This window comes from Hippopotamus amphibius, chromosome 2 (genome assembly GCF_030028045.1).
Source record: "Hippopotamus amphibius kiboko isolate mHipAmp2 chromosome 2, mHipAmp2.hap2, whole genome shotgun sequence".
Classification (NCBI taxonomy): Eukaryota; Metazoa; Chordata; class Mammalia; order Artiodactyla; family Hippopotamidae; genus Hippopotamus; species Hippopotamus amphibius.
The window spans coordinates 48,936,196-49,080,374 of record NC_080187.1 but is presented as its reverse complement, the minus strand read 5'-3'; the positions used below and the strand labels follow the sequence as shown (position 1 = coordinate 49,080,374).

The 144,179-nt window shown below is 39.5% G+C and overlaps 1 protein-coding gene and 1 pseudogene across 5 annotated transcripts; one reads left to right on the top strand and one right to left on the bottom strand.

Annotated features, from left to right (window-relative positions):
• Positions 1-31,761: 31,761 nt before the first annotated feature.
• Positions 31,762-105,975, bottom strand: CEMIP2 (cell migration inducing hyaluronidase 2). Of its 5 annotated transcripts, none has more exons than XM_057723713.1 (25): positions 104,828-105,328; positions 93,593-93,646; positions 89,216-89,558; positions 84,929-85,069; positions 83,774-84,335; positions 79,848-80,017; positions 75,879-76,067; positions 74,062-74,231; positions 72,758-72,967; positions 71,539-71,744; positions 71,318-71,387; positions 67,708-67,836; positions 65,420-65,508; positions 60,766-60,897; positions 59,268-59,303; positions 58,367-58,522; positions 55,803-55,980; positions 52,985-53,200; positions 49,359-49,567; positions 46,083-46,265; positions 43,614-43,833; positions 40,688-40,786; positions 37,760-37,914; positions 34,130-34,233; positions 31,762-33,764 (listed from the first exon to the last, which is right to left on the bottom strand). In XM_057723713.1, exons 3-25 carry the CDS (start codon positions 89,544-89,546, stop codon positions 33,568-33,570), a joined length of 4,152 nt encoding a protein of 1,383 aa, XP_057579696.1. In that variant the 5' UTR covers positions 89,547-89,558; positions 93,593-93,646; positions 104,828-105,328; the 3' UTR covers positions 31,762-33,567. The 5 variants fall into 5 exon arrangements, with proteins under 5 accessions (XP_057579696.1, XP_057579697.1, XP_057579698.1 ...); XM_057723714.1 differs by lacking the exon at positions 104,828-105,328 and adding an exon at positions 95,139-95,286; XM_057723715.1 differs by lacking the exons at positions 93,593-93,646; positions 104,828-105,328 and adding an exon at positions 105,895-105,975.
• Positions 105,976-106,109: 134 nt separating this feature from the next.
• On the top strand, positions 106,110-138,224 carry LOC130844334 (glucosamine-6-phosphate isomerase-like; annotated as a pseudogene).
• The last annotated feature ends 5,955 nt before the right edge of the window (positions 138,225-144,179 follow it).

The following is a 144,179-nucleotide window of genomic DNA, read 5'->3' as shown; positions in this document are numbered from 1 at the left end:
CCCTAAAAACATCTGTTGTAATCTGGCATCTGTGGCAGATGAGAAGTCTGTTGTTCATCTATGGGTATTCATTAACAGGAATTCTCTTTTTCTCTCTTGTGGCTTTTAAGACTTTTCTCTCTATGCTTGGAGTTCTGCAATACTACCATCTTGGATCTACATGTGAACTCACTTCTATTTTTATTTTTCATTATTCTTTGTGCTCTTTAAAATGTGAGGATTTGTGAATTTCTTTGACTCTGAAATGCCTTCAGTCACTCTCTCTTTGAATATTTTTTTCACCGTCCCCTTTTTCTTTTGAACTTCCTGTTGGATATCTGCTGAAGCCTCTCAGTCTATATCTTCCAGGTCTCTTCCCTGCTCTTCCATATTTTTTCTCTTATTCTCTCTGTGCTGCATTCTTGTGGAATTTCTAATACAGCTGTCCAGCGCTATTTTTTTCTTCAACCCTGTCAGCCTAGAATATATTGTCTTATTCCACTGCCTACATTTGTCTTGTGCAAGATTTTTATTTCATGTGTATCTTTTTGTTTCATATCTTCCTGTTTTTGTTTGGTTATTTCTTATTCTTTTTATGAAAGTTTTTCTTTCATTCACCACTCTGAGGACCCTAAACACATGTATCTAAAGACTTTTTCACATTAAACTATTATTTTAATTGTACCTAAAATGAATTTGTCCCAACTTGTCGGCTGTCCTTCTAAGACTAGATTTCTTCATATGTTTGTAGTTCAAGCTCATTTTGGTAAAATGTCTTTTTTTTCCTTCCTTTCCAGCCACTCTCCCAGGTCTTTTGGCGACCTCCAACTGCCTCTCTTCCCCTACATCCTTGATGGTATTGCAGATATTAAAGATTTGCCACTGTGTGGGGCTTGCCTCATATTCAGGTCATGAATGTGTACAGTATCTTTCTTTCCTGGACACGAAGTTCATAGAAGTGACAGCCCTAAGGAGCGCTCCAGCCTCCTTTCTAAACCAGGAGAGCCCCACTCAAGGCCCTAGTTTCAAGAAGCTTCTGCCTGCTTTCAGACATACTGCTCAGCATGGTCCAGCACTAACCCCCAATGACAGATTTGTTGTTCTGTTGTGCTTCCAGTACAGGGAAATGCTATTCTTTTTCAAAAGTATATCTACTACTTTCATTTTCTCTTTTTAAACTGCTATATGTTTTAATCAAAGGTGGAACTTCAAAAAGCAATTTATAATGCCTCCTTGACACACAAGGTCTGACGAGGAATCTGCTTTGTTATCTTGTTAAGACCCAGGAAATTATACAGAATGATGTGGTCTTCCAGTCTCTGGTCCAGCACATAAAGAGTCTGAAAGTGGCCATACCACCCTAACAACAAATAAAATGCTTTAAAAAAAAGAAAAAAAAGAAAATCAACAATTCTTATATTTATCAGAGAAGTGAGGTCACAGGGTGAACTGCTGCCCCCAAATTGGAGAGACAGACAGGTGGGTACAAAGAATCACAACTATCAGAGCAAAAACATCCACAGGAACTAATACTAGGGTAGGAAAACCTAAGCTGTAATTGAAAAATTGCTAAAGGCTCAGTGTGGACAAGTCTGAGAGTTAAACCAACCTCCAAGGGGACCCAGACATCAGGAGGGACTGACACTTTTGTGAGTTCTACCTAGCAGGTTCTCACAGTGAATATTGGAGAAAAAAATCTCTCATGCTTCCAGGGAGGGGAAAGGGAACCATTCTGAAATACTCTGTTCTTTTCTTAACAAGGCCTGCCCTCAAGAGAAACTATTTGACCACAGCCTAACTTGATGAAATTTAATCGGAGCCTAACAAATTGGCAGAAGGGAAATATCCAACTCCAGCCTACTCTTGCCATCCTGTCCCACCTATGGGGTAGAGTTTGGGAACTGAGGAGCACATGTGAAGTTCACAGTCCAGAGGCACAGGCCCACTAAAAGACTGAGACTTAATCATGGGATTATAAAACACTTCCCCTTCCCCCAACACTTTACCACTACATCACTAAAGTCCTATTTCCTGGAGTTCCTTTTACTTAATACATCATGACTAACTTTCAACAACAGCAACAACAAAAAAAGCACAAGGCATACTAAAAGGCAAAAATAAGTTTGAAGAGACAGAGCAAGCATCAGAACCAGGCTCAGATATGGCAGGAATGAGAACTATTATTAGATCCATTATTATGAGACCAGGAATTTTTTTAAAATTATGATTAATATGCTAAGGACTCTAATAGAAGAAACTGACAACATGCAAGAATAGATGAGTAATGAAGCAGAGAGATAGAAATTCTAAGAAAGAATCAAAAATAAAACTAGCCATCAGAAACACTGTAACAGAAATGGAGAATGCCTTCAATAAGCTCATTAGTTGACTGGACATGACTGAGAAAAAAAAAAATCTCTAAGCTTAAGCATATGTCAATAGGAATTTCAAAATCTGGAAGCAAAGAGAATAAAGACCAGGGGGAAAAAAAAAAAAAGAACATAATATCCAAGGACTGCAGAACAACTACAAAAGGTAACATAAATGGAATGGGAATATCAGAAGCAGAATAACGTATAATAATCAAGTTTGCATCTACATGACCAACAAAATTTCATCTTCTAAGCAGTTCTCTTGGAAGATAAGACAAGTACTCTCACTGTAATTCTTTGTGAAATTTCTTCATAACTAAGTTTTAAGCCACGCAAGAAAAGCATCCTTGAAGTCACATCTCATGTAACAGGGACCAATATAGAAACTATAAAGACCATAAGTGTAAAGCAGTTTGTGTAAGGCGTAAACGAGTGTCAGCAAATGCTTAGCATGCACACCATGGTTGACCTAGGTAATTAATTGCTGTATTTTTCCCCACCGTGCCTTGGCAGAACCTCAAGACCCTTCTCAATGCAATGCACTGAGCAGTCACTTCCAATCTACTGGAGTTAGCATGCAAAATGAATTTTGCTCACCAACTTTTCCTAAGGTGTTTATGTGGCAACTTCCTTCTATAAAACATTAATTGGTGAGGGGAAAAAAAAAGGAATAATAAGGTCAAATGAATTTTAAAATACTGAATCAAAATTATATATATTTTTTAATTGTCAGACTTCACATTATACATTATAAATTTCTATTTTCTAAACTACCTAAACCAGGAACAGCTCATAGAATTAGTGTTCCTTGGAACATACTTTCAGAAATAGGGCTCCAGGAATATTCATGGATACACTGAGGAAGACAGAAAAGTTTAGCGGTCAAGGAGGGATCAGCAAATTTTCTCCATAAAAGGCCAGATAGTAAGTATTTGGCACTTTGCAGTCCAGGTTTTCTGTTGCAACCACTCACCTCTGCTGTAATAGCAAAAAAGCAGCTGTGGTCAACAATGAGTGTAGCTGTATTCCAATAAAACTTCATTTCGGAAAAGAGGCCTTTGGCTATAGTTTGCCATTTCCCGCTATAGAGAAAAATGATGATGCTTTGCCACAAAACATTCTTTCATTCAGCAAATACTAATTGAGTGCCTACCATGTGTGTTCTGGGTCCATAAATATTGTTGGATGCCTGAATAGATGAATCTATGTGTGTGGAAGACCTTAGTGTTTAGGGCACAGAGACTACAGAGTCCTGGAACCTTCACAGTTTACATTTACATATGGTTTTCCACTTGACTTTTTTTTTAATCAGTATTTTTAGTATCACCATTGCACAGAGGTGGACACTAAGAGCTTCTTTTGGTGGCTGAGCCAGAGATGGCATCTAGGAATGGTAAGTGCACAGGCATACCCTCAGTATGGCATTTCTAAGTCACTTATGCTTCCTTTGTCAACTTGACATTGCCCCAACTTATAGTGTAAGTCCTGCAACTACTGAACCACAATAAAAACATGAAATATTAATTAATTAGGTTTTTCCTTAGGCAACAGAAATAAATCCAACTCTGCAGAGTTATATGTTCCAGGATGGCATAGATTCCACATCCAACTCACTAGTCCTCTAACTGAACTCAAAACCTGGCCAGTAGCAAGGAAAGAAAGAGGCACCTTCTGTTTTTTTCAATGTTTTGTTTTGAAATTCTGATAGAAAAGCTTTATTTAGATCTGGCTAGCCTACAAAACTTTCCAAACAAAGGCTTAACAGCTTGTTTCTTTTCCAGGTTCTGTTGATTCCTGTAAATCAAGTTAACCTCAGGCATGTTTGGGCTTTGTTCAAATCACCAGCAGCCTCCACGTCCATGCCTATTTCCCATGCCAGCTATTTAGACTACAACATTCAAAAAGCTGCTTCTCCTGGTTACATTCTGTCCTTCCTAGGAAAAGAGAACCCAAGAAGATTCAAGCATTTAGCATCTGACAACTGCAGAAGAAAGGAAGAGGAAGCAATTTATGATGAAAGGAGAGATTGGTGCCCAAGATTACTTTCTCAAGCTCTGTTCCACAATCTTTTCTAATTGTAACCTTTTTGAATAAATGCTAGGAGTTAGCCTGTATCTGACAAAATAAAACATTGATGTCTGCAACTTAGCACTATATACCAAGTTGCTGATGTGAAACAATTAGCATTGTGTCCAGACATAGGACACCAATTTTAAAAAGAGCTATGCTTCTTGAAATTCCTTAGGTTTGGCTGCCCTGCTGGCCACAGACCCACCAACTGGAATGTTTAATACAGCAAATGTTGCTCTCTGCCTAAGCCATTTGTTTCTCTTCCTAGATTCCCTATGGAAATTTTCCTATGAAACAGATTTGAGAGTCAAGATGAACAGAGATCCTCCTTTTGAACAAATGACTTCCACTCCCCCACCCCCAATCACACCAGATGAAAGCAAAAAATGTTCTCAGATTGCACAAGTGAAATTTGGGCCTTACAGGATTTACAGGAGCAAGGAAAAGTGGGGGCCATTCTTCATTGGGTTCAAATGTCTGATCTACATGAAAGCAAATTTCTGGGATTCCCTTTCAGTTGGCATCATTCAGTATAGCCTGTTCCCAAATAAATGTACTGCTACTACATCCGCTTAGAGGGACTGTCACCGCTCATAAACATCTGTAGATTTAACTCACCCCAGAGTTCTAAAGAGTGGGAAATCAGGCATAAGTTATTTCCATAGAACTAACCTACCTCGACCCAACAAGGGACAAAAACGAAGCAAAGCAAAATGAAATGACAAGAGATAGGTGTGACTAACGGAAGGCAGAATTTAGACACAAGGGAGAGGGTTTCTTCTTGGAAATATGTAGTAGACAGTAAAGAATGCCTGACCAGCATTTAGAACCATGCCTTCTGTTAAAGTCATTGAACAAGGAGACCATTAGGCCAAGGTGGCTCTAACGCTGTGGCGGCCTACATAAGCAAACCAAAATCTAAGCCTATATTTGCCTCAAGGTTACAAAAACAAAATGCTAAGGACAACCAATCACAAATGGCCAACGAGGCTTTAAGCTATAGCCAATCAATAATTTCCTTACTTTGCTTTCACCTTTTCTCTATGAAAGCCTCTCCCAGCTCCTGTCAGCGTTTCTAACCACTTCTGGTTTGGCACTGCTTGATTTAAATAAATATTTGCTCAAATAAGCTCAATATTTTTAATATGCCTCAGTTTATCTTATAACAGTTCTGACGTCAGAGGAGGGGACTGAAGAAGCTCCCCCACCCCGTAGTGTCTAGAGATACCTGTTGAGCCCCTTCAGCTCGCTGCTTTCTCGCCACCTCTGGAGGTGGTGGGCAAGTCCCTCTCGGATCCTAATGCCACACTTTTTGCATTATGAGCTTTCGAACTTTATCTGACCATTACCTCTTCTGAACTGGGTCTGACTGAGAAATCAGGCTGGGTCTGGAGTCACACTGAAACCGAGCAGGGCTCTGCAGGGCCCTCCCAAGGACAAGCTCCTCCATGTCCCCAGCTTTTTATTTGGCCTTCCCTGATTTCCAAAGAGCAGACTCAAACAGCTAATGATTTGAAAAGTGAGGGAATGCAGAAACAAAGGAAAAGCGTCAAGCAAGAAAAGCAATGATAGCTTAAACAACAGTTTAGCAATAAAACAGAGTCACAGGACACCTAGTTCCTCCTCAAGAGATATACATAACAGGCTGATCCATACCTTTGAGTAGTTCTGCAGAAACTAAGATCCCCATCCATGTGGAAGATGGTGACTACATGCTGACCACAAGCACATAGACCTCAGACTGGTTGGAACTAGAAGGCTGATGATTAAGATTCCTGAAACATCATGTGTTACCTCACCAACAACAAACCAGAAGAATGTCCATGAGCAGATCACACACCCTGCAGCCCTTACTCCTAACGTTATCTTTAAAAAAACCCTTTTCTGAAAGCCATCAGGGAGTTGGGGTCTTTTGAGCACAAGCTACCATTCTCCTTGCTTGACACCCTGCAAAAATGCTGTACTTTCCTTCACTATAATCCAGTGTCAGTAGATTGGCTTTGCTGTACATCCAGTGAGCAGACCCAAGTTCAGTGCAAGAACAGGAGTAGCTCTTGGTCTTGGGAGGATGGTATCTTCAGTACTTCTTTGGGGAACGCCTCTTTCATTCATGAGGTTGTTCAATACTACCAGGTATATTTATTGTTTGTCCTGGCTGAAGTTTGACAAGATATTCAGCAGGATTTTTTTTTAAGGAGCTCTATAGCAAAAGTTAGCCAATTGGAAGCTGATATTCAGAGTCTGATAGGAAGTTCTTTTTAGGCCTTCTCCCCTAAACTAAATGAAACTATGTACCCAGAGAGAAAGAAAAACACTCCAAAGACAAACAGCTCTAAATCTAGAACATAGGAATCTTCTGATTTCCATCTTAATTGAAGATCTCCCTTATATAAAAAAGCAATTTAAAAATGATGTAGATGAATGAGTCAGTCAGCCTTGCTATCATTCAGGTTGCGATTCAATTCTTTAAGGAATTAAAAACAGCTGTACTTGCCTTACAAATCAAGTCTTTACAAGAACATAAATGCAGCTCTAGAAACAACTCAAAATGCACCTAACCTTTTTACTAATCCCAAAACCTCCCCTATTCACTTCAAAATGCTCACAGGTATTACAAAATTCTGGATTTAGGGAACAAAAGTCCTTCTTGGAGGAACCTGCATTCTTTCCCTGTGCCTTCGAGAAGTAAATGTTCTATCCAGTCTTCTCTAGGAGCTGTGGACCATCTTTTTGATATGCAAACTTCAGGTGGTAATTCTTATCAAAAGGAAAGAAAAAGAAAAAATGGGGAAAGACTTTAAAACTAGACAAATGAAAAATCTTAACAAAAGCTAAAAGACCTCTGTTTTCCTCTGTCTGCATATTTATGTATGTCTGTGTACACATTATGAATGTGTGATATTCTTCTACCTCTGGATGGTATTGCCAAAACTAATTTATTGTTTTTGTTTTTTTTAATTTTTATTTTATATTGGAGTATAATTAATTAACAATGTTGTATTAGTTTCAGGTTACAGCAAAGTGATTCAGCTATACATGTATCTATTCTTTTTCAAGTTCTTTTCTCATTTAGGTTATTATAGAATATTAAGCAGAGTTCCCTGTGCTATACAGTAGGTCCTTGTTGGTTATCTACTTTAAATATAGCAGTATGTACATGTCAATCCCAAACTCCCAATCTATCCCTGCCCCACCACCCTTGCCCCCAATAACCATAAGTTCATTCTCTAAGTCTGTGAGTCTGTTTCTATTAATTTTTAAAGAACACTACTTGTTAGGGAACTGTAGACTGAAACCACCTGTCTCAGTCACATATGATAATAACCACTTGCATGAGTGGTTATTATCACAACAGGAGGTCCCAATAAGGAACACAGTGCTGCCAACAAAAACTAACCAAGAGAGGGACCTCCTAGGTGGCACAGTGGTTAAGAATCTGCCTGCCAATGCAGAGGACGTGGGTTCGAGCCCTGGTCCAGGAAGATCCCACATGCCGTGAAGCAACTAAGCCCGTGTGCCTAAAACAATTAAAAAAACTAACCAGGAGAATTCAGGAGGGACCAAAAGGAGGGAGGAGACACCAGACCTTAATATGTCCTGCCAACCTCCCAGAAACCCTCACACTAGAATACATCTTGGCTGAGAGATGCACATGCCACCAGGAAGGACACTTGAGTCAAACCAAACACAAGATGATTGGCCAGAGACAACCCAGAAACGAACCTCATTACCATAAAACCTAAGGCTTCAAGCTATGTGGCAGAGCAGTTCTCCCGGGGTTCCCTTAACCTTCTGCTCTCCACCCAGCACCCCTTCCTAATAAAGTCTTCTGCTCTGTCAGTACATGTGCCTCCTCGGACAATTCATTTTCAAGTGTTAGACAAGTGCTCATTCTCAGGCTGTGGAAGGGGTCCCCCTTCTTGCAACATATTTAATTGGCTTAAAGTCAGACAAATGCTACATAAATTAAGTATACTCTCAGAATTATAAACACTAACCCAAACGCTTTCAAGTGCATGTGATAATTTTCAGTAAATAAAAGCTACTTTAAGTCTGCTGATTTAATTAAAACAGGCATGTCAGACTTCCCTGGTGGCACAGTGGTTAAGAATCCACCTGCCAATGCAGGGGACACAGGTCCAAGCCCTGGTCCAGGAAGATCTCACACGCCCCGGAACAACTAAGCCTGTGTGCCACAACTACTGAGCCTGCGCTCTAGAGCCCATGAGCCACAACTACTGAGCCCATGTGTCACAACTACTGAAGCCCACGTGCCCAGAGCCCGTGCTATGCAGCAAGAGAAGCCACCGCAATGAGAGGCCCGCACACCGCAACAAAGAGTAGCCCCCGCTCACTGCAACTAGAGAAAGCCTGCATGCAGCAACGAAGACCCAATGTAGCCAATAAATAAGTACACTAAAAAAAAAAAACCAAAAAACAGGCACATCTTTGGAATTACCAGCATTAAATTTAATGCAGACATGCAACTTTTATTCTACCTGGATTTACTAGTCAAATAAATTATCTCTGTTACAAAATTTGCCAGCAAGAAAATAACTTTTAAAAGATGATGGGGGGGGCGGAGTCAAGATGGCAGCGTGGGAAGACGCAGAGATCGTGTCTCCCCACAAATAGATAGGTTGCCTGAGGCCAGTGGGGGAACTGAAGCCCAAGCAGACCGCAGGAACCCTGGAGTAAGCGGGTAGGACTTGGGGGAAGTCAGGGAGGTGAGGAAGGGGAAGCTGGACGAGACTGGTGCTCCTGCGGGGTGGCTGGGTACTGGGGAAGGTTCCCGCCTGGAGGGACCATTGGGGGCTGGGGAGATCCAAAACCGCAACTGGGTTTCTCCTGCCCAGGAGCCCAGGAGGGCTGCTGAGCTCCCCGGCTTGGGAGCTTGCTGAGCTCCCCAGCGGGGTCCTCCACCCTGCAAGGCCCCCTCTGGGCTGCGTGGGTCCTAGGGCTGTGGGAAGGAGGGAGGAGGGGTGAGGAGGTGGAGAGGCGGATAGGTTTTGGGTGGGGGCTTTGAGATTGGGGGACAAGGAGGTGAGAGGGCATTTCGCCTGCCCTCTTGGCCAGGGAGGCCAACTGGGCTCCTGGGCCTGGTCTTTCACTCTCCAGGCCCCCCTCCAGCATGAGGATCCTGGGGGTGTGGGGGGGAGGGGGATGGGGGGAGGGAGAGAGGCAGACAGTGGGGGTGGGAAGGGACCTCTCCAGGTCAGAAGAATAGGGGAGGCACCGCCAGGTATTTCTTCTGGGCAGGTCCTCCACCTTCCAAGGCTCCCCCCAGCTGCTGGTCCTAGAAGTACAGGAGGGAAGCGGTGGGGGGAGAAGATGAGAGGCGGAAGGGGGGAGGGACCCTCTGGGATCAGAGGATCAGGGGAGGAGTGGAAGGCGGTTCTGCTGCTCACTGGCCCGGGAAGCCTGCTGTGCTCCCAGGCCTGGTCTCCAACTCTCCAGGGTCCCCTCCCAGACATGTTGGTCCTAGGGACACTGAAGCGTGGCAGGGGAAGAGGAAAAGAGGCAGACTGGTCGTGGGATGTTCCAGGAGCAGAGGACCAGGGGAGGTGCGGAGGACCTTTCCCCTGCCCACTTGGGCCTGGCGGGCCTGCTGGGCTCCCGAGTCTGGTCCCTCGGTCTCTTCGGCTGAGTGGGTCGTACAGGCATGGGAGGGAGGGAGGAGAGGAGAAGAGGAAGAGAGGCAGACAGCGGTCAGGGGACCTTGCAGGACTGGAGGATCGGGGGGACACTGTGGGAAATCTCCCTACCCACTTGGCACCGGGAGGCCTGTTGCGATCCCAGGCCTGGTCTTCGGTCCTCCAGGGGCCCCTCTAGGTCTCACTGGTCCTAGGGGTGTAGAAGGTAAGCAGGGGAGAAGAGGAGAGACAGGCAGGAGAGGGGGACTTCTGGGATTGGAGGATCAAGGGAGGCGGGGAAGGTATTTCCCCTGCCCACTAGCTCTGGGAAGCCTGCTAGGCTCACGGACCTGGTCTTTCACACTCCGGGACCCCCTCCAGCTGCTTGGGTCCTAGGAGAGTGGGGGGCAGGAGAGGAAGAGAGGCAGACAGGGACCCTATGAGACTGGGAGATCTGGGGAAGTGCCATAGGCATTACCCCAGCCCAGTTGGCCCTGGGAAGCCTGCTGGGCATCAGAGTTTGGACTCCCGCCTTCCAGTGACCCCTGGAGTTGTGAAGGTCCTAGGGGAATAGGAAAGAAGGGGTGAGGAAGAAGAGAACCCAAGGGGGACCTCTGAGATTGGAGGACTAGGGGAGGTGCCTAGCATTTCTCCCACCAACTCAGGCCCAGGGAGCCTGCTAGGTACCTCGACCTGGTCCTTTGCCCCCAGGACCAGAGGCATTCCTGGGCCCCTCTGCCTCACTGAGAGCTAAGCACCATTCCCCACCACCCCCAGGGCCTTTTCTAAGCATAGGCCCCTTGTCTAACCTCCCCCCACCCCACCCCACCCCACCCCCCCCTTGTATAAGCCCCACTCCCATAGCTAAGGCCTTTTCTGGCTTTTTTCTTTTTCTTTTTTTTCCTTCCCACTTCCTCACTTAGGCTATTGCAGTTGTTTTACCTTCCAGTTGTTGCTCCATCTTTTTTGTTTTTTTTAATTTTTTCTAACACATCTGTTAGTTTCCTATTATTGTATTTTTTATCTTGCTATTGTTCTGCTATTCTCCTACTTTTTTTTTTTTAATTTTTTTCATTTTCCTGCTCCACACAGCTTGTAGGATCTTGATTCACAAGCCCAGGATCAGGCCTGAGCTCCTGAGGTGGGAGCTCTGAGTCCAAAACGTTGGACTAACAGGGAAACCCAGTTCCCAGGGAATATTCATCAGAGTGAAGTCTCCCAGAGGTTCTCACCTCAACACCAAGACCCAGTTATACTCAACAGCCTACAAACTCCAGTGCTTGAAACCTCAGACCAAACACCCAGTGGGACAGGAACACAATCCTTTCCATCCAAAGTGGGGGGAAAATGAGACAATAAAAAAATATGCCATAGATGAAGGAACAAGGTAAAAATACACAAGACCAAATAAATGAAGAGGAAATAGGAAAAATGCCTGAAAAAGAATTCAGAGTAATGATAGTAAAGATGATCCAAAATCTCAATAACAAAATAGAGAAAATACAAGAAGCAGTCAATAAGGACTCAGAAGAACTAAAGAGCAAACAAACAGTAATAGATAACAAAATAACTGAAATTAAAAACACTCTAGATGCTATAAACAGCAGAATGACTGAGGCAGAAGAACGAATAAGTGAGTTGGAAGATAGAATGGGAGAAATAAACGCCACAGAGCAGGAAAAAGAAAAAAAAATAAAAAGACTAGAAGACAGCCACAGAGACCTCAGTGATAACCTTAAACGTACCAACATTCGAATTATAGGCATCCCAGAAGAAGAAGAAAACAAGAAAGGGTCTGAGAAAATATTTGAAGAGGTTCTAGTGGAAAACTTCCCCAACATGGGAAAGGAAATAATTCACCAAGTCCAAGAAGCACAGAGAGTCCCATACAGAATAAACCCAAGGAGAAATACACCAAGACACATATTAATCAAACTAACGACAATTAAACACAAAGAAAAAATATTAAAAGCAGCAAGAGAAAAGCAACAAACAACATATAAGGGAAAACCCATAAGGACAACAGCTGACCTTTCTACAGAAACTCTGCAGGCCAGAAGGGAATGGCAGGATATACTGAAAGTCCTGAAAGAGAAAAACCTACAGCCAAGAATACTCTACCCAGCAAGAATCTCATTCAGATTTGATGGAGAAATCAAAAGCTTTCCAGACAAGCAAAAATTAAGAGAATTCAGCACCACCAAACCAGCCTTACAACAATTGCTAAAGGAACTTTTTTATGCAGGAAATACAAGAGAAGTAAAAGACCTACAAAAACAAACCCAAAACAATTAAGAAAATGGTAATAGGAACAAACATGTCAATAATCACCTTAAATGTAAATGGATTAAATGCTCCAACCAAAAGACACAGACTGGTTGAATGCATACAAAAACAAGACCCTTCTATATGCTGCCTACAAGAAACCCACTTCAGACTAAGGGACACATATAGACTGAAAGTAAAGGGATGGAAAAAGATATTCCATGCAAATGGAAGTCAAAAGAAAGCTGGAGTAGCAATACTCATATCAGACAAATTAGACTTTAAAGACTATTACAAGAGACAAGGAAGGACACTACATAATGATCAAGAGATCAATCCAAGAAGAACATATAACAATTGTAAATATCTATGCCCCCAAAATAGGAGTACCTCAATACATAAGGAAAATGCTAACAGCCATAAAAGGGGATATCGACAGTAACACAATAATAGTAGGAGACTAACACCCCACTTACATCAATGGACAGATCATCCAAACAGAAAATAAATAAGACACACAAGCTTTAAATGACACATTGGATCATCTCAACTTAACTGATATTTATAGGACATTCCATCCAAAAACGACAGAATACACTTTCTTCTCAAGTGCACACAGAACATTTTCCAGGATAGATCACATCTTGGGTCACAAATCAAGCCTCTGTAAATTCAAAAAATTTGAAATCATATCAAGCATCTTCTCTGACCACAACACCATGAGACTAGATATCAATTACAGGAAAAAAAAACTGTAAAAAATACAAACACATGGAGGCTAAATAATACACTATTAAACAACCAAGAAATCACTGAAGAAATCAAAGAGGAAATCAAAAAATACCTAGAAACAAATGACAATGAAAACACAACAACCCAAAACCTATGGAATGCAGCAAAAGCAATTCTAAGAGGGAAGTTTATAGCAATACAGTCCTACCTTAAGAAACAAGAAAAATATCGAATAAACAACCTAACCTAAAACAATTAGAGAAAGAAGAACAAAAAAACCCCAAAGTGAGCAGAAGGAAAGAAATCATAAAGATCACATCGGAAATAAATGAAAAAGAAATGAAGGAAACAATAGCAAAGATCAATAAAACTAAAAGCTGGTTCTTTGAGAAGATAAACAAAATTGATGAACCATTAGCCAAACTTATTCGGAAGAAAAGGGAGCAGATGCAAATCAACAAAATTAGAAATGAAAAAGGAGAAGTAACAACGGACACGGCAGAAATACAAAAGATCATGAGAGACTACTACAAACAACTCTATGCCAATAAACTGGATAACCTGGAAGAAATGGATAAATTCTTAGAAAAGTACAATCTTCTAGACTGAATCCAGAAGAAATAGAACATATGAACAGATCAATCACAAGTACGGAAGTTGAGACTGTGATTAAAAATCTCCCAACAAACAAAAGCCCAAGGCCAGATGGATTCACGGGCAAATTCTATCAAACATTTAGAGAAGAGCTAACACCTATCCTTCTCAAACTCTTCCAAAATATAGCAGAAGGAGGAACACTCCCAAACTCATTCTATGAGGCCACGATCACCCTGACACCAAAAACAGGCAAAGATGTCACAAAAAAAGAATATTACAGGCCAATATCACTGATGAACATAGACACAAAAATCCTCAACAAAATACTAGCTAAAAGAATCCAACAGCACATTAAAAAGATCATACACCATGAGCAAGTGGGGTTTATCCTGGGATGCAAGGATTTTTCAATATACGCAAATCAATCACTGTGATGCATCATATCAACAAATTGAAGGATAAAAACCATATGATGATCTCAATAGATGCAGAAAAAGCTTTTGACAAAGTTCAACATCCATTTATGATAAAAACTCTCCAGAAAGTGGGCATAGAAGGAAATTACCTCAACATAATAAAAGCCATATATGAGAAACCAAAAGCCAACATCATTCTCCATGGTGAAAAACTGAAAGAATTCCCTCTAAGAACAGGAACAAGACAAGGGTGCCCACTCTCACCATTATTATTCAACATAGTTTTGGAAGTTTTAGCCACAGCAATCAAAGAAGAAAAAGAAATCAAAGGAATCCAAATTGGAAAAGAAGTAAAATTGTCACTCTTTGCAGATGACATGATATTATACATAGAAAACCCCAAAGACTCTACCAGAAAACTGCTAGCACTAATTGATGAATTTAGTAAAGTAGCAGGATACAAAATTAATGCACAGAAATCTCTTGCATTCCTATACACTAACAACAGAAGAGCAGAAAGAGAAGTTAAGGAAACTCTCCCATTTACCATTGCAACAAAAAGAATAAAATACCTAGGAATAAATCTGCCTGAGGAGGCAAAAGACCTGTATGCAGAAAAGTATAAGACACTGATGAAAGAAATCAAAGATGATACAAACAGATGGAGGGACATACCATGTTCTTGGATTGGAAGAATCAACATTATGAAAATGACTGTTCTACCCAAAGCAATTTACAGATTCAACGCAATCCCTATCAAATTATCAATGGCATTTTTCACAGAACTAGAACAAGGAATCTTACAATTTGTATGGAAACGCAAAAGACCCCAAATAGCCAAAGCAATCTTGAGAAGGAAAGACGGAGTTGGTGGAATTAGGCTTCCTGACTTCAAATTATACTACAAGGCCTTGGTGATCAAGACAGTATGGTACTGGCACAAAAATAGAAAGGTAGATCAATGGAACAAAATAGAGAACCCAGAGGTAAACCCACACACATATGGGCACTTTATCTTTGACAAAGGAGGCAAGAATATACAATGGAAAAAAGACAGCCTCTTCAATAAGTAGTGCTGGGTAAATTGGACAGCAACATGTAAGAGAATGAAATTAGAACACTTCCTTACACCATACACAAAAATAAACTCAAAATGGATTAAAGACCTAAATGTAAGGCCAGACACTATAAAACTCCTAGAGGAAAACATAGGCAGAACACTCTATGACATATATCAAAGCAAGATCCTTTTTGATCCACCTCCTAGAATAACAGAAATAAAATCAAGAATAAACAAATGGGACCTAATGACACTTAAAAGTTTTGCACAGCGAAAGAATCCATAAACAAGACTAGAAGACAACCCTCAGAATAGGGGAAAATACTACGAAGCAATGGACAAAGGATTAATCTCCAAAATATATAACCAGCTCATGCAGCTTAATACCAAAAAAGCACATAACCCAATCCACAAATGGGCAGAAGACCTAAACAGACATTTCTCCAAAGAAGACATGCAGATGGCTAACAAACACATGAAAAGATTCTCAACATCACGAATCATTAGAGAAATGCAAGTCAAAGCCATAATGAGGGATCACCTCACTCTGGTCAGAATAGCCATCAGCAAAAAATCTAGAAACAATAAATGTTGGAGAGGGTGTGGTGGGAATGTAAGCTGGCACAGCCACTATGGAAAACAGTTTGGAGGTTCCTTAAAAAACTAAAAATAGAACTACCATATGACCCAGTAATCCCACTACTGGACATATACCCAGAGAAAACCATAATCCAAAAAGAAACACGTACCATAATGTTTATTGCAGCACTATTTACAATAGCCAGGCCATGGAAGCAACCTAAATGCCCATCAACAGAGGAATGGATAAAGAAGATGTGGCACGTATATACAATGGAATATTCCTCAGCCATAAAGGGAAGGAAGTTGAACTATATGTAATGAGGTGGATAGACCTAGAGACTGTCACACAGAGCGAAGTAAGCCAGAAAGAGAAAAACAAATACCGTATGCTAGCTCATATATATGGAATCTGAAGAAATGGTACTGATGAACCCAGTGACAGGGCAAGAGTGGAGATGCAGATGTAGAGAATGGACTTGAGGACATGGGCCTGGGGTGGGGGATGGGGGACGAAGGGGAAGCTGGGATGAAGTGAGAGAGTAGCATAGACATAGATACACTACCAAATGTAAAATAGATAGCTAGTGGGAAGTTGCTGTATAACAAAGGGAGATCAACTTGATGATGAGTGATGCTTTAGAGGGCCAGGACAGAGAGGATGGGAGGGAGTCACAGGAGGGAGGGGATATGGGGATATATGTATAAATACAGCTGATTCACTTTGGTGTACCTCAAAAACTGGTACAAGAGTGTAAAGCAATTATATTCCAATAAAGAGCTTGAAAAAATAATAAACCGAATTTAAAATGTAAAAAAAAAAAAAAAAAGATGATGGTTACCTCTTTAACATTTGGTAGAATTTTCATGACTAATGTAAACATGATTGTTACAAACATGTGAATCAAATAGATGTAAGTGGAGTAAAAGTTTATAAATGAACTTTTCAACAGTGATGAGATTTTATAAAATATATCTACTTAAAAATAGTTCCTGAAGTCTTTTGGTAATTTCAAACCTTAGAGTTTCTCCAAGTTAAGTGATGGAAATTCACTGACTATCTAAGTCATTTTCAAATAAGATAAAATACTGAAACATTGCTTAATCAATATAGGTTTATCTACTTCTGGCTCCCTATTATAGAAAAAACAGTGGTCATAATTAAGTTTGAGGTTTATTTGTAAATTTCGATTACCTATTTCTGTAAAATTTTTAATTTACATATTTCAGTAATTCTAAGGCACACTTTTTTTTTCAAATTTATTACATTGAACTTGGATTTTCTTACAATCCAAAGAGTTGCATTCACAATCCCTACCAACCAGTCAGCATCACAACTGAGCTGTCATTGCTGGCATATGCCCCATTGGTCATAGCTGTTCACATGAATGTCATCACCTCTATTGAGTTATACGCAATGTGGCACTACAGTGCTGAATTTAACTACATTAAGCATTTTCAAAAACCTTTGACCACAGTTCAGCTCTTAAACAAAATGTTTGGAGAATGCAGAAGGAAACACAGCAGAGGGATATAAACTTGATATGAGTGAAACAAACTGTCTATTGTGTATGTAGAAAGACATGGAAACTAAGCAGAAAATATTCCTTGTAGGAAGAATGACCACACTTCTATATTTTCTTATAAAGGAATAACCGAGTGCTTTATAGGAACTAAGAAAAAAGATGTTTGCAAGCAGATAATGTTATATTTCATAACTGAGATGTGTGCAGAGGACTACCTGTCACAAGTCAGTGAATGCCACTAGAAGCAGGAGAAACTGCCAGACCCTGAGAAAAGCTGAGAGACATTTCAAAGCAATAACTGGCTTCTGAACCAATTCATGTGGAGTTTTTCTTTCTTTTTTAGTAGTACATAAAATAATGGTGAGTCTTGCAATCGATGGGCTCTAGAGTTGATGAAATATATCTTTTTCATCATGGCTGAGTATCAAGTAAACCTTGATAAGAGTTTGAGGTAATGTGTCGTACCGACTTATGACTCACGCACAGAATCTTAATCTTTTTCAAGACCTCCAGGACTACAAACCCTCAGAGCCATAACACACACATCCAATCTTGAAAACCGTCTGAAGGGACAGTCTGCAAAGCATATCTATGCCTAGCCAATGACATGGGGAATCGTGTGTTGCCTTTCATGCCTCAGGCCTAGAGAGCTTCTAGAAAACAGGTTCAGGTCATCAATCAGGTTTGCTTACTTAATGGAAGAGATTAGTAGAACACATCCACCCCACAGCATAGCCTAAAAGACAGTCTGGAAGAGCATTAGGTGCTGCAAGAGAACTCCCCAACCTCACCCTTACGCCTGTGCAGACGGTGGCAGATGGGATGCAACTGGAAATATTATTCTAACGCTGTTACCTCTTGAGAAGTGGAGCACAAGCCTGCTATTAACTTTCTAGGACTACTATTAAAAATTAGCACGAATTTAGTGGCTTAAAACAACAGTACTCTGGCAGCGTGGGTTGGACGCAGGCGAGTAAGTGGAGCGCTTGCGCCTGGAGGGCAGCGAGGAGGAAGAAGCCCAGGCCCACTTCTGGCTCCGGGGCGCTCCCAAGCCCCAGCCCCAGCCCCGCCAGCCCCTGTGCCCAGACGCGGGGCCCTTGCATCACACCAAGGCCCGGCCGCCCGTCCCCAGCTCAAGGGGCTCAGGAGGAGGCAGGAGAGGGCTGCCGAGTGACCCCGGTGGTCAGGGCGACCTGTACAACCGTGAGGTGGCCATTTTCGGGCCCGACACCTACCAGGAGGGCAGCTACTTCAAGGCGCGCCTTAAGTTCCCTGTCTACTACCTTACGCGCGCCCCCCCCCCCCACCCCCACCCCAACACACACACTGGCCTTTGGCTCCTGACCAAGATGTGGCACCTCCACATCTGCACGACAGGGACATGCGCGTCTCCGGGCTCTGCACATCGAGCCCCGGACGGGCAGCTGCCCTCGAAACCACGGAACCCCACCTGGGCCTCACAACCACCTCCTGCGCGTCGCCTCCCTCCTCAACAACCCGACACCTCCTCACCAGCCGTCATGATGTGCAGGAAGTGGAAAGAGAGCACAGGCAAGGAGCCGGGGCACACAGGCATCGGCACTGGTCCCGAAGGAGGTCCCGGGACCCAGCTGGACGCGGAGGGCGGCGGCACGAAGATGCCTGTCACACAGGCAGGTGAGCGCGGCAGGCAGACCAAGGCGCAGGCGCACAGGGAGGCTTTTCGCCCTTTCACCAGCTCCGCTGCTACGAGGACCGCGAGGCCTAGGCCAAGCTCAAGGCTGCTCCCGGGAGGACGAGGATGACTCTGAAAACAGGAGTGCTGACTCTGAGTCCCCCACCAAATAAACTTAACAATTTTACCTAAAACAGCAACAAACAGAAATGTACCTTCATAGTTCTAGAGGCCAGAAGTCCAAAATCAAGGTGTCAGCAGCTTTGGTACCATCTGGAGGCTCTGAGAGAGAATCCATTCCCTACCTCTTTTCTATTTTTTGATGGTTGATGGCAATCCTTGACATTCAACTTGTAATTGCATATCTCTAGCCTTTGCCTCCACCTTCATGTGGCTTCCGCCGTAACCCTGTGCCAAACCTCCCTCCCCTTTCTCTTACAAGGATACCAGTCATTGGATTCATAGCCTGTCCTAAATCTTGGATCATCTCATCCCAAGATGCTTAATTTAATTACATCTGCAAAAATCCTATTTCAAAATAAGATCATATTCACAGGTACACATTCACAAAGTCACAAAGACTTGGACAGCTCTTGTGGGGGAATACTAAACACTGCTTATGATAGCATGAGAACAAGGATTCTCCCCCTACCTCTCTTTTATTCCATAACTGTGCCAGATGCCAGAAATCCATAAATGAGTAAAATAAATTCAATCCCTGTCCTCACGCTCACAGTCCATTCGTCACATTCCCTACTGCCAATGCCCTATTAGAATGGTCTCCTAATTTTTCTCCCAGCCTCAAGTCTAACTGATCTGTCCAATCTGAAACGAAACCAAGCAAAACAAACAAAAACCCTATGATAGCAGAAACAAGCAAGGTTATGTTGCAATAACCACTGTATCTCAGTGTCTTATAACAACAAATGTTTGTGTCTCATTTATGTCTGACAAATAGCTGAGGGTCTTCTTTATGTTGTTCTCATTCAAGGACCAAGGTTCATGCTTCCCTAAGAGCTAAGGCAGGAAAAGACTCAATGGCAAATCAGATAGTGTCTCTTAAGGTTTCTGTGCAGATGTGGCATATGTTAGCATTGGTCAAAGTAGGTTATGCGGCAATGCCTAACTTCAAAGGCAGACAGGGAAGTACAATCCTAATACAGGCTTAGAAGTGGGAAGAACTGAATAGCTCGAATAACTACCACAATCATTCTACTGTTTAAATACTTTTAATGGATCTATCTCACCTACGGACTCAAGTTTACACTCCTTAGCATGGCATTCCAGACTTTATAAAGTGATCCAATCTCAATTTTCAGCCTCTTCTCCCCCCTTCACTGCCATATATACTCCAGCTACACTAAATGTGACTACCCAAAGTTCCCTGCCATGCCATGCCCTCTCTAGCCTCTAGGCCTTTGTTCATGCTGTTCCCCTTACTGGGAACAACCTTGGCCTTAATTCATTCTCCAAGTTTTTTCTAAAGGTCTCTTCCTCTTTGAAGCTGTCTCCTTAGGTAGAATTAATCCTTCCATCTAGGATCACATTTCATTTTTACCGATCTCATTCCGTCACTGATTTACGTATTCAAGAAGCAAATCATGTGCCAGGCACTGTGGCGAAATAAGAGAAAAGAGCATAGCTCCAGTCCCGGAACACTTATTGTGTAGTGGGGGAGAAGGAAAAGTAACAGGCAATTACAATTCAGATTTGCACATGCCACTGTAGGAGAAGCATGGGTGCTATGCGAGCCCCTGGCACAGTGACAGTTTCCCAGAGGACAGGATGGTTAAAATGAGATCAGAGGTAGTTAGCCAAGAAAACTAGTGGGGAGGATAAAGATCTGTTTAGAGAGAAAAGCCTGTATGAAGCTCAAGAAGAGAGAACGTGGTGAGTTTGGAGAACTGAAAATATGTACTTAAGAAATACAGGGGAAATATGTGTCATATACTGTAAAGCAAATTGAAGACTGAATCCCAGTTCCTGAATTGGAGAACAAGTGAATGCCTAGTTCCTACTTTCGTGATTCAGCATGGGGACTGGTTCCTTAATTTGGCTTCCTTGATCTATCAATTTTTTTAAGAGAGGTATTTCTCTTTGTCCCTTAATGCTGCCTCCTGTCATTACGTTTTCTTCTCTTTTCGCTATGCATATTCTTGCTTAATATTTTAGTATATTCTATTAATATTATCCAATATTAATATTGTTACATCAACTTATATATATAATTTAGTATATAATTTTCTCTTTTCATTTTTAATCATTCCATATGATTTTGTGTAAGGCATGCCTATGAACAGCTTATATTTTACTTTTTTAACCAAATAGATTTTTTAATCCAATATTAGAAAAGTGAGTTTAATCTGAAGCTACTTACTGTAATTATTGATATATTTGGATTTCTATCATCTTACTCTATATTTTATTTTTTGCTGTTTATTTTTACTGTTTTTTCGTCCCCTACTTTCATTAGATTTCTCAAACTTCTTTCTTTCTGCTTTCCAGTTTGAAAGTTATGCATTTTATGCTTGTTTTTTTAGCTAGCATTTACAATATGTTGGCAAAGCCAATCAGTATCTCTTTTCTCTACTGAAAAAGACAAGGACCTTAGCATATAGTAACTTCCTCTGCCTCATAACTTCCAAGTTATTATGTGGTATTTTATTTCTAGTCTGTTTTCAAACACAAACACAAATACTGTTATACTTGCTACTTTATGGAAAGTATTTTTTAGAATTATATATGTTACTGCTGCCTCTGTTCACCATCACCTCTTGTACCCCATAGCTTCACTCTGCAATCATTTTTCTTTTTCCTGAAGCATGGTCCCCATAGCTATTTAGAGTACCAACCTCAGACCTGGCCTTGATGTGTAATCTAGCACTTTAAAGGGTCCCTCTGGCTCTCCATCCACTGTGCCCATCTTTAAAAACTAAGGAATCCAGGAGCTGAAGAAAACACATCCACCTGGGCATGCACCTCTTTTCTTCTGGACCATTTTCCAAAGATCTATATTGATACACTAAGACATAATTCATTCATTTTGACTGGAGTATGGTAGTCCCATGTGTGAGTATACTATAAAGTATTTATGCAGTCCCTCAATGATGAATGTTCATGTTCTTCCCAATTTTTCACCCATATAAACACAGCAATAAATATCTATGCACGCCTCCTTGCACCTATGAACAAGAAATTCATAGGCATATATATAATTAGGATAGCATACACACAAAGCTATTAGATACTGCCAATTTGATCTCCCAAATGTTTGTACCTGTCTACTTTCCAGCCAACAATGTGTCTAAAAGCTTCATTTTTTCTGCATATTCATGAAACTTTGAATAGTATTTCATTTTTTATTTGAATGTGCCCAAAATAATAATACAGTTAGACATCTTTTCATATATATGTATTTGCCTCAGATTTCCTGTTCTATGAGTTGGATATGATTAAAAACTGCCCATTTTTCCCTTGGCTTGCCTTTATTTTTTTAATAATTTAGAGATGTTCTTAGTTTTTTTATACTAATTCTTTGTTGGTTATGTTTGTTGGAAATATCCTATCCAAGTTTGTGGTATGTCTCTCTTTTTTTTTCCCCACTCTTATTTATTTATTTATTTTGTTTTGTTTTGTTTGTTTGTTTTTTCATTTTACTTATTTTTTTTTGAAGTACACCAAGTTCAATCATCTGTATTTATACATATATCCCCATATTCCCTCCCTCCCTTGACTCCCCCCCACTCTCCCCATCCCAGTCCTCTAAGGCATCATCCATCCTCAAGTTGAACTCCCTTTGTTATACAACAGTTTCCCACTGGCTATCTATTTTACAGTTGGTAGTATATATATGTCTATGCTACTCTCTCACTTCATCTCAGCTTCCCCTTCACCCCCCACCCCCCCCAAACCTCAAGCTCTCCAGTCCATTCTCTGCATCTGCGTCCTTGTTCTTGTCTTGTCACTGAGTTCATCAGTACCATTTTTAGATTCCGTATGTATGAGGTAGCATACAATATTTGTCTTTTTCTGACTTACTTCACTCTGTATGACAGACTGTAGGTCTATCCACCTCATTACATATAGCTCCATGTGTGGTATGTCTCTTGACTGCTTATGGTATTTTTTTTCACACAAAATTATTAAATTGTAATCTAGTAGAATTCTTTTGTTATTTTTTAAAGATTTGTGTTTTTCATGTATTTAAGGTCGTTCCAATGTTAAAATTATATTCTTCTATATTTTCTCTAAAAGTTTTATTTATTTTTTGGCAGTGCCATGCGTCTTGCCAGATAGAACCTGGGCCCATGGCAGTGAAAGCACCAAGTCATAACCACTGGACCACCAGGGAATTCCCACTCTCTAAAAGTTTTAATACTACTACTTTCTACATTTGAATTTTCAATCTACATGGGCTTTATTTTTTTTCATGGTATGAGGTAGGACTTTAACTGCATTTTTTTCTATGTGGAAAATCAACTTTTCTCACATTATCTATTGAACAGTTTATCCTTTATGCATTGATTGTAATGCCACCTTTGTTACAAATCTATTTCTGGGTTCTGTAATTCATTCCACTGGTTAGGTTAGTTAAATGCAGACTTCTAGGTTTCAGCCAAAGATTCTAATTCAGCTCATCTAGAATGGAACCCATGATCCCCCAGTTTTAGCAGTACCTTCCATGATTCTGATGGAAACAGCCCACAAACTGCATTTTAAGAAGGATAATCCTGTACTTTGGGAAACAATAGAGAATGGTAGAATCCAGAACAGGGATTCCTCCCTCTTTAAAACCTATTCTTTTTCCATGTGGTATCTGAAACCTTATCATTCATAATTCAACATCCCATTTCAAGGCAATTTGACTCACAAAAGTCTAATCAGAGAGAAAGGCTAAACCCTCTTTCCCGAGCTCTAAACTTAATACCAAGCAGGTGAGTACATCTAACAATAATTAATAGCAAACTTACCTTCACCCTTGAACCACTGACAAAGGCTCTCTCCTGGACCAAACCTGAGTCAGCCTCCTCTGGGTCCTTTTTCTGGCAAGGCCCCTGACCTTGGCCTCTGTCCTTGGCCTTTATAATCCAGTTTTCGCAAACTCCTGTTTAGTGAAAACTCCCCATCCTTGGTATCTAATCAAATTTCTCATTCCCCCTCCCACTCTCAGGTATTTTATTACCCTGGCCCACCTTCAACAAAACTGCTGTCAAGCCAGAATCCCCCTACCCCTGCTGTTTTTTTTAGTCATTTTATATCCACCAATCCCCACCCTGCTCCTTGGGTATAAATTTTCGCTTGTCCTTGTTGTATTTGGAGTTACACTCCAACTCTCTGCTACTACAACACTCTATTGTAATAGCCCCCTTGAATAAAGTCTGCCTTACCATCTTTAACAAGTATCCTGAATATTTTCTTCTTTAACACCAATGTGATATTCTTTTTGTAGCCCTCACCAAAATAATGATATTGGTACAATGCATAAACTCTCAGACATATGAGAGCAAAACATACTCATACACACACACACACACACACACACACACACACACACACACACACACACGCTAACAAGGAGAGCACGATTTGCTTAAAATAGCATTATCTCACTAAGCACACTCAAAAATTCAATGACTAGATAGATTCTACTGATTCTGACCTGCTAACTTAACTGTAGAAATAGTTACTGTAAAAATTAAGGAAAACCAGGGTGGAGTCATTCTTCTCCCACCTCATCCTTTACTTCCAAAGTTACTAATTTTTAAGTCTTTCATTGGTTACTTTATGCTTAATAGTCATCATTTACCTTCTGTAAACAGATAAAATAAAGGCCCAAATAAAATTTAAAGAAACTCTCATGTTATTTCAATCAAATAGATAGCAGCAATACAGGTATTAAGTTGAAAAATTAGAAGTTGACTGTCCAAAATACCCAATAATTATACTTGTCAATAGATTTTAAATATAATATTTTAGATATCACATTAAAAATTTATAACTGAAATCAACAAATTAACTCATTTCAAGGAATTGGAAACGAGACGGTAGATCATCGGTATAATAAAATCATATTCCCTCCAGCAAAAAAAAATAATAATTTGGGGTTTATAATTGACCTTTTTCCTCTGGATAAAACTGCACAGGAAGCCCCTAATCCTCATGATTCCTAATCTTGTTTATATATCATCTATCCACTTGGATTCTTACTTAACCTTGTTGGCATATGTTTTCAATATAAAGCTGCAACAAAGGAAAGCTATAATTACCAAATCTCTTCCTTTCAGCTATTGAAATAAGGTGATTTACAGAAATACAGGACATCATAAACAAAGGGGATTTTCCAGTGCTCAAAGAGCACAGCTTCCAGGAAGATGTCGGAACAAATACACTTTTTTGTGGCCAAGACCCTGGGCCTGGAATCCAAATAGATTATATGTTTCAGAGCCAGGTAGAGACACTCATCTAGTCTCCATGTTCTGAGAACATTGCTTAAGTAGGAGGAAAATCACAGTATTACCCATAACCTTCCTGAAGATTGTCAAAAGGGACTCCGTTCAAATACAAGTATTCATATCCTGTAGATGGTAGTGACTTCATTACCCAGTGAATGATTATCCAGTTTGTGAATTTTCCAGATTTGTAACTTCCTCTAGGCTTCAGTGGAATCAGCCTCATATGTAGGTGAAGTATGCAGAGGAGAAAAATTGCCTTAAAAACAACCAAATCAGATAAATAAAACTTCCAGCAACACATTACTTTCAGCATTATAGGCACTGTGGGCAGATGTTAAAATGGCCTTGCTGCCTGAGAGGGAATTTGTTTCCGACATGAGGACCAGCCTGACTTTGAATTAGTTGTAGAGCTAAGGATGCTGAGGGTTGGACATGGAGCATGTGAGTAGTGATGGGGGATGAAAGGTGCAAAGAGGGTTGGGAACATGGGTTTGCCCAGTGTGACGAGGCTGCAGCAGTGGAGCCTGGGCACAGGAGGAGGTGGAGGTGTGACTAGAAAGAAACGGGATGCAGGAACATAGGAAGATTTGTTGCCAAAGGCACTGATTTTCCAAGTCCTCTAACTCAGCTTTAGCTCATCACATAAACCTTCTCTCTGAACCATTTCACTGCAGTTTTCCTACTTGATAAGGAGGAAGAATGAAATGTGGGTAAAGTACTGAGAGAGAATCAGGAACGAGTTGTTTGCATTCCATGTTAATTTATGCTAAAAGGGATTGGAAGAGGTAAACCATTAACTGCAGTTTTCCCTCATGATAATGGACAGCAGGAAACTGCACACACCAGCTGCTGAACAGGGTGCAGCCACATGTTTTCGCTTCATAGTTGTCTTCCCACATGTCGTAGCTGAAGTCCATCCACAGCTGGTTTACTGAGTTACGGTGCTAGTGCAAGGAAGAGCCTAAATGCAAACCTCATGCTGGATGCTCAAACCAATTCCTGAAACAAGCATTGCCTGGCCTGAGGGCCCTCTTTTCTAGATACAAGCAACTGAGTACTGCCCTAGTGTGTTAAAACTAGGGCAGGGGCTTTCATAGCGCATTCTCCGTGGTTCCCAAATTTCACATTAGCTCCAAGTTTGTTTTAAAAAATACAGACTCCCTATAGCAGAAATTAACACAACGTTGTAAATCAACTATACTCCAATAAAAATTAATTTAAGAAATACAGATTCTCTAATTCTTAGCCCTCAAAAAAAAAAAAAAAAAGACTAATTAAAATACACAGTGTAAGCAGATAAGGTATGGGGTCCTGGGGGACAGAGAACCAGGCAAGGCTTTCTTGACATAAGAGAAGCTATTTTTGGCCCTAGCCATTTTGTGATCTAAGCCTGTCCACAATGCATGCCCTTGAACAGGTCTCAATAATAACGAACTTAAGGGAACAAAAGAACAAACTGTTATCAGACAAGAGAAGTAAAAACAGCAAATATAACCAATCAGTTGTAAAGACTCCCAGTTGTGTTTCAATAGTAAAGACCAGCCTGAAGCACTTTCTTGAGTTGTTTTGTAGAAACTAAACCCCCCTAGGCTCTCAACCACCAGGTCAACTGGAACCTACAGGATGATGATGTTAACCTTTTCTGACCTTTGTGACTTCAATCAACTAAAACTTGGACTTCAGTAGGCCACCCAAGCCTCTTCATGAATATACATGTACCCTTAGCTCAAAACTTCCCAAATTTTGCTGTTCAAGGGGACACTGCTTTGGGAAAGGTCCCCGGTGTTCTCCTTACTTGCTGCAAGTAAATAAATCTTCCTTCTCCTGATCTTTGGCTTGGCTCTCTTTTAGCCCAACATCCACCAAAAGGCAAACCCGATTTTGGGGTAACAAATTGCCTGGAAATCTGATTTTCTTTGTAAACAAAGCACCCGGGCTTATTGGCTATTCTCATTTGATCCCTTTTGTAATTTTACAAAAGTATTAGTAGTCCCATTTTATAGATGAGAAACCTGAGGATCACGAGTAGGAAACTGCTCGAAGTAACACTGCTAGTAAAGAGCCTTAGATGGCATCAGACAAAACACACGGCATACCTTCAGCAATGAACTGTATCAGACATTTCACTCTGTCTGGAATTCACTAACTACTCACTGAGCCATTTTCCTTAGAAGAAGACTGTTCACATGCACATTCTTGAAGGAGGCAACAAGTTCCGGTGTGGTCTTTCACCTGTGAGAACTCCCTCCTCCTCCCACCCATATTGGAGCTGATGATGCTCCTTGCCTCCCACAGAGCCTACAAACCACATCAGAAACCTAGCTGACCAAAGCCTTCCTCCCTCAGGAACTGGGTGCTATGATCAAGGTAAGCTGGTGGGAGAAAGTGGAAAAAGATGAACCTCCCACCCCCTCCCAGAGAATGTACCACCCTCTTTCCTGGCAAGGACCAATTTCATTATCCCCTCAAGTCTATCCAAACCCCTCCCACCCCCTCCAGGAAACTCATGTATTAAAGGCTTTTGCGTACAAAGCAAATTGCTTATGTGAAATAACTCATTTTACCTTTAAAAAAAGACAGACCTGCAATTGCCAATCAGTGCTTCTACAAATGTGAAGTAACTAGGGTGAATGCAGTTCCATCCAAAAGCAAATAAACTTATGTTTTTGTTAGTCTGTGCAGCCTCATTGCGGCTTATTGTACATTTTCCTTTAAACTCCTTAAAATAACAAAAAGAACTTGCAAGGATGGCTGGGGTTTCATTGTAGGAATAATTTTAGCCAAAGGAATAATTCTAACAGTGAGAATTTCAGACAGTGGAAAGACTTCATCACAGGCTCCAAACCTTTGCCCCAGAAACAGCCACGTGCTGTGCTGTGCACCGGATCTGCTCTACATCAGTCACCAAAAGTTGTGGGGAAGACCGTGTAGATGGAGCTGTCGAGTTAAAAAAAAAAGTAACATTCACATTTGTTTGTGTGTATTCCCTGTTAAAGGAAAAGAGGGAGAGAGATAACAGGGGCTTACTATATGTCATGGGGGGTCTCAAATGTTACTGCTCATGAGAAACAGCTGGGGAGCTTGTTATACAATTATATTCCCAGCTGCAATTCCCAGGGATGCCAATTCTCTGGTCTGAGTTGGGGGTTGGGATTCTGCATGTTCATCAAGTATCTCAGGTGATTATGATGGAGGTTTTTCCCTTAACTTTTTTTTTTAAGCTCTTTATTGGAATATAATTGCTTTACACTCTTGTACCAGCGTTTGAGGTACATCAAAGTGAATCAGCTGTATTTATACTATATCCCCATATCCCCTCCCTCCCGCGACTCCCTCCCACCCTCCCTGTCCTGGCCCTCTAAGGCATCACCCATCATCCAGCCCTTAACTTTTTATCTTTAAAATTCTCAAGCCTTAGGAAGGTTCAAAAAACAGTACAATGAACACCTGTGTACCCTTCACCAAGATCAAGGGTCAGCAAACTCTTTCAGTAAAGGTACACAGTTCAGGCATACCTTAGAGATATTTTGAATCTGGTTCTAGACCACTGTCATAAAGCAAGTATCACAATAAAGCAAGTCACACAATTTTTTGGTTTCCCAGTGCACATTATGTTTACACTATACTATAGTCTATTAAGTGAGCAATAGCATTGTCTAAAAAAAATGTACATTCCTTAATTTAAAAACTTTATTGCTTAAAAAAAATGCTAATCAATATCTGAGCGTTCAGTGAGTAATCCTTTGGCAGTGGCAACATCAAAGATCCCTGATCTGGGACTTCTCTGGCAGTCCAGTGGTTAAGACTTCGCCTTCCAACACAGGGGGTGCGGGTTCGATCTCTGCGGGAGCTAAGATCCCACATGCCTTGAGGCCAACAAATCAAAACAGAATACAAGCAATATTGTAACAAATTCAATAAAGATTTTAAAAAAAAATCCCTGATCACAGATCATAACAAATATAATAACGAAAAAGTTAGAAACATTGCGAGAACTACCAAAATGTGAGACAAAAAGTGAGTAAATGCTAGTAGAAAAATGGCACCGATAGACTTGTTCCACACAGCACTGCCACAAACCTTCAATGTGTAAAAAAAACACCATATCTGGAAAACACAGTAAAGTGAAACACAATAAAACAAGGTATGCCTGTAAACATTCTCAGCTTTGCAGGCCATGTAGTCTCTGTGGCTACTACTTACACCTGCCATTGCCATGTGCAAGCCATAGTATGTGGTTTCAATAATGTAAGCAAATGAGCATGACTGTCCTCCAATACACTTTATTAATGGACACTGAAATTTAAATTTTACATAATTTTCACATCATAACATATTACTCTTCTTTTGACTTTTTCCAAAGTGTTATATTTGAAGATGTGAAACCATTCTTACCCCAAAATTAGTCCAAAACCAGCTAAGGGGGGCAGGTTTGTCCTACAGGTCAGTTTGCCAATTCCTGACTTATCAATTTTGATTATGAAGTCTAAGCTTTCCTGAGGATGCATTTTAAATCTGTTATTGCTTTTTATATCCAGACCAATCACAACATCCATCTTAGGAAAATTTTAAAAGCACATCTATGAAGTTGTTTTCTGACCCACTATTTGTTGGATTTTCAGATATAACATTTTCGCATCTTGCTATGGCTAATATTTTTGGATGCCCTGTGGGGCACATTTCTTCATTTAGAAATCTTCATAGTTCAATCAGTCATTCTCTAATTTTACCACATAAAAATAAAGTGATGCGTGCCTTTCCCGACAACACCAGTGCCTAATTAGCATCCTTTTTTCAGCTTCTCTTTCGCATTGAAGGTAAATATGAGTAAAAGACCCTCAGTCCTCCAAATGATGCCAAGAGTCCAGCAAGACGTGAACAGCATTTTGCTATTTGTGAGCAAGGGACTGGAGATGCCTTTTCTTGACTTTTTTTCCTCCCTGAATTTTTGTTGAAAATGAGCTCCAGTCCAGAGTGTGTGCTCATATTGCTAAAAGACTGGGTTATTACCAAGTTAGGACTAACTGTAATGATACAAATCTGTTACCCAATTACTCCCATTCATGGTCTTCACTTCTAGGAGAATTTCTCAAGTTATTAAACACGATTTTATAAGTATCTGAAAGCCAAACAAGAATTCTGGAGGGTAAACTCCAACAGTGCATCATGAAATCAACAAACATTGTCACAATGGACTCTAAGTACTTACCTATTAGGACCAAATGGAAAAAACAAAAAACAAAACAAAACAAAACACACAAATTAAGCGCATTCCTGCTTTTCGAAAGGTCTTTCAACTGGACTTATCCAAACATTACCTCATCCCTTAAGGAATGAAAACTTAGTTATCTGCAGCATTCAAGCCTCTATTCATCACCTCATGGCCCACTCCTCCTCCCAAACCAAATACTCCATTGAATAGCATGAGGATATGTTCTCTTCTGATGGAGCTAGAGAACTGAGGAGTCATAAATACCTCCTCCCCACCCCCAAGTCTAAACATCAGGTTAGCGGCTGCTTTGGAGTCATATTCTACAAGACCATGAGCCTGCCTTTCATCTTCTCACAAGCACTCTCTTCCAGCCTCTGAAGATAATATACGGCACGCTGATTCAGGTGGAGAGGCAGAAATCTCACAGGAAAGACTTAAAATCCAGGTCTGTCGACATGTGAGAAGGCCCTGTGTTTCTCATCAGCTGGCTGCTTTGCAGACGGCCACATTCCTGGAGCTCAACCAATGGCCTCACCTGATGGAAAATGCTTACGAACTTATAAATCAACTTTGAACACATTCTCTCAGTAGAAATAAAACAGATTGTTGGCTCCCAATTGCCTGAAATGTGCATATCAGCTTAGATAAACAATTTAACAATTTGAGACAATTAAGGACTAAAAACTCTGAAAGTTCGATTAAAAGGAGACAATAGCGAAATGCTTTGTTTAGGGCTAGGAGTTCTGTAAGTCATACAGGAATCACAAATAAAAATAACAGATAACTGTAATTTTGTTTTCATCCCAAAAAAGTTATAGACTGAAGTTAAACAGTGGGCCTATTATATTAGTGCAGTGGTTCCTAAACCTGGCTACATGTTATTAGCATCACCCAGAGAGCTTTAAAAAAATTTCCAATGCCCAGCCTGCACCCCACTCCAATTAAATCTGAATGTAGGCGCTGGGAGGTGGGGCCCAGGCCATCATACTTTTTAAAGCTCCCCAGGTGACTCCAGTGCACAGCAAAACTTGAGAACTTCTGCACTGGCCTTCTGAAGCTTACTTAGCTTTACAAAATCTCCTTAGTGGACGACAGCTTCCCTTCCCTACGTCTGCTGTAGCTTCTTTACGGCTGGGAGAGGGAATAAAAAATGATGAATTGACAGATTGACCGCTTGCTAGATAAAAAGAGTCGCACACATATATAAAAAAATACATGCACATATATTTTTATTTCTTTAACTTAGGCCCTGATCATTAGCATATAAATCAGAAAAACTGAGTGCCTTTGAACTTACATATCCTCTCCAAATCTTTAAAGAGCCAAATTCTAAAACTCACACGTTAAAAAACCACACACACACAAACAAACTTTAATCACCTTGAGGAACCATGATCCGATAATATATTTAATAGGCAATAGTTCATTCATCAATACACAAAAAAAACCCCAAAAAACCCAAAACCTAAACTTTGATTAAGACATGTGCCCTTAGCAAGAGCACTTACAGTTAGAAAGGTTTATTGGTAGCACTTTGAGGTAGCATATTTTGTAAAGTAATAGAAGTCACAGAGCTGCTCTGCAGTTTCTCTTGGACATAAAAGGACAGGCCATCAGCCGTTGCTCTTGGTAGAGAAAAGTGAATTTGTCTGTACTCGTTGCCAAAGTCAGGCTGAGCATAGTCCCTCCCGTCTTGCCATAGCCATCCCTCCACTACACTTCACGCATTGTGGGTTTAGGAATAGGTAAAGGCATTTCAATGCTTCTTTCCTCTTGGTGTGGTGACATCCCAGGCTGTGGCACCAATCTTTTGCCACATACAGCGCTCACTGGCAGGAGATGCATGCACCCAGTAGGAAGAAAAACAGGCCATCACAGTGCCTTTTTTTAATTGGCTCTAACAATTTAATTAAGAGTGACGGACTCCTCTGAGGCTAAAAGAAGTTTGTTTCTGAATATTCCCTCCATGATTCTGGTCCTTAAAAGGCTCTTCTTTTTTCTCCGAGTACAATATTTTGGGGTATCATTAAGCTTTCTGCAATTGTCCTGCCAGGTTGGTGAGCAGAAAATCTTAAAATAAAATATCCACACACAAATACAAAAAAAAAACTGGGTGCAGGAGCAACTCCAAAAACAGACTTCCATTGTGGAAGCTGAAACGACACAAGTTTATAGTTCAGGAAAACGGCCTGCTTCTTTTTGAAAAACAAATGTAAATATTTAGCTCAGCTCTGCATTTTAAATACAAATATACAGTCAAAACAGGCTAAGGATTAAAGCTGCAAAAATGGTCCCACCAACATCAGACAATGGTGCAGGTCAAATTGTTGCCCAACGGTCACAGATTAAAGGGATGTCTAACCCCTAAAAGCCCTTTCGTCCCAATATATTCAATACTTCTTGTTTGAAAGTTGAACCCTTAGGAGGAATTGATATACAAATGAATACAAATAGCACATGTCCAGACAAAAAAGGGCATGAGCTGGGCCTGAGTTGCCACTTAAAACTATCGTGATCATACAAAATCCTCAAAGGCTGCCTAGAACAAGGGCCTAAGGCATTCCTGAACATGCCAGCCACCCAGGTCAACTGCTGACCCAAAGTCAATGACACAACTGAGTATTAGACTTCAAGTATCCAAGGTGCTACAAGAGCTGGTCCTCTCCAGGACTCAGGCTGACTCTCAGAAGCCTCCTCCCTCCCCCACGACATCCCACTGTACAAAAGCTGAAGCACTGCTTATGGTCACTACAAAACACAGGAGTGGGAGGTGAGGAATAAGAGAACTGATCTCTGAACTATACCAGCCTAACAAATACAAATAAATTCTTTAACATTTTGTACAACTAGAAGGTGCGTGAACTGGTATTCAAGCCATCACTTTAAACTCTTTCTTTTCTCCCCTTTCTGTATCAAACAGGAAAATGGTTCCATTGGGTTAACAGTGTCATTTTAAAATGCTATAAATTAAATAAGTTAGTTCACATTTTTTCCCTCAGCACTTAAGTTACAGTTAGTCTCTAATATGCTTTTGAAGTTAGCTTCAACAGCTCCAGGTCTCTTCGGCGGACAGTGCCAGCTCTGTGACAACCGTATTCATCCAGCTGCAAAGGTATGAATTGTTCAAGCAGCCCGAGGCCCTCTCCAGCAGGGCTAATAAACAGCTTAGTCCACGATGGTTTAAAGTTTCCACTGAATCCCAAAAATATGGTACTCCCTTTAAAAAACAAACAAACAAAAGTTCGATTTGTACCTCTACTAGTTCCAGGCAAGATAACGTGGGAGGTGAGGCGGAGGTGAGCAAAACAAAGACGGCTATGAGACAAAAACCAAAAACACTCTACTTCCTTACGTCAGAGAATGAACTCTTACCCCAAATAACAAGTAACCTCTTGCCCCAAATAACAAACCACATCCCAACACACTTCCTCTAACACTGTCTCCTGATTTAGAAATTATCTTCATGATACACCCCCCCCAGCCAAACAAGTTCGTGAAAACAGTCTGGTAGATACACTCCACCATAAAAATGCGTATGTTGCTGGCCCCCTAAGAACGTCACAGAAGAATACAAATACAAACCTTTTTTATAAAGGCTGGCTGGTTTGGCTAATCCCAGAGGAATTAACGAATCTGAAATATTCAACTGCTTTATCTCTCCTCTTGTGCTCAACAGGATAACTGACCTGTAAAAGTTAGAAAATCCGAGCAAATTTCAATAATTCAGCATGTATTTATTGCATACTTCTGAACTGAATGCAATATAGAAATACTAGATAAAAGCAGAACTCAAAAAATAAACAAAAAAACACCCCACATGCCTTTTCATCCTTGCTGTTACAAGTGTCCACTTCAGTGTCCCACCTACAATTTATGTTGCTATTACAAGCAGTCTCTAAATGTAGGGAAAACAAAACTCATTTAGGTCCACTGACTTAGCGGTTAGCTTGGGACACAGCTCTTTCACAGAACAAACTATTTTAATAGAGGATGTTGGTTTTGTTACTTTCAGATGCTCTATATATCTACTTACGTTCTATTATCTATTTACTAAGTAAATGAACAAACTCCAATCCAAAAAATAAAATAAAAAAAGAAAGAAAATCTGTTCCCTATGGTTTGGTTTCAATTATTACTTTTATTATGAGTATATCAGCACATACATTCAGATCTGTTTGTGGATTCTCTCTCTCTTCCGATCTCTCTCTCCTCTGCCACTCCTACACTGGCTTATTTTAATACCTGATAAAATAAGCCCCTTGTATTATTGTAATTTGTTTAAAAATATTTTATTACTCTCCCACATTTATTCTTCCAGATGAACTTCATTATCAACTGACAAATTCAACAGAAAAGTAAGTTATTAGGACACTAACAGAAATGTGTTAAATTTGTATTTTAATTTGGGGGGGGAGGGTCACTCCATGCAGCATGCGGCATCTTCGTTTCCTCACCAGGGATCAAACCTGCGTCCCCTGCAGGGGAAGCGTGGAGTCTTAACCACCAGACGGCCAGGGAAGTCCCTATATTTTAATTTAGATAGAGTAACATCTTTATAGTATTAATTTTTCCATCCAGAAACAGGGAGTCTCTCCTTTTATTCAACTTTTGTCGTATATCCTTTAGTAAAGTATTTTCTTCATGTGGGTCTTGACATCTCTTAGTAAGAGTCTTAAGTTTTAGGTTGACATGGGTTCTTTGTTGAAGTCTTTCTAAAGCAGTGGTGACTCAATTCAGAGTCAGACAGAGATCTGACCGCAACAATCCCACAGGCCTGACCTTCTTCACTGGGTCAGAATCACTTGGCTGGTTTCATGAGAGCACTTACAGGTCCCCTGTCGCCCACTCCCACCCCAACATACCCAGTCTCCCTGGAAGTCATTGCCAGTTGCCCCATAACGTCTTAACATTTTGTTAAGATGCAACATACAAACAGAATAGTATTCCTAAGTGTACAGCACATTAATTTTTTGCAAACTAAACACCTTTGTGTAACCAGCACCCAGATCAAAAAACAGAGCACTACCAGTATCTCAAAATACTGTCTCCACCCTCCTGCACTGTTGGTGGGAATGTAAGTTGGTACAGCCACTATGGAAAACAGTTTGGAGATCCCTTAAAGAGCTAAAAATGGAAATACCATATGACCCAGCAATCCCACTACTGGGTATATACCCAGAGAAAACCATAATCCAAAAAGAAACATGTACCATAATGTTCACTGCAGCACTATTTACAATAGCCAGGCCATGGAAGCAACCTAAATGCCCATCAACAGATGAATGGATAAAGAAGATGTGGTGCAAATATACAATGGAATATTACTCAGCCATAAAAAGGAATGAAATTGAGTTGTTTGTAGTGAGGTAGATAGACCTAGAGACTGTCATACAGAGCAAAGTAAGCCAGAAACAGAAAAACAAACACTGTATGCTAACTCATATATGTGGAATCTAAAAAAAAAATGATACTGATGAACCCAGTGATGGGGCAAGAATACAGATACAAATGTAGAGAATGGACTTGAGGACATGGGGTTGGGAGGGGGCAAAGGGGAAGCTGGGACGAAGTGAGAGAGTAGCATTGACACACATACACTACTAAATGTAAAATAGCTAGCTAGCGGGAAGTTGCCGCATAACATAGGGAGATAAACTCGATGATGGGTGATGACTTAGAGGGACAGGATAAGGAGGGTGGGAGGGAGTCGTGGGAGGGAGGGGATATGGAGATGTATGTATAAATACAGCTGATTCACTTTGGTGTACATCAAAAACTGGCACAACAGTGTAAAGCAATTATACCCCAACAAAGAGCTTAAAAAAAAAATACTATGTCCCCTTTCTAGAAACAACCTTATGACTTTTTAATAAGTTGGTTTTAATTCTTAAATCTATCAGGTGCCTTGCAGGACTATTGTGTTGCCCTAAACATCTGTGGTGAGCTTTATGTTCTGGATTGTCTTAAGTGGAGTGACTGAGTGTGTATTTTCAACATTAGGAAAAAATCTGTAAAGAAAATTGAGATCTTGGAAAAGAATTCCCTGCAAGTGTCTTAAACCAGAAGACAGAGCTATATGAATACATAGAATGTTACACTCAAATAATCCAATAACTTTATGGGGCTTGTTGAGATCTGGTTCTGTTACGTGTAAGGAGCATAAGTGATCAGATCATCTGATGGTAATTCAAAAGCTAGACAGGCCTTTGCTGCCTGGGAAGCTATGTACCTCTCTTCATGGCTTCACTAAATGAAAGCCTGTGTGTAAATCAATGTCTGTAGCAAAGCCAAGGGGACAGTAAGGTGACTGAATTTATCTTCTTGCCTCCAGGCAGGGTCTGCCCAACCCCCAAAAAGATAGATTTCTCTCCTATGCACCTTTGTTCAGAGACTAACAAAGAAAAATGAATCAGACTAGGGCTCTTAAAAGAGAGACCACATGCATTCACTTAAAAATCCAATTTACTCCCAGGGAATTCCCTGGCAATCCAGCGGTTAAGACTCTGCACTTTCACTGCTGAGGGTGAGGGTTTGATCCCTGGTCAGAGAAATAAGATCCCACAAGCTGCATGGCATGGCCAAATTAAAAAAAAAAATTCAATTTACTCCTTTCCAGTCACTTCCACGTGACCCAGGTGATGACTTCCTATACCACAGTTGCAGCACAATGCTATCCGAGGGTTCATCAGTAGGGCAGATGGCTGCAAAGGTAAAATTGTGTATAAAATTGTTTTAAAATGATAATGAGCCTTCTGAGCAAGTTGGGTACAATGTAGATGAACTTAACACTAAAATGTGGGATACGAATGATCCAAAATTTTGAGCTTTTCTCCTTTCAAGAGCCTTCCCATCACTTGCAAACTCTTTTTTTTTTTTTTTTTTTTTTGGCACACGTGCTTAGTTGCTCCGCAGCATGTGGGATCTTTCTGGAGCAGGGATCAAACCCATGTCCTCTGCATTGGCCGGAGGATTCTTAACCACTGTGTCACCTAGGAAGCCCTGCAAAAACTCTTTTAACAACCAAGTCCTCACTCATCAATGATAAGCAACTTAGATCACACAGGCGTCAACCTAAGACTGGGAAGGAATGACTATCTTTCAAGAGTCCTAAATACCCAGAGTAAAAGGGCAGGTAGACAAACCAAAGCTCAGAGTTAACCAGGTGTCATCTTTAAGGTACCTTAGTCCTCACACAGAGCAAGCTTCACTTACCTTGGAGGGATGCTTGTTTTTAAATACTCTTCCATACGACTGACATCAGCAAAAGAGAAAAACTTTTTCTCTGTCAACCGGAAGGGAACACTGCATGCATCCACAATCAGGAGGAGCACACCCTCACTTCGGAAGGTAAAGTCGGTGCCGTTGATCTGAGAATACAAAAACGTCTTCTGCTGTCATCACCATTTCAGTACCTCCAGGATGGCTCATCTTTCCAGCCCCTTTCCCTCTGTCTTCTAAACCCATGAGTCAAATAATAATTTCAAAATTCAAACTGCATATTCCATTACTCTTCCTCTGCCAACGTATGAAATTGAGCCCATGTTCTCATAGACTTTTGCCTTGACTGGTCTTTAATGGCTGAATAAGATGCTACAAGCAAGGCATGACAGCCCACACTCAGCTGAGTGAGGTGATTCTCTCTGCAGGTTCAGGGCCTTCATTCTTACACACATACTCTCTTCATTAGGGTCAGAGCTTTCCAACTCAGTGATCAGGTGGCAGCCTCTATACTGCAGCTCAGATACTGTCACATTGGTTCAGGAAAAAAATATGTACCTACATGAAATAGATACCTAGTCAGGCAGGTAGATAGATAACCTCCCCCCATTAGAGTTTAGGTTTAGAACATCAGAGAAGCTAGATTGCTTCCTCTCCTTTGTTCCACATATAGTTCTCCTTCAAAATCAAAATGGAAAAATCATAATTTTACCAGGATTTAAGCTACAGGGTATTACTAGATCTTGTTCACAATTACTGTGAACTGAACTTTTCAGTTGTCCTCTTTAAATTAATGGTTTGAGACCTTTTCAAGAAAAAGCAATACCAGATATATCCAAGTCTCATTAATTCCTCAAGCAAAAAGGAGGGAAAAAAAACTTACAAGACTGAAAAATAATTTAAGTCACAGGCATTGTTTCTCTTTAAAGTGTGTAAAATTATAAACTACGTTGAAAGCTAACAAAGGAGAGATGCTCTCTTCACTACACCTGTCCTTGCTTGGAGAAGTTATACTTAAATTTTATTTCTAATCACAAATGATCTCACAGGAATTCAAAATGGCTTTTTTGCCTGTATTTAAATTGGTCTAGTCCAGAGAATAATTCTAGAAGTGCTTAACAAAGACTGAAAGTGATTAGCTTATTTTTAAAAGTCTGAATACTTAGAACTGAGATATATTTGATAAAAAAATATACACAATGATCCTTAACACACCCAAACTGTCCCCTTGAAAAGCACCCCCCCCACCCCCAAACCTGTTGCTTAAAGGAAACACAAAATTTTCCATAAAAACTAAAGCAAGGCCATGCCCAGCGAAGGCTCTTCAGGTAACGCATGTGAAAAGTACTGGAGGTAAATATGACAAAACACAGTCCTCTGTGACCTCTTTTAGGGTCCCAGGCACCCAGTGTGCAGCAATGGAGTCAAACAATGTCTACAGACCCAGAGGAATACCCTACCTGAGACTGTCTGGGCAAAACAATACCTTCTTTAATTACCTAGTGTGTTAGTAGAGCAGAGAGACTCAGCACCCACTTGCTTCCCTTTGCAACTGACACCCACCAGATTCCACGTAAGTAGGCTGGGATGGGTTCTTCATGCAGCTGACTAGATTGAGATGTTGAGTAACAAACTTCATATCAATAAAATTACATAATGGACATACTACAAAATGAAGAAATGCTAATGTAGGGCAGTAGGTATATATACTTGAGAAATCTTTGAGTTACATTTGAGTAGGGATCTTTCTCTCTCTATTTCTTTCTAATTGTGGTAAGAACACTAACATGAGATCCATCTTTTTAAACATTTTAAGTGAACAATATATTATTACTGACTACAGGGACAATGCTGTACAGCAGATTTTGAAAGTTTATGGATTTTACTCAACTGAAATTTTATGCCTGTTGATTAAGAACTCCCCATTTCACTCTCCCCCCTTAAGTAGGGGTATTTTTAACTCAGAGTTGTTAAAAAGTTCTTAATTCAGATTTAAGTTCTGGAGATGGTGATGGTTGCATAATAATATGAATGTATTTCATACGACTGATTTATACACTTAAAAATAGTTAGGATGGTGAATTTTATGTTATGTGTATTTTAACACAATAAAAGAGATTGGGAAAGGAAAAAAAGAGTACGATTTAATTTTGTTCACACGTGTGGATTTGTGAATGTGTTGTCCACCACTTAAAAAAAAAAATGAGCTCCTAAAGAGACCACATGAGACTGAGCCCAGACCCCAGCTGGGTATCAGCTGGATGGCTAGATAGCTCCTACCCAAAGAGCCTTTTATATAGACACACTCAGGTCAACTCGATTTTGGACAGGCCACTTGCCTAGAGCTGGTTACCTTGCTGTCCAGCTTGGCTCTTAGCCCAAATTCCAGTATTGACACTGAGGCCAAGGGTTATGTGTTCATTAAGCTACTTAAAAAAGACAACTAACACTTTGCATCTTCACTTTCCTCATCTGAAAAAAATGGGAGCCAGGCAACCTCAAAATAAAATGCTAAGGAGACTTTAAAACCTTCACTGCCCATATTTTAAACAAACAACTGGGGAGCGTCTTTTAAAAACCAAGGTTAAAACTTCTACGTGTTGATTATCTACAGCAATTTTTTTAAACTAGAAATGCCTTTTCTCCTATAGAAAAGAAATCTGGGTTACCTGAATAATTTTAGCATTTCCCTAAAAGTAATCAATAAACATAACTGAGAAAAAATTTTTAATAAATTTATTTCATTTCATTTATTTAAAAATGCAAATGTTTAGGAGGTATTTACACCTCTACTGTATTGCTCACCACCAATAATCAAAGTGTGATTATAAACAAGTGAACTTTGCCAGAGATAATTCATGTTACCAGGATCAAGTGTAAAAGGGAGAAGCGGAGGCAGTGTACACACCAGATAGTACTTACAGAAATAACAGACAGGTCTCCACGCCGAGTCTCTGCTTGACTGGGTGACCGGAATTGCACAGGGAGGTAGCTTTTATGAGGATCACTTGTAAACACCACCTAGACAGGGAAGAAGTTCCATATCTATGTCAACTGCATCTTCCTCCAAAAAGATCCTTCAAAATAAACTCAACCATATCAAGGCCAATGAGTGGTTTTTGTTTTTGTTTTTCTCTGAACTTTCTGTACATACTTCATAACCTGGAATTCTATCTTTTGATACAGGCTTTAATACAAGAAGTGTATACTACTCATTTTCTGGAGCAATGCCAGTTTCAAATCATTGTAATCTTGTTAATAAAATCAGTTCTACAAATGACTATATAAATACACTTTATATCTAAATCTTTGTAAACATTTCATGCAAAAACAGTCACAATTCCTCCCAAAGGTCCTTTTCAGACCAGTTATCCTGAACTGGGACTCAATCATTCCAGGACAGAGGAAAGAAGTGTAGACGACAAGGACTACCCTGTTTAAAAACTTTTAACGGCCTTGTATGTCATCAGGTCTACATTCCTCCACCTGACCTGCAATATGTGCCACAAACAGAGCCACGCCTTATACACACAGGCCCCCATTTCCCACACACTTTCCCACAAGTGCTTTACCTCCTCTTCTGCCACCCTGCCTTTTCAGATGCTGTTCCCTCCCCAAGAATGCCCTTCCCTTTTTCCTTCTACTCCAAATCAATCCCAATCTCCAAATCCCACCACCCACCTCTGCCCTAAAGGCTGTCTTCTCATTCAAAAGCATTCTTAACTCTTCACACAATTTAGCACTTAAAAATATATGTCCTGGGGAATCCCCTGGCAGTCCAGTGGTTAGGACTTGGCACTTTCACTATCATGGCCCCGGTTCAATCCCTGGTCAGGGAACTAAGATTCCACAAGCCATGTGGCACAACCAAAAAAAAAAAAAATCATGGCAAGAGCAGACAATCATGATATTAAGCATCCAGAAGCTGGACATTCCTCTGAAGTCTCAGATCTGAAGTCAAAAATTCATGTGACTTTTCCTACTTATTCCTAATATACATGTGTTTTTGACATTCAAAAAAAAATTCCCCTCAAATTTCCAAGTAAAAGTGATATCCCTAGATGCTTCAAATACTTCTCAACTGCCAGCTCAGTAGTCAATATATTTTTTAAAAATATTTATTTATTTATTTGGCTGCATCAGGTCTTAGATGCGGCACACAGGATCTTCGTTGCAACATGCGGGACCTTTTAGTTGCAGCATGCGGGCTCTTTAGTTGTGGCACGTGGAATCTAGTTCCCTGACCAGGGATTGAACCTGGGCGCTTCCACATGGGGGGCATGGAGTCTTAGTCACTGGACCACCAGGGAAGTCCCAAGTCAATACATTTTTAAGAAAAGAATTCTGATCAATGTTTCAAGATCAAAGAATAAAGAAGGCTAAACATCAATACATGGAACCATTTAACAAGATAAGCCCAGAATAGTTCTGAAGATGATTAATTATTTTATAAATTATAGTATTTCTTATAATAATTATAAATTATTTGAAGTCTTTTCGGTAATGAAAGACTTTCTTAACAAATTCAACTTGAGAATTAGGCTGGAAAATTTACTTCCCCACAAAGACTATTTGAAAACTTCACTTTAACCGTCAAAACATTACATAGGACAGGCAAGGATTCATAAAGACTTCTTCATGGACCTGGTTTATTATTTTGTCTGTTGGTTGGTTGGTTGGTTTAGTTGAACTGGAGAATAGAACTGGCTCAAGGGTATGAGAGACCAAGGCTGTGATAGTGAGTTGCCATCAGAAAAATACTTCTCATGTATCACAAGAGGAAGCATAAATCCCCCTTTCTTTCCCTGTTCTTACTGCCACCAATGGGCAGAAACAAGAAAAATTAGAAAGAAAGAACCTGTGCAATAGAAGAATGTTTGTTTCCTCAATCGCTTAGAACGATAAGAAATAAAAGGAAAGATTTAGAGGTTTTCTCCATATTACTAGGCAGTATGCATTTCTGTGGCAATAAGGACTTTTTAAAAACTCCTCTAGGCCAGTGAAACTAAAATGTGAACATGTATCAGAATCACCTGCAGGGCTTGCTAAAGCAGACTGCTAAGCCCCACCCCTGAAGTTTCTGATTCAGTAGAACCGGGTGGGGCCGGAGAGTCAGAATTTGTCACAAGTTCCCAGGTGATGCTGATGCAGCTGGTCTGGGGATCACAAGTTAAGAACCATTTCTCTTGACCCATATTTATTTATATAAAGGTTAAATATCAATTAGAGCAATATTAATTCTGTACTTCTTTTTCACCTGGACTTTGTCTGACTTCGTTCAGAAACCCCATGTCTGATTTTAGCTCATACTTGGCATTTACTGTCCTTGCCATGTTTTCTCAAGATCTAGGAGACCATCTCATTAAGAATGTCACCAGTACTTCACTTCTAGCCAGTCTGTACTTCTAATTACAGGTAAATATAATAACACATGCTTCAAATTAATGGCTTCTCATCTTAAAAGAAACAATTTTCATATGAGTGCCTTTTCTGAAGACAGATTTCACACCACCAAGAAAACAAATTATTTTTCAACATCACTGACATGTAAACCTGATAGCGATACTGTAATGGAATCACATCTGAGGGGAAAAAAAGATGACAACCCATAAATCCACAATTATCCACAACAAACTGATGTATCACAGGGGGAAGGTATTTTTATTATAAATTTGGACTGATGTGCTTCTTATGAGCATCACATTCTAGAATAAGCCAAAATTCAGGAGAAATCATGCAATATTTATATATTGGAAGCACAGATGTTTAAAAAAAAAAAAAGAGCTAACTGCACAGAACCTTTTGACTTTTTCTCCTGGACCACAGCCCATTTTTATTCCTTGTTTACCTGACGGGTTCCACAGCCTTGGCAGAGTCCCTTGAGCATGGACGGCATCGGCTTGAGTGCTGATGGCTTTCTGTAATACTGGGGATATGCTTTGGCCATGCAGTTACTGGTGTCTTTTGAGTCTGTTGCTGCCTGGATCTTGACTCTTTCGCATCCCTGAGATGAACAGTAACTATGACCATCCCTGTGGCTTTTGGCTTTAAGATACAAAAACAGCAACCTGCACAAAACAGAAACCAGTCCAACGGGTGTTAGACTGACTTTCAAAACCTTACAAAAATTCCTCAAATTAACTCCTGGCCAGAAGGGATATTCCTCCAATAAAATAACTTTTTTTTTAAAGAAAAACAAATTACAAAACTAATAAAACTGTTTCTCTTTCCTTTCCATCCTCCTAGGGTTCTAAGTCAAATGCAATACCACTTTAGAAAATATTTTGATAACCTGATTCAGTCGTTATGGACAGTATCAAAGTTGATTTCTGGTTTGAATTAGTTCAATAGGTAATTTGGGAGGATGGAATTTGGCTTGGCTCAAGAATTCCTTGGAAAATTTTATACTTGTGTTGAGTTTAGGATTTGGTAAATTAGTGTGGTTTATTTTTTTTTCTGTTGGTTTATAAATCATTTTGGTTTAAGGCACAAACCTGGAATAACAGAAACAGCAATTGTGAGACTTGTTTGGTTAAGGCCAAGATATGGTCTCAAATCAATTCCTGTGATGTCTACTAAGAGCAGATAGGCCTGGGGTCCTTCTGTCTGTACTTTGGCCAAAATCAAGTGAAATGAACAGTCCCACCCATTCTGAACTCTCCTCCTACTGCCAAGATGAACGGAAAAGCAACCTCCAGGCAGCAGTCCAATGTCTGTCAGCAAACCTAGGCCTTCAAAACCAAAGGAAGTCAAGAGTCTAAAAAGGACTTGATCACATATGATTGATTACTGGAGTTCAGGAGTTCACATTTTAACATGAGGTCAATGAGCAATGCAAAGTTGTGATTATGAGGTGAAAATCAGCCACTCTTCCGACATCCAGTAATTTCAACATATACATAAGGAATGACAGGGACCTGATTAGGCTTGGGCCTTTGACACATAATTAAAATCATCAAAATGAATAGAATTAAAAAGAATTTGAATCTCAAAGTCTGAAGGATTCTAGATATATCCAGATGAAGAAATACTTCCCATCTTTTTACACATCAATCACTAATTTGTGATCGCCAGACTGTCCCTACAAATTTGGGTGTTCCATTTATTTTTGTGGAAAATCAACTGGGAATGTGGCAGTTCTGTCATCTACAGAATAAAAGCCCAACTAGGTTGTTTAAGTTGGAAATCAGAGATGATGATAAGAAAAGATTTAAGCTGATCACACTGGCTGCTGCACCGGCCCTGGAGGGGAGGGCAAATGAGTTGCATCTTATTCAAAGGCTAACAGGGCACTTGACTGAACCTCAACCTCATTCCCCCACAGTCAGTCTTGCCACCTTTCTCTCCAGTCTGAAACTGGGTCTTTCCCCAAACATGCCATGCCATGTTCTTCATGCCTCCATGCACTTATCCACACTGTTCTTGGAACACCTTCCTCGTTTCCTCCTACTCATTCCTCAAGAGGTAGCCCCAGTGTCACCCTCTTGGGTTGTCGCTGGCCCCCCAAGTCTGAACTTCTGGGTTACCTCAAAAGGCACACTATAGGACTTACAACATGTAAACCTCTCAGCCTCTGATTACTTGCTTTACATGCCCACATCCTTCAATGGACAGTGAATTTGCAGAAGAAATGTGTCTTATTTACATTAGTATCTTTAGAGTACCTAGACAATGGCATAGAGTGGAAATGTCAGCTTAAGGAATGGATATTGAAGAAGCATGCTACTTTCTAGAAGAGTACAGGAGATCAAGCCTACCATAACCCAAAGGCTGAGAGACTGTAACTGGATAAAAGCAGACAAAGCCAACAGGACCCCAGGTGAACAGGATTAGAATTAAAAAGTGGAAAGATGCAGCCTAGAGAAAGTTGAAAGCAAATATGCCACGGTTACACAGTGATTTATTTTTTAAACCCAAGGTCAATTTGAGAGATAGCCTTAAAGGAAGAGAAAAATGAGCTTTCACTAAAATATGAACTATCTCACATGGAAATAATCATCTTTAGAGTTGCTATGGAAAACATTAATTTTCAATTGGGCCTACTGGTTCTTTATCGACAAGGATAATTTCTCTCTCTAAATTGCCTTAATAGGTATACGGCAAACATCTCACTCGATTCCTACTGCCAACTGTAATTACGAGTCATTCTGGTTCTCCTCTAAACCTCTAACGCTGATGAGCAGAGAATTACCCACACCAGCCGCTTTTCTAAACAGCTGTCACATCACAGCCTATTCTTAGTTACGCTGAAGAACTAGTAATTTCACCATTAAAGAAAAACAGCAATAATTCTCATCTACTGGTTGCCCCGAATTACCCCGTGCTGGAGTCAAAATAGAATTTCCTCTCAGATTGTTTCCTCTGCAGTTCCTGCAGCGAATGCACGGGCTCATACTCTTCCATTCTGGATAACGAGCCGTTATGCCGCTGTAAAAAGCCAAAGGTAACCTGAAAACTTGTGGTTGACGGATAGCAGAGGCCAACTCGAATCCAGTCATCCCTATAAAGGAGACACAATAAAAACATGAGTTCACATTTGAGCCAGTACCTTTTGAGTATTACAGCATATGTAAATTGCAGCCATGAACTTTGCCTCCTTAAATTTCTGCTGTGTATGGAGCCGCTAACAATGAAAGTCCTAAATCCTAACACACTAACGAGTCATCCACCTTTACATATTACCAAATTTCTCCCATCAACATATTTACAACAATGATATGGCTTACAAAAAATTATTGGTTTCAACAGGACTTCAGGGACTGTGAATAGAAGCTGGATAAAATGTACTTAGATATTGCAAGCAGATAATAAAATTAAGCGAGACGGTTGGGTATGGGTGTACTAAAATGAAAGAAACACTAATAGCCTGATAATGGGAGTGCACACTGGTAAAAATCTTTCCAATTTTTTATTCATAAATATATTTTTATCTTTTATAATTACATTAGGTTAAATTCCTAGTGGTAAATTTGCTAGAGATAAAATTATATGCATTTTTAAAGTCTTTGATGAATAGTACCAAATTGCCATAGTGTTCTTTCTTACCTAATGTCCTTAGATATAAAATTAACACTTTTCGAAAACCATTAAGAATATTTCCTGCTTTTTTATCATTTGCTTTTTTTTGGCATTCTTTAAATTGTGGTAAAACAAACATGTGGTAACATACAAAATTTACCATTTTAGACATATTTAACTTTATAGTTTAGTGTCATTAAGTACATTCACAAGGTTGTACAGCCATCACCACTATCCATTTCGAGAACTTTTTAATCATTCCAAAGAATTTTAAAACAATATGTAACAAGGCCTTAAAATTGTTCTCACAGATTTCATCCAGTAATCTCACTAAAGAATTAGAAATACAGGCCAAAAATGTATAAGAAAAGATGTTTTATCCAGTATCATTTGTAATACCAAAAGCGGGAGGGGAGCAGGAGAAAAATAATCTAAATGTTTATAGGGGAACGGAGTAGTTAAATAAATTTTGACGTATCTATATGCTCAGAGAACATCTGAGGGTGGACAGAGATGAGAACCCTATAAATGTTTATAATGCCTCACTCTGATTAGAAGATTTACAGTTTATTGCCATTTTTAAAATGTTTTTCTGTATTTCCTTATTTTTTTAATGACTAAGTACAGCTTTTACAACTTTTAAACTGTTATTTTCAAAAGTGCCACTATGACAAAATCCATGACCTCTCTATAATTATATTACATTTGGAAGAAAAAAAAAATCCATCTCCTCCTCTTGCCTCTGCCCATGATATAATTTTTACAAATTTTTAGATAATTAAACGAAAGTCTGACTGAATTTCAAAGCCAAATGGAGTTTTGAGACTTCTGGGCTCATCCTTTTTTTCACTTTAACTTATTTTTACTTGCTCAGTATTTATTCAAAAGTTATGGCTAGTATGTACAGAACGCTGCATACCATATGATTGTAATATCTCACCTCAGATTCATAACCTGCCAGATGTAACTTTTTGGATTGCAAGTCACTCTTTGACATATCTCCTCCACCCTCTCTGACAATTGTTTGTTCCTTCATTGACTTCCAGGTGGCTCACTGATGGGGGTGACAATATCAGATTGGCTTTCAGAACCCACACCCTGGACACAATGTGGACCAAGGACTGGAGGTGGGGAGGTGGGGAGACCGAGCAGGGCACTGCTGCAAGGATCCAGGCAAGAGAGGATAAGGACCTAATTTGAGTCACCAGCAGTGATGGTGGAAAGACATGGAGAGATTTGAACAACATTAAGGAGATAGGACCAACAGGCCACTGACAGACTGGAGAAACGAGAGAAAAGAAAGAGTCAAGGATGAGTTCTGAGATTTTTTTGGCCTGGTTGACTCAGTAAGTGAAGGTGCAATTCTCCAGCAAGGACATAGAGAAGCAGCAGCCAGTATTACAGGAAAACAGTAATGGTTTGGTTTAGAGCATGTGCCAAAGGCCTTACATCTCAGAATAAGAGCATCTACCATGATGTTCAGCCATTCTTGAAAGTGACCTCCTTAGAGGGGAATTCCTACATGTTCTATGTCCATCTCTATTCATTTCAATTGGGTATTTTAAGAGAGTTCTGACAAATCACCCTTTATGACCAGTCAGGTAAACAAACCATTTCAATTTTTCAGGTACATATCTGAGCAGTTTCATGGACTCCCGTGGGTTAACCATCACACACATCTAGATACTCCCAGCTCTCACTGCGAGTGTCATCTTCTGTCACTTCCCCGACCTAGGCTCCCATCACACTCAATCCATCAGTCCCTGAGAAGAACTAGCCCTTTCTCAACTCTGTTGCTTTTGTGACAAAACTGATCACTTACTATCACTTCTCAGTGCAGCCTGGCCCAACTCCCTCAGGCAGAATAATTGCTCTTATCCTTTGTCTATTAAAAAATAGTACTGGTTTATTTACTTAAATTTTGTTCCACCTGTATACTATGAGCTCCCGAAGGGCAAGTACTTCTCTCAGTCACCTTTATATCAACTGGCACACAGTAAATACTTAAATAAATTAATGTAAAAATAGAGCCCTTGATTGAAAGTAATATTATTAGAAGAGACAACTGAGAAATCAAGAAGGGATAGAAAGATGCTTTCACATTCAGGCAGGGATGGCAAATACCTGGCATTCATGCCACAATTCTTCCACTTCTTGCCCACTGCTGACATGACTAATCAATCACACCACTTCTCTTCTGTCAAGTCTAAACCTGGCCTCAAAAATCTTCTTACTTTCTAGGTAACCAAGTGCTCAGTTGGAACACCAGATAAAATTTCTTCCTATCCCAGTTATGGAGAATTAAAGTACTCAGCAGACAGTATTAAAACCTACTGGTACACAGCTTTCTGCACACATTAGCCTGACCATAGAGAAAAAGACATGCTTTTAATAGGATAGGATTCAATTTATACAATCTCTTAATTGTATCAATATAACACATATAGCCTCCCCACAGGAGGAACAAAGTACATAGAGTTCGCATTCTTTACTTGCTACGAAGGAGATATGTTATTATTTTTCTCCACTAAATTACTACTAGCTCAACTATTTGAAATAACTAATAGGAGCATACTTGTTGAAGTTTATGAGGTACAGAAAAGCAGTCTTCGGTGCTGGCCCATTCCAGTGGATGGTGTAGCCCTTCTCCAGCATGATCACAGGCTGGTACTGTGGAAAGGTTGCCTTCTGGTTAATTCCCCGGAGCACCATAGGGTAGGCTGGATACTCATCTCGTGTGATGGTCATAGTCAGATTCTGAGTGCTCCACGTCTGCACATAGACCTTCAAAAAATAATTAAGAATTAAAGGAAAGAGAATGAAAATTTAAATAGCTAAACAAAGCATTTCTAGCACAAAGTCAATTGTCTCTACTTTCAAAAGAGATTCTATGATCCCTGCCAGACGAAATGAGTAGTAGCCAACTTCATCCTAAGCTCCACTTACAATGAAGCCTGCTTAAACTGAAATGGTAAAAACAGACCATGTGTTCTGCTAGCCAAGATCTTCATCATCTCTTCCACAACAGGCCAGCTTATTCATCAGAATATAAAACCTTCGTGGTTTACATAGCTTGTCAGAGAAATCCCTCAATCTGAAGTACACACGTACAAAAAATTAGTAAATTAATGTGAAAACTGATACCCTCTAGTCAAATTTGAAAGACTTTCCTCTGAAACAAGAGATGGAAATTTTAAATATCTCAGAGCTTTGGCTCTCAATTTTCCATGACCTACATCAGCCCAAGAAGTCATTTTTCACCCATTAAAAAGGAAAAAAAAAGTTATAAAGTGTTCTGTAAAAACTGGAAAAACATATTAAACTGAGGCAAATTTGAAAGCCCTGAATTTATTCCAGTGGCATTTGAGCCCCATGCTGTGCCAAAACAAAATCTTCCCCAAATGCATCCTCCAAAGAACAAACCTCAAAACAATTTCCTAAAACAAATCAGTATCCTCTATTAGAATTCCCCAGAAGTATTAAAGCATTTGCAGAATGTTGCGTTTAATCCACACTACTTTTCTGTTTTCTCTTTCTCATTTCTGTAGTTTTGTCCATATTGATTCCTCAATTATAAATTCTTTGAGCCAGAAATTCTTCTTAACTCTCATTCATGGTTGACTTTATATTTCAATATAATACTCTTCTCTACTGACATCACTTAAAGATTAAAATAGGGATAGGAAATACATATTTTGAGACTACTGTCTTCATTTAAATATATATGTTTAATATATTTGTTTATTCTTTATTTAAATGTTTATATTTGACCTATAGTTCAGTATATAATAGGTTAAAGTATAATAAAATACACCCCCCACCCCGCCCCCTGCCACACACACACACACACACACATATATATATATATATATATATATATATATATATATATATAGCCTGCCTTCTTTCAAATCCAAGAAGGATTTGAGGTGGCACCTCTCCTCATGTTATCAGCTTTCTTTTTTAAAATATATTTACAAATAGCTAAATGATTATTCTATCTTGAGATCGAGTTGCTTCTACCTTTTGCTAAAAACATACAGTATTCTACATCATCCAAGGGACAACAAATGGCTGCAGATCTGGGCTCCCAGCCCAAATTCCAAACTCTCAGGAGAAAATTTCTGTCCTTCCATTCCAAGAGCCTCCTGGGCAGTATTAGACAACATATTTCTTTCCTCATCTTCAAATAAAAATAGAATTACTACTTTGCTTTGTAAGATAGAAGTATCAGGTACACATTCTCAAATCCATTAGAAAATCCAAAGACTACATAGAGACATTTACCATAAAATATAAAGTTTTCATTAGTGAGCACATACCACTTTAAGACAGATACATGTACCTCTGAATACACAAGCTAGCAATTTAACTAAAACTGTAGCTACTAAAGAATTAAAAGCTTTTCATCTTTATTTTAATTCTAGAATTTCTATATCTTCTTAGGCATTAATGAGTAAGCTTAATTTTATAGGGCAATTCTGGTTAAGAATAAAATGAATGGGAAAAAACCTCACATTTTCAACCACACTCTTTTCTTCTTTATTTTACTATAATTAATTCTCCACCCTTTCCTTGTCCTTCCCAGAACTTAGACAAGTATGACTCCTATCACTCCCATGGGGATGAGAAATCCCACAACAAAGAAGCTAATAAACCAGAAAAATCTCTCTAATCTTTATCCCTCTTAAGCCCTTTGTCTTGTCTATAGATGAGAATCTTTTTGAAGTTTTTCTTTTTTAATTTAAGAATCACAGCATACTTTAACAGTCATGATTCAAAGTCTGAAGAGTAATAAAGAATTCTGCTCCAAGAAGCTCCCACTATAGTCGGCTTAGATGGTAGAAACCACATACAACCCAGGGGGCTCAAGAAGTTGAAAAGCAGGAGCCACGAACACACCTTTGATGGGCAAAGTAGCCAGAGCTCAACAGAGGGGCTCCATCAGACCTGGTCCTGCCCTAGGAAGAACCCACCCTACAAATAAGAGCACTCAGCAGCACATCAACGAGGGAGGCTTCTTTTTTGCCTTTGAGACTGTCAGAGCCTAATCTGCCTTGGAAGATACCTTGCTCTTCCTCTAATTCCCCTCTCCATGCTCCAATTATCCTTTTCCTTTATTCTTTTACCTCTTTTAACATCTATCATTAAATATGACCACATAATTGTCCAAAATATGGAAATAAAATGCTGCTCTCTTCAAAATTCTGGGCAACTGCTACCTCCATTCTGCAATCTTCCATCCATCCAAATATCACTATTAAAATCATCTTTGCAACTTAGAGCCCTGCCCTTCAAATAATACTAACTGCAGCAAGCACTTCACTATGTGCTAGGCCACGGTGAAATGCTTTACCAATACTCATGCATTCCATCTTCACAACAGCCATATATGAGAGGATCCAATATTACCCTCACTATGCAGAGGCACAGAGCAGTTAATTAACTTACTCATCTCATATTTAAGGAAATATTTAACAAAGCCAGGATTCAAACCCATGTGGTCTGGTCCCAGTATCTGTGCTCTTAACATACTACCTCCCAAATTATTCCATCCTCTTATACTGGGCATCCAGTTAATAAATGCACACTAACTTAATGTTTTCAAAGAAGCATTTTGCAATCTATATCATCCCCTTCATATTTTCATAGATATTGTATCATAATATAATTTGCAGAATTTCCTTGGATTCCTTTTTTGTCCACTCATTCCAATTCCCAGCTCTGTTTCCGAGAATATGTCACTTTTCATGTGACCCACAGATAGTCTGCCTCACAAGTCAGAGTTCCTAATTTAGAGATAAAGATAATAACCCTGAAGTAAAGCGAAGAGTAAAACACCCTCTCAGGGGGCACAGCTGTAGCACAGCAAGAAATCCTGGCCTAAGACTCAGGAAATATGGGTTCTCACCCCAACTATATCCCAACCATATTTAACCAAGGGCAAATTATCTTACTTCTTTTGGGCTCACTTTTTCACTTTTAAATTGGTTTGGAGTGGGGGAACGTTAAATACAACTCTGAATCTATGATTCCTAATGAATTTGTTTTCCTTTTTTTTCCCCTAAAAAAACAAACAAAAAAAACCACATGTTTAGAAAGTACCAATCATCCCAAAGAGCTGAAGAGCACTCCTCACAGAAGCAGTGCTGTCAGGAGGTGGTAAGGAATGAGGCATCAGCATCACATGTGCTGGCCTACCTGGGCGTAGTTCCCACTGCATACCACTGCATTCCACTTGGTGACATTTACACAGCTTGGATGGCGGATCAGGTAGTTGTCAATTCTTCCCACATAAGCATCCTTGTATCCTGTCACAGAGCCATCAATGTCGTGGAAGATGGAATTCTTATCACCATCAAGCTCACAATCTTCAAACCAGGGGCCAGGTTTTCCAAAGAAGACATTGAGAGACACCTGACAGCAGTGAAAAACAAGGACATCATAAAATGAGGGCTCCTGGGCTTCCTAGGTGGCGCAGTGGTGGAGAATTCGCCTACCAATGCAGGGGGCACGGGTTCGATTCCTGCTCCAGGAAGATCCTACATGCCGCGGAGCAACTAAGCCCGTGTGCCACAGCTGTTGAGCCTGCGCTTTAGAGCCCGTGAGCCACAACTATTGAGCCCATGTGCTGCAACTACTGAAGCCCACGCACCTAGAGCCCGTCCTCCGCAACAAGAGAAGCCACGGCAATGAGGAGCCCGCGCACCACAACGAAGAGTAGCCCCCACTCACCGCAACTAAAAAGAAAGTCCGTGTACAGCAAAAAAGACCCAACACCGCCAATAAAATAAATAAATAAATAAATAAATAAATACATTTATTTATTTAAAAAACAAAATGAGGGCTCCTGCCATGTTAGCCAGCATTCCCTGCGTGGACCCAACTTCATATCCATTACAATTACTTTAAGGTTAAAGCAGTTCTGAGTCACAGCATAGCTGGCAACCAACATTTTTGATTAATTATGACATGCATGGTGAAAAAATGTCCCAAAGCCTTGTAGAGTTCAAGCAGCAAGTGTTCAACTTCATCTTTGGGCTTCCCTTTTTTCAACTTAAAAACTATTACCTATTCCACAGATAAAACTAATCCATGGTAAGAGAAATCAGAATAGTTGTGGAAAGGGGAACCCTGCAGTCATATGTATTTGTTAAAACTTATAAACTTTATACTTAAGATCTCTGCATTTCCCTGCATGTAAATTATACCTCAATTAGATAAAAATCTATTATAAGTTCTATCTCCTGAGCTAATCATTTTATTTCACACCACATGCTTTGGTTAACTTGTTAATGACTCCTCCCACCAAAAAATATGTACAGTTCCAAACTGAAACACAATCTAAGTGTTGCCTTGGTATGGTTGCATCACCACTGGACTCACTAAAACCTGTTGAAAAGTGTGTGTTATTTTCTTCCTCTTCAACACAGACCAAGCCCAGCTCAATAATTTTCATGTCGGGTAGTGTTAATTCAATGCCTTTTATCAAACCCACAGTACACAGCTGCAAAGCAGGCTGCAGGTTATGCACTTTTTAATCTTTAGCTGCTTCTTATTAGTGGTAAATTACTAATATTATTCAGGCCATGCAGATACACCTCTACAATTCTTTTATGCACTTATTGCCCTGGGAAGTTTTAAAATCAACTGAACATCTAAATGATAAGCAGCTCAGTGGAAAATCAATGATGTGTGGGAAAAGTGGCTCTATCTAAGTCCTTAGTTCCAGCCTCTTTTCTCTTTTTCTTTATACCTCCTATGATTAAATCTAAAAGAAGTCTACAGCCTACCGCCCAGCATTTTAGGAAGAACAAATTTGGCAGACCATTCCCTTTATGAATGGTTCTAGAGCATCGCTACCTTCGAGAATTTCAGGCTGATCAAACACTAAACTTAAACAGCATGGATTCTAGTAGGCTGTTACAACTCTAGAACTCTGCAACAAATGCAATATCTAAAAGCTGTTCTTTCAGTATGACCATGTCAGTAATCACTAAACTCTGTGCATGGGGAGAGCCATGTGGGCAGTAAGAGAACACCTAGCCTCTACCCTGGAGAGGTAATCCAAGACCCACCCTATTTATTTACGTGGGACCCTATCCACAGTGTAGCTCTTCCTCTTCCCCTGGAGTTATGTGGCCTAGAGGAGAACCAGTCAATCAGGCTGACATCCCAATCTGCACCTGTGCCTCTGTTCCATGCCTCAGCTATTCACGAAAACCAGATATAGACTTTGGTAAACTATCCTAAGTTCTCTTTTAAACTGCGCAACCACAGAGTTTGCCTGTGGACGTGAATGAGAGAACTATGATCCACTTTCCAATTGTGGCTGCCTGTGGGAGCAGAAAGCAAGACGGTCTGAGACTCAATCTGTACGCCACTGTCATCTTAGAAGTGGCAAGATGGGGAGAGGCTGGGAGTACACAATCAGATTGTCCTGTGTGTTAATGGTAAAGAGGGTACGGATGAAACTATTAAATGAACTATTTCTGTGGCCTACTGCATTGTAAACAATTATTTCTAAGTCTTCTTTGCAATCTTCATAAAAACTTTCCAATAGTTTATATCAGAAATAACTTAATTTGTTTCATATCACCCCAGTATTCTTCTTCTTCCCCAATCTTTTATCCTCTAGTTCCTCAGAAGAACAGACCCCAGAAAAGTAAAATATCAGGTAAAACCCAAATCTCTTCATGGATTATTGTACTGAATTTCCAAAAATCATATGCCATGAAATTCTACAAATTCCCATCCCCATGTCATCACTTTAAATCATCTTCCCTTTGAAGGTATCACTGGAACATCCAAAATATCCCAGGTCACATGGGACTTCTGTTCTCACCTTGAACTCAGCAGGACAGAGTACATGGAATTAGGAGTTGCTCTTGCATAGATGTCTCCTCCCAATTGTAAAAACTCAGTACAAATCCTTTGTTCGTGTTTTTGTCTTTGGAAAAGTGCCATCCCTCCTCTTCCCACCATAGTCACTGTGTAGGAACCATAAGAATATACTTACGTGTGGACCAAACTTCACAAGGGAGATGTTATTCCTGGGGGTTATCTGCCAAGAATTCTTCATGAGGAACCCAATGGCACTGGTGTACCTATCTGGAGTTGGCACATATTTTTTGAAAGTGCACCTGGTGAGATGAATGGGCCCATCATAGATCTGAAAGCCTCTAATTGGAAATGTCCTGTTGAAATACAAGATTTTGTTTAATGCATATGGGCCCATCCCTTTAAGAGCACTTCACTTACATACTTGTTTTATAAATGCTGTTGAATATCCCATATACACTACGCACAATTCTAGGATACTGTGGTAACCAAGCAAGATCTCCAATCAAATGAAACCTTCACTGAAGTGAGAAAGGCAAACAGGAAAACAATGGATAATTTCAGACAATAAGTGCTTGAAGACATTAAAGACATAGTAATACAATAGATTGGGTAGGAGAGAAATACTATTTTGGATAGAATTGAGGTTTCTCTGAAGAGGTGACTTTGCTTCCTTGAATCAACTCAGTTAAGATCTTTTCTTTGGTAACTCACATACTTTAGCTTTAGTTCCATAATCTCTAAAATGAGAACAAAAGACAAATCTGTGCTTAAACAGAGAGAACCTCCTTTCAAGTCACTAAATGACAGTAATAAGGAGAAATGATATACTTAAAAGTACAAAAGTGTAAGTCCGCAAGGCTTACTATATCAAAGGGGATTGAGAAATACATTTTACTCATTTTACTCTTCCGTTCAAACACAAACTCCTTAAACTACTAATCATATATTATTAACCACAGTTAATGTACAAAACCCATAATATTCTGGATCCTTTAGGTTTTTCCCCTAGTAAGTTCTTAATGGCATTGCAGAGGACTTCTATAGCAACTAATTAGTTTACAACTTGGCAGCGTTTTACAATAAAAACATAGATGCTAGCAAGAAAATCAAATAGCATGGTTAAAAATCTATGCCTCTTGATGTGTTTCCAAGGATATATCGCAAAACGGTACTCTGCCATAGAAAAGGTTGTAAAGATACAGTAAAGTAAAAACTGGATTCGTTGACCAACTAGGACTCTTTGTTTCAAAAAGTCCTCCTTAAGGGAGGGAATACGGGGATATGTGTATAAAAACAGATGATTGAACCTGGTGTACCCCCCCCAAAAAAAAAAAAAAAAAAAAAAAAAAGTCCTCCTTAGCAAAGAAGCAATAGCATTTTGAAATAAAACTGGAGGCCAGTGTAAAATAAAAATAATGGAATTGAATTGGCCACCATTTTACTGTAGCCCATATCCAACTAATACAGCTTTATTTTTTAAATTTAGAAAATTATATTTAAAGAGGCAGCTGTAGCCTAATTGTGAAGAGCAGTGCACTGACGCCAAACTAACAGGGTTTGAGTCCCACCTTAGCTACTTTTAGTAAGTTACTCATTTATAAAGTGAGATGATGACAGCACCTACCTCACTGGGCTTTGCGAGGATTAACTGAATAATAAAGTATTTAGAACAGGACCTAGTACATCATAAGCATTTATTAAAGGTTAGCCATTAAAAATCCATGAAGTTCCTTTCCTAGGGGCTTCCACGGCCTAACAGTTCTACACGTAGTGTAGCATATGGTAAAGACATTCAGTATTTCCCAACAACAAACACAGAGGAGAGAAGCCAAGCATAGGTTGCCTTTGGCCAGAAGCCAGTTAAGTCCTTCGGCCAACACTCACCACCTGTCCCTCAGAGCCAGCTGTCTGTCTGCCTCATCCCCCTGACCTGTCCTAGCCCAATATCTAGACATGGTGTACAGCTTTAAGGGAATTCATGCTTGATGATTTCTGACATTAGCTCTGATGTAAGGCCTTTAAAACACTAGTTTTTCTCTACCTGATTTTCTTACAAGTAAAATGACAACTCCAAACTGTGTCTCAGAACTGAGGTACAGATTAATTAGGTAATAGCTCCCCTAAAAGTTCTGAAGAATCTTTCTAGTGCTAAGTACTATTTTAATGACTGTGGTTATTTTGACAGAAAACATGCCAAAAGTCTACCCCCATACTCTTTCAACATCGGAAACATCGTTAATTATACAGCCACGGTTAGGTTTTGAGTCAGCTTTGGCATCTATCAACTCATTTTCTAGGACTCTTTTCAATAGGTAATTTCCTTTTTCCAGTGGCTATTTCTGAAAACTAACATCACATATTGAGGGAAAACTGACTCGATGTCTGTCGTTTACGGTTTGGCAACTTTCTAGGGCTCAAGAAAGAAAAAAAAAAGAAAAAGAGTACCAGCTTATATTAGGCCTTATTCATAAAGGATAAACAAGATAGGTTCCTTCATTATAAAATTGGTAATGAAATCTATAAAGTGTTTAACAGTTAATGCCCCAGAATTCCAGAGGATAGTGCACACACTAGTAAGAGCAATAACAACAAGAATAACAGTTTTAATAACAATAAGATAAGGTGGGAAAGTGTCACAGTGGGAACCAACCCATACAGGATTACTACAGAAACTTTCATAAGGGTTAGGCTTTCATTTATTGTTTAAATTGAATACTCCTCTGATAAAGCAATGCTTACCTGTTCCGGGGTAACGTCCGAGGCTTCTGGTCTATTCCTCCAGTGCCAACATACTTGTTCTGACCACCCTGAAAGCCGTAATTCCTGCTCTCCCCAACAAAGAGAGATTCAGATACCTCTTGGCTGGAACCTTCATCACTTGGGAAGCTTCCATCACTATGAAAGTGAGAATAATCATTAACTACACATCTCTAAGAAATTTACATTGACCCTCAAATGAAGGCAAGCTATAACTTTAAATATATAAAATTTTTCAAAGTAGCCAGTGGCTTTGTCTCATACATATTAATGAGTCATCAAAAGGTGCCTCTAAATTGTAAACATACCTCTTATAAATATGTGGTTGGTAAATTAAACAAATAAGATTTAACTTAGCAGCAACAACTAATTATTTCAGTCTCAAGCAACAATACTGCAAATGAGGAGAATACACGTGCCCTGAACACAATTAGATGACAAGCATGTTTAAGATGGCAATGAGAATCACTGTTATCTGGAGAAAAATATATAACATAAAAAGTTCAGTTCTTAAAGACCATTGTGAAATTAGACCAACTTCTAAAAAAGAAAATATTTAATCTGCTCCCAACTTTTACTCCCTTTTTATTCCTCTACTTTTTAAGATCTTTAATCTAAAGCTAAAGTGTTTTCTTCTAAGCAAAAAGCATGGTGGCCCTACCCTTCTGTGTAATTCCAGCTAGATTAATCTCCTATTTCAGTATGAATTCAATTAATCAATAAAAATGTATTTTTGGCCCTCTAGTGGCATCAGAGTGCTAATCTTTTTTAATGTTAATAACGATATAACATTCCTGTGTTATAAGAAAAAAAAAAAAATCAAGGTTATTTTACCTTACAGCTTTAAAATAATCAGATAAGTATTTTTAAAGTAATTACAAACCTGGCAAAGGTCAGTCCTATTCCATTATCTGCAAATCTATAAGAAAAAACAGAATGAGGGAACATTTTAATTTATCACATCATGTAAGAAGAGGTAATTCTCTCAATATTTAATTGTCATAAAATCCAGGAAGTTCCAATAATGTTTACTGTCCAAGACCACACAAAAATTTCACTTTCCAATAACTAAAAGCATAGGCTCCACAGTGAAGGCACCTGGTTCCAATCTCAGCTTTGCCAATTACTAGCTGTGTGACCTTGGGCAAGTTACTCTACCTGTCTGTCCCTCAGTTTTCTCACCTAAAAGTTGAAATAATAATATAAGCTTCCTCATAGTATACTTGAAAGCATTAAAATGCTAATTTTAGTTTCAACTACTTAGAACAGCGTCTGGCACAGCGTAAGCAGCATATAAGTGTTAGCTATAATTATAATTTTTATCATTATAATTGGCCCCCATATGTATAGGTTCTGCACCCACAGATTCAACCAACTGTGGATCAGAAATGTTAAAAAAAAAAAAAAAATTCCAGAAAATTCCAAACAGCAAAACTTAAGTTTGTCCAGTGCTGGCAACTATTTACATAGCAGTTGTATTTACAACTACTTAGATAGCATTTACATGTCTTAGGTATAATAAGCACTCTAGAGATGATTTAAAGTATACAGGAGGACATGTATTGGTTATATGCAAACACTATGCCATTTCATATGAGGGACTTGAGCATTGGGATTTTGGTACCCACGGGGGGTCCTGGAACCAATTCCCCATTGATACCAAGGAATGACTAATTTTTAACGATTAAATCATGCTATTCTCTTCAAAACTTTTCAACATTAATAAGAGAGCTATTTCTACAGGTTTTATACAATATCAATTTTTTTTGCATGATAAAAGTCAGAGATGATGGCAAAATGCCAAGCAGCTAATATCAGTACCAGCCAGAAAAAAAACACTTTTCTAGACACCTGAACACCAAATCTTAGCTCAACATACATCAGACTTCTCCTAAAATTATACAAATGAAAAAGAAGTGAGATGCTTACGCCTCAAGTCATGTTAAGACATAAGTCAACAGACTTATTAAGGTAGAATTCAAAACTTTTGTTTTGAATGGCAGTAGAAGAGCATCAGGAAACTGAGTTTCCAAGAGGAAGGAAAAAAAGTGCAGGTAGTTTCAAAATCTTTATTTAGCTCTCTGACATAGACCATGTTTGTTATATAAAGTTAAAGTCCCAGTTTCTGTTTAATCTCATCGAAAAGCTCTCATGTCACCAGACAAGTTCAGTTCCAATGAAAGCAGCAGAATGAGACGATTCCAAACATTTGCAGTCAGTTAACACTAGCATATTTCCTCAGAGCTTGTTCTGTCTATTAGCAATGATACTATGATTCCAGAAACCACCACTGTACTTTCAGTCTACTGGGTTTTTAAAAATAGACTTTAAAAGTAAATACATCAGTGTCATCAGATAATAACTTCATAGAGAATACCCACGCTGAATTCTGAACGACAATGTCTCCTCCTCTGACCCAAGCGCCGTTGTCATTATTTTTAAAAGCGATGAGCCTGTCAATTAAAGCAGCAACACGTGGTTTTTCAGGGTCTGCATCCTGATGAGGCCGAAACCTTGGGGTTGGAAGGAAAAAAAAAGGACTTTTAAGAAGACTAACGAAAAGGCAATGGAAATCTGCTATTTACGATTATAAGCTTAAGTGTCAAAAAGCATAATTTAAATTGACCAAAACAAAACTTAAAAAAAAACTTAAAACACAAATTAATTATTTCCATTTCACATACTGAAAAAAAATACAAATATGCAGAGGACTGCTTTCATATTTCATTTATTTTTAATCAATTTATATTATAAAAGGGACATTACAGAAACACTCTAAGCACTAAAACCATTTCAAAAATAAACAAAAAACCTCAGACCAGGAAATATAGCATGTTTTCACAAATCCTCAAGCTACATGATCTTAATATAAACTTACTGAGTAATCATACGTTTCAACATACATATATGTGAACCAGGGTATTATTTGAGTTGTGTACTGGTGAAATGTTTTAGATATAGAGAGAAAACTGGGTTCAATATCTTTAAAGTGCCTAAATTTAAAATAGATTATATTTATGGACTATTACCCAGCCATAAAAAAGAATGAAAATCTGCCATTTGCGATGTGGATGGACCTAAAGGGTATTCTGCTTAGTAAAATAAGTCAGACAGAGAAAGACAAATACACTACATTATCACTTATAAGTGTAATTTAAAAAAATAAAACAAACGAATGTAACAAAACAGAAACAGACTCAACAGATATAGAGAACAAACTAGTAGTTACCAATGGGGGGAGAGTAGATTGGGGGGGGAGGGGGGCAAGATAAGAGTATGGGATTAAGAGATACAAACTACTATGTATAAAATAAATAAGCAACAAGGATATAATGTACAGCACAGGGAAATACAGCCATTATTTTATAATTACTTTAAATGGAGTATAATCTATAAAAATATTGAATCACTATGTCATACGTTGGAAACTAACACAACGTAAATCCACTATAATAAAAAACATAAAGAAATAAAATATCATCACTTAAAAAAAATAGATTGTATGTAATTATAAAGACTAAATTTTACTTTTTCTTTCTCGTCCCTCTAAAACATTTACAAGGACCTTAATGAAAAGGCCAAAAAAAAATGGTGTCAAAAACTGTTAACTAGGAATTCCCTGGAGGTTCAGTGGTTAGGACTTCATGCTTCCACTGCAGGGGGCACGGGTTTGACCCCTGATTAGGGAAATAAGACCCCACATGCCATGCAGCCAAAATTAAAAACAACCTGTTAATTGTGACAACTCAAATATTCCATAAGGGCACCTAATTTAAAAAAAGATCATTTCCATTCCATCATAACCTTACAAAGCTGGGGAGGTGGGGAAAGAAAAACTAGACTTTACAAAAACCAACTAGCTTTACAAAAACCAACTCAGCACGCTGAGATTTTCAACCATTCACTCAGGAAATATCATTTGCACAAATGTCACTATGAAAGTTGCTGGCACATGGTAGGTGCTCACTAAATATGTATGATGGGAGAAGCAGCTATGCACAGAAAACAGTAAGTGCAAAGGTCCTTAGTCAAGAGTGAGCTTAGCATGTTCAAGGAACAATAAACAGCCTGGCTGGCAAGTAAGAAGCAAGAGGGAAAGGTCAGACAGGAGGGTACGCGTCAGGCAAGGATGTGGCTCTTTATTCCAAATGCAATGGGAACAGTAGAATCATGGTTGCCAGGGGCTGGAGGGAGGAGGAAATGGGGAAGTGGAGTCAAAGGGCACAAAAGCTTTAGTTACATGAAATAGATAAATTCTAGAGATCTACTCTACAGCATAGTGCCTATAGCTAAAAATACTGTATTGTATACTTAAAATCTGCTAAGAGCATAGATCTTCTGGTAAGTGATCTTTCCACAAAAATAATTTTTTTAATTTAAAAAACAATGACCATAAATGAGGTAGAAGGAATTTTGGCAGGTGATGGATATGTCTATGCCCTTGATGGTTCATGGGTGTGTACTTATCTCCAAGCTTGCTGAGTTCTATACATTATATATGCACAGCTTTTTACATGTCAATCATACTTCAATAAAGTAGGTGGATAAATAAATAAGCGTGATGGAAAGTCATCAGGAACATGGAGTCAAGGCAGTGCTATAAGCAGATTTCACTTTTTAACTGGTCACTAGCTGCTACGTGGTGAAAGAATTATGGAGAACGGTCAGTAAGGAGACCAATCTAGAGAACATCACACCCGCCCTTAGACTGTGTACATGACCCCTCACACTAAATGGCTCTGGCCTAACGGGTAAAAAGTCTGACTCTGAGCCATCACCCACTCTTCTGATGTTGTAGTTGCTGCCAAACGGCTTTGCAGTCATTACATAATATCAAGCAGATGGAAGAATTCTGGAAAGGAAACTACACAATGTTCTAAAAGAAAGCTCCCCACCCCCCACCAAAAAAAAAACTTAATAAAGCAACATCTGATTTTCTGCTACAGCCACCTCATTTTTTTCTGATATTCCTATCCATATAAATGTTGACCACTTACTCAGATACCCTTTATCTTTCATTCTCTTTCCCACTTGGTATGTAGAAAATGCAGTTAATTTTCCTAATTTTCCATCACCTTCATTTACGAGCCTTCAGCACGCTTCCCAACTCTCGCTTAATTGTCCTCTGCTTTAAATGCACTAGCTGGTTCTCATGCTCGTTTACTTTTTTAGATGAAATTTCCCAATCTTAAACTGAGAGCTTTCTGGAGTTAAAATATCCCATCTTTGGATTCCTGTAATTTCACATCTTGAAGACACAAGGAAAGGCTCATCTGATTACCTATTAAGTCAACTTCCCCTTTGATGAACAGACTAAATATCTTCTGGATCCCATGAGTCTGATGTTTAATTCATGGGCTGGCTTATTACTCATTAGTGTTTGAGTTTTATCATCTTTACTCATGTCTGGACTGCATGAATGCATGTGGGCATATTTTATATATTAGTTTATACAAAATTAAATGTATATACTAGCTGCCAAATGTCTTGTTACTCTTCTTCTATAATCAGTTCTTTTCAGCAACGACTTCCAAATGGAGTCTAATTCCTTACCAATATGTATGCATTTATAAGCTAGTAATAAAAGTAATAGAAAGCAGAGGAAAGATTACCATTATCATAATATACACAGACACACACACACAGTAAAGAACTTCTTAGACCATTATAAATAAGTTGTTTTATTGTCCAGTATAATGAAAATATCAACAGATTCTGAAATATATTTTTGCATCCATCCATTTATACACACACATGTAATTTCTGTAAGGCAGATAAGAGGGTCAATTGTGTTGTGTATAAAGATTTTTCCTGTTAGTACTAATTTAGCAAAGTATACAGTATTAGTTCTACCAGTTATAATAAACTCTTTCAAAAAGAACCAGCAATCTTCTAGCAAAGATTTCTTTATTTTGTCAGTTAATATTCTCTTTTTGCTTCATAATTTGGTGTCATCTGTATGCTCCTTTTTCATCTCAAGTTTATCTCCTCTTTTTACATGTCATATCTTACACTGCTATTAGGTGTCCAGTATCTTGTGTTTTATTTAAACAATGCCCACAATTTCTCCACTTCTCAAATGTTATCTGATCATTGCTTTAATGTATTTCAGGCTCAACTTGACCTTTAATGATGAATAATTTTACTAACTTATTTCCCCAGTTTTCTCCTGACCTGTATTACTGTGTCACGAGGATTCTGTTTCACTAACCTACAGTGTGACTCCTACTTTATTCCCTTGTGAACAATAGCACCTGGCATCCTTTTCTTAAATGACTGTCAACAGTCTATTAAATTTAGCATTCTTTCAAATCCTTCAGTTGGTCAATTAACTTGAAGTATAGAAAAATAACATGTACACAGCTTCTACTGGTGACCTTAAGCTGCCATCTTTTCCAGAAAATTTTGTTTCCATTGGAGACTATTTATTTTGGCTCATATACAGCATGTAAAAAAAGAAGAAAAAAACTTTGTTGAAATGCTGATCCACATCCCAACCACATTTTGTGGTTATAAAGGAGAGTAACACATAGCCCAGCTATGATGTGAATCTGAGACTACAAACAACTGAACCAGAACTAGCTTAATCATCAAGTTTGAGACTTTTCCCTTTGAAATAGATTTAATGCAACATTCCATTTTGACCACTAACAATAAATTATATATGCCTTGGTTTTCAGGGATTATATTAAAACATCTTAGTTTAACTTGTTTTTCAGTGACTCATATTCTACTTTAGGCCAGATTTGGACCCTTTTTCAACATATCTCTCTTCTTTTTCCTTCTCTTTCTACAACTCTCTCTAATTTTTTACAATTTACAACTGACAAAAAGAGAAAAAGCATCAGTTTCTTTCTCAATAGGATAAAAACCCCAACCTAGAACAGCAAAATAAATGTTTTTCCAAAATCCTCCTACAAACCTTGAAAACTAGAGTTTAATATGTTACTGGAGAAAAGAGCACAAGGGCTTAACTCAGAAAGTTTTACTTTGGCAAGATATGGCTTGAGTGTGATTTAAAAGGACCAGTTCTACCTTGCACTGTTATCCAAACAGAGGTACTCCCTTGGGTCAGCACCACTAGCATTGGTTGTTTTGACACCTTTGTCAATAAATAAGCCAGCCTGGAAAACATAATAATGGACTGAAATGAATATGAATCCCAAGTTATAACTATTTATATAAAATGATTCATGACAATAAGTTTTAGTTTATCACATCTACCAAAAAAGAAGGGAGAAGGAATAAACAGCAAAGCAAAGGTATTACAAAAACAGCTACTATACTGTATTTTTTTAATAATTTTACTCATTTGGTCATGCAGCAAACATTTATTTAGTGCCCACCTTAAGGTAGGCACCAAGCACTATACATCAACCAGAAAACCATGGTCATTGCTGTTACTGACACATAAACTAGCAGGAAGACATGCAATTAGGTAAACAATTACAATCCAATATGATAAGCATATAACAAAGGAAGTAGATGATGCTTTGGGAGCACATAAGAAAAGCACCAACATAAGACCTTTTGTGAAGGTGGGAGAGACAGAATTCAGAGAATGTCTCCAAAAAGAAGTGACATCCTAAAGCTGAAACTTGAAGGATCTAACCACAAAGAAGAATAGGTCAGGGATGAAGGGCAGGGAGTGGTGGGAAACAGTTGAAGAACCCAGAGGAAAATACTCAAGGGAATCATTTGTACAAAACATCTGGGGTTGAGAGAAAGCATGGCACATCGGAGGGAAAAAAAATCTTAGATGGACTAACAGGAAATGTATGGAGGGAGGAAAGCTAAGGAAGAAGACTAAGGAGAAGCAAATGCCAGGTGATGCAGAGGTGATACACTAAAGAATCAAGACAGTAGGACTTTTAATAAAGGCAATGTAATCAGCTGCACTTTACGAAGAATACTGTAGCTACAGGATGGATGATGGATTAGAAAGAGGCAAAAAAAGAGATGAGAAAAAAATAGATGACTGCAGTAATCCAGAAGAGAAATAAAGGTGATCTAGACTTGTGGCAGTAGTAACAGGTGAAACAGATAAAAGTGAGAATTCTTTACTAGGTAGGATTGATACCATTTAGTAATTACTAAAATGTCCGAGGATAAGGGAAAGAAATAATAAATGTTCATATATTTCTAATTTGGGAAATTAGGTGGCTAGTGGTTTCATTCACTGAAACAGAGATACAGAAATGGGTCTGGGGATAAAAATAAGGATTTTCGTGTTGAACACATTTTATTTATGTGTCCCTGAGACATCCAGCAGGCAGTCAGTTAGATATTACTCTGAATAGTCAGTCCCAAATTTAACTAATTAAAACCTAATAACCCACTTATTATTTAGATCTAATATCTTTTAAGTTGATACAGTAGATTACTATGTGTCCTCATGGTATATGACATTAAAAAATTAATTAGAATAGGTGTTTTTTGTAATACCACCTATAATTAGAAAATTTTCAGGATTTCTAATTTGAAGTGCTGCTTTCAATCATTACTAGCCTTAATCAACTATTCAGTTCATAAAAACCACAATTCTTTGTAAGTTTTTTCCTCTCTCAAGTCTTCATCAAGTGATTCTAAGCTCTTCAAATTATATCACACGTAGGTTTTTAAAGGGTCCTCTAAGTACCATAAACAAAAGGTATTAATTCAACTTTGATGTGGATCACATCAGAGTAAAGAATCTGGGCATTGTATCACATGATGAAAATATCAAGATGCTTTGTGAGCATAAAATGAACCAGATGCATTTATCTCCAGCAAGGTGGGGACGAGTGCCAAGTATCATGAAAATTAAGAGTTCCTGAACGGCCTTTCGTCTCCCTGCCCTACATATCATTTTAAATTAGTTCAGATATTCTTAGACAATATTTCACTATTTACATAACTAGTATCTAATATTCAAGAGGACACCCTATCAGCACTGAGAGAAGAGAGAAAAGATACTTTTTAAGCCACAGAAGCATATAATACACTAATGTGTACATCCTTAGAAAAATGTAATGATGTTAAAGATTGGAAAGAAGGTGAGTGGAAGAAAGGAAGAGGGTGAGGATTCATAGGTCAAGTCCATTATTATAATTATTCAGATTGCATGTACATGTGTGCCACAGCACATATTCCTGTGCGTGTATAAACAGAAAGCAGTCCACACATCCTGAATGTGACAGGGTTAGGAGTCTGCTTTTTTAACCACAAATTACTTTCTCTGATGACAAGTGCTACCTAATATTAACATTTCTCAGTTGTATCACAGTAGTCCATCCTTTACCCTGTAAATTATATGTACTGGTTGTTAAAACTTAGGAACCTACCTTAAAACTTGAATGGACCCTGTTGTTATAAAATATTCCCAATGGAGTGAGTTCTGGTTTCGCTAAGAGCTGCAATCCACTGGATTCCCCCGTAGGTTCCTTATGGAATAAATACCATATTCCAGCATCCTATAATTAAAAAGGCAAGATTATTAAAAGCTTTTTATAAAGCCACTCTATGAAACACCCCCACATAAACTAAGCATTTCACAAACAAGTTTCAGCTTTTTAACACTAATTATTCATTGTTTCAGGTTCAGAAGTGACTCTAAAAAGCTGTGCACTCATCTAGCACCCTCAAAGCAGTATACAAAAAAAGAAGCAAATTTAATTTTGCTTGTAAGATGCGACAAAAGATAGAACTGGCTGATACCAAAATTTATTTTCAAAATAACTTTCCCATCGTTATCTACTTTAAAAAGTCATGCAGGGCTTCCTAGGTGGCGCAGTGGTTAAGAATCCGCCTACCAATGCAGAGGTCACGGGTTCAATCCCAGCTCCAGGAAGATCCCACATGCCGCGGAGCAACTAAGCCCGTGTGCCAAAAAAAAAAAAAAAAAGTCCTGCAGCCAGGACATGGAAGCAACCTAAATGTCCATCAGCAGAGGAATGGATAAAGATGTGGCACATATATATATACTATGGAATATTACTCAGCAATGAAAAAGAGCAAAATAATGCCATTTGTAGCAACACGGATAAACCTAGAGATTATCACACTGAGTGAACTAAGTCAGACACAGAAAGACAAATATCACGATATCACTTACATGTGGAATCTAAAAAAAAAAAAAAAAAGGTTACAAGTGAACTTATTTACAAAACAGAAGTAGAGTCATGGATGTATTGGGTTGGTCAAAAAGTTTGTTCCAGTTTTTCCGTTCCATCTTAAGGGAAAACCCGAACGAACTTTTTGGCCAACCCAACAGAAAAGAAACATGGTTATTGCAGAGGCAGGGTAGGGATAAACGGAGAGATTGGGACTGACATATATACACTACTATATATAACATAGATAACTAATAAGAACCTGCTATATAACACAGGGAACTCTACTCAATACTCTGTAATGGCGTATATGGGAAAAGAATGTAAAAAAAAAGGGGATATATGTACGTGTATAACTGATTCACTTTGCTGTACACCGAAACTAACACAACATTGTAAATCAACTCCAAAATTAAAAAAACAAACAAACAAAAAAAACCCCAAAGTATTAAATAACGGCTGGGGAAAAAAGAAAGTCATGCAGAACTAGAACCAAACAGGCCTCCCATCCTTCCATGTGACTAGGACAGCACAGCCTTTTAGCAATACGGGTTTTTTTTCTGTTTACCCCCAAACCTGATCAATAGATGAGTCACACCTATTAAACAACTATCCACCAACATGCAGAGATCACTGACTTCTTTCAAACAACTCCAATGCCCTTCCTGTCCTGAGGCAAATTTTTGCCAAAGAGAAAAAACCACCGCACGCATGAATCAGGATGCTGTCTCAGTCTGGGTCCTGTCTGCTCAATTTTAGTGTTACTTACGTTAACCAGAGCAACAGAACAGTTTGAAAATTTCTGACACTTAAAATGAGATATAAAAATTGAAATGAAATGTCCTTAATCTCTGTGACAATTTTTTATTTTACAATTCAATTAAAAATCAGCCCAATGTGAAGGACTGCACATTAAGGAACTTTGATTAAACAGATAGTTACAACTTAAATATATAGTCCAAAAGTATGGTATCAATTCAAATTTAACACACATTTATTTAGTGCTAGGTGTACAATAAGCCTAGTCTCAAAGAATTCATAGTCTAATGGGAAATACAGAGAGAACTAAAATGTAATATATGTAATAAGTGCTATCTTAGTTGTAACAAAGTCCTGTAGGAGCATAGAGAGATGAATTGTGGAAAACACATCACCAAAATGAATGCAGTATGTGGCATTTTTCCATGATAAAACTTTACAGATGGCTCTTAGTAAAACAAACTACTCTGAAAAATGTGTTTGCCACCTCTACTCTTTTGGGCACAAAACAGACTTGGAGGGCTGTGAAGAAGACTCCATACCATAGCCCTGCAAACTGAGGGCAGAGTAAACCTTCCCAAGATGCAATGGCACTTGGGGTTGGGGGATGGAAAAAGGGGGAAAAGGAGGTAGCAGCTGTTTCCTGTTAAAACACTGTGGTGTCAAAACAGGTAAAGGGAGCTTTGTAAAAGGCAGTGGAAAGGTACAAGAAGAAAGGGTTTGATTTACTTTGGGAAGAAAAGCCTGGCCAAAACATGAGCTTTACCAGCACAGTTTTTCTAGAGAGAAAAAAGGCACTCACAGAATGAAAAGGAAGAACATACAAGAGATGGAAAAGATAGAGACCTGCTTTCTTCTTTTCTTACATGAGCCCTAGTAAGGATGTCTGGCAACCTCACCTTACATTTTTCATGGACTGTTTGCAATTTGCTTTGATCTTCAACCCATGACTTCTGAAAAATGCTGAAAGGAATCTCTGCTCTGACTGTTCACTTGTAATGTAAGGTAGATCAGAAGATGATCCTGGGGTAAGACTGCACATCAAACCCTTGGTCACCTTTACCCAAAATCTCATCTTCCACCAATCAGAAACTCTCAATACAAATCCCACATGGGCTCAACAAATATTTGATGAAAAATGAATGAACAGAAGCCTGAAATGACAGGTCTCTGCCTGTCATCTAAGAATTTTATGTTTTTAAGAAAAATCACAGATGTGAATTCACCATCATTCAGTGATACCTGTTTTCTGATTATCTTGAAGAAATACTCCCTTCAACTAATTTTTTACTTCATCCTGGAAAACAATGCTAGCTATTTCTTTCCCTTTTCAAAATGTTAATAGCCATGATGTATACATATGAATATTCAGGTTTTGCTGCAAAACTCATATTTCTGAGCTATAGTTTTCAGCACAGATACACTCATAATACTATTATGTCTTAAAGATTCATTTTTACGTTACAAATTAGCAGCTCTAAAAACATTCAGTTACAAATGTACATGTCTCAAAGCTTATCCAGGAGACATTTCTGTCATCCAAAAACAGTTCATTTATTCTCTTAAGTTATCCCTGTGTATGTGTATGTGAAACAATTTAAGGCACACAGTTGAATCCCTGCTTCACCAAGGAGATGAAATCCCTAAGTGTATACAATACCTGTATTTAACAAAAGGATGTGCCCCTTTGACCAGAATGACCACTGTCATAATATTCCATAGAATATCCCACTTTCATAAGGTTTTCTTTGCTCATTAGCATATGGCTGAAATAGGGAAGCCAGAAAGATTGTACATAACACACTAAAAATACACTCGAGATGACATGATAACCCTAGATATTAGCCCATCTCTCTTCTGCCATTTAGCATCTGTCTTACTATGCTCGTAAATACTAACGGGTACAAGTGATTCAGAGGACATAGAAGAACCATCTCAACCATAGCCTGCTCTCAATGAAATAAGCAGTACCAGAAAAGCAAGGTGCTTGAGTTAGATTACCACACACTGTGTTGCATATATATAAACCAGAATGCTTACAAACGTGAATACAAAAAAACCGAAGCACTTTCATATTATTTACCTGTGAGCCTGCAGCTGCATTATTAATCAGATTATTGTTGGGATGAGCAATCCAGAAAGTCGAAACAGCCCTGAAAGGCATTTTTGAAGGCGGTTTAAACATTCGTTGGGAAAAAAAACTCCCACCTACTAAAAACCTCCCCCAAAACATCTTCCCCAAAAGCCAACAGGCCTTGACCATCATGCGTCAAACATGAGCTTTTCACCCTGCCAGTTACTCACATACAGTCAGTGGCAGGCACAGGGATGTAATTTCCAAACACTTTTTCCCGCATGGTGGTGCACATGGAGTTATTCCTATCGGTAGGAAGGAGGGTGCCTGGTTTGGTGAGGAGTCCCAGATTGTGGAACAAAGTGTTTCTCTGTTCAATACCATCTTCCAAAAAGAAACAATGACCTAGTGTGTCAAATCCGATGGTGTCTTTTATCTGCAGAAATACAAGCGTAGAACGTCATTGGTAATGAGATTGACTGTAGTTCAAGTGACAAGTGCTATTCATGAGGCATGCTCAGCACAAAAGCAAAAAGAAGTTTTCATCTTAGCTGATGGGGCAGAGTCAAATGTCAGGGTTCACTGATCTCTTAAGAGAATAGAGAAAAACAGCAGAACTCTCGGTAAAGCAGGACAGAGTAAGACGTGGTATAACAGCTTACTTATATAAAACGGAGAAGTCATGAGTGTGGGAAGACATTCGGGAACCTTTCTGAAACCTTGAAAATGTTAAAGTATGTGGGCCGAGCGATGGGATTCAGAATGTCCTGCTTGAGCAGTGGAGGAGCTAAGGGTGCGGGGCGTGGAGACTAATATCACCCTGTTTGGCCCTGAAGGACGGCTGGTTAGCCAAAGACGGGTAAGATTCCTCAGAGGAGGAACAACCTAAGACAGGCACAGCCGCAGAGGGGCCAACAGGGGTGGTGCATAGAGCCTCCCTTATATCACCCTGTTTGGCCCTGGAGGATGACTGGTTAGCCAGAGACGGGTAAGATTCCTCAAGGGAGGAACAACCTAAGACAGGCACAGTCGCAGAGGGGCCAACACGGGTGGGGCACAGACCCCTAATATCTGAGAGAGGTCTCCTGCCCCCAGGGCTGTTTTGCTCTCCAGGCCCAGCTCAGATCCACACCTGCTCAACTCGGACCCAGGAAGCAAACAAAGATAATTGCCTCAGTCATGTGAGGCTTTTGATGGTTTATGGGTGTAACCTGAGAATGTTAGCCCACGAACTCAATAAAAGCAACCTGGGATGAGTCAGCAGGGCTCTTGATCCGAGAGGTCTTGAGCCCCCCGGTCCCACTTTTCTCTTCAGTCTGTGTCTGTGTCTTCTTCAAGCTTGCGGCACCCGTCACTCACCTCGAGTCGCCGAGCTGGTCTCGGCACATGAGAATGAAGGAAAGTTAATTGTTTCCATAATACGCATCAACATAACGTGAGGCTCCTTACCAGCAAGCCATTTGTCCCGTGCACAGTTATGCACCTTGAGAAGCTGTGATGAATAGATAAGCCGTCCACAAATGTTGCATGTCTGTACCCTCCTTTATAATCCACGTCTCCACACAGGTGGAAATGAATAGGATATCGCCCCAGGTGCTGCTGACCCATGTGTTTCAATTCCACGTGAGAAAGATGGACTGATGTAAAATTTTTCTTTATCTATAAGACAAGACAACCAATATCAAACTAATACATAAGCAAAAGAGCTTAAGCAAAGTAGTTCCGAACAGCAAAGTAGCAAAAATATTGTTTTAATAGAAAATATCTGAAGGAGACTAGACATGAAAGCATTTTTCTTTCACGTTCTGTTTTCCTGGTTCTCCAGGTCATAATTTAGCAAATGCTTCTTTACGTAAGTGAATACTTTTAAAGCACAATAAAAATAGCCTCTTATTAGGAATAAAGGAAATGTAACGAGGAAAGCTACAGAAATGATTTCAGTATATATGTTTGGGTTTGCTCAAATATTGTGGCCATTTCCAGTCTTGTCTTGTTCTTTCATTTCTATGATTTCCACCACAGTTTGATAAATAATTATTTCTAAATCCTCCCTCAATGTTTTAGTTAGCACATAATGTTGTTTACTTGAGTTCTTTTTAAAAATGCCTCTATGATCCACCACTTGAGCAGTCTCAATATTTACAAACACTGGATTTTTAATCACACTACTAAAAACAAAGAAATGACACTGACCAACATTTCAGAAATCAGTGCAACAGAAACGCAGCCAACAATAATAGTCTACTCAATGCACAAAAACTGATTTTAAGACATGTAGCCAAAATGCAGCCCAGGAGTCCAATAGATTAGTGCATAGAGAAATGCTTAGCACATAGTAAGTGTTCAGTACTTCCACAGAATAAAAATCTGCATACAAAAAATATCTTTACAGAAACATATTTGAATGTGTACTGCTTACCCTTTCATAATATGTTTTTTTTTAAAAACTGATTCTTTCACAGATTGCATGCATGATACTGAGATTTTTTTATATCTGTATAATTGGTTCTTCCCAGTGTAAACTGAGTTAGTCCTTCACAGGACAGTTCTTAAATGGTTTAACTATGGGTCCAGATCAACTAAATAAAGATATAACTTCATCTTTTAATCATCTAAAACCTCATTATCATTGGATAGAGAAATAAAATACGATTTTAGAAGTCATACAGAGCTCATTCCAAAACTTGAAAGTTTTTTCAAACATGTACTTAGCAGCCAAGGTTTCAAAGAGTTCATTATATCCTTTTGCCTACCATGACATGTCCCCCAAAGGTATCATAATCAAAGAATTGGCACTGGTTTTCACCGTAGCATGAGTCTTCCATTTCTCCTCGGATTACAACATTGCGGGTCAGAATTCCAACCTCAGCTCTCATGTCTACACCATCTATAATCTCACCCATGTGCAGGAACTGAGGCGTTTCTGATTGATGAGGGCAAGGTAAAAAAAACATTAGAACAATGAAAACATAAAACTTATGTCAAAAAGACAGTCTTCTTTATTCTATAACTACAAGACATTATTAAAATTTGTTTGCTTCTATTCTTCAATACCGCAGGCGCACAGAATCCCAGGAAGCAAAGATTTTAAGGATTATCTAGTCTAATCACCCACTCAATGCCTTAACCCTCACTACCAGCTATCAAACCCACACACAGAGAGCTTGCTCCTTCCTGAAGCAGTGCAGTCCTCTCTTGAACAGTACCAATAATCTGGAGTCTAACCAAGAATCCATGCTCTTTCTCTCTCTCTCTCTGCTTCCTGTCCATATGCTCTTGTTCTACTCCCTTGAGGAAACATGAAGACCCCCAATGCATGTTGAATCTAGGAAAACTAATGGTTTTGTAGATGTTGATAACAGAGTGTCAAGTTGTTTTTGCTTCTACTTCAAAGCTAAAGTAATCTGCATCTGGACATTAACAGTACAGAAATAACCATCTTTTCTTTCCCACTTCTCATTTTAATATTATTATGCACTTTAAAATTTTGACCTTTCTTGGAAGCTTAGAAATACTTTAATAACAAGCTTTTATCTGATCTTTGCTATATAGATTCAGGAAGGAAAAATACAAATAAATCAAGGAGTTGAGATCATGAAGACTCATTATCAAGTAGGCTTGTTAACAAGAGTGGGAATTTCCAAATGAAATTAATGCCAGATGGTATCACGGTTTTTCAGTTTTTTGTTTTCTGCTTATGCCTTGTATTGTCAAGAAGGAAAAGTACAACACTGAAGGAAGCAGGAAAAAACTGCTAAGTGAGCCAATCCCATTTTTTAAAGCAAAAAATTTTTCTTTAACCTTTGAAGCTCTAAATTACCCACTGAGTGAGTACTTATCAAATAGTTACTATAAATTCTTTTGTTTTGTATCATAAATGTATAATTTTTATTACAGAAGCAAGGAAAGCTTATGAGTGAAATGCCCAATGAATCCCATAATTGAGGCAATGAAGGAAGAAGCTTTGCCTATTACCAGGCTCAAAATAAGTACCTGGTAAAGGTCAGTCATCCTTTCTAAACACAGCTTACAGTAAGAATCTCATTTTACACTGCTTTCTTTCAAAAAATATATTATTCAAGATTAAGATAGGAAATGCAGTTTCATAAAAATACCTTTTTGGTTCCATTTTAAATATTAGTGAGATCTACTTTTTGCCAAGAAAGTAGCCACTCAAAAACCATGAGTTTCATTTTTTTAATTAAAAAAACAAAGACTTCTATTAAAAAAATGAGTGCAGTTTACTATTATTTAATAGTGGAAAATTAATAAGAAAGAAGTTAGAAAGGATCTTAAAAAAAAAAATCAATCCATCTAGTCTGCATCTTTTTTCTTTTTTTAATGTAGAAACTGGCACAAAAACATCAATTTGCCTATAACACATCATTAACAGCAACATTATTGCTCAGTGACTACTCTTATCTAACATCCTCTGGGACTCTAGTGTTCAAAGCACCCACTGCTAAGACCTTCAATACTGATGACGATGATGAAGGACGGAAAAACAAAGAATTCCAGGAATCATCTCAAGAAGAGTATTTTCCAAGAAGCCTTCTGAGCAGTCTGATACCTTTGACTTTGACCTGGAAGCGGTTGCACTCGGGACAGGGTAGAAGAGTGAACTCCTCTGCTTGGTACATGGAATAGTCTGTGCTTGCAACCACAATCTGATCTCCAGGTTTCCAGCTACTAACATCATCCAACAGATGAAGCTTCACTCCATCCACAACCTCTACCCGGAAACCTGAAAGAGAAACACCTAAACCAAAAAACAAGAAAGTGATTTTTTTTGTCTAAAATCAACCCCCTCACTGATTCACAAATCAAAAGTTAAGATAAACACAAGTCAGCAATGCTTCAATTTGATCCATGCACAGGTTAAGACAGGACATTAGCACACACATAATTTTTTTTTAACAATAAACTGCACATATTTAAAGAGCACACACGTAATCTTAATAATAAGAATAAAAGCTTGTCCTAGGCAATCTCTCATCTCTGTGCCTTTGCGCATCCTTTAGTCGTACCTACACTGTCCTTCCACTCTTAATTCACCAACCAAGATACCATTCATTTTATAAAGTTCAGGCGAACCTTTAAGGACTTCCCAAACATCCTTGCTGGAAGTAGCCTTTCTCTCCAGTATTGTCATTCTGGTATTCTCTCTGGTATGATTCATATCATTCACATGGGAAGACAGCTCACCTCCTTGGGAGCTACATCAGTGAAGGCAGCAAAGTAGACCCATCTGTGTGTTCACTGCTCTGTCTCATAGTGCAGACTCATAAATGTCTACTGAAGGGACGCGTGTCCCCACTATTATCTGCAATGTGACCTAAAGGCTACATGACAGTGCCCCAGTCCAACTCAGCTCCTTTCCTGGGATAATGTCAGGCTTGTAATCCAGGGACTACTAATTATTGATCTCTTGTAATAACACCTTTTGAAATTCAGAGTTGGTTCCCAACTAGGCAGATGAAAACTGGAAAGTGGATCCGACATCTCCATAACTTAGACTCTTTAACGTGCAACCAAGTGTAGAAGCATTTCCTGCTTCTAAAATGTCCACGACATAATCTGTCATAGTCCAAAAGCTGATTTAATGCAAATGAATATGGAATAGATGGAAGCTATGGAAAATACGGAAATGTGGGAAAACACCACATTTCAAAGATATCTGTTTCCTAACTATCCGTACTTCACTATCATCCTGCTAATTAACTGGCAAGCTACTCTGGGGCTACTTTAAGATACTGACTCTAAAAGTCGATGACAGGAGTAAAAAACCACATTTACTTAAGTTAGGAGAATAAAAAAGAGGGAAATTTAGGCAAGGCACAAAGAATAACACAAATATCCTTACAGTCTTGAGGATATCCTGATAAAACCTAACCTGAGCAAGTCTTGAATTCTGCTCCTTTAGACTCTGATCTACCATGCTTTCCTGTTTCTACAAAGCACCCAAAAAAAAGGAAAAGAAGAAAAAAGGAACCTTATAAATGTAAAGTGTTTTCTTTTTTTATATGTTTCTTACATATAAATACTAAAGCCTATAATGGAATTTTGTCTAAATAATAATAATAACTCTAACAATAACGATAGCTAACAGTTGTGGGATTTCACATACATAATAACCTTTCATCAAAACAGTTTTGAGATATAGGAGCTATTATATGCATTAGAGATAAAGAAACAAAATGCCAGGGAGCCTAACAACTGAAAAATGATAAGAGCCCACAAATGAATGCTAATTTAATTCCAGAGTTCAGTTTCCTAAACTCTATACCATTCTGCCTTCCCAAGAATCAAAACAGGCAGGTTAAGAGCAAAGATAAGCAAAAACCTCATGGCAGCAATGACAATCACTACCCCAAATTTCAGATTTTACCAAAAAGAATTATCTAAAAAAAAAGCAACTATGAAACATTAATTTTTTCATATAAAATTTCGATAATGCTTTAAAAAAAGATTTCTAGATAAATAAGTTTTGACTTAAAAGGTCATTAGAATTTGCTTCTGTTAAAAAAAAAGGCTAGGTTACATGGAGAAAATCTGTATTGTTCAATAATTCCTCACTTTTTTCTCGCTGTAGAAGAAAATCCTACCTGAGACATCTCCTATTAGCACTACTGAATTGGAAGTATGAAAGGAAATAAGTTCATCCTCTTTGCTTCCTAGAGAGAATTTCTATCTCTTCCAGAAAATAGGAGCCACTCAGAACACAGAACACAAACAATATCCTACAATAGATAGCTAGAATGTTCCTTCTTGCAGAAAAGAGTAATCATTGGTAATGTGGAAGTGAAAGCAAAATTTCCCACTAAGGAAATGTTGACTCAAGGTTTGTCAGTAACTAATCCTCTGCCTGGAGTCTTACTGGAAGCAGTTCCACTAAACTCTTCATGCAGGTCCAAATTCCTGCCCCGAAATACTTCTCATCTACCTGTGCTTTTTGCCAGAGGCAACCATGATGCAGTCAAAAGAGCAGCAGTCTTGGAGGCAGAAAGCTGAGGTTTGATTCCAGCTTCCTGATCCATAATAGACACCATCTCCTCACCTCAAACTCAGAAGGCTGCTTGGAGGGAAAGTATGAAAGTCCCTGTTACATACCAGGAACTCTTGTTTGTTTTTTAAAGCAAAAGACTTTCTCTCTTTAATTACAAGGATACAAAATACACCGTTATAACCCAAGTCATGTGTGCATTATTGTTAAAATAACTAACCTTTATTTAGTGCTTACTGTATACACTGTGTTAAAACCTTCATATTCTTTACGTATGATACTCACAGCAGCCCTATGCAGTAGTTTCAGTTATTATCCCCATTTTTCAGATGAGGATACTGAGAGTTAGGAAGTTAAAATCACATGCCCATCATCACATATAAGTAGAAGATCTGGGATATGAACCCAGGCATTCTGTCTCCAGAAATCCATTTCAGTGAATACTTTGCTACAGTGCTGCTCAAAACAGAGGTATGTACTCAGTCTAAAATAAACCTTTTTGGCTAATTACAGATGTAATAAAGCCCATTTTAATTACTCATTTCACATTAATTTTGGTATAAGATTGGGTTGGACAATAGAGGTGGTGGGCAAGCACAGACATGAGGCTGCCAATCCACCTGGAGCCAAAAAAATCTAGCAGCAAAGTCAGTAAGCACAGCAATTCTGCAGTGAACATCCTAAAAAGAAAAAAGTCAGAGCATCAGTGCTAGACATAATAGTTCTTCTGAAAGGTGGATTATAATTTTAAAAATATGCTGAAGAAAAAGTAAAGACCTAGGGTAACTTTACAATATATTATTTAAGGAGAGGAGTAGGATGAATTGGGAGATTGAGATTGCCATATATACATTACCAATAAGAAAAAAAATATCAAATTGTACACTTTAAATATATGCAGTTTATTGTAAGTCAGTTATATCTCAATAAAAGTTCTTTAAAAAAAAGGAGAGGAAAGTAGGTTAAAACAAAATGAACACTAGGGGAGAGAACATAGATTGAAAAATGCTAATTAACTCTGAATGATAGGGTTAAACATTAATTTTAACTCAGTAGTTTTCTGTGTTTTCCAATTTGTCCATAAGATAAATGTAGTCGCTGGATTATCAAGGAAAAATTGCTAGGAAAACAAGTAATTTGCTTACACAGCATGTGTTCAAAGGTAATATTTGCCAACACATCTATATAATGAGAAGATCCAAAGTACAAGATCATTTCACTGTCACAGACTATAACCAAAGACAACTTACCCTATCACATCTGGTACCAAACCCAGGAAACAAATCCATTAACCACACCATATGACTCAAGAATGAAGAACAGAAGTCCAATTGGGGGTGCCTAAACTAGACCATTTTCTAGTCCAGAAAAAACTCTTGAGGATAAAAGATTAAGTACAGCAGGGAAACTATAGGTTTCATCTTTAACCAGTTGAGAAATCGAAATAGACTGTCATTTGAACACAGTACCGTTTAAAAAAAAATCCGTCACAATACTTACCAATGTCTTACAAGAATATAAATTATACTCGCCTACCTTCAATCCATTCACTATAAGCTGTCACAGAGAACTTCTGACCATCCACAGTATGAAATTCTCTTTGGGCAAGAGCCTTCCCTCCACTACTATGATTCTCGTAGTTTCTCACAGATTCATTACAAGAAGTACTTCCACCATCAATGACACCAACCAAAGCCCAAGCTTGCCTAGAAGGAAGAAGAGCAGGTGCCTTTGATTATTTGTCATGCTACTGACCCAAATCCCTGACACAGATGTCACGACAGGTGCTGTTAATTCTATTTCATTTTTGTCAATCCCTCCACGTCGTTTTCCAAACGTGGTTCCAAGTCCAAACTTGAATGAAATAACTGACATCACAGAAGGAAATGCACCTGGATTTTAAATCCTTGTTTGTCCAGCTCTGTAACAGGTGAAACACTGATGACTAGGACTTCAATTAATCATTGCTTTCCTTCCTCAATGCACACCCATTTCATTCATGTATGATTCTGGGCACAAACCCATTTCTTTTTAAATGATTATTACCTGCTCTCTTTTCTACTCTCCTCTCTGCTATGTTCTCAAATCTAGCTGCATAATAGAATCACATGGGAGCTCTAGGAATATATCCATGCTTAGACCCAGCCCATACCGATGCAACCAACATCTCTACAGGTAGGGCCTGACATTAGTCTGGTTTTAAAGTTCCCCAGATGCTATGATTGTGCAGCCACACTGGAGAACCACTGAGTAGAAGCGGTGGTTCTCAAACTTTGTAGGCATCAGGATCACCTGGAGGGCTTGTTAAATCAGATTGCTGGGCCCCACCTTCTGATTGTTTGAGGTGGAGCCATAGAATTTGCTTTTATGACAAGTTCCCAGGTGATGCTGAGGCTGCCAGTCTGGGAATCACACCAAGAACCTCTGAGTCACAGCTGGGAGGTTACAGCACTCAACCTTGACTGCACACACTGCATGGGCGGAGATGTCCGACCCTTCTGAAATCCTGATGTAAATGATGTAAGGTGGGCCCTGGGCGTGGGATTTTTTTTAAGATCTCAGGTGTGAGAACAGGGCTGAGAACCACTGGATTATTGGTTTCTTAAAATTCTTAAATTAAAGCTGTAGAATCACTATCCAATAGATTTAAAATTTTACATGCTTTATATCTATTTGTTGAAAGCAGTATGTTTCAAAAACACCATTTTATTTCTGTGATACTGTAATAAACATCCCAGGGACTTTGCTCAAGCTTGTGGCCAATATCAATCAAAAAAAAAAAAGAACAAAGATAAAAAATCAGAAAATTTGCCTTAAGACTTCTGGTTTAAAACATGAAAAGAAATATATCAACTTCCTACTGTAGGAAAAAGAAAATGCCAAATGTAATCTATGCTAGACAGATGGCTGGATAGTCACCGATGAAAGTTAACCAAAGCATGCCTACAACCTTACAAATTCCATACCCGCCCCTGCGTGGATTAGCTAGTCTTTGGCTGACCATGCTTTAAAGCTCTATTTATATTCCTTGATACAGCAGAAAGAATCAAATGAAGAATGTCTCAATTTATTATCTCCTATGTGAGAGGGAAGGACAGGAAGAATATCAGAGGCTTCCTTTATTTACCAGAACTGCCTCAGCAACTGTAAAACAATGTTCTATTGACATTATCTCCAAAACACTCCTACTTCCCTCCTCCACTTGAGGAAAATTTCAACGTGCCAGAATATTATCTTCAAAGGGGCATGTTTATGTGCCCTGGAGATAATGTCAATGAAATGGAACGTTGGCAAAGGATCACAACTCTAATTCCTCCCTCAAATCAGCAGCAATATTTTAAAGGGAGTTTGGAAACAGTACGGAGAGGAACCCAAGAAAGTCAAACAAAATATTCATAGCTAATGATTGCACAAATCTAGAACAATAATGACATAAAGAAACAAAAGTTGTAATCTCTGGTATTACTGGATAATGAAATAAAGGAGATGTCTGACTTCAAACAGACCACGCTTCCATTCTTAGGTCTATAAATGATAGAAATATGTGCACATGAGCACGAAGAGACGGATAAAAGAACACTCAGAGAAGCACATCTTATGAGAAAGGTATGAACTAAACAACCACCCAGATGTCCAGCAGTAAATACACTGTGCTACAGCCATACAGCAGAAAACAAACAATGATGAAAATGAGCCACCCTGCATGCACCAACATAAACGACACTCGATAACAAGGTTGAGCCAAGAAGTCAGATGCAAAATATGACACATTGTCTGCTTCCATTTATATGAAGTTCAAAGACAGGCAAATCTGAACTTTAGTGTCCTCTACAAGTCCAGGGGAGTGGTTTACCTTTGGTAAACAGAGACAGTGATCAGTGAACAGGAGGGAATACGACAGGGGCTTCCAGGCCACTGGCAATCTTCTCCTTCTTGACCTGGGTGGTAGCTACCCCGGTATCACATGGTGATGTCATTAAACTATACATTCTTGTTTTTAGCACTTTTCTGTATATGCATAATATTTAATTAAACCAAAAAACAAACAAAACACCTCTGAGGTTTTGCACATGTTATTCCCTCTGTCTAGAAAGCCCTCTTTCTCTACAGCCTACACAGCACACTCCTAAACTTCCCTCAGACCTCTCACATTTGGGAAGCCTGGACTGATTCCCCAAGGCTTCTTCGATTTACACTCCCATCACTGCCTGTAGCTGCACTAAGTGTCTCAATTGTACGATCCTCTTCTACTTAGGTCTCTGTTTATCCGCCAGATTAAAAGAGGACTCTGCGACAGTGTCCTTTCATGTAAGCATCTATGCGTACCCAGCACTAACCATTTCCTAAATATTCCATGGGTGAGTAAAAAGCATTTTAAAAACATTACAGATCCTTTTTCTTCACTAATTTTTGTCTTTTCTCTACAATATATAGATAATATATATATAGATAATATTCCATTCCAACACTGACCAAAGAAAAAATAACCAGATCAACCAACCATCAAAGGAAAAAAATAATAACTAGATCATTTCAACATGAGAGTTTTGAAGTCCTCTTATTCTTCACTGCAGATATTCCCTGACTTTACTGTGAACAGTAAGCAGAATTAAAACTTCTGGGTTTTTTTGAATTAAATGTTGAGCCAGCTACTTCCGCAGAACCCAGAACTGCATTAGGAAATCATGATTAACTAGAATATGGCACAAGAACACAAGAATAAATTGTAGGAATTAATCCTACTATCTGGATGAAGCTCCTAGCCTCCAACTTGTGCTTCCTCACACGTGCCAGGCCCCATAGGCCTGTGTCAACCAAACAAGCAGATTCAAATTGAAGGATTCGAAAGAAGGAAGGAAGGAAGGAAGGAAGGAAGGAAGCAAGGAAGGGAGGGAGGGAGGGAGGGTAGGAAGGAAGGAAGGAAGGAAGGAAGGAAGGAAGGAAGGAAGGAAGGAAGAAAGAAAGAAAGAAAGAAAGAAAGAAAGAAAGAAAGAAAGAAAGAAAGAAAGAAAGAAAGAAAGAAAAGGGAAAGAAAGAACCCCTGCTCAAGCTTTTAAGACAACTTTTACGCTTTAGCATGGAATTTCAACTCATAAAGTGCCTCCATTAGCCTGAGTTTCATATGAACTTCAGGAGATAAATAAAAGAAGGAAGTCGATAACATCCTTAAACTGCCTGATTGCTTTTCAGTACCACATTTCTGTTCTTAATTTTTCACAAGCCCGATGCTAAGGTTCACAAAGTGCTTCATAAACCAAAGCCAAGAAAAGAACTTTGTAAACAGTATTCTGTCCTCCAGTGCAAAGCAAGAGGCAACCAGACTTTCAAATAGTAGTGGCCATTCTGACCCCTGAAGTCAGACTGTGAAGTGCTTCATTTCTTTCTCCATCCCGCTCTCCTCTCACACAGACACAGACTCTAATACACAGCAGGGAGGAAAGTAAAGAGATACGCATGCCCACCTGTAGCCCAGCCCTTGGATCAGCTTACTGCCCAGCCGGTCCTGGATCATCTGTATGGTTCCTTGCAGCAGGCTTTTGACTGCTGAATCTCCAACAGCTATGGCAACAATGCGTCCTGGATCCTGGTCTCTCAGGAATTTCTGAAGTCGCCTGCTTTCGTTGTGGTATTCGTGGGTATCAAACCTCTCAATTTCCAAAATTTTTGCTGTGTCTTGGTCAATGACCCTCACATTGAGGCCCCTGGAAAAGTCTTTTTCAAAGGCATGGGAGCCAAAGGTCAAGCCTGAAGAACTCAGAGTTCTCACCAACAATGTCCACGATGCCTTTTGTGCCCCATGTAATTCCAGTGTCCCACCGGCTTCCACACCAATAAATTTTTTGCCAAATGTTGGCATACTTTCACCTTCATCTGACTTGCCATACAAGACAATTGTCGCTTCGGATTTATAGCGGCATTTTTCTGCTCCAATATGAAGCGCCCCACCATCCTTGATCAGGATGTAACGAGTCCTCAAAGTAATATTTCTGGATCCATCTTTATCATCCCCAAATACAAGCAGTCCTGAAGGGAATAACACTAAGTAAGCCATCTTCTGAAATACTTTTTGCAGGTACAGAGAAACAAACTTCATCTTAAGAGGAGAAAAAAGCACTTCCACAGTTAAGTTGGGAAAAAGAATTTACTAAAAATCTGCTTAGAAAATTGAATCTGTTTTCAAAACATTTAAAGGAAGAAATGGAGAGTTCATATCTCAACACCCTAAAAATGTCCGTGTATGAATTTCAATCCATTCACTTTAAAGATAAATCATTTCTAGAAAAATATCTAAGCTACAAATCCCAATCTCGTTTTAACATATGTTAACCCACATTAACTCTCTCATCACTCTCCATAGTTTATAACAAAGATTTCGGTATGAGAGATGAACTTCTGGAACTACTTCCTTTTCTATAAATTAAGGGTCTTGAGTGATTTCTAAGGCCCTTTTAGCTCTTGAATTCTACTGTTCTACCTTAGGAACTTTTTCTGTCTCCACAGTTAGAGTGACCCCACATCCTAAAAACTAAGAATAGTTTTCTACATAAAGAACATCAAATGTTGCCCTGTAGTAAAGAGCAACCTTGCTGTTCCCACAGACAGGGACCATTACTTACCTCCATCCTCAATGACTATAGAATTCACTGTGGCATCTGAGGTCAGACGGAGCATATCTCCCTCCTTGATAACAACTTGTTTTGCAGAATCTTGTCCTGGATCCCAGTTCCTGAGACGGGGGTTTTGATCTGGGCAATTCTCTATAAAACAATGCAACGCCAATATCTCATCAACCCAACAATATGCAAAAATACCTTTTTTTTAAAAAAATAAATTTATTTATTTATTTATTAGCTGTGTTGGGTCTTCATTGCTGCGCAGGGGTTTTCTCTAGTTGTGGTGAGCAGGGGCTACTCTTTGTTGGGTTGCTTGGTCTTCTCTTTGCAGTGGCTTCTTGTTGCAGGCTCTAGGTGCGCGGGCTTCAGTAGTTGTGGCACCTGGGCTCAATAGTTGTGGCTCGTAGGCTCGAAAGCACAGGCTCAGTAGTTGTGGCACACGGGCTTAGCTGCTCCACGGCATGCGGGATCTTCCCGGACCAGGGCTCGAACCTGTGTCCCCTGCATTGGCAGGAGGATTCTTAACCACTGCGCCACCAGAGAAGTCCCGCAAAAATACCTTTAGCCAAATCCAAATACTACCATCGTTTATCGCAACCTGCAAGTAATGGGCTGACATATTTTAATTTCCTTCCAAAAGGATGGAAATCCCATCCCATCCCACCAAGCAGAGATATGTCAAATCCTTTACTTCCTCAACACATAAAGTGTTCACCACAAAACCAAGATGCTATCATCTAGTTAGGGTCAGAGTCCACAAGGTAAAAACAGAGTTCTCCTGAACTATCCACTCTGGAAATAAATCAACAGTAAGAGGAAAAATTCTGAATCGCTCTTGGACCCATGCTAGAAGGCTGTTTTAGAAATGAAAATATGTTCACAACATACTGATAAATAAAAAATGGAAACTGGTAAGCAATACGTACTTTAGGTCTTAGTTCCTTCCTATGCACAGTGAATCATAAAGTAGGTGATAATAGCACTTCTTTCATTCCAAAGGCAGCTGCTGATAGATATTGCTATCTTCAGACATGTACACTTTCCCAACGAAACTGCAAGAGGCAAATAGCCAAAGACATGACTTCTCATTTTCAGAGACGAGGAAACTGAAGATTAGAGAAGCCAAATCCAAGATTACTCAGCAAGCTGAGTGATATGGAAGTTCCCCTTTAAAAAATGAGGTTTACTTTCCTTGTAGTATTCCTTTACTAGAATTAGAATTTGCCTCTTGAACAGATGATGATGAAGACATAAAAGTATTTTGCATTCCCACAGCTATTTAATGCATGAGACATTTAGTTTCTGCTATAATTTGGAAGAAGAGAGAGGGAAAAAAATCACACCAATTTTGACCAACTAATGACCAAGTAGTTACCGAAGATCAATTTGTCCACTCTGGACTAGATAGTGTAAAATTTATAAAGTATATAATTTATAAAATTTAGAATGAGCTCACAGCCCTCAGAGCATATAATCTAGCTTAGGAGAAAAAGCCACTATATACGAAATAATACTGAACAATGTGGTAGTTACTTTAGATGCAAAAGAGCTCAGAGAAAGGACGGGTAGAGCTAGAGTAACTGAGGAAGCTTCAATGGAGCAGATGACACTAAACCTAGACCCCCAACAAGTGGATAGTATTTAAAAAAGAGGAGAATGGGGCTTCCCTGGTGGTGCAGCGGTTAAGAATCCACCTGCTAATGCAGGAGACACGGGTTTGAGCCCTGGTCTGGGAAGATGCCACATGCCATGGAGCAACTAAGCCCATGCATCACAACTACTAAGCCCATATGCCGCAACTACTGAAACCTAGAGCCCGTGCTACGCAACAAGAGAAGCCACTGCAACAAGAAGGCTGTACACCGCAAAGAAGAGTAGCCCCTGCTCCCTGCAACCAGAGAAAGCCCAAGTGCAGGAATGAAGACCCAATGCAGCCAAAAATAAAATAAAATAAATTTATTTAAAAAAAAAAAGACGAGCATGAAGGGGAGATAAGAATAATAGCGATGCAAATATCCCTTACTATCCAAGTCCATTTGGTTGCTCATTTAGAAAAGCAAGATGTAGCCTACATTTAAACTAAGCAAAGATAAGAATGGACAGGATATGCTTGGGAATCACATGAAGGTGGAAAGTACATGTTGGGGGATAACAGGAGAAAAAGTAGAGACAGTGGGTACATCACAGAGATGTAATTTTTTATAGGAAGGAAACTGTGCTTCCTCATTTTGAACTTGCAAACCACTAATGCAAACATCTATTTCTAAGCATTCACGTTGGCTTACGCTTTCTCTTTGAAGTGATAATAACCACTACAGTTAAAATTAGTCCCACTAGTTAAGACCTTGGCAATTATTTCACGGAATTAATTTTTCTCCTAGCAGTTTCATAACCATTGATATTTAATTCTGATAAATCAATGATCATCATTATTATGCTAAGAATAATCCTTAAGCTTTTCTTCCCATTGAAGAAACAAGAAATGTCTTGAATTCGTTCTGACTGAATATTAAGGATTTCTTGAGCTTTTCTTCTACCTCCCTTTCTATCCATAAAACATTTAGCTGGAATAATCCATGATCTCACAAGCAAATGTAGGCCCCAGGAAACAAGCACTGTACCCAGCTAGAGAAGGAAATCCAGGAGGAATCTAAATCTCAAAAGATCTAGAGCCTACTATAATAGTTATATAATTCCTCTTAATTCTTTATAATTATTCCCCAGGAAAGTATGCTTTATTAGAAATTTTTTATCACCAAAAATTCCAGTTTGATTTTTTTCCCCAGTAAAGTACACTTAATAAGAAAATATGTAGTCTGCAGAAAGCATCGAAAAATAGCTTAGCCAGCCCCACCTTCTAGGCTACCCACTTGCTGAGTAGTGGATGCATTATCAAAGTTACATAACAGCAATAACCACAGTGTGGCTGATCCTGAAATATTTTAGCATACCAGATCTTTCCACTGATATTCTGCCCTTAAACTGCCAAAATGTGAAACTAAAAAATGTTGATTCAAGGAACCACATCAGCAATTCGATGTCTTAGCTGGAATATGAAAACATCAATTAAAGCCACAGATTTCAGCTCCGATTTTCCATAATCTAGCATCCCTTTACTGCAGATTACTTGGAAAGAAGGAATCAACAGCAATGAACTTGGTTATTCCTCCGGAGGAAAGGGGAGAGAAAGTCAATGCTATGTGTAATGGAAAGTAGTGTTGCAAGTTCTTTATGTGGTCTATTGACTTGGCCAACAAAGATGCTGAATGAACATCTCTCTTACTTCAGGTCTATTTGCTTAGAAGTATTGACATTACCTCCACCCAAACCTTAAAGTCTCTAAGACCCCTAAATCCCATGAAAACTAAATAAACTAATATTTCTAAGTCCTATTACTGGTAAAATGATTCTCAAATGTTATATCCATTTAAAGAGGCACTAATTCAACAAAAATATGTTGCAGGCTACAAAAAAATGCAGACCAATATGGTGCCAATCCAGGTGGCCTGGTCTGCTTTTTCCACAGCCCTGAGCCCTTTGATTTTCGGAGAGATGGATGAGGTCAATTATGAGTCCATTCTTCATCGGTACTATATTGAGACTGACTGACAATAAACTTTTCAAAATTAAAGTACTGTTATATTACCAATTTGAAAAGCAAAGCCCATTTAAGAAATTAAAACCTCTCTAAATGATGTTTAACTATGAAGACAAGTGTATCAAAACTTATACCTCCTAATGGATGTTTTCCTTTAAGGATTTACATTGTTTCTCAAAAATACTGGAAGCTTCTCTTTTGGAACTGTCTCCCCAGCCAATCTCAAATGGCACAACACAAATCTTATCACTTTCACCTTTCTTTTTCAATTAAATGTGCTTTATCACTACATTTAGTAATTTTTATTACTAAAAACCTGTGGTAGTTTGAAAATCATACCTACCACAAAAGATGAAACTGTTCCACCACAAGGTTTCAACAAAGACTCTTAAAATTACTATTTTGAAAAGAAGTGCTCCAAGAAAGTCTTGAGCCCTGGGACAAAGTGGCAAAATGGAAAGGAAGAGCAATCCTTTAATTTTGTCATTTCCAATGGATTTCTTTAACAAATTGCTCTCATTCATAAGAAGTTACACCTCATATTATCTAATTAAATATTAGTTAGCTAGAGCCAAGTTAAAATGACAAAAGATTTTTCAGAATTTATTCTACTAGTTCCTTCCCTTCTTTCTTCTCCTGGAATGTGTTCTGTATGCACACATGCATCTACACACACACACATATGCACTTACCATCTGGAGCATATTTTGAGGATATTCCTAAAATGACTGCAAGTGCAACAAAAAATGAAAAACTAGTAATAGTAAAGCAAATGAAAGTATTTTTGTGCCTCTTCTGCTTTTGGCTTTCTCTCTGGGCTTGCTGTTCCTCAGATGACAAAGCAAAGGTGGCCCGGGCTTCCTGTCTGATGGAGGTAAATTTGGCTGAAGCTTGGCTCTTTGGAGGAGGAGGGGGACGCAGTGGGACAACCTTTCCTGGAACATAGCCAGATGAGCGATGGCTGTTTCCATTGTGAGGTTGCAGGAAAGCAGGGGAGTGTCCCCTGGAATTAGTGGCATGCATGATATACTGTCACTGTGAAAAGAAAAAAAAAAATTAAGGCTCAGAAATGTGAAAATTGTAATGGCTTTTTAATATTGTGATAAAATATACATAACGTGAAACTTACCATTTTAACCATTTTTAAATGTATAATTCAGTGGCATTAAGCACATTCACAATGTTGTACAACCATCACAACCATCCATTCCCAGAACATTTTCATCATCCCAAATAGAAACTGTGTAGCCATTAAGCAATAACATTTCCCCCTTTTCCCCAGTCCCTCGTAACCACTGTAATGACTTTTTGAAAATATCAAGTCAGCTTACATCCTGATATAATAAACTATGTCAACAATCATCTTCACTAATCATCTTCTAATGCCACTGCTCCTCCACCCTATACATTATAATCACCCGCTAACATTAATGCCCAGTGTCACACCCCCAAAATTAAGTCAGTAGCCAAGCATCTATGTGGTTTAAATGCCCCCCAAGTGACTCTAATGAGCATCTAGGTTGAGAACCGCTTTTCTATGGCAACTGTTCTCAATTGTGCATAACAATCACAAGGGAAGCTTGTTAAAAATGTAGATTCCTAGGCTCTCCACCCCAGTGATTCCCGCTCAGTTGGTGGAAAGAGGGCCCTGGAGTTTCCATTTTTTAAATGTACCTTGGTAACACTGAAGCAAGTGGTCACACTTTGACTATCATTGCTCTAAAGCTCTTCAAATTAAAGTCCATGTGTCATATGAGGACCACAAGGTAACCCTAACAAGTTCCAACAGGCAAGCATGCATGTTTAGGTGTCTAATTTTCCCCCCAAATTTATCTCCTGGTAAAGCAACTTAACTATTTTTAACCATGTTATCACTTAACAGACTGTGAATTCATTTAATGAGACTGCCTATACTATCTCTTTAAATCCTCAAATTTTGTTTAAAAATAGTAGGCATTCAAATACTATGGTTAAGATGATTTTAAAAAATAACTAACATTCACAGAGCACTTACTGCCAGGCCCTGTTCTAAACACCTTATGTGTGTTAACTCACCTAATACTTTTAATTTGTCATATGCATCTAATGTGACAAATCTATGAATAGGTGCCATTATTCCCATTTTACACAGGAGAAAACTGAGGACGAAAAAAGTTAATTAGCTAGTTTAAAGAGAACCAGGACTCCAGAGAACCAGAGAATCCAGGAATTTTGACTCTAGAGTTCAGGCTCTTAACGGTTACACTAATGTGTCTTTCAAAATAATTGAGAGGCAATAATTTCAAAGAATCAGTTCTGCAAGGGTATAACCAGAACTGTGTTGAGTCTGAAAGGGCACCTCAATGTTCTCAGAACTTCTTCATGTAGAAGTTTACCAAACTATACATGATTCTTTCTTATCTAAGAAAAGCTGACACACACACACAAAAGGGCAGTCCTTTTTACCTTCTATATTCTTTATAGTAAGCATTTATCAGTTTTCGAATAAAAGGATAAGTTTTAAATGGAATGTTACTCTGTAACCTTGTCAAGTAAAAGAAAGAGAGGGAGGCTAGGAGACAGGGAGGGAGAAAAAGAAAAAGATTGGAGGGAAGGAAGGAGAGGAGGGAGGGACGGACGGAGGGAAAGAAGCACTATGTCATTTAATGTTCTTATTGCAACAACTGTGGATAAATAAGAAACATGATGTCCATTACTTCCCTTCTTTAACAACTGCAGCATCTCAGTCACCTGACTTCATTCAATACTCTTATAATTAACCCCCTCATCTTCTGCCAAAACAACAAAAAAAGGATACCTCCAAACTGCTCTAAACTACAGCAAATCCACTAAACACAAAATGTGACCATTAAAGATGCCACAAATAAGTGTTTCCAGGACCCAAACGACCTGGAAATTAATGACAGAAAGGCAATCTAATCAGGAATTGATGTTGATTTTACATGGGGCAAAGAACATTCTCAGTCAGTATGTCTGCCAAAAACACTTGGTTTGTGGGATTTGATTTCTGAACAAAAGTAATTATTCAGATGAAGCTTAAGCTCCATAACAAAGGGAAAACAACACGATTCAAGGTGCTATTGAAGAAACTGCTGCATGTGCCAAGCAGCAGAAGAAAATAATGGATACATCCTGCTGGAACAAATGAGAGAGTATGACAAAGACCCTTTTATGATCATCTATTAACAAAGAAAGGACTAAACTAGATATTCTCGAGTGCCAGGCTCACCAGGGTGAGAGGGAATCAGACTATAATCTCCTCTGAAAGGGAGTGGGAATCTTTTGTTTGAAGCTGCAACCATCTGATACTTCATTGTTTCAGGGTGAGAAAGGTTGTTATTACTTAACAGGCTGGAGGCCCCTTTTGTGGGAGACAATGTCTCCAGATGTACCACAACCACAACAAAAAAGGCAGGGAGAGGCTCAATGAAGTCACCATCCCACTGGGAAAAAATTTTTGTCTTCACATTGACAAAAGGGTATCCTAACATGAAAATTCAGATGGTGTCTGCCACAAACGAACATGACCAATAAGTTGAAAATAATCATAGTGTGTTTTCCCTATGACACGTCTGCAAAACTATATACATTTTTTCTATATATTCTGAGCCCATTTGCCCTATTTTACTGAAAAACATGTAAATACATAAGCAGCAAATACAATCATTATTTTCCTAAGTAACACATTATTGCAACTGTCAGAATAAATTTACAAGAAAATAATCATATGCAGATTTCCCTCTCAATTTATTACGACCTTTGAATAAGACACAAATACATTGCTTTAGGATTTCACTTTACATTTATGAGTTTATTTTAGTAGTATTATAAATCAATTACTTTAAAATATATCAACTGCTAGTTGTAGATTTCAATTATTCATGGGGAAAAACCGATATTTCACTCGTTCAGTAAGCAATTGTGAGCTCTTGCTGTCATTAGAGAATTGTGGTAGGGACTATGGGGGATAAAGACAAAAGACACACAGCATCCCCAAAAAATGCAATTCCTAAATTTGATTTTATTTATTTTTTAAAATTATTCCAAGTATTTAACAGTATTTGTGTAAATGAAATAGTATAAAAATTTAAGCAATATTATACATAGAGCCCTAAATTCAATTTTAAATCACTTGCTTGAAGGAAGAGTGAAATTGGCTAAGGAAATACCATGAAATACTGTGATAGGTTCCCAGGCTGTTTAATCCATAAGGTTATTATTACTGGTAGCATTAGTTTGAGGCTGGGGTCCCGAGAATAAAGGAGAAACCTAATAGACAAAAGAGGATGAAGAGTTTCCCCTGGCTTTCAAGCTTTATTCAAGGTAAGCATTAGGTGTCATTTTAAAAGTTCTACTACAGACTGAAGTTTTTACTTAATACACTGTTAATTTGTTTATATCACCTGTCATTTTTAAAAGGACTGTATTTCTAGTGGAAAGCACACAGCACACAGAAGGAACACACCAGTATTTTAAGATATATTTTAAGAGTGATTACAGACTGTGCTAAACCCCTAAACACTGACAGACAGTCCAACATGGGGAATAACCCAAGTCATTCATATCAAATTTGGAAATACATTGTCTACAAAGGTTTTGGAGCATAATTTTTGGTATTTAGGTGTTCCTTGGAAGAATTATCTTGTGAGTATTTATTTCCTGGATGATTAAAAAACCTAGTAACCCAAAAGGCTTGGTAATAATTAATTTAAAAATAAAATCATGAAATTAAAAATTTGCACATGGGACTTCCCTGGTGGCACAGTGGTTAAGAATCTGCCTGCCAGTGCAGGAGATACAAGTTCCATCCTTGGTCCAGGAAGATCCCACATGCCGCGGAGCAGTAAGCCTGTGCACCACAACTACTGAGCCTGTGCTCTAGAGCCCGTAAGCCACAATTACTGAAGTCCATGCACCTAGAGCCCATGCTCTGCAACAAGAGAAGCCCATACACGCACGCATGCACTGCAGTGAAGAGTAGCCCCCACTCTCCACAAATTGGAGAGAAAAGCCAGCACGCAGCAACGAAGACCCAATGCAACCAAAAATAAAAATAAAGTAACACAAACCTATTTTTTTAAATGCAGAATCTCAGGCCTCATCCAGATCTACAGAATCAGAATCTGCATTTAAAAAATAAAATAAAAATAAATAAAAATAAAACTCTGCACAGGGAATTTAGGCAAAATTTAAAATAGATAATGAAAGAAATTACTAAAAGTATGAAAAAATCATAGCAACTTTCAAAAGGGGTAGCATTCAAAACCTGGTACTTTTGTCAAATTCTCAGTCATTCTCACAAAAACAAAATCTTAAAATTTTCCTGTTATTTTAAATAAAATTCTTCTCCCGGATAAAAAGAGTATATAACCTCAAACAGCAACTGTGGGAGGGGCTTATACAGTTGTAAGAACATTCAATTAATTTATTTGGTTATAAACTACAATAATCACAGAAAGTAATTTATTTTGAAATTTCAATAACATTAAAGGAGATCGTAGTTGTTCTGTTTATTTGACCTATGAAAAAAGGGGCATGATTTTAAGAAAATTGAGATATTCTCCAGTAAAGTTTTCAAACACTGTACTATTTCATCCATGAAGCCTTCTCAAGATTCCACAAGTTCCCTGCCTGTTCTTCCCTGTACTCTGTTTAAAACTCTTATTGAATCACCTTGCCTTCTGCCTTTTGTTTCAATTAATGTAAGTACATGTCCATCTCCTGCAGTTGACCAGAAGCCTCTTGAGAGCAGGGACTACATCTTACTCTTCTTGGTATACTCACAGGACCTTACACACAGTAGGAACTCAGTAAGTGCTTACTGAACTTAGACCTTAGCATTTTCCTCTGTTTCTCTGTCTCTGTCTCTGTCTCTCTCTCTCTCACACACACATATACACACACATTGGAATTTCCCATTTACTCCTTTTTCAACATCCTTTGGCTCTGGGAAATTTGTCTAATCTCTATATTTGTTGCTTAACTTGGGAAAAATTGAGAACATTTACTACTTCAAGCAAAAAAGTCAACGCATTTATTTTTACAAAATGCAATCCTAATATGCAATCTAGTGGGTGACTAAAAGGTATTATTAACAACTGCAAATAGGAATTCTAAAGATAAAGAGACGCAAACCATCTAGACAAGCTCAACCTTTCACAATATTTTGTAAGTTTTAACCACACACTATGAAAAGCGGTAGGTACATATGAAAAAGGAAACGTTCCATTCCACTTCATATTGTTATGCTGAAGGCAAATAAATGCTGTGATCAAAGGAAAATTCTTTTCAATACAGAGATAGCAGCAATTAATTCAAAACTCCTAAGAGCTCTTTAAAGGGTTGAGTTTTCATTTTCTTTCTACTGCTGAGCTGCTAACACTGAAGACCAACTGCCTACCACAAGTGCTTATCACTGACACAGTAGTTGAGGACACTTGCCCTATAGCCTGCAAAATCATCCAGCCCCTCCAAACCAATGCAGAGGGAGTCCCCCCAGCCCACTGCTATGCCGTGCATATCGGCCCCATCATACTAAACACCTAACAAAAATGCAATACTTTTGACTCACTTAAGCTCTTTTAAATCCTGCCTACACTTGGTATGAAAACTTACCTTTGAATGGAAAAGTCAGGCTTATAGGAACAGTCAAGAAGCTGGCATGATCTCAAGTTTATCTTTCTTTGATCAAGGATGTAATTCTTGAAACAGTATCCAACCTAAGGTCAGTTCCACAAGTTAGTCTATTTTCCAAGAGTTTCAGTACAACTGGCCAAAACCTGGCTAAGGAAACTTTTCCTTTTATTAAGATCTTAGTAGGTCTTTGTAACACATTGACTGGTATGCTCAGTCACAGCAAAAAGTAAAAGTAAAACATACCAGGAAAGAGAGGTGTTCACAAATTATCATGAAAACAAATGATAATTTTGTTTATAATTACTAGTAATCATGACCTAATAAAATTCTTAACCAGCTCCTAATGACTTTGAACTTTCAATTAATGGTTCTAACTTCCAATCTCCTATTTTTAGGAGAAGGACAAGAGAAAATAATATCAAGGCGATTTTCAGGTTTGGATTTTTTCTGGGGGGAGTAGGAAGTAGGATGTTTCATCTAGTCTTGTTTTAGATTCAGATTATGTCTGTAGTTGATAAACAATGAGCTCAATACCTCAATCATACAAAACTATTCAGTAAGAAATAAACTTAGCAAAGTTGACTCTTAGGACCTTTAATTTACAAACTGTCAAGTATTTAAGTGAGATCAATATTCTCATATAAAGATTTTCAAATACAAAGGACAAAACAAAGAGAGTTTCAGAGAGGGGGAGTTCTCTTATGCATAGTTTAGCAAAATATACTTTATTACATATTCTATTCTCAGAGAATACAAAATACATTTTTCTACAACGACTGCAAAGGAATTTAGCATAAATGCTAGGTCTATTCCTATAGCTATTTGGGAGAAAAGAGACAGATGGTGGGAAAAAATTAAGTTCACTTTCATTCAGATATCTGCTTGGTTTTGTGTAAGCAGACTCCCAAAGAACTGAATACTCTGAGACATCTAAACAGGACAGTGCCTTCGCACTGTCACATTCACACAAGACACATTCTCCATTATCACCCAGCACTTGTCATAGCCTTTCTGTCTTTGTCCTTCAACTCTCAAAATCAGGATGAGTCATCATCACCTGCAGTTGTCTGGCACATTCCCAAGAAATAAGACACTTTGCAAAGTTAGTTTACCTGCATGGATTCCTGTTCAGTTTACTAAGCTGATCACACCCAGGCCAATGTTTGAAGGTAGAAGGGTAATGCATCAACGCTCCACATAAACAGTTCCCTACTACGAAGTAAGAAGATAAGGTACTGAGACACTTTAATTCTATTCTTCTACCTTCTTTCTTCACTTGGTCAATTTAGACACATATGATGAATGATATACTCAAAAGTTAACCTACTATTATATATAAACACCAATATGCACCTGACTTTCAGTTTGGTACCATATATTGTTTACATTATCTCCCCACTCAAAAGGAAATAACTCTCAATACACACTAACTCTATTAAACCACAACACAGAGAAATCACAAGGAATATTTCAAACATATAGTCCTAAAAAGACTAAATTTACTAAAAAAAAATATTTTTGCCACTAAGCATTTGAGTTGGAATAATTATTAAAGTTAGAAGACATTTTTTTCCCTGCTTAGAAATTCACCTTTCATTTGAGCTATACTCTTTTTGCTAGAAAACTATAGTCAGGAAACAGTAACTCCCTGGAAAACAAAAATTAACTACAAATACTAAGAGTTTGCTTATGCAGAAAACAACAAAACAATATATGCTCATGGGTCTGTATTTAAGGATTTCAGATTAGTGAATTAGCTACAATTTCACTAAGTTTCACTAAACTACAATTTCACTAATTCTATTGGAATCTCCTGTTAAAATATGGTCCCTCAAAACAACGTCTTTATTTATAATATCTAATGCCCAAAGAAAACCCAGTGAATACTTTCCCACTTCAAAGTTGTGACCTTTAAGAAATAGCTTAATTCATTATTTTACTCCTCTCATTTATGCAAGGTATAAGATGTCTGATTTTTCTGCCACCACACACAGTCATTAATCCTACCTTTTTTCAAATCTGTTAGCCTGTCCACGAAAGCAGTGCTTGACCCTAAAAGCCAAGATGGCTGATAGAGCGAAAAAGCTGGAGAACATTATCCTGGGAAACAAAAGAGAAGCAAAAGGGGCAAAAATACTGATTTACAGACCAAGGAGGGTAGAAAGGGTGACAACTGAACAACATCTAACATTCCTCACCCAGTTAAAAATAAAATTTTTTAAAAAAGAGCAAAGTATGTAGGCCTCTGGGTAGAAGTAAAGAACTAAAGGATAAACAAAACTAGAGGATGATCGTTCTTCAACTTGGAAAATTGGAGAGAGGAGAGGGTCATTTTACCTACCAGTCCTCTGCTCTTCACTTGTGTTTCCTTTCTTCTGATTATTATTCCTCAGATTCCTTTTTCTCCTTAATTCTTTCTACTGAAAAGCTGTTCTTTTTTCTCCTCTCCCTCTCAAGGGTCTTTAGACCAACCCCCTTCGTCCTTGTTCCCCAAAGGCTGGGAGGACACAGCAGAGAGACTCCCAACCTGCTGACAGTGACGGATGGCTGTGCAGAGGCACACAATGGCAGACGCAGGCGTGTCATCAGCCTTGCAGCTGGCCTTCGAAAGAAAGAACCAAAGCCTAAGGCTGACCTGAGGGAGGCTGATTTAATTAAGGTCATAGCAAAGGGCAGAGCTGCCTGTGGGCTGCATTCTCTGCTGAGTGCCAGGGACAAAGCTTTACGATGCTTCTCCAGACGGAAAGTTCAAGAAAGTCGTGTTGGTAGAATGTTGAAAGGTGGGAAAAAGAAAAAACAGCAGAAATGTGTTTGATAAATAAGTATAGATGTACCAAAAGTTTATGATCCAGTGTTATACAGACATCAAAATGCAATGACAGTAGGAAACATACACCAAGCATGTTTTGACATGCCTTTCAAACTAAGAAATATTCCATATGAATAATGAGATGCCCAGACTGAAGTGATCCAGGCTACTCAATTCAACATCAAAGCAAAGTTTTTATTAATGGCAGGGCCAGGATAAGAATCCAAATGTATATATATTGTTTAACCTACAACACATAGTCTATTTTTAATACAGTATAGTCTATTTTTAATACAGAGAAAAGCCTTACCAAAGGGGGAATGTGTTCATGTTTGGGGATCGCTTATGAGACAATGATTTTGCTAGATGAGTGGAACCCACTGGTGCAAAAAATATATGTGATCTCTACCTTCAAGGAGCATATAGCCTAGTGTTGGGGGAGGGTGATGTCAGGTGATTACATAGGTAAACAAGTAATTACAATACATGTTGAGGCAAAGACACTGGGCTGGTGTGTCTAAAGAAGTGATAGCCTGATTTTATTAAATCCCAAACTTGGGACTTCCCTAGTGGTCCGGTGGTTAAGAATTCACCTTCCAATGCAGGGGACAGGGGTTTGATCCCTGATCAGGGAACTAAGATCCCACATGCCACAGGGCAACTACTAAGCATGCAGGACACAATTAGAGAGAAGCCCACACCGCCATAAATAAATAAATAAATAAAATCTCAAACTTACCCAAATGTCTACCATCAGACTACTACTAATAGCTTCCTTTGTATGTGTGAACTAAAATCTACCACTGAACTCTGCCCCTAAAATGACAACAAACTGTCCAAAAATAACCAATATAAGAGAAAATGACAAACTCAAACTCATGATGTCTTTCGTATTCTCTGGAAGGCTGGCTGGCGGGTGTCACCTGCAGATGAGTTCCTGGACGAAATACAAAAGAATCACAGTCCCTGTCTTCCTAGGGCTTGTGAAACCTAGGCCTACCATAGGAACCATATTACACATCCTCCACAGTCCTCTTGACATTTAGCAAACTCAAGGGTACCAGAGTCAAAGGCAGGACCTCGAGCAAACGAGAAGTTACTCAGCACCAGAGCAGAGGCTGGACTTTGCATGGCCGAACAGGGATAGAAGACCACCAGCAGCAGGTGGACAGGCAAACAGGAGCTGAGTGATGAGCTCAAGTGATGAGGACAAGCATAAAGAGGGAGCAAGAAGAAATACTTTAAAGCCAAAGCCAAGCTCAGATGACATGGTAACCAGGAAGCTGGTGAAAGTTATCCAGAAACTGACCCTATATGGTGAAGGGTGGCCATGTGGTAAGGGCAGGCAGTGTCTAAATCAGCACAGGCACTTGGGAAAGCAGCCACTGATACCCATCAACGGATGTCACTGATCACGCGGATAAGACGATTCATCTCTCGTTTGGCCTTTTCATCTATACCTTCATACACAGCCCACTTCCTACCAAACTGCTCGCTTCTCAACATTACCAGCACTTCATTCTGAGTGCGGCACTGGATGGTTGGGGAATGGCTATTATCGCCAAGCATCTATTGAACAATTAAAGCCATATCTTTTGCATGAATGAAGTATAATATTTTTTAAATCCTCATACAAAGTGGATTTTATAGTTGATTTTATAGTGGGGGAACTGGTGGTATTAAAAACAATGTTATGTGTGTCTTTTGTAGGTTTTTTTACCACAATTTTTTTTAAATGACTCATTTTTCTCATTCCTTCTGAAACAGGAATCAGGTATTTGTCCTTGTGCTAAACTTAATCTTTCCAAGCCCTAAAATGTTAATAATGAATTTTCCAACCTCATTGTGTTTAAAAAAAAAAACAACAACAAAACTCATTCTTCAGGGAAGTGAGTCACCATTAGCAGAGACCATTATGATGAGAAGGCTTGTTAGTCTCCAAGCACAAGCCAGTAATAAGGCAAGATCCCCCAAATCAATAATAATTTCACTCTTCAGAGAGACTTAGTAATCAGACACGACAAGGACATCTCGTTTGTGGTGAATATGCATATGTTTTAAGATATTTATCAAAAAAAAAAAAGGGGGCTTCCTACGTGGCACAGTGGTTAAGAATCTGCCTGCCAATGCAGAGGACATGGGTTCGATCCCTGCTCCAGGAAGATCCCACATGCCACGGAGCAACTAAGCCCATGTGCCAAAAAAAAAGATATTTACATCAAACTCAGAGTCAATGAGGGCAATTCTTTTCTCAGTCACTCAATATAGTCTTAAATTGCAAACTTTTTAGGCAACAACAATGTTCCAGTCATACTTCTATGCAATGTTAAAGTCATTTTTTAAAAATACATTAAAGCTAAGACCACCACAAGCTCTCCTAGGCATACTTTTCATAATACAAAATTTCATCAAATGCTGCCAAATTTTTACTTATAGTCCAAACTAAGATGAAGCCCTGATAAAATAAATGTAAAAGGTTTATCACTTGTCACCATGCAATGAAAATAAATATCTTGTTACAAGTCTGTTTAGTCTAATAATAAAAATTTCAGAGCAGATTTGCCTTCTAGATCAAAGGACCGATTTGTTGGGAGATAGCAATTCTGTGTTTTAAGTCATACACAGCTTTAAGTCTGTTTCACTTTTTGTAAAGAGAGATTTTAATAAAGACCCTATGCCTCACACATCTTTGTATCATTCACAGCAACTCTGCACAGTGCCTTGCACATCTTAGGAATGTAATAAAATATTTGCTGAACATAGTTTCTAACAACCAGCATTAAAGTCTTCCCAAAGCAAGTACAGGGAAAACAAAAGAACACATAAACCTATTTCTAATATGCTTTTATCATATGATTCACAACACAAATCCGAGTAATGTTTCCAGGAACTTGCTCCTTTTAAAAAAGAAACAATACTTTAAATTGGTATACCATTTATAGAAAATGCAAGTAAAGTTAACATTACTTTTACATTTAGTTCCTTATTTGACAAATTTATTACAAGTAGCTTCACCCCACTCTGTGCACCATATCACATCTAGATTATCCCAAACAAAACAGAAGGTATAGTATCTGCCTTAAACATGGATGCAGTGGGTTTCTAAGCCCAAATGCAAATTATTTCACTATTAAAACATTAAAATAACTAAATTGCTAACAAAACCAAACAGGAGCAAGTTAGAGTATACTGGAGAAAAAAAAACTGCTGGCTGCAGATAGGGACAAAGGGGTTCTTGTCCCCATTCAGCCATTAATTTACTATATGACCTTACCTAATTAGTTAGCCTCTCTGGGTCTCAACTTCCTCATTTTGATATTATCTTTGAGGCCCATTCCAACTGCATGCTAAGATTCAGCACGTGCAACTGTCCTGAGAACTGATTTATAGTCACACTGCGCTTCCCCCCAAAAAGTCACATTTAACATGGCAGTTTTAAATATCTGAGTATGGATTTCTATCAAAGGCAATTTATTAAAATGTCAGATGAGCGTAAGTCCATTTCAAGTGGAGAATTAAGGCAAGTATATTAAAGCAAGTACTGCTTACAGATTCAAGTTTCACCTAGACAGCAGCTGTTGCTATTGAGAGCACAGCCTTTCTTTAACAGCATAGTTGAAAATTACACCTCTTTACAAATGGAGAAAACTATTAAGGGTGATTTTCATGGTCTCACAAATGCAGATGCACAGTTTTTCTTGTCCTTTCTTTTTCCTTTTCTATATTCATTTTGTTAGGATGGAGGGAGGAGAGCATAGAAGTTATAGTACAGACCCAGACAAGCCCCTCTCAATTGATGTACTGTACTAAACAGCCCATCCTTCTAGTTAGTGTTCACAACCCAGATGCAATGAAAAGATTTCCTATGGCTGAGATGAAGATGCCTGAACAAGTGAGACTCCCCATATGACAACAGCTGAAGACCTGCACTCAAGATGGGATTCAGAACACTCAGGAAAGGGCCAATGAAATAGAAATCTGTGACTGAGACCAATTAGATTAAGTTATAAACTGTATCTATTCACAGCTTTAAGGAGGGCATATTTTGAAAGTACCAAACAGCACTAGCTTGTATGTTACTTTATTATATACATTGCAAATTAAATCAAAGTTAATCCTCAAAAAATTCCATCAAGTCATTTTACAGATGAAGAAACAATATGTGAAGAATTAGGGGATTTGCCCAATAAGCAAATGGTTAACAACTGTCAGAATTGTTAAAACAATTGTCACAATTTGTTTTAAACTCAATTCTGACTTCAAGTCCTCCAATCTTACATTTCAAAATGGTACCTCTAGTACCAGTTTTCAGCCCCTACTGATTTAGTAAATTTTATTTTTCACTAAATTGCTTTCCCCTCCTATTCCCAATCTGATCCTCCTCTGGGTGCTTAAAGCATTCTATGCATAATTCTCTAAACACTTACTGGGCCTTCTAATTGTTCATTTCCTTTTGTCCCTGAAGAGACTCATTTCTTCCACAGCAGCGAATGTTTTATCTTTCTTTATAGATGGAAACCACCACAGATTATCTTTGCTCCTTGTTTTTTGTTTTCTTTTTCTTTTTCTCTTTTTTGGCTGCGAGGCAGGTGGGATCTTAGTTCCCTGACCAAGGATCAAACCCTTGCCCTAGAATCGGCAGCGTGGAGTCTTAACCATTGAACGGCCAGGGAAGTCTTTACCAAAAAGAACACTCCACAAAGACAGTGGGCAATCAGATTGCTTCCAGAGAGCCTGACACACAACAGGTGATAAATAATTGTTAGCCAAAGGAATGGTGGGTGGGTGGATGATGCAATACTCATATATATTTTACAGCACTTTACAAGGTACACATTTATATACAGCATCCCATGTGAGTCTAAAACTGTTAATTTAATAATGATAATTTAACTTTTCTCTTTCTGACAGGTGGTTCATCATTCTCAATTTCAGAAACTTGCCCAATAAGCACTAACTTTTCAACTTCAGAAATGGCCCACAAGACTACCTTACTCTCTGCTTTGTTTCCTCTTCATTTCGAAGGTAGCTGTTTGAGAACAGGCTTACGTCTATTAGAACATGAATGAGGTGTTGTCCCATTCTGGTTTCCTGTTGTGAAAATTTCCTGACTTTTGAAAATTTGAGGGGGGTATATAGGCCAGATCAAGAAAAGAGACTTTACTCAGACAATTAGCTGAGACAAAGGAAATCTAAACAAGTACCATGTAAGAATTTACTGATTTAATTTTCCCATCCACACACACACTGTACCCAGTCCTCAGCTTGCTTCCTCATTCACAGACTCTTAAAGTGGAACAGGTGATGACTCAGAATTCACTTCTAACCTTACTTTGGGCCTGTAAACACATTCAGATAAAACAGCATCATGTGAACTGAACTGAAAACCACAAGATGAGATTTCCAGTTACACACACACACATTGATCCTGTAGTGCAGGTACACAGAAAGTTGACAGGAGTGCTTTAATGTAAAGGATAAAGCACCATAAGGTGCTATCCAATGTTTACTAAGCAGAGGAAGTGCACTATCTTCTGCTTTGTCCAGAAATGCAAACTCAAAAGAACGCTTTGAACAGCTAATCAAAGGCACAACCAAAGTATGATACCCAAACCAATTTTGAAAACAGCAAGTTTCCTTCAAGAGTCAAACAAACATTCTGGCCAACTAAAGAACCATAAGGGTAAATATTTTAAGTGTATTAGTTTTTAAGCCAGCTCCAAAGGGTAAGCCTGGATGCTTTGAGGAGTCAGTCCTCCCTCAGCTCAGGTGAAACCTCCCTCCACCCGCCTTCCCCTAAATTCTTCCACTTTGTACTGGGAAGAGCTCACCAAAATAGCATCTGCACACCCTCAACACGTGCAATTATGCAACATCGCATCACAGTCACACTGAAACAAGGGGAGTGAACACAAGCCAGTGGTGGCTCCTGCGCGGAATGAAAGTTCTTAAAATTATAAAGCACTCTATCCTTAACCCCTACTGCTGATGAAAGGAGACATATATCAAAGTCTGTTTTCCTAACCTAATGCGGAGAATGTAAGTGAGCGGCTTCCGCTCAGGGAAATCTGGTGACACAAATCAACCCTCAGCAGAGAGCATCTAGGGACGTCAGAATCTTGGTTTTAATACAAGGGGTGTAGCAACCAGCACTAACTGCAGCACTTAGGGGTCCTCACAGAGCCGGACCCCCTTCCTTTGCCAAGACCTCTCGACTTTGCAGAGGAAAGCTGGAAGTGGGGGATCCAGTGCTAAGCCTTTCCCCAGCTTTAAAGAAAGCTGCACGAGATCTTAAAGAGTCGCCTTAACTAAAAGACAGTGGGAGGGGGGACGGGGGGGCCTCAAGCCCAGGGGGAATAAAGAGACAAAGATTACCCCAAACTCGTACGCGCGCGCGCACTGAAGCCGAAACTCTGCAATGCACATTCCACCAACCTTTCACTGTAATCGGCTTCCTGTGGGGTTTATTCCCCCAAGCCAGCCCTCTCCAGAAAGTTTAAGCCTGTTCACACCGACTTTCAAAGGTCCATTGTTTCCTTCCCCGTAAAAGCAATGAAAAGAGCGAAGGAGAGAAACAAATCAAGACGTGGTTCCCAAAGACCCTTTCTTAGGGAGAGGACTTACTCGGGGAGTCTTGTTACTACTCCTAATCCAAAGAAGGGAAAGGAGGCGCGCAGGGGGGAGGGTGGGAGGGTGCTGTGCGGGGCGGGAGGATGTTTGCAGTTTCAATAGAAATGCCCAAATACCTGACTGCCGGGAGCCGGGAAGGTGCGGAGGACCACGGCAGTGGCCCCCAGCGGGCAGCAAGGGAGGCAGGGCCGGGGTGGGGGGGGGGGGGGGTGACCCCGTTGCTTCTTACCTTCCCCTCCCCCGCTTAGCGTCGGCTAATTCAGGTGCCTACACAGCAGTCCAAAGAGACAGAGCCGAGCTCCTGGCGTCCCCGGGTCTGGATCTTCCCTCCATGGCCAGGGAGCCCCTCCAGCCCCGGCGCCGGCCGCCGCCGCCGCCGCCGCTGCCGCTTTTACGCAACTGGCAGCCGCAGCCCCTGCCTGGAGGTGAAACACTCTCCTCCCGGGAGTGACGCGCACTTCCCTCCGCCTCCGCCTCCTCCTCCTCCAGTCCCAAGCCTCAGGGGCAAGGGCCTCGGCTGGCCCTCTCCAGAGCAGTCGCTCCGCTGTCTCCGTTCCTTCCCCTCCGGGAGGAAGAGGAAGAGAATCGTGGCCCGGGCGGCTCGGGCTGGAGCGTCCCGGCGACAATGGGGAGGGGGCGGCCGCGCGGGGCAGAGCGGGGTCCCGGGAGTCGCGCTTGTCCCTGGTCGGCGGGCGCCGCGGCTCGCTAGGGTCGCGCTCAGCCTCCGCCGGCCAGACAAGCCGCCCGGCTCTGCGAGACTGAGGGCTGCGGATTGGGCGCACCGGGCAGGCGAGACGAAGAAGGCGGGGGCAGAGGAGGAGCCTGCGGCCGGAGGAGGCGGTGGCTGCGCAGGGCTCCTCCCGCTGCCCCAGCTCGGTGCGAGCTGCGGACGCCAGGGCTCAGCGCCCCTTGCTGCGGTGCCCAGGAACAGCACCTGACGGCCCAGCTGCTGGAGCAGGACCCCCAACCAGCGCGCCCCGCTGCGCCACCCATCACCTCCAGGTTGGGCCTCACCCTGAGTCCCCATCACCTCCCAGCTGAGCTTGACTCTGCACCTCCATCACTTCCCGGCTCAGCGTGACACTTCGCCCTCCACCACTCCAAGGCTGACCTGGACATTATACCCCTATCACCTCCCGGCTGAGCCTGACTTTGCGCCCCAACATCTCACGGCTGAGCTGGACATACTCCTTCATCGCTCCTGGCTGAACCAAACTCGCCCCAGCATCCCCAAAGGGACTTCCACAACTCCCGAAATTTTTCTGAGTTCGGCCACCGCACCACGGCTGCCCCCACCTGGCCAGTCACCGGCGCTGGTTTCTTAGCCTTTTCAGGAGAATAGCCTGACTCAAGGCAGCTCCTCCCGCAGAATAGAGCCGTCCCAGCATCCCGCTCTCCTGCCAGAATATATATACCTACGTCTCCCCACGCCCCCTGCCCGCGCCACTCTGGAGTGGCTGCCACTTGCAGGAGTGGCGCTGAAAGCCACTCCCCGGCCCACCCCAACTCCGATGTACCTCTGTGCGCACCCACACGAGGGCTGGAATAACCCGGCCGGCACCGCAGTTGGAGTTCCTCTTATCGAGGAAAGCCTTGGCTCCCGCTCAGGGCGCGGTCCGGGCTTGATCAGTCAGACCCACGAGGTCCCGGGTTAGTGACAGCAGCAGGACTGCCAAATCCAGACTGTCGTCATCCGCCACTTAATCTGGTATTGGAAGTTTTCCCGCTAGGGAACTCTTGCAGTGAATACTGTACAGATAGGATTGTTCAGTTTTCAGAGTTGCTCTTTTTTTTTTCCCCTCCACCCTTTTAATAAAAATTCAGTCATGTAACCATGACATACCGAGCAGGCGGGAAGGGGAATTCCCTGTTTCGAGGGTTTTGGTTCAGGACTTTGTTGGAATCAATGTACCTAAATCTTGGCTGATAAAATTCCTGTGGGACACTGAAAATTTTAGATTCCCAAACCTCATCAACCTAGGGAATTGGAGATGCTGGAAATACGCAAGTTTGAGAAACAGTGCTAGAGTGCATCCTGGAATTAAATAAAATCTTGGAAAGATGCCTGTAAAATGGTAACACGGTCTAGTGCTGAGATCTTAAAGGAACTACCCAAACCCTAGGAGCCACTGTCCCTTCCAGGAGAGGGAGGAAGATAGTTTCCAACGACAAATGGGGGGAAACAAAGGACGATTTTAGTAGTCTAAAGGTGAAATGTCCAGGACCATGCCTTGTAAAGACAAGACAGGAACTGTGTCACCTTGTGTGGTAGGCTAAAAAATATCCCCCCAAAGATATCAGATCCTTATCACTAGAACCTGGAAATGTCCCATTATAGAGAAACAGGGTCTATGCAGATTAAATTAAGGATCTTGAGTTGAGGAGATTTTCCTGGGTTTTCAGAGTGGCCCTAGCTGCAATCACATGTATCCTTATAAAAGGAAGGCAGAGAGGAAAAGGCAATGTGACCAGGAAAGCAGGGTTTGGAGTGATGCAGTCAAGGAACACCAGTAGCCACCAGAAGCTTGAGGAGGCAAGGAAGGATTCTCCCCTAGATCCTCCAGAGGGAGACAAGTCCTGCTCACACTTTGATTTCAGACTTCTGGCCTCCAGGAGCCTTAGAGAATAGATTTCTTTTGTCTTAAGCCAGCAAGTTTGTGGTAATGTGTTATAGCAGCCACAGGAAACACATATACCTTGTGGCCTGTGCAGTGCCAACTTTATGTTAAAATGCCCATTTTCTGAATCTTTATTATGTGCCAGGCACTTTGCTTAGAGTTGGGACATCTCATTTAATCCTCCCAATAATTACTATTCCAATTTTAGAGATGAGGATACTGGGACTCAAAGTTTGAGGAGCCTGCCAAGTTCACACAGCAACAGCCTATTGGAATAAAGTCAGCCAACAACTCAAACACCAAAAATAACAATTAAAAGTTCATATAAACTATTTTAATGAAAGTTTTGGTTTTAAAGAGGTCCTACTTCCTTAACCTATATCTATTACCGAAACCAAAGAAAATGGATGTTGATAGTAGGGGAGGCTGTGCATGTAGGAGGAGGGCAGGAGATATAAGTGAACTCTCTGCACCTTTCGCTTTTTGTTGTGAACCTAATACTGATCTAAATAAGTTCTATTAATGAAAAAGAAAAAGTGGGGGCACAGAGGGAGATTGAATCTTTGTGTAAGCTACCTTTGAGAATTTAAAAGCTTTTGTTCTTAGATATTTATCTGGAACATGAAAAATCAAAGGTCCTTTAAAAAAAAAAGGCAGATAGTTTTGAAACTAACATGAAAGGAAGTTTAAAAGGTTAAAAGACAAAACAAAGTGAGAGGTCACAGAATGGAATTGATGTGGTCACCAATTGGGTTCCCAGGGAAGCAGGCTCTGAGACAGAGTGGTGGGATGGTCGTTAAGGAATGCCCATGGGGTTGACACCTGTGGAGGGAGGGACAGGAAGCAGGATGGGCCAAAAGGAGAAGTGGAGCTTCAATGTAAAGCCAACAACAGGCTCGGCAGACCTCCCCTAGAGGCCCTGCATCTGGCCTGACCCATCAGAGGAATTGGGCTTACATGACTGGACCTTTATATAACCTCCCTGAATTAGTCATTGGATGTGGTACATCCTGGGAAGTAGTATGACCTTGGGAAGGTGACTCAGCAGCTGAGGCAGTCCCTGAGAGGCCAGCTGTCAGCAGCACTCAGAACTGGGCAGCACGTCCTCCCTTGAAGGCAGATCTGGCTGGCAAACGCCATGTGACACCCTCATCCCCACCATTGTGCTGTCCTTTCTGCATGAGGAGGGAAAGCCCCAGGATGAGTGGGAAGCGCATGTATTTTCTGATTCCTGGTAGTGGCAGTGCTCACAGTCTTGAGGCAGGATAGCACACTGGCTAAGACTGAGGCCCTGTGGTCAGATCACTTGGATGATCAAACAGCGGGGTGCATAGCTCGCCTACAACTTAACAAGATGCCTCCATGCCTCAGTTTCTTCATTTAAAAATGGGAATAATAATAGTACATAGCCCATAGAGTCATTATGAGAATGAAACATGGTAATGCTCTAGGGTGCTTAGCTGCACACCTCATATGTGTTCAGCAAATCGCATTATGGGTCCCTTAGGCCATCTCTTCTTTAGCCCTCTGTGATTCGCTAAATTGGAATCTTAGGTTACACTCACAACCTGGGCATAGGCAACTGAATGTTCTTGGGATCCAGATTGGAGATGAAGGCCATGAGATACATACAGTGAGCATTACCTAAAGGAAACTAGAACTTTCTTTTTAATGGTGAGAAACAACAGCCAGACTCCAAACACATCTTGTTCTTGCAAACCTCTCTGGCCCTGTATGTGCTTCCCTTTCTCCATCTCTCTGAAATGCCAGTTCTCTCATTCTGTACCTTGGCCGGCCCAAAGCTTTACCACAATGACCACTGTCCTTTTTGTATTCTGAGCTGTATCAAATGTCACCCTCTCTGTGAACATTCTAGGGTCACTAGTCAGGGCCTTCCCCAAGCTCCAAAGGCTCTGCACACACATCTGCTACAACCATTAGCACACTGCACTGTGATTATTAAACAGGTCTTACCCCCAGCTATTCCCATCCTGCCCACTCCCTCACAGCTGGTGAATTGGGGACCTGAAGACTTAGAGATTCAGGGTGGAACTTCATTCATTTTTAAATCCTCAAGCTCTAGCACAGTTGTTGAGTGACAGTGCTTACTGAGTGGGTGACGAAGGAGCTCACAGAGCCCTTCGAGAGAGGGCAGAGGACCAAACACCATGATTTGGAAAGAGTTTGTGCACCTCCGCGCTCAGCATTTTAGTGCCTCTGCTTGTTTTGAATTTTCCAGCTCCAAACCCTTTTAAGACAGAACCTCTCTTGACTATCACCCACTCTTTCCTCCTCTGTTTTCCCCCAGGCTGTAAAAACTAATTCCTACAAACAGTGTTTCATTCTATGAGGGTCTCAACAGATCGTTTTTAAATCATGTTTTTCTGTTCATACTTGCTCCCAGTTACATTTGGTGGAGGGTGTGGAAATGATTCTCCAGGTGACTAATGCTTCACTAGGAAGGTGTTGATATGCTGTTTGCCATCCTCACATTAATTAAAAGTCTTAGAGGAACTTTCACCCCAGTGACCTAGTGCAATAACATTACAGAATGTTAGTGTGAACTTTCTCTGCTGTGGTACAGCTGAATGTCCACAAAACCATCTTTTCTTTCTTTATGTCCTTCCATCCAGCTACCTCATTCTCACACTTCATCAGCTTGTTATGAGGACTGTATATATTTCCAGTTCAACTCTCTGGGTACTTGCTTTAAAATATGATGTAAACAATTCTGATACAGCTAAAACTCTGACACAGTCATTTCAGAGAAAAGAAAAATTTATTTATTTTACGTTAGGTCTCTAAATTCTGTTAATTAAGTAGGAATTCATTATCTTTTCTTTTTCCTATTAAATAACATGACCTTTTACTCTGAAAAAAGTGATATCCCATCCTGATTTTTTCAGATTTTGTACAAAATCCTCTTGTTATATACCTTAGTATTTTTCTATGTTAAGGACCTTTACAGACATCTTTATATAAGTGATATTGCTTTGCTGCTGGCACTCAAACGCAAGAACTAGAAGGTACATTTTCCCAATTGTCCTATTTCACAATTGAGGACACTGTCCCTAAGATGGGAAATGAGTAGCCTGAGATCACTCAGCTACCCTAAGAGCTTCTGCCGTTGTTTTTGATTGACTTATTTATATGTTGCCTAAGATATATACAATATTGCCACCACGATCTTATGTTTTCTGTATAAGGACTGCATGATATATGTAAACTGAAAAACACACACAAGAGGGATTTTCCTGGTGGCACAGTAGTTAAGACTGCACTCCCAATGCAGGGGGCCTGGGTTCGATCCCTTGTCAGGGAACTAGATCCCACATGCATGCTGTAACTAGAGTTTGTATGCCACAACTAAGAAGCCCACAAACCACAATTAAGGAGCTTGCTGGCCCCAACTAAGACCTGGCGCAACAAAATAAATGAATAAATAAATAAAATGTAACTAACTAAATAAAATATTAAAAAAACATACACCTGAGAAATGTAGCATCTTTTAATTTTTTAATTATATTCACATATAGATGTATACTGATAGATTTTAAAACAGTGAATTTCTGTAAGAATTGAGAAAGCTGGTTATATATATAGATTTTAATTTGAAATAATACTCATATCCTGAAATCATGCATTATCTCCTGGGTTTTATCCCTTCTTTCCTGTTCCTCCCTTCCAGGCAACCAGCAAAGAAGCATAAACCCACTCTACTTTGAAAGATTAAGAATCCTGTGAACTCTTCAAAGAAGCATAATTAGAAAGAAAAAGCAAGATTAGGAGCACCTTATCTGCATAAATTCCATAAAGTATATTGCATAAAAGCTCTCTGCATTTCCCATAGTTATTATTAAGACTATATAAAGTACAAGAAAAAATAAATCCCTGTAGTCTCAGGGCCACCTGGATGACAAGAGACCTCTTCAGGAAATTTGAAATCACCAGTGATTTGAAAAGTCACAGTTAACAACTTGCCAGAAGTTACCGTCAGTCCAGCTCAATTCCACAAATCCCTTTGGTAACATTTCTACGTTCCTCTAAAGAAATCAACATGAGACTACCCCGAAAGATAATCAAGATTACCTGAAATATTATAAACTAACAAAAGTCATCAAATATTTCCCACGTTTCTAAGAGTACAATGGAAAAATGACCAAAATAACAGAGGTAGAAAAATCTGATTTTATGTTCCACTCAGAAGTAAGAATTTACCACACCTTTAAACCAAGACATTGTTTTCAGAAAACCATTGTTAAAATGTACACGGTACTTAAAAATGGAGGAAGGAATTTCAACCCTCTCCGTGGTCACATCACCACAGGGTCTTTTGTCAAATGAGCTGAACACAGCTTAGAAAACTCAGAGCTCAGTTATTTATTGGACAAATAATTATTGTTAACCCGGGTGCCAAACACTGATCGATTCTGGAAATGAACAAGATAGCCAGCACCAGTGCACTTCAGTATGGATTCCTCTCACTAATAGAAGGAAACAGACAAGTAAATCAATAAGCAAATGATAATACAGGTTATGATAAACTCTCTAAAGGAGATAAATAAAATTATGAATAATGAGTGGGGTAGAAGTTACATGGATAGTCCTCATTGAGGACAGGTATTCATGTCCTGGTATTCATGTCCTTGTGAAGTCCCCTCCCATGATAACTCTGAACTTGGCCATGTGACTTGCTTTGGCCAATGCAACAACGGAAAAGTGATGTCAGCACAGGCTTCACAAAGCATTTACACAAGTTGCTGGAGATGGAATAGGGGAAGAGGTATTTAAGATAATATGGTCACAGAATACAGTGAACCCTGGAACGATACAGGTTTGAAATGCATGGATCCAGTTATAGGTGGATTTTTTTCAATAAGTACATACTACAATACTGCATGATCCCAGGTTGGTTGAATCTATGGGTGTGGAACTTTGGGATATTGAGGGCAACTGCAAAGTTATACCAGAATTTTCAACTAAATATAGGGTGGGCACCCCAACCTCTGAATTGTTCAAGGGTCAACTGAATACAGGAAGTGATAGTTATCTAAAGGATGTTAATCCTAAGAACAGAAATTTCAGAAGGAAGATGAGTTATGATGGTGAAAAAGAAAGGACCAGGACAGGTTTAGCCCTGAGAACCAGGGGATCTAGGCTTGGTATACTATGGACTCAGGAGAGGCCAATGGCAAACTTTTTGCATAATTTCTGCTTGGACTGGCCTTATCCAGATATGAATTAAATCAGAAGAAGTCATTAAAGTCCAAGAATTTTCTGGACAGATTCTTTGTATAGAAATGTAGAAAACTTCTTAGCTGAATATAAGCAACAGTTTTAAGACCCACAGTTTTAAGGCCTGACAACTTTCACTTTTGTGTCCTTGGAATCCCTGAGCTGCCATGTAAAAACTTTTCTACCCTGTCGGAGAAACCACATAGAGAGTGTTGTGGCTTCACTTTCTCATTATACTGAGAGACCATGTGTGGGGAAAGAGAACCAGAGATGATCTTAGAGAGAGAGAAGACCCAGCCATCTCGGTATCGCAGCTGTCAGCAGCCTCCCCGCCCCCCGGCCCCCCCGCCACCTCACCAAATAAATGCAGCCATATGATTGCCCACTGGCAAGAACAGCAGAGGAACTGCCTAGCTGAGCCCAATCCAGATTTCAGAATCATGAGCAAATCTAATAGTTGTTATTTTAAGCCATTAAGTTTGTTGTTATGCAATAATTTAAAAAACCTCAGCCAGTCGTTCTTGACTAGAGGGAATTTTGCTCCCAGTAGATATTTGGCAACTGGAAGTAATTTTGGTTGCCACACTGAGGGAGAGGTACTACAGGCATCTAGTGAGTAGAGGCCAGGTCTGCTGCTAAAAATCCTGCAATGCCCAGAATAAGAATTATCTGGCTCAAAATGTCAATAATGCCTAGGCTGAGAAACTCTGACCCTAATGAAGGGTATAAGCTATGACAATGTATTTTTCTAAGAGCAGTGTATGAGAATACCTATTTTCCTATTACCTCACCAGCAGTATATATTACCAGATATGTAGATATGTAGATATAAATATAGACATAGATAGAAATATGTACCCATCTTTGCTATAGGAAAAGTATCATAACTTTAACATATATTTTCCTAATAATAACCAAGGATTAGTACACACATACAATTTGAAGTTCATTTTCTGTGACTTGTCTGTTCATATTCTTTGCTTATTTTTCTCCTGGGCTGTTTTTCTTATTCTTATTAATTTGTAAAAGCTCTATAAGTATTAAGGAAATTATCTTTTTGTTTGTTATGTGAGTTGAAACTATAGGTTCCCGGTTTAGCAGACTGATTTAGAAATGGTAAATAGCTAAAAACCAAGCTATACCAAAAAAAAAAAAAACCACTTAAATGAAAAAATATGTTTGTAAGCTGCAATTTGAGCCAATGTAAGAAACTAACAAATGATGTGTTGAGGAAAGAAAAGTACCATTTGCTGCCAAGAACCACATAATGGGGTACAGAGGGAACCAGCATACATGAGTAGGGGGCTGAATGAACAGATTGCTGCAATTCGGGAAGAAGGGAGCCTCCTCTGAGGTGAGACTGTGAACCTAAGAGACTGAATTTCAAACGGCAGGCAATTATTTAAAACAGTAGATGATACCACAGGTCAAAGATTAGGCTCCAAGTTCAGTCTCAGCTCCAGTTTGCCTTCTGGACCATTTGACTCTTGTCCCTCTCTCAGCCCCTCCTAATATAAAAACGGCTACCAACCAGGGGCCCTTAAATAAGGGTCTGAAGTCATACTGTTTCAGATCCTTAGCAATACCACTTATTTGCTGTTTGACTTTGGACAAGTTACTTAAGCTCTCTTTGCCTGTTTCCTTATCTGTAAAATGGGAATAATCACCTACCCACCCCAGAGAGCTGTTATGACAGTAAATGAGATAATAAATGTGAGGCATTTAGAAGAGTCCTTGGTACAGATAGGCATACAGTTAAAGTTATTTAATGCTATTAATACACACACATACTCTATTTCAGATAAGTAACACATCTCAAAATTTCATTCACCTGTTGTGGATAAATTGTCTTCATTTCACAAATAAGGAAACTGAGGCTCAGAGAAAGTAAATCAGACCCACTTTTTTTCATCAGCTTTAGGTTATCTGCCAATATTAAAGAAAGTAGTATCTTTACAAGGAAAACTTGGAGAAAAAAAATCTTAGTTACACAGGCAACTGGAAAGCCATCTTTGAGTATATCAAGGATTATTGTGAGGACCAGAAATTAACCTTGTTCTATTGCTCCCGAGGGCAGAAGTGATACATCACGAGGTAGAAAGTCAAGGGATGCAGAATCTGGTCCAGTCTTATATAGAAACTGCTGTTTTTACTTTCCATTGTATCCCTAGTCCCTAGCTCGGTGGTTGCCAACAGCTCTCAGCTCTCAATAAATCTTTGTTGAATAAATAAATGAAGAAATGCATTAAATAATAAGAGTTACCCAAAATGAAACAGGCTGCCTCAGAAGCACTCCATCCTGGCCATGTGTAAGAAGAGGCTACAGCTAAGCACCTGATGGAGAGTTAGAATAAACACCTATTGGTATCTAATTATTCTATCTGAGTCTTCAGGAAGAAAATTGACCCTAGTGAAAATGCAGAAAGAGAAGTCCTTCTCAGAACCACCAAGGGACTGACTTCTGATCTTAAAACTTTCTGTACTATAGGAGAAACTAACTTGAAAAGGGACTCTTGTCAAATATTTCTCTACCTGGTGAGTAATTGTCTCTGTGGACATAGGTGACCGGGACAAGACTGACATTTTATACAGGTAAAACCTAGTAAAGGCACATGAAAAGCTGCTCAACATCACTAATTATTAGAGAAATGCAAATCAAAATTACAATGAGGTATCACCTCACACCGGTTAGAATGGGCGTCATCAGAAAATCTACAAACAGTAAATGTTGGAGAGGATGTGGAGAAAAGGGAACGCTCTTGCACTATTAGTGGGAATGTAAATTGGAGGCCACTATGGAGAACTGTATGGAGGTTCCTTGCAAAACTAAAAATAGAACTACCATGTGACCCAGCAATCCCACTGCTGGGCATATACCCAGAGAACACCATTATTCAAAAAGACACATGCACTCCAATGTTCATTGCAGCACTATTTACAATAGCCAGGACATGGAAGCAACCTAAATGTCCATCAACAGATGAATGGATACAAAAGATGTGGTACATATATACAATGGAATATTACTCAGCTGTAAAAAGCAATGAAACTGGGACATTTGTAGAGACATGGATGGACCTAGAGACCGTCATACAGAGTGAAGTGAGTCAGAAAGAGAAAAACAAATATTGTATATTAACACATATATGTGGACTATAGAAAAATGGCACAAATAAACCGGTTTGCAAGGCAGAAATAGAGACACAGATGTAGAGAACAAACATATGGACACCAAGTGGGGGAAGCAGGGAGGGTTGGGGAGGAATGAATTGGGAGATTGGGATACCAAATTGTACACTCTCAATATGTGCAGTTTATTGTATGTTAACTGTATCTCAATAAAAGTTCTTAAAAAAAAATAATGTTGTAAGCAGCCTACCTCAGCAAGAAAAGATGGGGGGTGGGGTGGGCGGGGAATGGTTTGAACATATAAAGTATTAGTAGAAATTAACAATGATAATCTCTATCATTTGAGAACCTACTATGTGCCAACCACTGTGAAAAACCAAATCCTCAATGGGAAAAGGGCAGTTACCTTCCAAAAATTAAAGATATTGGAGCCCAAGGGGCCAAGTACAAATTCTGACAGGATCATTGAATCATTGTTTGACCTGGGCAAACTTCTCAAATCCTTCATGCTCAGTTTTGTCACATATAAATCGATAAAATGAGGATAAGTAATTCCACAGGATTACAACACAATATATGCAAAAAATCTACCACAGGACTCAGTATATTTTTGTCACTACCTTTCTCTTCCTCCCCCCACAGTATAAGGAGCTTGTATATGATAGTTGGAATAGACCAACGAGTAAATGTCTTGCTTCGTGAGCTAGGGAGTTCTCCATCCCTGGAGGTGTTTATGCAGAGGCTGGACAACTACATGAAAATTGCAACACATATAATGCTTCTTATGAGCCAGGAAATGCTGTGTGTGTTTTACAGATAGCGGCAGAGATACGGAGATAGAGATAGAGATATATAGATATAGATAACTTCTGCTGATCTTCATGTAAGTACCCTGGTAAATACTATCATCATTCACACTTTACAGATGAGGGAACTAAGACAGAGCAGCTAAGTAATCTGTGAGATTACACAGCTAGTAGGTGATAGGAATTTGAACCCAGGGACTCTTGCTCTTAACCACGCCACATAAGCAATAGTATGAAGGACAATTGACTATTAATTGGCTGGGCGCTGGCATCAATGACCTTGACCTTCCTTCCAGCATAGCGATCCCAAGAGCTCCTAATCTTAGTATGGTGTGAACAGCTAAAGGGATTCAACCTGGACAGACCGAAGTGACAAGCTGAAAACGAGAAGCCGTGGATGTTCACATGTGGTGCAGCCAAAGGCAGCATCTATCCCCCAAGCTCCGGAGAGCACGCCACTCACTCACTCGGGCTCAGGCTTTACGAGGCAGGGCAATGAACCAAGGATGCTTCCTAAAGCCAGACCCTAGGTGTTACCCGTGTGACAGGACGACCAGTCATCCCGCCGTCCTTTTGCACTTTCATTCACACAGGAAACAACACTGTCAGCAGCGCTGTGGCTCCGGCTTGCGCCGAGGGGCGCTGACGCACGCAGGGCGGAAAGAGAGTAGGTGAGAAGGTGAGAGAGCCGGCGGTTTGTGCCGACACGTTCCAGCCGGTCGCGGAGCTCTGCGGGCTGCATCTCTCTTCCAGGCCCCGGGCCACCCGCTGCCGGCTGCTTAGACAAGGCTCAGGCTGTTTGCAGCGGGGCGTGGGGAGCCCCTCTTTGAAACTCTGGTTTGAAAAGTTATTTCCACGGATTTAGGTTTGGGGTTGGATTCTGACGGGACAAGGGAAAAGGAGGATTAATTGGTCGTGACAGGACTTTTCTTCCTTTGTTCCCCTCTGCCTGTGAAGGCATTTAAACTTCATGTCTCATGCTAACTCTCAAGTTAAAAAGTCATTCTGCTGGAGGACTAATAATAACACGACGCATCTATTTTTAGAGCTTCCCACTGAAGGATTAGGCTGGAAATGTCACATCTTTCAAAAAGTTAGCAAAAAATAATAATGAAACATAAGTGACTGTATATTAACAGTTGTTCACGCTGTGGATTGATAGGTGTTTATTTCACTAATTCTATTTTTCTGTGGACTTAAATTTTCATAGTAAGTTAAAGAAAACCTGTTGAGGAAGACAGTGACTCATTCTTCCTTTTACACGTAAATGTCTTTGTCTTTCTAAAATTTGTTTGTACTGTTACCTTTTCCTTGGCTCCCTTTCAGTACATAACAAATTTTGTGTGACACATAATGGAGGAAAAGGCCTGACCGCACATTTGACTGAAATTTTACAGCTCTAACTGTCTGGTCTTTGGGTTTGGTCACATCCCACCCTGCACTACCCCCAATACATAAATTGTGAAAAAGGTTTCTCAGAAAGGAAAAAAAAAATGCCCTAAAGGGTTGTTTTTTGTTTTTTTTTCCTTTTTGCTTTTCGTTTTGAAATCATTTCAAACTTACAGGAGTTGTAAGAATATTAGGAACTCCTGTATATTCTTCACTTACATTCATCAGTTGTTAACACTCTGTCACATTTCCTCTATCTACACAGTTACATATATATTTTTTCTGAATCATTTGAAAATAAATGGCAGGCATCATTCCCTTCGACTCCTAACTACTTCATTGTGCATCGCATGGAAACAGAGTTTTGTTTGTTTTCTTTTTTTTTTGTAACAACAACAACAACAACATGATCAAATTCAGAAATTGTAGTGTACGCAGTCTGTATTCTAACTTTGCCAGTTAGCCAACAATGTCACATACAGATTTCCCCCCAGTCTGAATCCAGGATCCAATTTAGGATCATCCATAGCCTTTGCCTGCCACGTTTCTTCAGTTTCTCCTGCTCTGGAGCAGTCGCTTAGCCTTTCTCTCGCTTTCAGGACGTGAACAAAGAAGAGTATAGGCAAGTTGTTTTGTATAATCTCCCTTAATTTAGGCACAAAAAGAGTAATAGCTCTCTTTAACTATAATAACGAGTATCTTATCAATTCAACCTCTCTGTTCTCCAAGAAAAGCTAGAATTACACTTATAGAAGAGAAAGCTTTAACTGTTAAAACTTGAAAGTGTATATAATGAGCATTATTCTCCAGGAGAAGGTTCAGAGAGTCTCCACTGGTGAATAAGATTAGTTAAATACATTTACATGGCAATATCAGGTTTAAACTAGGCAGAAAGATAACTGGTGACTAGAATAATTCAGCACTAAAACATATTGCTAAGTGAATCGTAAGTGATCTTTAAAAGTTGAAGTTTCTTTTCTTTTAATTGAATTAATTTCAATTGTTTTAAAAATAACATAGATATTTCCTATCTGGAATGAGTAAGAAATGATTATGGAAAAGCAAGAAATCAAATTATAACAAGATATCTTTCAGAATTTGAATTCTTAAAAAGCATCTTAGAGATCATCCAATTCAAATTCTTGTTTTACAGAAAAAAAGACCAAAACTTAAACTATATCCTATAGAAATAATCAGACAAGTGCACATGATTGTTTTACAAGGATGTTCACCCAGCACTGTTTAGATATGGAGAATGGGGAAAAGGAAATGATCTAAATGTCCATCAATGGGAGGTTGTTTTTAAAATCATTTAGTCAATACATTAGCTACTCTGTGGCCATTAAATAATAATGCAAACGTGTTTAATAAAAGACAGCCATCATATATGAAATGGAAAAGCAAACTCTAAAATAGCATGTGTGGTATAATTCCATTTTTGTAAAAATAAATTTGTATACGTGTGTGAGAAAGCTGAAAAAGTCTGGAAATAAATACACCAGAAAATCACTAGCAATGGCCTCTAGGCAAGACTAGAATTGATTTCAACTGACTTTTCCATATTTAGTAAAATGTGAATTTGTATATCAATGATTACTTCATTAAACAGGAAAAATAAAGTTGTTTTCATTGCAGGAAAAAGCAGTATCTTTTATTCATTTTCACTTTTACCGGCGAACATTAACCATCCCCAAAAGTGTGTTGAACAATGTTATGAAATTGGTACTGGAGGAATTATTCTTAATGTCCATGATCAGAATTGCACTAAAGATAACAGGGAAGAAAGCCATACCAACAGTGTATTTGAAAATGGAATTATGTCACTGGGGTTAGAATCTGAAGAGAAGACAGAATGTGTCTCTCTCATTTGAGAATGACATGCTGTGGGGAAGTTTTTGGATGGATGGGTGGATGGACATCAACACGTATAAACGTGCATGACATATCATTCCATACAGAACTGGAGGTGGCTTGGAGGAGAGATGGACTGCTAGATCTAATCTTAGGCTTTCCTCCTTTAGTATTTACAGCGAATATTTACAGTAACTATATTTTTGTGTGTGTGTTTATACTTTCTTAGGGAAGAAAAGGGAGAAATTCAGGCCTCTGCTACTCCTCAAGCCTCTGCCCAATTAATAGTCCTATATTGGCAACAAAGAGTGGATGAAGGCATGGTTAAGGGTGACAAGTGTCATGATTTGAGGAGTTCTTAACCTCCATAGGAGGGGTTGGGTCTCCCTTATAATCCAGAAAAATGCACACACAATACTGACTCAACTTCAGGATATGCTTAAGTCCCCAGAATCTCATCCGTTAGTTTCACTGAGGTTCAGCAGCTCCATGTTAAGAACCCCTGAGCTAAGTTGTAGCAGGAAATGACTGGACCTGGTAATGACAGGCAGAATTGACCATAAAAGCTTTGGAGGTCAAGCCCATGTATTTCTATTTGGAATAGGGGATCTTGGCTGCTTTAAATGTAACAGAAGCAACCGGAACTTAAAAATGAAGAAGATGGAAGTTTATATATTTTTCTGATTAATATTTTGAGTAAAAACTATACCTCTCAGAATAAATAATTCACCATAGTTCCAAGTGGTGAATTAAGAACAGGAATTCATGATTCCTTACAAAGAAAAAGAGAGAAAGAAAACTGAGGGTGCATTCATTTATTCAACAAATCTATATTGAGTTCCCTCTATATGCCAGGCCTTGTTCCAGGAGCTGGAGACATAACAAAATAGACAAAGTGTCTGCCACGTGGAACTAGCGTTCTCACTGAGGTGGGGGAGGGAGACAATAAACAAGTAAACAAATAATTACATGTTATAATGTCACACTGTAATAAGTGCCAGAAGGAAAAATGCAGCAAAAGAAAGAAAGCAATGGGGAGGCTGTTTGGCAGAGGGCAGGGAGGGAAAGCTGAGAAAGAGACACTTGAAAAAGTGCCAGAATGGAGTGAAGGAGTGAGCCATGCAAGCATCTGGGGAGTTTTCCAGGAAAACAGAACAGGAAATGCAAAGGCCCAGAAGAGGGAATGTACTCCATGTGTTTGAGAAACAGCTAGGAGGCCACCGTGGTTGAAGGGAAGTAAATAAGGGAGAGAGTGCTGGGAGATTCCGCAGGCATCCTGGAGTCAAACCACGTACAGGCTTGGAGGCCACAGAAGGGACTTTGAGTTGTCATCTAAGAGTTGTGGGAAGCCACCAGAAGGTTTTCAGGAGGGCAGCATCATGATCTGACTTATACTCATAGTTTATGATGGGTCACTCCAGCTGCTCTGTGGAAAAGAGACAGTAAGAGGATGAGTGTGAAAGCAGAGAAGAAGAAAGAGAATGCTTTCTTTCCATTTCCACACGGTACATAGCGATTTTTGTTGGCCCTGGGAAGAGAACATAGATACAAAGATTATCAGGATCAGACTGTACCCTTTATACCAGTTCATTCTCCCCAGTATGTCACCAACATCCAGCTGGTGGGTCCTAGAAATGAGACAGAAATCACCTACCTAACCATAGCTGTGATATTGTGATTTATAATAAGAGATAAATATTTGGTCTTCTTCTTGTTCCTGACATAGAATTCCTGAAACCCTTAGAATTTCCTAAGTGATAAGAATGAGTGTCTTTTGTTATGTTAGTGACTTTGGGACCAAACCTAAGGATGGGGGCTGCTATCCTGGAGAACCAACCGTGTGATTAGAGGATTGAAACTAAATCCCACCCTACCTAACTTGGGGAAGGGAAGAGGGGCTGGAGTTTGAATCAATCATCAATGACCAATGCTTTGATCAACGATGTCTATATAATGAAGCCTCCAGGGTTCGGGACTTCCCTGGTGGCACAGTGGGTAAGAATCCACCCGCCAATGCAGGGGACACAGGTTCGAACCCTGCTCCAGGAAGATCCCACATGCCACAGACCAACTAAGCCCGTGCGCCACAACTACTGAGTCTGCGCTCTAGAGCCTGTGAGCCACAACTATTGAGCCCGTGTGCCGCAGCTACTGAAGCCCACACACCTAGAGCCCAAGCTCCGCAACAAGAAAAGCCACCACAATGGGAAGCTCTTGCACTGCAATGAAGAGTAGCCCCCGCTTGCCACAACTAGAGAAAGCCATCAATGAAAACCCAACTCAGCCAATAAATTAATTAATTAAAAAAAAAAACCCAAAACAAAAAAAAAACCAGACAAGGTTCAGAGAGCTTCCACATCAGTGAACACGTGGAGATTTGGAGAGTGGTGAGCTCGGGGGAGAGCATGGAAGCTTCTCACCCTTTCCCCACATCGTCCCTGTGCATTTCTTCCTTCTGGCTGCTCCTGAGTTATATTCTTTTTCTATTATAAACTAGAAACATAAAGTAAAATGTTTCTCTGAGTTCTGTGAACCCCTCTAGCAAATTAATCCAAACGAAGGTGGGGGTTGTGGGAACCTCCAATCTGTAACTGGCCAGTCAGAAGCCCAGGTGACAAACTGGACTTGTCATGGGCACCTGAAGTGGGGGGGTGGGGGAGAGTCTTATAGGACTGAGCCCTTAGCCTGTGGAATATGACACTGTCTTTAGGTAGGTAGTGGCAGAATTGAGTTGAATTGCAGGACCCCCATGACAGCATGTCTGAAAAGTGCTTGGTGGTCTGTAGGAACCACCCCCCCGCCCCCAACACTGGTTTCCAGAATTGGTACCAGCATACTACTAGCTCCTAGCATCTTTGTGCAAATAATTGCTTGTCTTTTTCTCAGTCTTCCCACTGCAAGGTAAATATGGTAGCTAAGGCATAGCAGCCAAAGCTCTGGATTTGGGATCAGAAGACCTGGGTCTAACACTCCATAGGACCTGTATGGACTGGGTAAGTCACATAACCTCTCTATACCTCAGATTCTTCATCTGCAAGATGAGAATAATGCTAGCTTCTTCACAGAGCAGTTATGAGAAGTAAAATCCAAGAATGTATTTGAAAGGCTTTGTGAATCCTACGCAAATGTAAGGAATTATTTTTAAAACCTTTCTGCCCTCCAATTCAATCTTAACCCAGCTCAGACCTAGCAGCCACTAAAAGAAGGAAGTGACAAAATAAAGAAATGGTTCTCCCACTACTGTCTAGGACTAAGCTCTTGGAGATGCAGGACAGGGGGTGGGGGGAGGGAGGTGCTGGAGGGCAGGCTAGGATTTTGCAGAGTAAGGAGAAAGAGAGGAGAAAAGAGTAAAAGTGAACGGAAGAGAGAGGGGTTTGGGGGCAGTGCATGAAGAAAGATGAGTCTGTAGCAGAGAGACACTGCCCAGACCCCCCTTCAAGTCTTGCAATCAGCAGAGAGCCTCCAGCTATCAGTCCCCCAGGGTCTGCCTTAGCTGCAGACAGCCACCTCATCTAAGGGCCTCCGGGGGGCAGCTTTCATTTGGTGACTGATAGACAAGTGTTATAAAGGCCTACCCATGTGGCCCAATGAAGGACAACTATGAAAGGCAAATTCACTCCAACAGTGCCCCCTGAGTTGCTGGAAACTTTGTCAGGCCTACAACACAGATAAATTTCTCCCTCTGCTTCCCTTTCCTTGCAAAAATGTTGACCCCAACAAATACCTTGCAACCCAAACTCTGTCTCAGCTTGTGGAGAACCTGAACTGTACCAGGAAAGGTCTGAAAGAGCAGAGGATAAGATGGGGTTTAGAGCCAGATCACTCGCTGCTCAGACTGGAGATAAGGACTCCATCAGTGAAGTACAGATCATCTCTGTCATAAACTTTCACTGGTGGTGAATTGAGCAGGTGGATCTATGAAAGGGAACACACTAGCAGGTGTGATGAATCTGGCGTTTGAAACACATGGAGGAAGTAAAAGCTATAAGGATAACAGTATTGGATGGCTACTGTTAAGGACCATTGTTGTGTTACAGAAAGACAGAAAATAAATGAAGGTAAGAAACAAGGAGTTGAAAGCCAGATGTGAAAGGAGGACGGCCTCTTTGGTTGCAGAGAGACTCTCATCTCCTGCAGCTGGAAAGTAGAAAAAGTCAAGGTCCAAGTCTAGGTCTTAATAGAAAAGCTGAACTTCAGAGATGATTAAAATCCTAACAAAGGAAACTCTGTTATGTCAAGGTCACAGTCCTGACGAGGGACTCGGACACGTAGGCTGGGACATCTGGGCAGACACCCCCAAAGACTTTGATTCCTTAGACTTCTTTGAACTTTCTGAGGCTGCAGATGTTGTCCATATCTCCTTATTAAGAAACAAACAATTTTGCATCTTAAGACCTGAAGGATTTAGGGATTGTGGTCATTATCACATCTTCTTTAATTCACTGGTCTGTCACCTGTGGAATGAATGTAGTAGGATGATTGCAGACTACTGAAAACTCAACCAAACAGCAGTCTAATCACAGATACCAAGCCAGATGTGATATTTTTGATAGAGGAGATTAATATGGCCTCAGGAATATAGACTGAAGAGGACCTTTCAATAGATTTTGGTAGATGCTTCTGTTGGACACATGTACCCAGCAATATCAGTTGTAAGTACAGATGATGATCTAGCTTGATTTCTGAGACAAGTCTCAACCTCTGAGGTCTAAATCAATAAAACCCCACTTGGAAAGGTAACTGAGCCAGCAGCTGAAGTCTCTTTCTTCCTCCAGTCTGGAAGAATATCAAAATATCTTTGCATGGATCAAGCTTGTGTGCATGATCATTTTTATATTACTTTCATAAATATTCCTGTCCATACTCTACTTCAGCTTTGGCTGTGGTTACCAAGTATCTGTAACCCTTTAATTTCTAGACAGTATTGTGTTTTCCCTAGAAAGCCATATTCCAGCAAACTTGTGCTATACACTTATACTACCTGTACATACATTGTATAGGCCACCTGCAAAAATCCCAGAGAAAAACGCTATTTGTAAACACTTAGAAAATATTTCAATATAAATTATTGTAAACTTTTTCAATAGTTGGGACAATGGCAACTCAGAAGTTGATTCTGATTTTGCAAATGTGTTCTTTTCTTTCAATCAGAAAAGACGAACCAGAAACCGTTTGAATTCACATGTAGTAGACAAAAATATATTTTTTTTCAGTTTCTCCCCAGGGATATATTAACTCTCCTTCTGTCACATTATAGTCCAAAGAGATCTGGAACACGTGGGCCTCCCACAGAACATTACATAGAGCCATCACACTCGTGGCAATGTGTTGTTTGGGCTGGATGAGCAAGAAATGGCTAGCAGTTCAGAGGCCTTGCTAAGATCCGTGTGATCCAGAAAATGAGACAGAAACCCTGTGAAGATTCAGGGTTTGCCATATCTACAAAAATTCAAGGTGTCCAATAGTAAGGAGTATACCAGCATATCCCTCCAAAGTAAAAGATTGATTATTGCATCTTGTCTCCTATCAAGAAGAAGGCAGCACTTTGCCTGCTGGGCCTCTTTGGGCTCTGAAGGCAACACATTCCACACCTAGAGATATGGCTTTGGCTCATGTTTGGGGTGACACAACAGGCTGCCGGCCTTGAGTGAGGCCCAGAGTAGGAAAAAAGCTCTGCATCAAATCCAAGCTGTGGTGCTAGCAGCCCTGCTGCTGGGCTATGTGATTCATCAGACTCTACGATGTCAAAGCTACAGGAATGAGTTTAGAGCAAGTTCCAGTGGAGAACTCCAGCACAGGCTATCCTCCCAGAGTATAGTGCCTCGGAGCTGGTGTCAAGCTGTGCCTTCAGCAGGCTATTGCAACACTGTCTCAGTGTAGCAGCTTCCAGGGTCAGGGACCCACTCCCACATCTCCTTTGCTGTAAAGTGAGTCCCTGGTCTGATACAAAGTTACACGAGATTCCATACCAGTGAGTTAAACACTTTGTATGCCCTCAGAGAGTGGTTATAGCTGAGGCCCAGAATGCAGGAAAAGGCAAACCCATACCTACAATATGTGTCTATTCTTGAGAATGAACTGCTGGCCCTTGCAGGATAAAAGGGGCCCAATATAGTTAATTTCTTCTGCAGTCTCTGTTGTTGGCAAGTGGACATTCAGCAGTGGCAATCTGCAGTGGCAGTCTTGGTAAGTGGGAATCAACAATGCTTGTTACCTACGTGGATTCCATCCCCACTACCACAGCCACTTGATTCATGTGTCCATCATGGCGGCGCTGGGGTAGCCGATGACAGGGGCTGGCTGTCAGTCAACTGGTCCGTCATCTTGTCTATCTGGTTCTTTAGTGTCTCTTCTGTAGATTCTCTCTGGCGGATGTCAACATTTGATGCACACTCCTGTATCTATCCACATGCCTCTACTCCAGACCTCCTTGTCTGCAAAGTTCCAATCTTATTTATCCTTCGATCCAGATCACCAGCCAACTGGCCACGCTATTTGCCAGTGCCCATGAGTTCATATATATTCTAACCTCAGGCTACTTCTCTTCCCACACAAAACAGATGACCGAGTGCTCAACACTCAACACTCTACCCACTGGAGGATTTTCTATTTCCATTGTCTTTCAAGGCCACTTCTGAGGGGACTGTAGAGAAGCCACCGGCCATTTCCATCTTGCATTCACATTCAGAATGGACACATCTGCAAAGCAAACCTGGACTCTTTTCTCCTCCTTCAGTTGGTTACGCACAATCCCCCATACAGCTGTGTGTGAGCCGAGGAGGGGCACTGGAGCAACAGTGGGAGGTACCATGAGGGTGTCTGGGCCACTGTTCGTGCAGCTTACTTGTGCACTCTGGTCCTGCTCATGCTCAGTTCTGGATGTAGCACCTTTTTGTATGATGGATTGCCTATCTTATGACTTGGTTGATTGGCCGCAGCTCATGATGTGATGTTTCACTGCATGGTCACTTGGTGACCACTGACAGGCTTTCTGGCTCTACTACAGGTTTAAAGGGATGTGATTTTCTACTGCAGATAGCATGGCCTTGCTCCCAATTCCCAAGGCCCTGAATTGTGATTCTCCCACTCGGGTTTGCCACAAAATCCATACAACATCTTTTCCTACCACTGATATCCCCAGCACCATGGGGTCTGCAGGATCATATGGCCCAAGTGACAGGGCTGCTCACACCTCAGCCTGGACCTGCTGCAAAGCGCTTTCTTGCACAAGGCCCCACATGCACCTGGCAGTCTTTCATGTCACTGAGCATATGAGCTGGAGCAGTAACCAAAACATACATATGGCTTCAAGCTTTCCTCTATTTTTGATAAACATGACAATGCAGGTGGTTGAAAGCCGGGAGATCCAGCAGAAGAACTTCACTTTGCATGTAGAGACCTAGCCAGGGTAAGTAAAAACTACAGAATACAACCCCAAAACCATCTAGGACCTTTTCTTCTTAAGGCATGCAAAAATCAAACTTTCTAGTTGATTAGCCAGGTGTGAGTGTTCTACCTTGACAAGAAAAAAAGTACATCCTGTTGTCTTCATTTCTTGATCTCAAATGGGCTCTTGTCAGACACTAATACATTACAATTCTTTAAACACAGGAAGTGGCTAGGACAAATTATTTTCTCAAAGACTCAGCATGGTACAATGCTCCTTCCTCCCCACTCTCCTTCCCCCAGCGCACAAAAATATCTGAGAATATACCAGGCTATTATGTGTAAGTTTTCATTGACTCAAGTCTAGTAGAAGGGTCTAAGCAGTAGACAGCATTGTTCTATTATAAATAAAAACTCAGTACTTATTTGTAATTATTTTAAGGGAATTCACTTTGAAAAGTATTCAGAAAGTTCAGTGGTAGTTAGTGCCATTTTTCTCTCCCATGTCCTTTAGCATAAGACTCAAATCTACCAGGTTATCACAAGATAAATAATACTCACATCTCTCATTTATCAGTGTTTATTATTATTTATTACCATAATATTATGCTAACTGTAATTACATTTAATACTTGGAAAAACCTGGTAAAGGAGGCTGTGTGAGGGGTCCCAAGTCCATTCCCAAGTTTGATGATTTGCTAGGGGGACTCACAAAGCTAGCTTATAGTCATATTCATGGCTATGATTTATTACAATAAATAGATACAAAGAGAAATTAGCAAAGGGAAAAGGTGGTTGGGGTGAAGTTTGGAAGAAACCACAAGCTTTCAAGAGTCCTCTCCTAGTAGAGTCACACAGGACTCCAGCAAAAAGCTGTGACAACACATGTAAGATGGTATCTACCAGGGCAGCTCATTAGAGACTCGGTGCCTAGAATTTTTACTGGGACTGCTGATATAGGCACTCTCTGCCTAGCATGTACTAAAATTCCAGACTCTCGGAAGGAAAACAGGTGTCCAGCATACACCATACCATTTGCACAAACAGTTAAAGCAAAATGAGCCACTCTTATAAGAGAATGGTGGAAACACCTCCTCTCACACACTCAAATCCAATTTCCCAGGTGCCAGACAAAGGCCAGCCTTGCAAGCAGGCTTTTCAAGGTATAGACATCTTGGGACTGCTATGTCTTTCTACCCTATGTCTTTTAACCCTTTTATGTATACAAGCACTATTATCTTTTTTTTTTTTGCCACACCACACAGCATGCAGGATCTTAGTTCATTGACCAGGGATTGAACCCACAGGGACCAGGGATCAAACCCACACTCTGCAGTGGAAGCAGAGTATTAACTACTGGACTGCCAGGGAAGTCCCTATTATCCTTTTTATTTTATTTTATTTTTATGTATTTTCAACTTTATATTTTTATATGCTATTTTATTTACCTATTTAAAATATTTATATTTTATTTTTATACTTATATATATTATCCATTTTTTAAAAGAATGTAAAACAAACTCAAATAGGTTAAATATCTTGCTCAAGACCATATAGGCCATATATGGTAAAGCCAATATTCAAACCACGTCAGTTTATTGTGTTGTAATATCTCAAATCATAGCATCCAACATGTAAACTGTGTGTCTTTTTACATAGTAAGATTAACTTACATACATTCGGATTCTTCTATGAATAAATTCTTTCACTGATGATTATGGCTGCTACAAATCTACAGATAGAAAGAAGAAAGGAAACAGGTTCTAATATCGGTATTTCTCATTTCTAAAAGCGGTATGGGGACTTCTGGTTTCAGATCCTGCACATAAGAAGCTTGGAGTTTGCACTTCATCTTAACAACGAGGAAAGAGCTGAACAAACTGAAAAATTAACAACTCTTCTCCGATTCATTAGAGAAATGAAGTCACAGGGCAAACCACTGCCTCCCAAATTGGAGAGACCAGTAGGTGGATACAAGGAGTTATAACTTACCAGAGCAGAAACCTCCTCAGGAACCAGTGCTAGGATAGGGAAACCGGAACAGTAATTGACAAATTGCTGGAAGCTCAATGTGGACAAGTCTGAGAGACAAAAACTCCAGAGAACATAATTATCTGGAGAACCCCACCCTTTTATAGTTTTATCTCTTGGAACTCTACCAGGGTCTCCCCTGGCAGGGGAGGGGAAAGGAAACCATTTTGAAACATACCAGATCATTCTGTTCTTAACAAGGTCTGCCTTCAGGAGTGACTCTTTGACCAGATTCTAATCTCCTGGGATTTTATCAAAATGGAGAGCCCAGAAATAAACACACATAAATATAGTTCATGGAACTATATGGGATCAGCAGACACAAACTACTACATATAAAACAGATAAACAACGAGGTCTAGGACTTCCTAGGTGGCACGGTGGTTAAGAATCTGCTTGCCAATGCAGGGGACACGTGTTCGTTCTCTGCTCCAGGAAGATCCCACATGCCACGGAGCAACTAAGCCCGTGTGCCACAACTATTGAGCCTGTGCTCTACAGCCTGTGAGCCACAACTATTGAGCCCATGTGCCGCAACTACTGAAGCCCACACACCTAGAGCCCACGCTCCGCAACAAGAAAAGCCACCGCGATAAGGAGCCCACGCACCACAATGAAGAGCAGCCCCCACTCGCCACAACTAAAGAAAGCCCATGTGCAGCATTGAAGACCCAATGCAGCCAATAAATAAATAAATAAATTTGTTAAAAAACAACAACAACAAAGTCTGATTGTATAGAGCAGGGAACTATATTCAATATCCTGTAATACAGCATAATGAAAAAGAATATGAAAACTTATATATACATACATATATATGTATAACTGAATCACTTTGTATACCAGAAACTAATACAACATTGTAAATCAACTATACTTCAATTTTAAAAGATATATATATACACATATATATATATATATCTCACTAATTTTTGACAAAGGAGCAAAAGCAACACAATGGAGCAAAGATAGTCTTTTCACCAAATGGTGCTGAAACAACTAGACATCCACATGCAAAAAAAAAAATGACTTTATACCCATCACAAAAATAAACTCAAAATGAATCACAAATCTAAATGTAAAACACAAAACTATAAAGCTCCAAGAAGATAACATAGGAGAAAATCTAGATGACCATGGATTTGGCAATGGCTTTTTAAATACACATCAAAGACATGAATCATGAAAGAAATAATTGATAAGCTGCATTTCATTAAATTAAAAACTTCTGCTCTGTGAAAGATTCTATCAAGAGAATGAAAAGACAAGCCACAGACTGGGAGAAAATATTTGCAAAGGATATATCTGATAAAGGACTATTATCCAAAATGTACAAAGAATTCTTGGACTTCTAGGTGGTGCAGTGGTTAAGAATTAGCCTGCCAATGCAGGGGACACATGTTCGAGCCCTGCTCCAGAAAGATCCCACAAGTCACGGAACAACTAAGCCCGTGAGCCACAACTATTGAGCCTGTGTGCTACAACTATTGAAGCGCATACGCCTAGAGCCCACTTTCCGCAACAAGAGAAGCCACAGCAATGAGGAGACTGCTCACCACAATGAAGAGTAGCCCCCGCTCGCAGCAACTAGAGGAAGCCCATGTGCCGCAACAAAGACCCAAAGCAGCCAATAAACAAATAAATCAGTAAATAAATTTATTTATTTAAAAAAATACAAAGAATTCTTAAAACTCAACAGTAAATAATAAATAACCCAATTTAAAAATGAGCCAAAGACCTTAACAGATACCTCATGAAAGAAACATACAAATGGCAAATAAGAAAAAAAGATCATATGTCACCAGGGAAATGCAAATTAAAACAACGATGAGGGAATTCCCTGGTGGCCCGGTGGTTAAGAATCCACCTGCCAATGCAGGGGACATAGGTTCGAGCTCTGGGCCAGGAAGATCCCACATGCCGCAGAGCAACTAAGCCCGTGCTCCACAGCTACTAAGCCTGCACTCTAGAGCCCGAGTGCCACTGAGCCCACATGCTGCAATTACTGAAGGCCACGCACTTGGAGTCTGTGGTCTACAACAAGAGAAGCCACTGCAACGAGAAGCCCACACACCGCAACAAAGAGTAGCCCCTGCTCACCGCAACTAGAGAAAGCCCACAGACAGCAACAAAGACCCAACACAGCCAAAAAATAAATATAAATAAATTTATTTCTTTAAACAAACAAACAAACACAACAACGAGATACCATTACACACCTATTAGAATGGCCAAAATCCAGAACACTAACAACTCCAAATGCTGGGAAAGCTGTGGGGCAACAGGAACTCTCATTCATTGCTGGTGGGAATGAAAAATAGTATAGCCACTTTGGAAGACAGTTTGATGGTTTCTTACAAAACTAAACATACTCTTACCACAAGGTCCAGCAGTTATGTTCCTTGGTATTTACACAAAGGAGTTGAAAACTTACATCCACACAAAACCTGCAGTTGAATGTTTAGAGCAGCTTTACTTAGAACTGCCAAAGCTTGGAAGCAACCAAAATATCATTCAGTAGGTGGCTGGTTAAATGAAACTGTGGTACATCCACATAATGGAATATTATTTAGTGGTAAAAAGAAATGAGCTATCAAACCGTTAACAAGTGGGGAAATCCTAAATGCATATTACTAAGTGGAAGCAGCCAATTTGAAAAGTCTGCATACTGTATGACTCCAATTATATGACATTCTGGAAATGGCAAAACCATGGAAATAGTAAAAAGATCAGTGGTTGCCAGAGGTTGAGGGGTAGGGAGGGATGAATAGGCAGAGCACAGAGAATTTTTATGGCAACAAAACTAATTTGTATGATACTGTAAGGGTAGATAGGTGTCATTATACATTTGTCCAAACTCATAGAATGTATAGCAATAAGAGTGAACTCAAGTGTAAACCGCGGACTTTGAGTGATAATGATGTATCTGTAGGTTCATCAATTGTAACAAAAGTACCACTCTGATTGGGGATGCTGATAATTTTGGAGGCTATGAACATGTGGAGCCAGAAGGTATATCAGAAATCTCTGTACCTTCCACTCAATTTGACTGTGAACCTAAAACTGCTCTAAAAAATAAGGTCTATTATACACTCTAAAGAAAAATCTGTGAGTGAATGTATACTTAATGAATGTTATACTAATAAACTAAATTTAAATTTTATAAATGATATATGAAGGAAAAATAAGGAAATTCAGCTATGTAGTTTCATTTGTTAGTTTCTTTGATTATTTGTTTCTATTTTCTTCTGTGAGAAAAAGTACCAAGTAGAGGCACCCAAAAGAAAGTTCCCAGATTGGGCATCCTTTACTACTTTTCAGAAAACGGTCTTTGCTACTTTTCAGCAGAGGAAAAAGAGAGAGAGATAATGCATCAAAGCTTGTGTGTGAGGGGCAACTCTTCCTCTTTCAATTTCTTCGCAGGACTGGAGGATTCTCCCTCCGAGTCACGGCCCACTAAGTGTCTACAGGACCAACAGCTATTTCTACTTCAGTAGCTTCACGTGGGAAAAATCCCTGACATAGCTCTCCGGTTGAAATGAATGAAAAAATAACGTACGAGTATTGTGAAGGTTTTAGACACAAAAATAAGGCCACCTATGAAAACTGTTTCATGGGTATTAAAGCACAATTACAAACAGATAAACATACTACCCGCCCCCCCCCCCCCCAAAAAAGGCTCAATCTACTCTTACCTGCTTTTACAGTACAAAGAAACTACTTTGTAGCATGGTCTAAACTGTATGTTTTTCCTGAAAGCTTCCTGCATTTGATTTGCATGGCAGAAAAAGATGTTCTCCTAGGGCATTATTTACATAACAGCACAACAAATATTTGATCAATTACCCAATCCTAATAAAATTAGGGCCCGTTCATGATGTACCTAAGCCTTATTTGTTTCCTGTCAAATCATGGAAGCTTTATATAAATAAAATCAGGTTTAGGCTTAAGAAAGGAAGTCAGTGGTTATTTCTACCACCCCTTGGTCCATATGCCCTTCCTTTTGTCTCCCTAAACAATGCTTTTATAACCAACATCCTGCTCTAAGTCTTGGTGAAAATTTCAGCTCCTTAATTTACAAATGAAGTGAGCTTTGGCAAGCTACTTTAACTTTCTGGGACTTGGTTTCTTCATCTGTAAAACGGGGATAAGAGTAATACTTATCTCATGACATGGCTCTAAGGATTAAACAACAGGATGCATGTTAAGCTCATAGCACACTCCCTGGCATATAAAAAATGCTCAATAAATTTTGTCTTTCATTATTATTATAAGGGCTATTCAGTGATAAGTGGCAATCCTTTTTGAACTGTGTGTAATCTATTAGGACAGAAACTTTTTTTTTAACAGTAGCATTTATGCAGTGTTAGCATCATTCTTAACTATGGGTGCTGGATATTGGGAAAGTCATGAAAAAATCCCTGTGAGACCTTTGGCACCAAATGTTGAAAGTATTGGAATGCATCTGGGACTTTTCCAGTGCTCATGGGTAAGAGCTAAATGTCACAAGATGCCAGGAAGCAGGGAGACTGAGCACCAGCTGAGATCCTGGAAATAATTTTGGAACTAGGAATGGAGGTTTCCATTTGCTGGCACTTTCTTGTAAGCTTTCCTGGTAAACTTTTGCTTATTTGTCATGTGGGTTGCTATGGTGATGGGATGATGGGAAGGAATTGTACAACAGACGGTCCTAATCTATTTAAACTTTACTAAAGTTTACTCCTTTGAGGTAAAACTGTGACAGCACATACCTAGCTGCCAAGATTTCAGTGCAGATCATGAGTTTACACTTGCCTCTATCTTCCCTTCTTTTCCTTGTGACCCAGGAAGGCCACCACTCAGGCCCAGGAGGAGGGTTTGGTGAGGGGTGAAGGGTGCTGGCCACAACAAGAAAGTCTTTGCTTATGAAAGACTCTAGCTTTTTATTGTGGGGATGATTTCACAGTGTAAACAAATATCAAATCATTATGTTGTACAACTGAAGCTATGTTTATTATACCTCAATTTAATAAAAAAGAATCTAGGGAGTTCCCTGGTGGTCCCATGGTTAGGACTCTACGACTTCACTGCTGTGCCCCAGGTTCAATCCCCGGTCTGGGAATTAAGATCCTGTAAGTCAAGCAGCACAGCCAAAAAAAAAAAAGGGGGGGGGGGGGAATCTAGAACATTTTACTCTAAGATTATAAAAAGAGCTTGAGATTTGGAGTCACAACATTTAGTAGTTCAAAGCTTGCCTCTACCTCTTAGTAGCTCTGTATCCTTGCACATGTTAGTTTACCTCTGGAATCTTATAACACAGGACAGTTGTGTCTATTTTCACTAGTTTAGGGTTGTTAAGAGAATCAAATGAATTAACAAATGTGGAAACAACTGTCACATATTATAACAATATTACAGCGCTATCTAAATGATAGCCTTGGAGTGAAGTTTTCTGCCGTCTTTTCAGAGAAAGGAGCTCCCTGCCTCCCAGAATGAGCTGAGTGAACTGAGTTAGAAGATGACACTCCCCAACAATCCACCAATTTAATGAGCACCCCAAATGAGAACTTTAGAAAACTACTACATACAGTATAATTTCTTTTAAACCTGTTATTTACCTTCTATTAATAGTTGCTCAGTAGGAAACACTACATTCGAAATTGTAACTCTAGAAATTAAAAGTTCACCCGATGTTTAAAATTACTCACAGTGTGCTCATTTATTTATTAAAAAAATAAAATAGAGATGAAAATGAGTACAGGTCCCTTCATATCGTACCTAAACAGGAAGAACCAAGCTGTGCAATTTAGTGACAGTTCGAAATAGGATTCATAGGAATAATGGTATGATCCGTAAGTCACTTAAGCTTCCCTCCATGAAAGGGAAGTACAGGTAAGGTTGCTAAATATTTTTCAAGCTGTTTTTTTTTTAAAGATTTGACAGGCTATGCCTCAGTTTCCTTGCAGTAGGTATTCCAAGTTGTTACCAGGCAAAGCTCAAGATTTTTGTACTTGGGCTTTTGATTTTTATTAACATGCCTCTAGCTTTGAGGATTTTTTTTTCAAATGAGGATATTAAGATGGAGAGACAATTTATTAATATTATTAATGGTTTGTCTTTGAACATTTATTCGACCATGTGAGATATATAAATGCTGTGGGGCTTAAATTTGTCTGAGCCCTTTAACAAGAGCAGAGCAAGCCAAATTTTAGCATATGTGATGATTGTAGCTGCCTCAGATCATTTTTTTTAAACATATGCTTCCATTTTCTATCTATTCTATCTTTGAAGATGTCACATTCTTTGTAAAGAGCATGGATAAAATATAAAGTGTGGCATACTTCCATCACTGCAGAGTATTTTTTACTTCATTGAAACCTAATACATAGACTTCTAAAATTATTAGTGTCTATATTAAGCTTTAATCTTTTTAAAATTGTTTTTCTCGCTGAAAAGAAAAGTTAGTTTCATGATATGCTGTACTTTCAAGGTTTGCAACATTTTATTTATTTATTAAAAATGTTTTGGGGGATCAAACCATTTTATTGAGATGCTTTGGGGGCAGGTTGATGGACTGGGAGGGCAATGAGATCTGAAAATGAGGACAATGAGATCCAAAAGCTGCAAAAACATTTTTAAAAGGATTTTCTTCGCAGCATGAATAGTCTTTTTTCTTCTTAATTATGCAATACATAGAACTATGCAAAAGAAGCCATTAGTTTAAAAATACATGGCAATATAAAAGCCTTTTGTTTTCCTTTGCTTTAAGGAAATTCAATATAGTGTTTCAGCAAGGTTGGCAGGGGTGCCAACAGAGAGAAAAGGAGGTCCCCTTGCCCCAGTTCCAAGTGTTTGAAATTGAACTTGCTTTCCAGGCCATCTACTATGTGTGGCAGGTAGGCCCTTGAATCAGAATATTTTAGGTAGACAAAGAGAGCCTCTTTTTAAGGAAGTGTTTCACGATATATATGGGAAATAAAAATAAGATGGAAGCAATTCGTATCACACTCCTTGCAGCAAATTATTCATGTCTCAAAATGCAGTAGTCCTCAGAGATGGGCTATGGGATCATGTCAGGCCTCTATTGGCAATGACACCATGAAAGGAAAATACAAAGTGAGTATCGTTATTTTATTGCACTCTAGTAATGAATGGCATGCAGATTGCCTCTCCAAATCTGGTTCATTGTCAAATGAGTCATTATCTTTGGCTATCATGTTAATACATGTCTATACCAGCACAAAAGAGCTTGGTACTCATGATTAAGAACAGAATAGTTTAATTTAAAAACATAGGAAGTGGCATCTATTTCTTTGTATAGAATGGAGTTTGGGATGTTGCATCTAAGTTTGTAGCATCACTCAAGTTACTCTACGAACAATTGCAAGTTCAGAAGCTAGTGTTGTATATGTCGTCAACTAATAACTCAAGATAAAACAGGTGACTTTCCTCTCTGAAAGAGCTGTCTGGGGTTCCTGTTGCTCTAGCATCAGAAGAGTCTGTTAGTCCACGGGGTATACTAATAAACATCATTAGTATTGCTGGGGAGGAAGAACACTTTCTTTCCTCTTCCCTTCTAGGTTCTTCTGGCTGGTTTAAGAATTAATTAAATTGACATGAGACAGATTAACAGGAGAAAATAAAATTTAATTTTCTAGGGACTTCCCTGGTGGCACAGTGGTTAAGAATCCATCTGCCAACGTAGGCGACATGGGTTTGAGCCCTAGTCTGGGAAGATCCCACACGCTGTGGAGCAACTAAGCCTGTGCGCCACAGCTACTGAACCTGTGCTCTAGAGCCTGTGACCCACAACTACGGAGCCCACGTACCACAGCGACTGAAGCCCATGAGCCTAGAGCCCACGCTCCAACAAGAAAAGCCACCACAATGAGAAGTCCGAGCACCGCAACAGAGTAGCCCCCGCTCACCACAACTAGAGGAAGCCCGTGCGCAGCCAATAAATTAATTAATTTTTTAAAAAATTTAATTTGGTACATATGAGAATCCCACATACATGAAAGGGTCAGAGACCTCACATACATGAGAGGTTTCAAAACAGGAAGGTAGGGGCTTCCTAGGTGGCGCAGTGGTTAAGAATCCGCCTGCCAATGCAGAGGTCATGGGTTTGATCCCAGCTCCAGGAAGATCCCACATGCCGCGGAGCAACTAAGCCCGTGTGCCAAAAAAAAAAAAAGATTTAAAAAAAAAAAAAAAAAACAGGAAGGTAAAATGAGGTGTATAAGCCATCCTGAGCTAAGGAGTGGAAGAGGGGCCTGGAGCTTCCAAGGACAGGAGGGCCACTGACAGGATGTTAAGAAGAGCAGATGTTTGGTAATTAGATGTCCACCCTGCCATATAGATGGGGCCACTTAGATAAAATGTATCTCTGGGAATAACTCTTTTTCTGGGAAAAGTCCCCAGTTATATTCATCTAGGTAGTTAAGGGAGGAGCAATAGTTTCTCTTGAGTTCAGAGTCTTCATTGCCTTTTGCTCAAATAATCTACACGCCAAGGTGGCACATCTTGGGGAGGCCTGTTCCGAATGCCTACAGTATTTTATGAAAAAAATCTAACAGAACATCATGAGAATTGAGACCTTTCTTTTAAATATGTGAAGATATCTAACATGCATATGTAGGATTTCCAAGCACTCATCCTGAAAGCTATTATTATTATTATTATTATTTTTTTGGGGGGGGCTGTGCGGCACGTGGGATCTTAGTTCCCTGACCAGGGATTAAATCCGGGCCCTCTGCAGTGGAAGCACAGAGTCCTAACCACTGGACCGCCAGGGAATTCCCCTGAAAGCTACCATTCTTACATGTGGAGTAACTTTTTTAAACACATTGACATAGATCTTAAGAATACTCATATCTTTGATGGGAATGCTGCAGATTTACAAGCAGAATGTGATGCATTTGAAAAGAAAATATAAAGAAGCTGGAGAAATAGATCTGTGTTTTGGAGGTAATGGTCCTCCTAATAGACACACACAAGGCATTTGTCCTGCACAAGGCAATGGAGGAAGGAGTCTGGCACATGTGGATGGTTTCACTTTTCCAGCAGTATCCCTGAACTATTTTGTATATGATGAAGATGCTGTTTTAGAACTAAGGGTTAAAACTGTGAACTGCTTAAAGGTTTAATGTATGTACACAGAAAACTTGTGGATCCCCTATACAGCATGATAGAAAGAACGTGAAGGGATTGAAGCAAAATTCTGCTTGAATAAACAGAATACTTTTCATAAGAAGTAGATGAATGTCAGCTACACAATATGATGAAACGGGGGATTTCTAAGATTGTCATTTTTAAAAGTTCAATATCTATATGTTTACCACTCCATATTTGGAATGTATCTATTTTACATTAGGGCTTAGGAGTTTGCTTTCATGACTGATCAGCTGTTTAAATATCTTAATTACAAATAAATGTTATTATACGTAGTCAGTCTATAAGACGACACAGAAGTGAAATATCTGCCTGTGTAACAAATTTTAAAAGTCACTTTAAAGATGGAAATTCTATACATCAAGTACTATTCAAGATATAACTCCATAATACACATAGGTGTATAATATGTGGCATAATATACACAGGTGTATATTTTAAAATTATATAAAGGCACTCTGAGCCTTTTAGGTATCAACTATCATTGCAAATCTTAATTTTGGAATGATATCTTTATATTTTCTCTGCATAATACATATACTTTTCTCTACACAATTGCCCTAGTCATCTTCCTACAGTGGCATCTGGACATCGAATATATTGTTGGTAAGGAAACCTAAAGAGAAGACAATACTTAAATATACAGTCTGTGTGCTTTTAAAAAGTATCTATAGGGCATATTTTTGGTGTACCATCTTCTTTAGCACCTTTTTAAGGAATGTGCTTTTATTTTTATTTAATGATTGGGATCATGCCCTATATATAAATAGCTTGGCTATTATGAACTTCATACTAAGAGCACACAGGAAATTCTTCTGAAGAAAAATGTCTGATTGTTTTTAAACTTCATAAATGATTAACTTTATTCCTTATAAACTGAAAAATGTCTAAAAGGATATGATGAAGTATACATAAAAAGAATTACTGTAAACTATTTTATTTTTTTAATTTATTTATATTTATTTATTTACTTACTTATTTTATTGGTTATGTTGGGTCTTCGTTGCTGCATGGGGCTTTCTCTAGTTGTGGCGAGCAAGGGCTACTTCTCATTGTGGTGCTCAGACTCCTCATTGTGGTGGCCTCTCTTGTGGCAGAGCATGGGCTCCAGGCGCGTGGGCTTCGGTAGTTGCAGCACATGGGCTCAATAGTTGTGGCTTACAGGCTCTAGAGCACAGGCTCAATATTTGTGGCACATGGGCTTAGTTGCTCCGAGGTATGTGGTATCTTCCTGGGGCAGGGATCAAACCTGTGTCCCCTGCATCGGCAGGCAGATTTTTAACCACTGTGCCATCTAGGAAGTCCCTGTAAACTATTTTAGATTGCCACAGCAATTTGCACTTTAAATTGCAAATATAAGTATATTGTTTTCTACCTTTAACTCAAATAAAGCTCATAATAAATAAAGAGCTAGCTGGAAGATCTCAGGGTGTGCTATAAAATGATCTGTTAGAGTACCCAAAGCCATCAGCAGTCAGATTCTCCATCCCCTTTCTGGAAATGCTCTGCTCTGCCAGGAGAGAGCACTGTTGCCTATCAGGCAAAGAGAGCCAAAGGCTTTAAGTACATCTGCTTCTAACTCTTGGTTTCTTTCTCTTTGAATAACCCAGTCAGTGTGGGTATGATTGAGGGTTCGTTGCTACAGCACTCGTGTGGAACATCAAGCTTTTCTACAACGCCCCTGATCATTTCAACACCCAGAAGAGCTGGAGTTCAGCCTTATCCCTGCTGGGAGCACACAGTATATTATAATTGAATGATTGTTTTTAGAGGCTGCTGGTAAAATGGACAAAGAGTGAGAGTGGAGGACATGATTTTATGTTTGAGGCAGGTCATGCGACAAAAATAAGACGAGGCCTGGGGGTCGGGAAACATGATTCTGTTTTCAGTTAGACCAATTCCTGAGTAACTTCGTACAAGCAAAGAGAGGAAACCAAGTTCTGTATACATTTAGAAGCTTTGCCCTAGATTTTATTAGGCACACTCAATATAAGGACTCATATTTCTTTTAGTTTGCTGTTGTAAGTATGAAAATTTGTGTTTCCATCATTTAAAAATTAAATATTTGGTATGGAAGAATATATTCATACTTTTTATGCATTGTATGTTTAAAGATTTAACTGCAATTACCATTCACAATGTAATATTAATATAATTCAGAATTACCTCACTAATTTTTAATCTAGCAAAGGACAGATAGCAATGGCTGAGGTTATTGCAGAAATTTGAAAACTTGTACATATTTGATTCAATATTCCTTTGAGACTCTTCTAAAAATAGGCATACAGTGCTTCAAGATAAAAATGCCCAAATTTCCAGAGGCAGAATTTTATATGGAGGGAAAAAAACCCGCATTGTTGAATTGTTCAAAACATTAGACAAAATATATGTGAAGGGGCTGGCACATAATAAATGGTCTGTTTTCCTGTTTATTCATAACATTATTTTATGAGCGATGGCTGCAGTTGAAGTAGCTCTCTCTAGCTCATAAGTCTAACCTGAAAACAATAGGACCATCTCATGTCCAGGTTCATCACATTGTCATGTCTGAAGGAAAGACAAATCCTGCTCAGAAGAGCAATGAAGAGTTATATAGATCCTAACTCTGGGTCTCATTACACAACACAGCACAAATCTTTAAAAACCTCTTCCTTAGCAAACACCCACCTTTCCTTTCCTTTCCCCAATGTCAGTTGCTCTAACTTCTTCAATCATTCTCCTTAAAGCTCTCACCATTCCAGCCTTCCTTCCCAATTATCTTGCTCCTTATTTTTTTCTTTCCTTGGGTAGTTCCTTGCCCTTGCTTCTGTAGAATAATTCAGGTTTTTTCTTTTCCATGTCCTCTCTCAGCAAAAGATATCCTTTGGAAAGTGAAGGACAGGGAGAGGCTGTATTTCTATCTATACTGTTGCAGAACTTGATCCCATGAGAAACCAAGCACCACACTCAGAGAGTTGGAGAACTCAGGTTTATTGAGCCGGCAGACCCAGACGAGCTAACACTCCAAAAATTCTGGCCCCATTTCGGGCCAGTTTTCTCCTTTTATAGATTAAGACATATAGCTACAGTTGGTACTGACTGATTGGTTACACAGTTTCTATAAATTACAGGTGGTTACAGAATGTGGGGGTTGCAAAGGGTTACAGGACGCTGGAGTTGCTAGGGGTTACAGGACATGGGAGTTCAGACAAAGGTGAGCAGAGGCAAGAACAGTACATTTTATACTTATTCAATCATTTCTATGTAATTATTAACAGGCAGGGCTCACATAGCAGGCCTCACACTATAGATTTCAAATCTTCCTCATCAATACAACAACATAAGAAGGGATGGGGGGAATTCCCTGGCAATCCAGTGGTTAGGACTCCACGCTTCCACCACAGGGGGCATGGGTTACATTGTTAGTCAGGAGAACTAAGCCACACAGCACAGGGACTATCATACTGCCAAAAAGAGAAGGGAAAGAACAGGAGAGAAAGAAACTACTTCTGTTTTTTGTTTTGTAAACAGATACTTTGCAAAATGATGTTTGCTTTTGTTAGATTTGAAGTCAGCCAAATTTGACACTACCTGGCTGAACTACAATATCAAAGTTGCCAACAGTCAGAAACTCCTTGACCTGGAAGAGATCATTAAGTCCAAATCCAACATTTTACTGATCAGAAGCTAAGACTCAGAAGGGTATTGGATCACCCCAAGTTCCCTCATTGGTCACAAAGGAGGTATCAGAATTCATATCTATTGACCTGACTTCTTTTGTCCATTACAGCATACCCATTAACATGAGTTAAGCATTTAGCTACAGCATTTGTATTATAGTGAGATCTTCCATAATATAAGAAAAGCCAAAATCTTTAAACAGAAATAAAATCATCTTTCTTAGGACTTTCTCCCCCTGCTGCAATTAGAGAAAAACTTTTCTGCCTATACAGAGGATAAACATTCAATATTAAATAAAGTGCTTATTAATTGCAAACATTTTACATCCAAGTGAAAAACTATAAATACTTCAGAAATATAGTGTATATATTTTTATAATAGGTGATTTTACACATATTGGGGGAACCAAAGCTTACTTAACATTACACTAATTTACTTAAAATAAAATACAACTACCGGGACTTCCCTAGTGGCACAGTGGTTAAGAATCCACCTGCCAATGCAGGGGACACAGTTTCGAGCCCTGTTTCAGGAAGATCCCACATGCCAAGGAGCAACTAAGCCTCTGCGTCACAATTACTGAGCCTGTGCTCTAGAGCCTGCGAGGCACAACCATGCAAGCCCGCATGCCTGGATCTTGTGCTACTCAACAAGAGAAGCCACTACAATGAGAAGCCTGCACACCGCAACCAGAAGAGTGGCCCCACTCACCACAACTAGAGAAAGCCCACACAAAGTAGCAAAGTCTCAACATAGCCAAAAATCAAATCAAAAAAAGAAATTAATTAAAAAAAATACAGCTACAGAAATTTTTAAAAATTAATCATCTCCATTTCTTTAATAAGAAACATAATGAATTTTTTTCCCCTTTATCATCGGTTTTGTTCTCAGATCAAGTACAGACCTTCATGAGAAGTAGTAAATTCTGAGAAGAATTTATTGAAAATACGTTCATATTTTCCAGCACAGTCATAGGCACTAGGAATACAAAGATGAGTATGCCATTCTCTTGAGCACAACAGCCTAGCCATACTTACTGCTGATTACTCAAACCATCTGACCAACCAGAATGACTTGCTCCTCTCTAACAACCTGTAAACAATTCCACAAAAATGTTTCAAGTTCTTCTTCCCAGAAAGTGAAAAAAAAAAGTCTACTCCAACAATATCTCTACTGTATGAAACACAAAATATGATACATTTCATTCTTATCAAAATATTGCTACACAGAAGCATTTACCCTGATTTTCCCGGCAGCATACTTACGATACCCATGAAATAAACAGTTGGAAATATTCCTTATCATAACTGCCAAAGGCTTTTCTTCTCTGGAAAAAATAAAAATAAAAAGGTATAAAGGTTTATCTGCTCCAGGACAAGTATTATCAACTGCAAGCTGAAGAACTGAGGCCGGGATGGCATCATGGCTTTTGTGCAAGTAACAAGAAAAAAAAATTATACATGCAAAAATGGCTCAATCATGGTTATCTTTATCTGGGAACAAACCTGACTGTGTATGAATCTTTGTAACTTTAGCTTGGTTTAAGTTAAGGCAATGTGTGGTGGTCAACCACCTGTATTTAAGTGTAAAAATAAGACACTAACATTTTTTCACTTAGCACATTGGCAAAGATTGTACGAGCTAACTTCCCGTGTTAGTCGGGACCCTGAGAAATTGACCCTCTAATACACCATTGGTGGGAATGTAAGTTGGTATAACCTTGCTGGAAGGCAATCTGGAAGTGGATATCAAAGCTTTAAAACCAGGAACTAGTCATGCTACTATTCAACAGCTGTGCTTTTAAGAATCTGCTTTTGAATACAATCACAGTTAAGCAAAAAAGAGGTTTATCACCACATTACATAAAAAGACAAAAAGCTGAAGGGCACTTAAATACCCAGCAATAGGTTTATAAGCATGGGATGGAATACTATGGAGCTGCTAAAATAGTGTTAAATAAGATTTAATGGTATTCAAAAATGTTTATGATGTATTTTAAGAAGAAAGACTATAATACACACATGTAGAATCCACACACGTATGTTTTTGTTTTTGTTTTTTTGTCTTGCTTTTTTTAAGAACTTTTATTGAGATACAATTGACATACAATAAACTGCATATATTTAAAGTGTACAATTTGATATCTTTTTTCTTATTAGTAATGTATATATGGCAATCCCAATCTCCCAATTCATCCCACCCCAACCCCACCCCCCCCCATACAAGTATGTTTTAAAATCTGTGAAGAATATATATAACAGGGAATTCCCTAGTGGTCAAGTGGTTAGGGCTCCACGCTCTCACTGCTGAGGGCCTGGGTTCAATC

Coding starts and splice junctions, on each gene's coding strand:
- CEMIP2 (XM_057723715.1), bottom strand. CDS start 89,546: ATGCATGCCACTAATTCCAGGGGACACTCCCCTGCTTTCCTGCAACCT. Junction 59,304..60,765: donor ATTGTCGTTCAGAATTCAGC/GTGGGTATTCTC, acceptor TTTTTCTTATAG/ATTTGCAGATAATGGAATAG. Junction 58,523..59,267: donor ATAGGACTGACCTTTGCCAG/GTTTGTAATTAC, acceptor TCACTTTCATAG/TGATGGAAGCTTCCCAAGTG.